At 43.5% G+C, this 114781-nt stretch overlaps 3 protein-coding genes across 11 annotated transcripts; all 3 read left to right on the top strand.

Moving 5' to 3' along the window:
* Nucleotides 1-15294: 15294 nt before the first annotated feature.
* On the top strand, nucleotides 15295-17373 carry LOC106563443 (leucine-rich repeat neuronal protein 4). Of its 2 annotated transcripts, XM_014129024.3 has the most exons (3): nucleotides 15295-15449; nucleotides 15893-15971; nucleotides 16198-17373. In XM_014129024.3, exon 3 carries the CDS (start codon nucleotides 16203-16205, stop codon nucleotides 16944-16946), a length of 744 nt encoding a protein of 247 aa, XP_013984499.1. In that variant the 5' UTR covers nucleotides 15295-15449; nucleotides 15893-15971; nucleotides 16198-16202; the 3' UTR covers nucleotides 16947-17373. The 2 variants fall into 2 exon arrangements, with proteins under 2 accessions (XP_013984499.1, XP_013984500.1); XM_014129025.3 differs by lacking the exon at nucleotides 15893-15971 and having other exon boundaries at nucleotides 15300-15449.
* A 7414-nt stretch (nucleotides 17374-24787) lies between these two features.
* Nucleotides 24788-59769, top strand: LOC106563445 (uncharacterized). 5 transcript variants are annotated; one of them, XR_014379455.1, is made up of 4 exons: nucleotides 24788-24935; nucleotides 25667-25825; nucleotides 33653-33742; nucleotides 36338-38777. XR_014379455.1 is itself a non-coding variant. In XM_045690059.2 (4 exons), exons 3-4 carry the CDS (start codon nucleotides 33703-33705, stop codon nucleotides 56464-56466), a joined length of 1014 nt encoding a protein of 337 aa, XP_045546015.2. In that variant the 5' UTR covers nucleotides 24788-24935; nucleotides 25667-25825; nucleotides 33653-33702; the 3' UTR covers nucleotides 56467-59769. The 5 variants fall into 5 exon arrangements, 3 of the variants coding, with proteins under 3 accessions (XP_045546015.2, XP_045546014.2, XP_013984503.3); XM_045690059.2 differs by lacking the exon at nucleotides 36338-38777 and adding an exon at nucleotides 55493-59769; XR_014379454.1 differs by lacking the exon at nucleotides 25667-25825.
* A 4547-nt stretch (nucleotides 59770-64316) lies between these two features.
* LOC106563447 (latent-transforming growth factor beta-binding protein 3) lies at nucleotides 64317-111203 on the top strand. Of its 4 annotated transcripts, none has more exons than XM_014129031.3 (29): nucleotides 64317-65005; nucleotides 92839-93120; nucleotides 94902-95065; nucleotides 95179-95284; nucleotides 97058-97147; nucleotides 97347-97463; nucleotides 98846-99007; nucleotides 99135-99251; nucleotides 99521-99534; nucleotides 99942-100002; nucleotides 100158-100244; nucleotides 100386-100514; nucleotides 100700-100831; nucleotides 100939-101067; nucleotides 101509-101628; nucleotides 103451-103573; nucleotides 103756-103878; nucleotides 104035-104154; nucleotides 104848-104976; nucleotides 105080-105250; nucleotides 105758-105841; nucleotides 105976-106104; nucleotides 106496-106633; nucleotides 106756-106896; nucleotides 108050-108178; nucleotides 109158-109319; nucleotides 109460-109549; nucleotides 109723-109851; nucleotides 110106-111203. In XM_014129031.3, the coding sequence occupies exons 1-29, from the start codon at nucleotides 64765-64767 to the stop codon at nucleotides 110279-110281; spliced, it is 3795 nt and encodes a 1264-aa protein (XP_013984506.2). In that variant the 5' UTR covers nucleotides 64317-64764; the 3' UTR covers nucleotides 110282-111203. The 4 variants fall into 4 exon arrangements, with proteins under 4 accessions (XP_013984506.2, XP_013984504.2, XP_013984507.2 ...); XM_014129029.3 differs by having other exon boundaries at nucleotides 109720-109851; XM_014129032.3 differs by lacking the exon at nucleotides 101509-101628 and having other exon boundaries at nucleotides 109720-109851.
* Nucleotides 111204-114781: the final 3578 nt, after the last annotated feature.

Here is a 114781-nt window from a genome sequence, read left to right as displayed (position 1 = left end):
TAGCTCCCTGTCTGTCTGTTCGTATAGAGCCCAGTGAAAATTCCCCTCCTGTCTGCCAGGGTCTCTACTGTGATCCATTACAGCTATCATCATTCTCACTTCATTACCCCTGTCTGCCAGGGTCTCTACTGTGATCCATTACAGCTATCATCATTCTCACTTCATTACCCCTGTCTGCCAGGGTCTCTACTGTGATCCATTACAGCTATCATCATTCTCACTTCATTACCCCTGTCTGCCAGGGTCTCTACTGTGATCCATTACAGCTATCATCATTCTCACGTCATTACCCCTGTCTGCCAGGGTCTCTACTGTGATCCATTACAGCTATCATCATTCTCACTTCATTACCCCTGTCTGCCAGGGTCTCTACTGTGATCCCTTACAGCTATCATCATTCTCACTTCATTACCCCTGTCTGCCAGGGTCTCTACTGTGATCCCTTACAGCTATCATCATTCTCACTTCATTACCCCTGTCTGCCAGGGTCTCTACTGTGATCCATTACAGCTATCATCATTCTCACTTCATTACCCCTGTCTGCCAGGGTCTCTACTGTGATCCATTACAGCTATCATCATTCTCACTTCATTACCCCTGTCTGCCAGGGTCTCTACTGTGATCCATTACAGCTATCATCATTCTCACTTCATTACCCCTGTCTGCCAGGGTCTCTACTGTGATCCATTACAGCTATCATCATTCTCACTTCATTACCCCTGTCTGCCAGGGTCTCTACTGTGATCCATTACAGCTATCATCATTCTCACTTCATTACCCCTGTCTGCCAGGGTCTCTACTGTGATCCATTACAGCTATCATCATTCTCACGTCATTACCCCTGTCTGCCAGGGTCTCTACTGTGATCCATTACAGCTATCATCATTCTCACTTCATTACCCCTGTCTGCCAGGGTCTCTACTGTGATCCCTTACAGCTATCATCATTCTCACTTCATTACCCCTGTCTGCCAGGGTCTCTACTGTGATCCATTACAGCTATCATCATTCTCACGTCATTACCCCTGTCTGCCAGGGTCTCTACTGTGATCCATTACAGCTATCATCATTCTCACGTCATTACCCCTGTCTGCCAGGGTCTCTACTGTGATCCATTACAGCTATCATCATTCTCACTTCATTACCCCTGTCTGCCAGGGTCTCTACTGTGATCCCTTACAGCTATCATCATTCTCACTTCATTACCCCTGTCTGCCAGGGTCTCTACTGTGATCCCTTACAGCTATCATCATTCTCACTTCATTACCCCTGTCTGCCAGGGTCTCTACTGTGATCCATTACAGCTATCATCATTCTCACTTCATTACCCCTGTCTGCCAGGGTCTCTACTGTGATCCATTACAGCTATCATCATTCTCACTTCATTACCCCTGTCTGCCAGGGTCTCTACTGTGATCCATTACAGCTATCATCATTCTCACGTCATTATCCCTGTCTGCCAGGGTCTCTACTGTGATCCATTACAGCTATCATCATTCTCACTTCATTATCCCTGTCTGCCAGGGTCTCTACTGTGATCCATTACAGCTATCATCATTCTCACTTCATTACCCCTGTCTGCCAGGGTCTCTACTGTGATCCATTACAGCTATCATCATTCTCACTTCATTACCCCTGTCTGCCAGGGTCTCTACTGTGATCCATTACAGCTATCATCATTCTCACTTCATTATCCCTGTCTGCCAGGGTCTCTACTGTGATCCATTACAGCTATCATCATTCTCACTTCATTATTCATTATCCTGTATGCTTAGTGTTCTCACACAACTGATTGTGAAAAGGTCAGCAGTTTGACCGTGATGTGCTGTTGCCACAGTCTCATGTAGAAAGGGGAGCAGGGAGGGGCTGTTGGAAGATGTGTGTTCCAAAACCCTGGCTGCTGCTTTTGTGTCTGCAGGAAGAGTAGACTGGATCAGATAGGCTGAAACATACTTCTATATAATACATAAATCCGTAAAGGGGGTGTATGTGTTTTCATCATCATATCAATAATGTAAGATATTAGATTTACCACATTCTAATTAGATTCCCATTGTTATCTTGTGTTTCCTATTGGTCAGTCTCAATGCAGCAGCATCTAGAGCCTGGCTAAACACATCCTTTAGTCTGTAGCTTTGGTTTGTTAATGAGGGCTGCTGTGCCCCAAATGCTAATCCGACGTTAAAGGAACAACAGAATGCAAGGAGAAGTGGAGCGCTTTGGAGTTGGAAATTACACTGCCCCCCCGCTTTACTCACCTCTCTCCCAGGTGTTCAGCACCACTGTCAGCATGTTCACTTCCTTTTTTTCCTTCTTTTTTTTGGAGGAGATGGAAGGAAAAGTGCATTCAGTGTGAGTTTTTACACGTGCATGGTTTTATTTGTCCCCAGTGGGGCTGTGGTAACAAGCAGCAAATGACCCAGATTCTCCAGGATGTAGGTTGTGTGCACAACACATTGTCAGTCAAAATATTGCTTGTGTTGGATTAAGTAAAATGAGTATGGAGGAGATGGGTATCAAACAATCTGGGGGGTCTGTGTTGATAGCTAAGGTAATGTAATGGTGAACAGTGTAGGGCTCTTGACTCTGCTGTCTCACTAATACTTCTAACACATCAATACACTCTGGATGGTGGTTGACTCCAAAGCCATTTCAGTGTTGAGCTGAATGCCATGCACCTATACACAGATTCCCTGACACGCACAGGCCATTTAATACACAGACATGCTTAGAACACACCCCATTATTGATCATTTTTTATTATCTGACCAATTCACTTTATTCTGAATAAAGAATATCTTATTTCTTTGAATTCTGTTTCTTGTTGGAGGACATTGTCTTTGCCTGACGCAGCTGTCATTTGTGATAAAGTGCACAGGAATGCAAGCAGCAAAATGATTAACCCCAACCATGGGCGGCAGCAGGTAGCCTAGGTTAAGATAGTTGGGCCAATAACCGAACGGTTGCTGGTTCGAATGCCTGAGCCAACTAGGTGAAACATATGTCAATGTGCCCTTGAGCAAGGAACTTAACCCTAGTTGCTCTGGATAAGAGCGTCTTCTAAATGACGACAATGTAACTCAACTCAATTGACACAAAACAAGTAATGAGTTTCCTACCAGATCTAATTGGATATTGTATTCCTGCCACATCCTCCAATTGTTTTATATTATTAAAAAATTGTCTCTTTTTTTACGATTTTCTTCAGTTTATCATTCTGTTCCATACATGTGGGGACATTTTTATTTAAATGTCTTAGCCGAAATATTATTGAAATGGGTTTATCTCATGTACAAATCTACTGCGGCACTCCCATCCCTGCTACTCTGCTCTGTGCTGTTGAATATCTGCTATATCTCATATTAGGGTGGTTTTGTTCCTGTTTTCCCCCCATGGCCAGGGGGTGGGGGGGCCGCAGGTCGCCGTGCTAAAGTAACAGAGAACCCCCAGAGGGTGTATGGCGTGACACTGGGCCAGACGGGGATGCTGCTGGGAGTGGAGCGAACCCCTGTGGCATTTGGCTAAGCAGACCAACAGACACACACACTGGGCTGTTCTGTGTGTCTCAGTGATCTGGCTCTTTTTCTTTTAACCTATGAGACTCCTCTCTGTCGCTGCAAAGGAAACATCTGATTGATTGAACTTCTCCTGACTCCTGGTCTGCAGAGAAGGCCACCCTGCCTGGGCAACAGAGGGGACAAACCACTGGGAGAACTCTGTGAACACTTATTATTTTTCAAGGTTAAATACTGTTCAGGCTTTATTTTACACCAGAGACCAGGATATAGACTCACAGATTCATCTCACGTACCCTTTATGTGAAATAAGTGGATTGAGGCAAAATGTTATATTGTAGTCTTGGCTGGATGCTCTGTTTCACTAAGGTCTTAATGAGAAAGAGAATAGCTGGACAAGGCAGCTGAAATGACACAATTCACATGTCATAGAAGTTGTCATCTACAATTGTTAATATACAGAATAGTAAAAGTGAAAGCGTCTGTGTACACTGTTCTACTTGCAGACCTTTTTCTGTGGGCTAGTTTGGATGTTATTCTGGGCCCATGAGATAAAGTACAGGACCTTTTCATCATTCGATTTTAACCTTGAGAAGTAGTCATGGACTATGAGTGCTTTCACACACTGCTCTTAGATAAACACACAAAAGGACATTTGAGCTACTATAAGTCAATATTCTATCAAGTCTTGGAAATACCTGATTAACATATCTGATTAATTCCCAATATAATATACTTAATCAATAAAAATTCAACTTGCACTGAAACTTCAAAGCAAAATATGCACCGCATTGCTGCTATCCTATTGGAATGTTGCTCTTGGCAAGAAATTAATTCATGTAATTATTTGATGTTAATTAATTCCAAAACTAAACTTTTTCATATTTTTCACTGATTCATTGCAAGCCTGCAGTCTATGCAATGACCTTGAATTTTTTCCAAAAAATCATAATTCTTGTACCCTTTTGTACTCTTTTAATATTGTAACAAAAAAGAAAAAACACAATGCCTCAATTCTGTTTTCACAATATAGTTCCCTCATGTATAAATCATTCAATTGCAATGACTTGCTGAGTGAGGGAAGTTCTCTTATCTCTAGAAGATACCCAAACATGGTTAGGGAAAAGGCCAGTATGGTGAAATGTTAATATCTGTTTGGTTTATGTGTGTTCTAGTGGACTATAGGAGCAGAGCATCCGGAGAAGGGAGGGGGAGCATGCGGTTGAGTTGTGATTAAGTCTGGAACAGGGCTGCCTGGGACACGGTGCCATGTCTGTCCCAGAGTACTATACCCACCCTCGCGTCGGCATCCCTCCGCACACACTCACGCTACCTCCCCTCTCGGCACTGTCTGTAGTCTGTACCCACCACTGTCTGTAGTCTGTACCCACCACTGACTGTAGTCTGTACCCACCACTGTCTGTAGTCTGTACCCACCACTGACTGTAGTCTGTACCCACCACTGTCTGTAGTCTGTACCCACCACTGACTGTAGTCTGAGTCCCAGCACTGTCTGTAGTCTGTACCCACCACTGTCTGTAGTCTGTACCCACCACTGACTGTAGTCTGAGTCCCAGCACTGTCTGTAGTCTGTACCCACCACTGTCTGTAGTCTGTACCCACCACTGTCTGTAGTCTGTACCCACCACTGTCTGTAGTCTGTACCCACCACTGACTGTAGTCTGTACCCACCGCTGTCTGTAGTCTGTACCCACCACTGTCTGTAGTCTGTACCCACCACTGTCTGTAGTCTGAGTCCCAGCACTGTCTGTAGTCTGAGTCCCAGCACTCACATCACAAGGCTCAGAGACCAAATGCCCCCTCTCCTCCACACACGCATGCACACACACACATTAAATACTTTATTTGAATCCATCAATCAAATGTACAAGAAATGGATCCAACATTTCAAAGGTCCCTGTATGCATGGCAGTCCAGGGTACAGAAAGCATCTCCTCCAAACAACTAGACTGCCCACGACAGCTGAAACAGATCAGTGCCTAGTCAATTGCTTTGCCCTAGTTTTTATCAGACCCGCAATCTGGAGGCCATGCACTACAAACCTGTGTACATGGCTGAGACTACCAAATATCAGCCCCACCAGCTTGCGCCTACACCCGAGGCTGTCCCAGCGTGCTACGAGGGGCTGGTATTTAAACAGCTACTCTGCAAAGGCCTGCACCATGTAGCCATCCAATGAGCAGTCCACTTCCAAAATGTGCCCCTCCACCTGGCTTCCCCCACAACAACAATATAATGTTTGTACCATGTTTTGTGCTGTTACCATGTTGTTGTTATGTTGTGTTGCTACCATGCTGTGTTGTCATGTGTTGCTACCTTGCTATGTTGTTGTCTTAGGTCTCTCTTTATGTAGTGTTGTGGTGTCTCTCTTGTCGTGATGTGTGTTTTGTCCTATATTTATATTTTATTTATATTTTATTTTTAATTCCAGCCCCTGTCCCCGCAGGAGGCCTTTTGCCTTTTGGTGACTTTCCTAGTTAAATAAAGGTTAAATAAAAATTTAAAAAATGAAAAAATATCTGGTGTATTTGGCGCACAGGAAAACACATCATCATCAACATCAAACCACCTTCCTCTTAGACAAAAATGTTTATGCATGTGTACTGTTGGTGAGAGTACTTGTCTCACCTCGCTGGCTATCAGGTCAACATGGCGGTCATGTCTAGCAATGTACAAATCCTTGTATGAACAGCAGCCATTCACAACATGGGGAATGGACTCCATTACATTTTACTCATGTAGAATACAAAATGGGTCATGGTTTGCAGGGTACCAGAGTGCTAAATTATATTTTGTCGGTAGAACTTGCAGCCTCGCCTTAACAGTAAAGGTGAGAATGTCCTTGCCAACGGCAGCATTCTGGTACATGGAATGGGAGACAGAGTGGTCAGCACAGTCCAGAGCAGTGAGTTTCCCCTGCAGCCCCTGCTGTCATAGCACCCTCTATCCTTCCTCTTCATCTTCCACCCAATGAACTATTACCTCCTCCCTACACACCTGAAATCAGATTCATTAGTATGGCAATTTTGTGAACCCAATTTTTGCAGTTCTGTACTTTAAAATGGAATAAAATGACAACAGAAATGTTTTCCCCACACACACTGCCTGTGGGCGTTTGTACACTCCACAATCCTTTCAGTGTGGCTATATCATTTCAGTAGTGTGTGCAAACGTGGCAATGATCGCTAGCTGACGATTGCAAAACAGTGTCTGAATTACTAGATAAACATCCAGGAGTTTGTATATACTTACAGAAGCTGTTGTTAACAATGATGTCACGCGCAGTGGTGGCCAATGCTCTGATCCACAGGGGCAGCAGGTAGCCGAGCGGTTAAGTGCGTTGGGCGAGTAACTGAAAGAGTTCCTGGTTGGAATCCCCAAGATGACTAGGTGAAAAGTCTGCCCTTCAGCAAGGCACTTAACCTAAATTGCTCAGATAAGTCACTCTGTATAAGAGTGTCTGTTAAATGTTAAAGCGACAGTTCACGGCTATGTCTGTATTGCTTAATCATTATTGGACCTGGAAAAAATAGCATATAGGAGGTGTGTTTGCAATCCATGATTTCTGGATGATTACTCTGCTTGACTTTCAATACATCATCATTGACCATTGGAACCCTATGCCTTGCTGCACTAATGTTATGACAAAATCTAATTGGGTTCTCATGGTTTTCAATCATCCTGACAAGTGACACCCACATTTCTCCCTATGTCATGATTTTCTGCCTTTCCAACTGACATCTTTGTTCAGTCAGGCAGCTTTTATCTCATTCCATCATATTTCAAAGACCAATGTGTCACCCAGTTCTACCTCTCCCTTCCATTTTGTTCCAATCAGAGAATACCTCCTGCATATGACTTCTGAGAAGTTACGTTTCTGACAATAACAACTGTAGCAACCTGGGTGCAGTGCAGCACAGCCTCCTGGGCCTGTCTCACTGTGTACAGCTGTGGATCTAGGGCAGTGCAGTTCGCCACCACTCCTCAGAATGAGCTGTTGCCATGACACCTTCCTCTGGGCCACCCGGCTCTTGGCTGCAACCCTTCTTGCGTGACAAAATGGCGGTTCATTATTCAATGGCTAACGGGGCATGAGGATGAAGAGCTTTGGAATCGGTAAAGCCACGAGCACTTCCACAGATACACATTACACTAAAGACTACAGTAAAAACTTTACTTTGTTATTGATCAGCTAGAGCAGGTAAGGGAACAGGAATGTAATGAAGCTTCAGAATCACCCAATGCCTCTACATGTATATAAGGAAAAAGGATGCATGGGTGCTATTTTCTCTCAATGCTTTGTTGTTGTCTATTCTCTTCCTGTCAGTCTGAGTAACAACCTAACTGCTGCAGCCAAGTCAACCTTCAGTCACATCAGTCTGATGTGGCGGAGAGGGCATCACATAAGCCCTGGCTTCGCTCAGAGGGGCTTTGGAGCCCAGAACACGCAGAAGAAGCTGCCAGGTCTGTGATCCAGTCCAACCACATCCCAATTTCACCCCTTACCCCTCTCCAGGTCACTGTATTGATCAGCTGGGGGAGGCTGACTAGGTTATTCCTCTCTGGAGAAGAGGGGTTCAGGTTGCTATTGACAATGTCATTATCAACTGTAGCTCTATGTTGACATGCAGCCTGCTCCCAGGCCTGTGATGGATCCATAAGTAAAGGCATATTGGCATCTAACTGGTAGACTCATTTACTTTAATGAAAGGGGTTTAGTATTTTATTATTGCGTAACTGCGTGTGTGTGTGTGTGTGTGTCTGTGTGTGTCTGTGAGAGAGAGAGAGAGAGAGAGAGAGAGAGAGAGATAGATAGATAGAGAGACAGAGAGAGAGCGAGAGAGAGAGAGGGAGAGCGAGAGAGATAGAGAGATAAAGAGAGAGAGAGACAGAGAGAGAGAGGGAGAGACAGAGAGAGCGAGACAGAGAGAGAGCGAGAGAGAGAGAGCGAGAGAGAGAGAGAGAGAGAGAGAGAGAGAGAGAGAAAGAGAATATGCAGTTTGACACAGTATGTGAGTGTTGGCAACAGTGATTTAAACTGCTCTCTTCCTGGCTGAACTCAATATCAGCTTCCTCAGCTCTCTCCTGCATAATCATGCAGTGCTGCTAGTTGCCACGGTTACCACGCTCTTCATATTATAAATAAAAAGGAAAAGATTTTAGGCCTTTCGGTTTGCTTTTCTCCCATTTAAGTCCTCTTTTGTTAAACACACCAATCAATAGGAACTAAGGAGAGTCTGTTGGGTAGCAAATAGCAGATCAGAGGCAAGCCAAGGGAAGGGGCTTGAATTCACTAAAGAAAAAATGTATATTTTTATGGATCAGTAATAATCAGTTATCTACATAGTAAGAGAGCAACATATGCTTATTCTAAATATTATATTTTGAATCCCCAAACATTGTATTTTTTAACCATGTATCTCCTGGACATTAATGTAAATCCAAGAATGTACAAATCTGTTCTTTATGCAGAAAATGTCTTAATTTCTGCATTATTCTCTGTAATGATGACATCTAGTGGTAATCATGAAAACGGGACTCCCTAAAAACACGGCAGTTCGATGCAGCTACTGTATAACTGGAAGTGACCTTTCGTAGCAGGTTAGGAGAGCATTTTTGATCATCTTAACCCTTTTCCTAACCTTAACCTAATTCCCCTAACCTGCTACGTTAATTCTCCTAACCTGCTGCGTAAGTTCTCCTAACTTGCAATGAAAAAGTACAACAACAAAAAAAATGCATGAATTGAAATGTATGCATTCACTACTGTAAGTCGCTCTGGATAAGAGCGTCTGCTAAATGACTAAAATGTAAAAATGTAAAAAGTCCCTGGTCATAGCTGTATCGGACTGATGTGTTTTTAGGGAATCTCCATGAGAACGCTGGTATATCTATGTCCTCCAAATTAATCAATAACGTTCATAAAGGAAACTATAATCTTTCCTTTACTAGTAGATCACATACTATTTATAGATCTCTGATGAATTTGCATGAACAAAATACAAACTCTTTATGATTGTGACCTTGGGTCTACAATGTCGTATATTATGTTCTTTATCAAAAATGTGTTCATTATAATTTTTCATTCATTTTTAGTACCCTAGCCCTAGCCCTAATCCTAACCCTAACTCTTACCTTAACCCTTATTCTAAACCTAACTGTAACCTTAGCGAGCAGCTTCTTATCAACTGATAGTTTGTTGATAGTATGACCATCTGTAGAGCATCTATCCGGACTATCCAAATAAAGTGTGATATTTGGAAATGTGACAATGTTATTTTCAACATTTTAAATGTCGCTGTTGATGTGACTGTTTCCTCTTGCAATTAATGAGATCATTTGTGTAGGCTACTCACCATGAGCCAGCATTATGGAAGTGGTTTGTGTTTACGTCAGAGAAAAAAGAGACAAACAGCTCTAAACCACACAGGAAGTCAGAGCAGGATAGAATGACCAAGGATCGGTTTTCCACAACACCCCCTCCATCCATCCCAGGGATTCCTCTGTGGGGGGCCTCAGTCTGCTGAGTGGCGTATCTCTCTGAGAGGGCCAGTTGTGTGCCCCTGAGTCTAAACCTGCTCTGCTGGACAGATAGCCACAGAACTGTGAGCTTAGAGTACCCTGAGAAGCACTCCCAAAGACTATATGACCATATGAGGGGGCGCCGGCTGTCCACACCCAGATGGCAGGGGCCAGGCACAGGGGTTCTGGGAGGGTTAAAGATAATATTATGAATGAAGTTTCCTATTTGCTCATAGATGAGTTGATTTGAGCGTCTGCCAAAAGCACTGGAGCCGTCTCAGCCTACTAGCTGGTGTTTCCATGGTGACTATGAGTAGGAAGCTGTGGAGCCAACACCTTCAAATAGGGGATACAGCCTCTGCTGAACAGGTGGATAGAAAAACAGGTATCATATATAACACTAACTCTCCCTCACTGACGTGTGCAGAGTGGGATGTTTTCCAGGGATGATTAATCCAATGTACTCTATTTCTATCAGACCTGTTCCGTTTTTTTGCAGCACACTTTGTATATGCTCCATGACTTCGCATTTGTCTTGTTGCATTCTCAGTAGTTGTCATGACATTGTGTTGTTGCTGCATTCTCAGTAGTTATCATGACATTGTCTTGTTGTTGCATTCTCAGTAGTTGTCATGACATTGTCTTGTTGCTGCATTCTCAGTAGTTATCATGACATTGTCTTGTTGTTACATTCTCAGTAGTTATCATGACATTGTCTTGTTGTTGCATTCTCAGTAGTTATCATGACACTGTGTTGTTGTTACATTCTCAGTAGTTATCATGACATTGTGTTGTTGTTACATTCTCAGTAGTTATCATGACATTGTGTTGTTGCTGCATTCTCAGTAGTTATCATGACATTGTGTTGTTGTTACATTCTCAGTAGTTATCATGACATTGTGTTGTTGTTGCATTCTCAGTAGTTATCATGATATTGTCTTGTTGTTGCATTCTCAGTAGTTGTAATGACATTGTGTTGTTGTTGCATTCTCAGTAGTTGTCATGACATTGTGTTGTTGTTGCATTCTCAGTAGTTGTAATGACATTGTGTTGTTGTTGCATTCTCAGTAGTTGTCATGACATTGTCTTGTTGTTGCATTCTCAGTAGTTGTAATGACATTGTGTTGTTGTTGCATTCTCAGTAGTTGTCATGACATTGTGTTGCATGGTGATAGTTGAAGGTGACATCACCAAGCCTTGTAGGTCTTTATGTAAGCCGAGCCAAAGTCCTTCACTTCATGGCTGTGACGTCATGTATGTGATTATTAAAAACGTTAAGGTGATTCATTTTGTCCAGTGGGATATTTGCATTATGGAATGCCTCTGAAAACAATACATCACAGAGCCCTGGTGTTCAAAAGCTCTCTTTTTATTTTTGCTCCCTCTGTGTGGCTTTGATGTGTAATTGAGTTAATATCTAATTAGCCATAGGTTTTCTTTGGTTCTTCTCTCATCACCCCTAACTGGTGACTAGAGTGACTAGAGACACCTGTAGGTCATATACCGAACTGCATAAAGGAATGGTACATTCAACTTACACATAGAGACAAGCGCAGATACTCAAACATGCACATCAACACTCAGTAAGAAGCGGCCGACCAAATGCCCCGTCTCTCTTTCCGTGACTGATCGCTCAGTCTGATGTGAATCCATTCCAAATAGTAGCTGTGGTTTTTGTGGCCGGCACAGGCAGACACCAGGAACGAGCTCTGGAGTGATTCCACTTGACTGGACTAGGAGAGACTGGAGGCCGGAGCCTGTCAACATTCAATAAATTGGTCATTAGCTACAATAACAGTCCATCTCTCCTGTCTCACTGTGAACTAACACTGACTAGACCCGCAAACATTGTGCAAATTACTCTGACAGACTGCTTCATGAGAAATACCTGATCAAAGCTCTATCCAAGCCTTGACTAGCAATCGTTCAGACCTAATGCTGACTTTTCATATTACACACTTCTGTGAGTGTATAATGTCTTGGCTTTTCTTACTGTTAGCATTTAGATTGAGTCTTTCAATCTGAGTAAATCAAACCCTATGTACAGTGCATTGGGAAAAATGTGCGACCCCTTCCCTTTTTCCACATTTTGTTACATTACAGACATATTTAAATGGATCAAATAAAAAAAAATATCATCAATCTACACACAATACCGCATAATGACAAAGTGAAAACAGGTTTTAATCAGAAATCAGAAATACCTTATTTACATAAGCATTCAGACCCTTTGCTATGAGACTCGAAATTGAGCTTAGGTGCATCCTGTTTCCATTGATCATCCTTGAGATGTTTATACAACTTGGAGTCCACCTGTGGTAAATTCAATTGATTGGACATGATTTGGAAAGGCACACATCTGTCTATATAAGGTCCCACAGTTGACAGTGCATGTCAGAGCAAAAACCAAGCCATGAGGTCGAGGGAATTGTCCGTAGAGCTCCGAGACAGGATTGTGTTGAGGCACAGATCTGAGGAAAGGTACCAACAAATGTATGCAGCATTGAAGGTCCCCAATAACACAGTGGCCTCCATTCTTAAATGGAAGAAATTTGGAACCACCAAGACTCTTCCTAGAGCTGGCCGCCAGGCCAAACTGAGAAATCAGCGGAGAAGGAACTTGGTCAGGGAGGTGACCAAAAGCCTGGTGGTCACTCTGACAGAGCTCTAGAGTTTTGCTGTGGAGATGGGAGAACCTTCCAGAAGAACCATCTCTGCAGCACTCCGCCAATCAAACCTTTATGGTACAGTGGCCAGAGGGAAGCCACTCCTCAGTAAAAGGCACATGACAGCCGGGTTGGAGTTTTCCAAAAGGCCAGTTTGGTGCCAGCGTGCATGGAGCATGGTGGTGGCAGCATCATGCGTGGGGATGTTTTTCAGCGGCAGGTACTAGTAGACTAGTCAGGATCGAGGCAAAGATGAACGGAGCAAAGTACAGAGAAATCCTTGATGAAAACCTTCTACCGAACGCTCAGGGCCTTTGACTGGGGCGAAGGTTCACCTTCCAACAGGACAACGACCCTAAGAACACAGGCAAGACAACACAGGAGTGGCTTTGGGACAAGTCTCTGAATGTCCTTGAGTGGCCCAGCCAGAGCCCCAATTTAACATCTTTGGAGAGACCTGGAAAGAGCTGCGCAGCTACGCTCCCCATCCAACCTGACAGAGCTTGGGAGGATCTGCAGAGAATGGGAGAAACTCCCCAAATACAGGTGTGCCAAGCTTGTTGCGTCATACCCAAGAAGACTCAAAGCTGTAATCGCTGCCAAAGGTGCTTCAACAAAGTACTGAGTAAACTGTCTGAATACTTATGTAACTGTGATTTTCATATTTCTTTTTCTAAAAACCTGTTTTGCTTTGTCATTATGGAAAATTGCGTGTAGAATGATGAGGTAAAAAAACTATTGAATCCATTTTAGAATAAGGCTGTAACGCAACAAAATCTGGAAAAAGTCAAGGGGTCTGAATACTTTCCGAATGCACTGTATTGTAATACTGTGTACGTGATGAAGCAGTGTCTGGCCTACGTTCATAAGAAAGGAGGAAGTTTCTATGACAGCTTGTGTATTCCCCCCTATTGAGCAATTCCTCATTCAGCAAGATGTCAGGCTACTCACATCAATCTTCAGTATTACCTAGTAACCTTTCTTTCAAAAGAAAATACCCTTGCTGAACACACACGGAGACTTGTGATCATATTTATTTCAAGGATTTTGACACAGAAAGTGTCTAGGTTAGTGCACTGCTATGATCCTAGCAACCGCTCAGAAATGCAGGACATGAAATACGGGCTGGTTTTCACGACAGCTGGTCCCTGCCCATATTACCACACCATGTAACTGTAAACAGATGTGGAGAAAGAAGAGGGAGGGATGAATAGCTTGTGTATTGATGGAGAAAGGGGAGGGAGGGACCAACAGAGATGGAAAAAGGAGAGGGAGGGACCAATAAAGATGGAGAAAGGAAGGAAGGAGTGCAGATAGGAAGGGGTTGTGGAGCAGATGGACAGAGAGTAAGGAAGGATGAGAGCGGACAGAGAAAAGGGATCAGGGCAAAGAGCATGGGGTTATGAAACTAAGGCAGGGAGGGGTGGAAGCTGGGCTGGCACAGTCTTGACATCACTGCTAACATGCCAAAATAAGCCTCTACAAAAAGCCCCACCTCACAACCCTGCAGTAAGTGCACTCGTGTAGAATACTGGTGTGTTGAGCTCAGAGTGTAATGGCACAATATTAAGGCTTATTGGGGTTGACTTTTGGAATCCACATTTCTGTAATTTAACAGATTCTATTGCACAGTGCTAAGCAATTACTGACTACAACAGACATTGCAGGCACCAAAGAACGGAGGAAGTGGGCAAGAGAGAACTGGGATCAATGTAACCATTGTAAAGCCCCTAATGCTTCATAGTCTCACAGCAAGAGAATTCCATTTACACCAGCTACATATTTTCACATCCCACCTGCCCTGACTAATTCTTACAAACCATTAAAGCGCCTGCGCAATCTCAGCCCTATATGGGCATTAGTTCACTTTTGTTTTTGTTTGTTTTGTATAGAGTAATTCCAAAAATATGAAGAAGAAATCAATACGCTCAACCTGATTTGCTATTCTATCTTATCCTTCTCTTGTCCAGCTCGTGCAACTGTTTCAATGTGTTGCTTTCTCTTGACTGTAAAGCTCAGCCTCTCTTCAGTGGAAATAAGTAACTACTATTTTCTGTTGAGCTTTGATTCAGAGCAGCAGGTGGGCACGTCCAGTCCAGTCAAATTCTTCTCTGACTTCATTCAACCACTGAACACTCGCCTCCTCCATGTTTGATGACAGTATGTCCATGTAGAACATTCTTAACCAGACAGTGTTTGGGACAGTCATACAGCCAGTAAAGGGGAGAAGGAGAGGTGAGCCATTGAGCGGAAGGGTTGGGAGGTACTGGTGCGTGTCTGACGGTGACAGATGTGTGTGAATCAGCCTGGGCAGCAGACAGAATCAACCCCATCCATTCACTGCCCTCCAGCCCTAACAGGCAGAAAGAGTTTCATTAATGAACAGGGTTTCTCTGGAAAAAAACACACGTCAATGGAATGCAATAGGAGTTCATGTGATTTGCAGCTGACTGCACTGGGAGTTACCTCACATACAGGGGCAGCAAGCAAGAGGCACACACACACACATTGCCAAACCCCCATGGAACAGAGAGAGAGAGAGAGAGAGGTGGAGCAGGAAGAGAGGGATAGCAATAGAGTGAAGGGGTAGAGAAGGGGTAAGGGGGAGGGAGAAAAGAAGGAGGGGATTGTTGGGGAGTTAGGAAAAATGTATAAAAAGAGGGGGAGAGAGTAAAAGAACAGAAAGTAAGAGATTTCAAAAGCGATAAATGACTATCGACTATCAGGTGAACAAATATTTTTTTAACATTTTCATCAATCTAAAATGTTCTATTCCTTATTCTATATGATTTACTAAAGAGAACATTTGTTTACAACTTTCTGAAGTCTATTGACACACATCTAACTCGTTAATTACTGACATAGAGTTTTGTTGATTTGGGTCGTCTCTCTCTCTCTCTATGTTAGTGGAATTCTACTAAACCTTACCTCCGTTTTTTTACTGTGTTCTGTTAGTATTAGTATGTTTATTCATCCATACTTGTTTATCTAGGGTATCTGTCAGGTAGATATACTGGTTTTGTATAGAATCATGTGGAGATTGCACTGGCAGCTCTGCTGTAAGTTAGACCAGCTGACAGGCTGTGTGTGTAAAGCCTGGCTCTGACCAATTGTGCAATAAAGTCTGTTAGTTAGATTATTATATAAAATAATAATCTTTGGGTTTCAGATTACTATGTTGCTGTTCTTTTAAATCCCACATGAGGGTGGTGCCTGTAACCACTTCCACTGATGTGATTTCTAAAAAGGTTTGAATGAAATAAACTTGACGATTAAGCTGTACAATATCCCATGAAGGTGAAATCAAGCCTTCTTCACAAATTTAAGAATAACAACACATTTGGAATCTTTTGTAAAAGTCTAACAGACTTAGTGCTCGGTATGTCTCCGACCGAATAAATTTAGGGTGGGTTGTTTCATAAGCAGATCATGTCAAACCCTCTGTAATGGAATGCTATTTTCTATCATCTTCAGATGCCATGTCCACCCACAGGGGTCCTCCCCCTTCCCTCATAATCCTCACACTGGCCCTTCTCAATGACTACTCCTCCTTCGCTGCACCCTCTGACGTCTCAGGGACCAACCACACAGCCACCCTTCCTCTAAGGCCACACAGACGCATGTACGAAATGTTGGAGCTCTACTCAAATGATGACTACGACCTGAATTGGGACATCACTCCACCCCCGCTTACTCCCTCACGGGGCACCGATCCTCAGTCCTGTGACTACAACCCCTGCCAGGAGCTACAGACCCCCTGTGCCCAGCTGGCAGCCTCCAGCGGCTGCCTGTGTCCAGGGGTGAGTGGGCCCCACGTGGCCCCAGAGCCTCCAGACCTTAAGAGACTGTCTATGGAAGGGCCAGCGGTGGTTGTTCAGTGGTGTGCACCATCGTCTGTTGTGACCCGTTATGAGGTGGTGGTGGGTACCCTGGAGCCCCTGGTGTTTGGGAAGGACCAGAGGAGTGGTGTTGTGGGGAAGGTGGGGCAGGGGGTGGAGGTGTGTGTGGTGGCGGTGAATGACGCAGGAGTCAGCGAGCGTCAGAGGCGGTCCTGTACGATGTACGAGCCCCCTGGGGACAGCAGTCTGGCCCTCAAAGCTGGGCTGATCGGAGGGGGCCTGGGGCTCCTGCTGCTCCTCTCACTGGCTGTCCTGCTTTGGAGGCACAGGGCTCGGAGAAAAGCAGATGCCAGGATCACCCAGGCCACGGAGGAAACACTATGAAAGGACTGAGGGAAGGCTATGGAAGAGGCTAACTCAAGAGTGGCTGTCCAGAACTGAGGCATATTTTACCATAAGAGACTGATTACGTTGTCTGTCTGTCTGTCTGTCTGTCTGTCTGTCTGTCTGTCCTGTCTGTCTGTCTGTCTGTGTGTGTGTGTGTGTGTGTGTGTGTGGATATACACACGTACTGAACAGGATGCTGAATAGGCCTGTGCTCACCGAAAGGCAGGAGGCACTCAGTCAGTCAGGTGACATGAAACAGCTTCCTGTCTTCTATACACATCTCAGTTCAAACAATGACTCATCTCCTTTTGCTGACTTCAACTGCATGCACAGTCCAGATCAGATGCTAAAGCAAATACATTCAAAATTAAACAAGATGCAGGTAACATAACATCAAATAATAAAAAAATATATTAAACAATGATTTAACATTTGTTATTCCTTATATAAACAAAACAGTTTGTCTTTTCTTGCTCATCATTGAAATAATATACATAGTCGAGAGGAGAAACAATTTAAACTGTTTCAGAAAGGGAGGTGAATTTCTCGTCTTATGTTCTGTAAAGGCAACCATACAGCAGTTTTCATTTACAAACAGCTGTTTAACTAGCGGTCTATAAAATCATTCTTGAACGGGTTTGTGAGACAATGTCATAGACTCATGGATCTTTACCTGTCTGAAAATGTTGGTCGCCCAATCCTGTAGTATTGGCATCAGAACAAAAGTAGCACCAATGTTCTATTTCCCCACAGATGAGATTCATGTGAAAGCTTTTGCTGGATGGGAAATGGGGAGGGGTATGTAACCTCTTCCCCAGGCTATAATGAAATGCATTTGGCCGGCCGAGTCTAAGGGGGATGTGGCACAGGATGTTATACTCCTTTAGGAATAGTCTAAGTGGAAATATATAGGAAAGGTCTAAGTGGGATCCTTGGGAGGTCCAACTCTGACATCACCCCAATGAAGTAGAAAGGTAAAAGTTAGGGTAAGGGTTAGGTAAGTAAGGGTTATTGTTAAAGTTAGGGTTACGGTTAGGGTTTAGGGTAGGGATGTCCCAAGGTTCCCGCTAAGCATCTACTGTACAATATACTCTGAGTGTACAACATATTAGGAACACTTGCACTTTCCATGACATAGACTGACTGACCAGGTGAAAGCTATGATCCCCTGGTAGTAGGTGCAAGGCGCACCAGTTTGAGTGTGTCAAGAACTGCAACACTGCTGGGTTTTTCACTCTCAACCGTTTCCCATGTGTATCGAGAATGGTCCACCACCAAAGGATATTCAGACAACTTGACAACTGTGGGAAGCATTGGAGTCAACATAGGCCAGCATCAACATGGGTCAGCATCCCTGTGGATTGCTTTCGGCACCTTGTAGAAGACGTTCCCCAACTAATTGTTCTGAGGGCAAAAGGGGGTGCAACTCAATATTAGGAAGGTGTTCCTAATGTTTTTTACACTCAGTGTATATCAGGGCCATATAGGCTAGCCTGGGTACCAGTCTGTTTAGCTAACATTCCACTCCTTTTACTCAGTGTCATTTCGCACATGAAAGACTTGGGGCCAAGGGCTGAGGGTTAATATGTCTACCAGATCTACCACTAAGGGACAGCAGACTCCATAGATCCAGATTTCTGATACTGGTAGGCCTAGACTACCTCAAATATTGGTACAAAAGTATAGTCTACAAACAGAGTTGGCACTGAATATACAAGATGACATTTATGGAACTAAATATAAATACTACACTCCTTGTGTTGGTTTGGTCATTAGGCCTACTTTAATTCCTTTGTGTTGGTTTGGTCGTTAGGCCTACTTTAATTCCTTTGTGTTGGTTTGGTCGTTAGGGCTACTTTAATTCCTTTGTGTTGGTTTGGTCGTTAGGCCTACTTTAATTCCTTTGTGTTGGTTTGGTCATTAGGCCTACTTTAATTCCTTTGTGTTGGTTTGGTCATTAGGCCTACTTTAATTCCTTTGTGTTGGTTTGGTCATTAGGCCTACTTTAATTCCTTTGTGTTGGTTTGGTCATTAGGCCTACTTTAATTCCTTTGTGTTGGTTTGGTCATTAGGCCTACTTTAATTCCTTTGTGTTGGTTTGGTCATTAGCCCTACTTTAATTCCTTTGTGTTGGTTTGGTCGTTAGGCCTACTTTAATTCCTTTGTGTTGGTTTGGTCGTTAGGCCTACTTTAATTCCTTTGTGTTGGTTTGGTCGTTAGGCCTACTTTAATTCCTTTGTGTTGGTTTGGTCGTTAGGCCTACTTTAATTCCTTTGTGTTGGTTTGGTCGTTAGGCCTACTTTAATTCCTTTGTGTTGGTTTGGTCATTAGGCCTACTTTAATTCCTTTGTGTTGGTTTGGTCGTTAGGCCTACTTTAATTCCTTTGTGTTGGTTTGGTCATTAGCCCTACTTTAATTCCTTTGTGTTGGTTTGGTCGTTAGGCCTACTTTAATTCCTTTGTGTTGGTTTGGTCGTTAGGCCTACTTTAATTCCTTTGTGTTGGTTTGGTCGTTAGGTCTACTTTAATTCCTTTGTGTTGGTTTGGTCGTTAGGCCTACTTTAATTCCTTTGTAATTTACTTTACTGAACCCAAGAGCAGGCAGCCTATTAAAAATACAGTTAGTAAGTGCCTATTGCCTATCTAGGTTTATTTAAAGCCTACAAGGGTGGGGTTTTTGGTCATACCAAAGAGTATTGACTATTATTGGTTTAACAACTCTGTAGTCATCATACCATAGCCATTATTGTCAGATGGGTAGCCAGCATTTATTGATTCCCCTCGTTTGATCTCCGAGTGGCCATTGATTTGGCGTCAGAGGGCTTGTTCGAAATTGCAGGACTATGCAGGAGACTACCGAATGACTGATCTACAAAGAACCTTGCATCATAAATAACTAGACTCATTATTATTTGTAGATCAGTCACAATTTACCCATGATACATTATAGATTTGATCCTCCCGAACAAGGCCAGTGTCACTCCATCGAATGGAAGCCAGAGCCTTCGTGCACAAACCCATTCTGTGTGATAAATGTAAATGATTTGGTTATCTGTCTGTAGACGAGAGCAGTATTATATGCCAGCTGAGCCTAAATGCTGCAATTGTGGTGAAGAACATGCACCTGAATGTCTGAATCAAATCAAACCCAGCCTAAAACCCCAAACAGCAAGCAATGCAGGTGAAGAAGCACGGTGGCTAGGAAAAACTCCCTTGAAAGGCCAGAACCTAGGAAGAAACCTAGAGAGGAACCAGGCTATGAAGGGTGGCCAGTCCTCTTCTGGCTGTGCCGGGTGGAGATTATAACAGAACATGGCCAAGATGTTCAAATGTTCGTAGATAACCAGCAGGGTCAAATAATAATAATCACAGTGGTTGTCGAGGGTGCAACAGGTCAGCACCTCAGGAGTAAATGTCAGTTGGCTTTTCATAGCCGATCATTCAGAGTATCTCTACCACTACTGCTGTCTCTAGAGAGTTGAAAACAGCAGGTCTGGGACAGGTAGCACGTCCGGTGAACAGGTCAGGGTTCCATAGCCGCAGGCAGAACAGTTGAAACTGGAGCAGCAACACGGCCAGGTGGACTGGGGACAGCAAGGAGTCATCAGGCCAGGTAGTCCTGAGGCATGGTCCTAGGGCTCAGGTCCTCCTCCAAGAGAAAGAAAGAATTAGAGAGAGCATACTTCAATTCACACAGGACACCGGATAAGACAGGAGAAATACTCCAGATATAACAGACTGACCCTAGCCCCCCGACACATAAACTACTGCAGCATAAATATTAGAGGCTGAGACAGGAGAGGTCGGGAGACACTGTGGCCCCGTCCGACGAAGTGTCCTGTTAGGGTGAATGAGACGGAGGTGGCAAGAATAAGGGCTGTCCAGCATGTCTCCTATCCGGAGGTGGCAAGAATAAGGGCTGTCCAGAATGCCTCCTATCCGGAGGCGGTGAGAATAAGGGCTGTCCAGAATGCCTCCTATCTGGAGGCGGTGAGAATAAGGGCTGTCCAGAATGCCTCCTATCTGGAGGCGGTGAGAATAAGGGCTGTCCAGAATGCCTCCTATCCGGAGGCGGTGAGAATAAGGGCTGTCCAGAATGCCTCCTATCTGGAGGCGGTGAGAATAAGGGCTGTCCAGCATGTCTCCTATCCGGAGGCGGTGAGAATAAGGGCTGTCCAGAATGCCTCCTATCCGGAGGCGGTGAGAATAAGGGCTGTCCAGAATGCCTCCTATCTGGAGGCGGTGAGAATAAGGGCTGTCCAGAATGCCTCCTATCTGGAGGCGGTGAGAATAAGGGCTGTCCAGAATGCCTCCTATCTGGAGGCGGTGAGAATAAGGGCTGTCCAGAATGCCTCCTATCCGGAGGCGGTGAGAATAAGGGCTGTCCAGAATGCCTCCTATCTGGAGGCGGTGAGAATAAGGGCTGTCCAGCATGTCTCCTATCTGGAGGCGGTGAGAATAAGGGCTGTCCAGAATGCCTCCTATCCGGAGGCGGTGAGAATAAGGGCTGTCCAGAATGCCTCCTATCCGGAGGCGGTGAGAATAAGGGCTGTCCAGAATGCCTCCTATCTGGAGGCGGTGAGAATAAGGGCTGTCCAGAATGCCTCCTATCTGGAGGCGGTGAGAATAAGGGCTGTCCAGAATGCCTCCTATCTGGAGGCGGTGAGAATAAGGGCTGTCCAGAATGCCTCCTATCTGGAGGCGGTGAGAATAAGGGCTGTCCAGAATGCCTCCTATCTGGAGGCGGTGAGAATAAGGGCTGTCCAGCATGTCTCCTATCTGGAGGCGGTGAGAATAAGGGCTGTCCAGAATGTCTCCTATCTGGAGGCGGTGAGAATAAGGGCTGTCCAGAATGTCTCCTATCTGGAGGCGGTGAGAATAAGGGCTGTCCAGCATGTCTCCTATCTGGAGGCGGTGAGAATAAGGGCTGTCCAGAATGCCTCCTATCTGGAGGCGGTGAGAATAAGGGCTGTCCAGAATGCCTCCTATCTGGAGGCGGTGAGAATAAGGGCTGTCCAGCATGTCTCCTATCTGGAGGCGGTGAGAATAAGGGCTGTCCAGAATGTCTCCTATCCGGAGGCGGTGAGAATAAGGGCTGTCCAGCATGTCTCCTATCCGGAGGCGGTGAGAATAAGGGCTGTCCAGCATGTCTCCTATCTGGAGGCGGTGAGAATAAGGGCTGTCCAGAATGCCTCCTATCTGGAGGCGGTGAGAATAAGGGCTGTCCAGAATGCCTCCTATCTGGAGGCGGTGAGAATAAGGGCTGTCCAGAATGCCTCCTATCTGGAGGCGGTGAGAATAAGGGCTGTCCAGAATGCCTCCTATCTGGAGGCGGTGAGAATAAGGGCTGTCCAGAATGCCTCCTATCTGGAGGCGGTGAGAATAAGGGCTGTCCAGCATGTCTCCTATCTGGAGGCGGTGAGAATAAGGGCTGTCCAGCATGCCTCCTATCCGGAGGCGGTGAGAATAAGGGCTGTCCAGAATGTCTCCTATCTGGAGGCGGTGAGAATAAGGGCTGTCCAGAATGTCTCCTATCTGGAGGCGGTGAGAATAAGGGCTGTCCAGAATGCCTCCTATCTGGAGGCGGTGAGAATAAGGGCTGTCCAGCATGTCTCCTATCCGGAGGCGGTGAGAATAAGGGCTGTCCAGAATGCCTCCTATCTGGAGGCGGTGAGAATAAGGGCTGTCCAGAATGCCTCCTATCCGGATGCGGTGAGAATAAGGGCTGTCCAGAATGTCTCCTATCTGGAGGCGGTGAGAATAAGGGCTGTCCAGAATGCCTCCTATCTGGAGGCGGTGAGAATAAGGGCTGTCCAGCATGTCTCCTATCTGGAGGCGGTGAGAATAAGGGCTGTCCAGAATGTCTCCTATCCGGAGGCGGTGAGAATAAGGGCTGTCCAGCATGTCTCCTATCTGGAGGCGGTGAGAATAAGGGCTGTCCAGCATGTCTCCTATCTGGAGGCGGTGAGAATAAGGGCTGTCCAGAATGCCTCCTATCTGGAGGCGGTGAGAATAAGGGCTGTCCAGAATGTCTCCTATCTGGAGGCGGTGAGAAGAGTGGATGAAAGGAGTGACGTTGAGGAAGTAATGGTAGTAGGAGTAGAGACACCAGATTCCTTGTTAACAGAGGGATCCTGACATGTTGCATGTTAAGAAGGTGGACTTTGTAGTGTTTATTACTTTATAGCGTTTATTACTTTGTAGCGTGTATTACTTTGTAGCGTTTATTACTTTGTAGTGTTTATTACTTTGTAGCGTGTATTACTTTGTAGTGTTTATTACTTTGTAGTGTTTATTACTTTGTAGCGCGTATTACTTTGTAGCGTTTATTACTTTGTAGCGTGTATTACTTTGTAGCGTTTATTACTTTATAGCGTTTATTACTTTATAGCATTTATTACTTTGTAGTGTTTATTACTTTGTAGCGTGTATTACTTTGTAGTGTTTATTAACTGCACAGCACAAACGGAGAGGAAATCTGAGACAATAGGCATCATTGTGAGTGCGGCTGAGCATTTTTGGGGGTTCATTTTTCTTTTTCTGCGGAGGCATTACAAGTAATCATGTCAATGACTGCCTCGTCCTCACAGGCTCCTGAGAGATGTGATTTGAATTTGACTGAAGGAGTGGGATGGCCGTTTGATTTATTTGTGTATTTACTCAGCCCCCTCTTCCCATAATGGGATGTATTTTTGTTTTGTTTCAATACCCCATACAGTAGGTGGCAGCAATACACCACTATGTGAGGTCTGACATGAAGCTTTAAAGAAGAAAAATAATGGAGGAAGAGGAAGGGGTCATAACTATCTGCTTTGAAAAGTGATTCTCAGAACATGGGAGTTTCTATAACTGGGATAGCAGTAGATATAAATGTTGACCAGCTGAGGGCAAAGCTTCCCGTTGTATGTGATGCTCGTCGTTTGATGCGATGCAGACAGGGTGGTGAGTGGGGAAACAGAAGAGTCATTGTCTGTTCTTTTGAGTTTTGAAGTTGAGTCTTTGCCCGACAAAGTGAAGTTAGGATATATAAGTTATCCTGTACGAGCGTATGTGCTGAATACATTACGATGTTACAGGTGTCAAGCTTATGAGCATGTGGCAGCAGTGTGTAGGAGGGAGGGTCCAAGGTGTGAGAAATGTGCAGAAGGGCATGACACAAAGGAATGTGTACTATTGGAGAAAGTAGTGGTATGTGTTAATTGTAGTGGTTCCCATGGAGCTGGGGATCAGAAATGCGAGAGGCAAGTTGAGGTTTCCAGGGTTAGAGTAGTGCAGAAGTTGTCATATGCTGAGGCAGTGAAGAAAGTAGAGGAAGGAGGGTTAAGGGAGAGGAGTGGTGAGAGTAGTAGAGATATACCAGTACAGAGGGATGGGCCAAAAAGTGATATAAGTTTCAGTAAAATGGGATTTGTAGCATTTATAGCAATGGTTATTTATTGTACTGCAGGGATGGATCGGAAGTCTCCGAAAATGGACGTTGTTGTGGCAGCTGCAGAGAGGTATTTGGGTGTGCAAGACTTGACAGCAGAAGAGTTATAGAGTGTGTTAAGTGGTGTTGTCCCATCTTATCCTTTCAGGATGATGGCATGAGGTAGGAATAAATACATGTAATTAGGGAAGTAGGGTGGTGTTGATTTTATTTTAGATAATTTTTAAATTAGTGAGTGTAGTGTTAGATGGTAGGGTATTTATTTAGTACATGTTTATTTAATTGTTTTATATATATTATTGTTTTCAAGCAAAGTATAAGGGAGTTGTACTCCAGTCTGGTAGGTGGCGGTAATGCAACAAATTGGCTGCCAACCGCCGTTAAACCTCATAGAAGAAGAAGAAGAAGAAGAATGGGAGTGTCTAGAGGGGCTGCTGCTGTTGGTCTAGGATATTGGGAGCGCAGTTCCATCGAAACTTTGAAGACAATATGTTGAATTTTAGGTTAGGTGCTATTTTATCGAAGAGAAGTGGTAAATCGCGTGCCAACAATTGATCCGTAAGTAGAATTTGTCATTAGTGTCGCTATATTTTTGTTGTTGTGCGCATTCTGAGCCTCAGGGCAAATTACCTGTATGGATGCATGCGTTTAATTTCTGTGGCGCGTGCCCATGGCTCCTGGTTGCCTAAAATCAGGGGCCGGTTTAAGGCTACATTTATTTCAGCACCACTGAAATTAGCCTTAACGGAAAGGTTTAATGTTTTTGTGCATCCATTCCCTGTGTCATTTCACGTTTATCTGAGTTATTTGCGCGCAAACAAGCAAACATCCGGCCGATATTACGTAGCACTGGGATAAAGTCGCTCTCACCACAGTGGAAGTTAATAGGAATACGACTTCAATACTGGCCTGTGTCATAACTCGGGTTGATGTCTTCCCTCGAAGGAGCCATTGATCATATTTGTGCGATATTCCTACCTCGAGAAATGTGTCTAGCAGATGTGTTCCTATTTGTCTGCCTCTAGTCCAGGATGCATTGCATGGTGCCGTTGCCAGAGATATTCTAGAAAGCACAGAAACCAATCGCGTCCACGTTGTCATGCTTCGTCAAGCAACTGCTAAAATAATCCAATCTCAAAATCAGTATATGTCGAGAAACGTGCTTATTTTCCTCGAAAGTACTCAATGGCCCGAAAAAAAGCTATACGATACAACAAAGAGCAAGTTAATTATCTCGGAAAAGATTTGTAATGTTGACAATCTGTGCTAGTGTTGTTGTTTTTTTTTAGCTGGCGTCCAATAAACTCCCATTCAGTCCTTGAAGGAGAGCGCGCCATGTCCCAGAACTCCACAGCGTGCGGCCCATAGACATAGCGACGTTTCCCATGTCTAACAAATGAATATCTGCCGTTGCAAATGACTCCACTCTGTACGGCTGGTTGAACATGGTGAGAGAGCTGTAAAATCGCCTGTACAAACTGCACTAACTAGCTACGTTACATGCTTATATTGTCTTGGGAATAATTTCGTGTAGCTACGCTAGCTAGCCAGCTCATAAAGAGCATTGCATTGTGGATTTTGTAGTCGACTTGAGATGCAGATTTCCAACGATTTCCCATTTTACCACCATAGTAACGCCAAAATGACAGTTATTTAACACTGTACAGTTGGAAGTCGGAAGTTTACATACACTTAGATTGGAGTCATTAAAACTTGTTTTTCAACCACTCCACAAATTTCTTGTTAACAAACTATAGATTTGGCAAGTCGGTTAGGACATCTACTTTGTGCATGACAAGTAATTTTCCAACAATTGTTTAGACAGATTATTTAACTTATAATTCACTGTATCACAATTCCAGTGGGCCAGAAGTTTACATACACTAAGTTGACTGTGCCTTTAAACCGCTTGGAAAATTCCAGAAAATGATGTCATGGCTTTAGAAGCTTCTGATAGGCTAAATGACATCATTTGAGTCAATTGGAGGTGTACCTGTGGATGTATTTCAAGGCCTACCTTCAAACTCAGTGACTCTTTGCTTGACATCATGGGGAAATTAAAAGAAATAAGCCGAAACCTCAAAAACAATTGTAGACCTCCACAAGTCTGTTTCATCCTTGGGAGCCATTTCCAAACGCCTGAAGGTACCACATTCATCTGTACAAACAATAGTACGCAAGTATAAACACCATGGAACCACGCAGCCATCATACCGCTCAGGAAGGAGACGCGGAAGGTGCAAATCAATCCCAGAACAACAGCAAAGTACCATGTGAAGATGCTGGAGGAAACGGGTACAAAAGTATCTATATCCACAGTAAAACGAGTCCTATATCGACATAACCTGAAAAGGCCGCTCAGCAAGGAAGAAGCCACTGCTCCAAAACCGCCATAAAAAAGCCAAACTACGGTTTGCAACTGCACATGGGGACAAAGATCATACTTTTTGGAGAAATGTCCTCTGGTCTGACGGAACAAAAATAGAACTGTTTGGCTATAATGACCATCGTTATGTGTAGAGGAAAAAAGCGGACGCTTGCAAGCTGAAGAACACCATCCCAACCGTGAAGCATCAAATCAAATTTATTTTTATATAGCCCTTCGTACATCAGCTGATATCTCAAAGTGCTGTACAGAAACCCAGCCTAAAACCCCAAACAGCAAGCAAAGCATGTGAAAGAAGCACGGTGGCTAGGAAAAACTCCCTAGAAAGGCCAAAAACCTAGGAAGAAACCTAGAGAGGAACCAGGCTATGAGAGTGGCCAGTCCTCTTCTGGCTGTGCAGGGTGGATATTATAACAGAACATGGTCAAGATGTTAAAATGTTCATAAATGACCAGCATGGTCAAATAATAATAATAATCATAGTAGTTGTCGAGGGTGCAACAAGCACGTCCGGTGAACAGGTCAGGGTTCCATAGCCGCAGGCAGAACAGTTGAAACTGGAGCAGCAGCACGGCCAGGTGGACTGGGGACAGCAAGGAGTCATCATACCAGGTAGTCCTGAGGCATGGTCCTAGGGCTCAGGTCCTCCGAGAGAAAGAGAGAATTAGAGAGAGCATATTTAAATTCACACAGGACACCGGATAAGACAAGAGAAATACTCCAGATGTAACAGACTGACCCTAGCCCCCGACACATAGCCGGAAAGTAGAGCATTGCAGTAGTCCAGCCTAGAAGCAACAAAAGCATGGATTAATTTTTCTGCGTCATTTTTGGACAGAAAGTTTCTGATTTTTGCAATGTTACGTAGATGGGAAAAAGCTGTCCTTGAAACAGTCTTGATATGTTCTTCAAAAGAGAGATCAGGGTCCAGAGTAACGCCGAGGTCCTTCACAGTTTTATTTGAGACGACTGTACAACCATCAAGATTAACTGTCAGATTCAACAGAAGATCTCTTTGTTTCTTGGGACCTAGAACAAACATCTCTGTTTTGTCCAAGTTTAAAAGTGGAAAGTTTGCAGCCATCCACTTCTTTGTCTGAAACAGGCTTCTAGCGAGGGCAATTTTGGGGCTTCACCATGTTTCATTGAAATGTACAGCTGTGTGTCGTCCGCATAGCAGTGAAATTTAACATTATGTTTTTGAATGACATCCCCAAGAGGTAAAATATATAGTGAAAACAATAGTGGTCCTAAAACGGAACCTTGAGGAACACCGAAATTTACAATTGATTTGTCAGAGGACAAACCATTCACAGAGACAAACTGATATCTTTCCGACAGATAAGACCTAAACCAGGCCAGAACTTGTCCATGTAGACCAATTTGGGTTTCCAATCTCTCCAAAAGAATGTGTTGATCGATGGTATCAAAAGCGGCACTAAGATCTAGGAGCACGAGGACAGATGCAGAGCCTCGGTCTGACGTCATTAAAAGGTCATTTACCACCTTCACAAGTGCAGTCTCAGTGCTATGATGGGGTCTAAAACCAGACTGAAGCGTTTCGTATACATTGTTTGTCTTCAGGAAGGCAGTGAGTTGCTGTGCAACACCTTTTTCTAAAAATTGAGAGGAATGGAAGATTCGATATAGGCCGATAGTTTTTATAATTTCTGGATCAAGATTCGGCTTTTTCAAGAGAGGCTTTATTACTGCCACTTTTAGTGAGTTTGGTACACATCCGGTGGATAGACAGCCGTTTATTATGTTCAACATAGGAGGGCCAAGCACAGGAAGCAGCTCTTTCAGTAGTTTAGTTGGAATAGGGTCCAGTATGCAGCTTGAGGGTTTGGAGGCCATGATTATTTTCATCATTGTGTCAAGAGATATAGTACTAAAACACTTTAGTATCTCCCTTGATCCTAGGTCCTGGCAGAGTTGTGTAGACTCAGGACAATGGAGCTTTGGAGGAATACCCAGATTTAAAGAGGAGTCTGTAATTTGCTTTCTAATATTAATGATCTTTTCCTCAAAGAAGTTCATAAATGTATTGCTGCTGAAGTGAAAGCCATCCTTCATTTGCGAAGGCTGCTTTTTAGTTAGCTTTGCGACAGTATCAAAAAGAAATTTCGGATTGTTCTTATTTTCCTCAATTAAGTTGGAAAAATAGGATGATCGAGCAGCAGTGAGGGCTCTTCGATACTGCACGGTACTGTCTTTCCAAGCTAGTCGGAAGACTTCCAGTTTGGTGTGGCGCCATTTCCGTTCCAATTTTCTGGAAGCTTGCTTCAGAGCTCGTGTATTTTCTGTATACCAGGGAGCTAGTTTCTTATGACAAATGTTTTTAGTTTTTAGGGGTGCAACTGCATCTAGGGTATTGCGCAAGGTTAAATTGAGTTCCTCGGTTAGGTGGTTAACCTCTCTGGGCTAGGCGGGACGAATTCGTCCCACCTACGTAACAGCCAGTTGAAGCCTGTGGCGCTATTTTCAAAACCTTAACCTGTTAGGGCTAGGGGGCAGTATTTACACCGCCGGATAAAAAACGTACCCGATTTAATCTGGTTACCACTCCTACCCAGTAACTAGAATATGCATATACTTATTACATATGGATAGAAAACACCCTAAAGTTTCTAAAACTGTTTGAATGGTGTCTGTGAGTATAACAGAACTCATTTGGCAGGCAAAAATGTGAGGTTTCATTCAGGAAGTGGCCTGTCTGACAAGGTGTCGTTCTTCTTGTCTCTGTTTATTGAAGAGTGAGGATCTTAGCTGTCCCGTGACACTTCCTACGGCTGCCATAGGGTCTCAGAAGGCGGTAAAAAGCTGAATCGTGGCTTTGCAGGCTCTGGCTGAAAAAAAGTAGCGCGTTTGGGTAGTGGCTGGTTACAGTACTGTGAGACTCACGCTCGTGCCCGCGTCGACCGAAAGCTTTGTTTACTTTCCTCTGTTTAGCTAAATGGACATTCCCGGTCGGAATATTATCGCTTTTTTACGAGAAAAATGGCATAAAAATGGATTTTAAACAGCGGTTGACATGCTTCGAAGTACGGTAATGGAATATTTAGATTTTTTTTGTCATGCATTGCGCCATGCGCGACCCTGATTTACCATTTCAGATAGTGTCTGGGACGCACGAACAAAACGCCGCTATTCGGATATAACGATGGATTATTTTGGACCAAACCAACATTTGTTATTGAAGTAGCAGTCCTGGGAGTGCATTCTGACGAAGACAACAAAAGGTAATCAAACTTTTATAATAGTAAATATGATTATGGTGAGTGCTAAACTTGCCGGGTGTCTAAATAGCTAGCCCGTGATGCCTGGGCTATGTACTTAGAATATTGCAAAATGTGCTTTCACCAAAAAGCTATTTTAAAATCGGACATATCGAGTGCATAGAGGAGGTCTGTATCTATAATTCTTAAAATAATTGTTATGCTTTTTGTGAACGTTTATCGTGAGTAATTTAGTAAAATGTTATAGAATTCCCCGGAAGTTTGCGGGGGGTATGCTAGTTCTGAACGTCACATGCTAATGTAAAAAGCTGGTTTTTGATATAAATATGAACTTGATTGAACAAAACATGCATGTATTGTATAACATAATGTCCTAGGGTTGTCATCTGATGAAGATCAAAGGTTAGTGCTGCATTTAGCTGTCTTCTGGGTTTTTGTGACATTATATGCTAGCTTTAAAAATGGGTGTCTGATTATTTCTGGCTTGGTACTCTGCTGACATAATCTAATGTTTTGCTTTCGTTGTAAAGCCTTTTTGAAATCGGACAGTGTGGTTAGATTAACGAGAGTCTTGTCTTTAAATAGCTGTAAAATAGTCATATGTTTGAGAAATTGAAGTAATAGGATTTTTAAGCCATGTTTCAGTCAGGCCAATCACATCAAGATTATTATCAGTGATTAGTTCATTGACTATAACTGCCTTGGAAGTGAGGGATCTAACATTAAGTAACCCAATTTTGAGATGTGAGGTATCACAATCTCTTTCAATAATGGCAGGAATGGAGGAGGTCTTTATACTAGTGAGATTGCTAAAGCGAACACCGCCATTTTTAATTTTGCCCAACCTAGATCGAGGCACAGACACGGTCTAAATGGGGAAAGCTGAGCTGACTACGCTGACTGTACTTGTGGCAGACTCCACTAAGCTGGCAGGCTGGCTAACAGCCTGCTGCCTGGCCTGCACCCTATTTCATTGTGGAGCATGGGGGTGGCAGCATCATGTTGTGGGAGTGCTTTGCTGCAGGAGAGACTGGTGCACTCCACAAAATAGATGGCATCATGAGGGAGGAAGATTATGTGGATATATTGAAGCAACATCTCAAGACATCAGTCAGGAAGTTAACCTCTCTTGTGTATGTGGGACGAAATCGTCCCACCTAGTCAACAGCCAGTGGAATCGAGTGGCGCAATATTCAAAAACCTTAAATGCTATTACTTCAATTTCTCAAACATATGACTATTTTACACCATTTTAAAGACAAGACTCTCGTTAATCTAACCACACTGTCCGATTTCAAAAAGGCTTTACAGCGAAAGCAAAACATTAGACTATGTCAGGAGAGTACCCAGCCAGAAATAATCACACACCCATTTTTTCAAGCTAGCATATGTCACAAAAACCCTAACCACAACTAAATGCAGCACTAACCTTTTGATCTTCATCAGATGACACTCCTAGGACATTATGTTATACAATACATGCATGTTTTGTTCAATGAAGTTCATATTTATATCAAAAACCAGCTTTTTACATTAGCATGTGACGTTCAGAACTAGCAAACATACCGAAAACTTCCAGTGAATTTACTAAATTACTCACGATAAACGTTCACAAAAAAACACAATTATTTTAAGAATTATAGATACAGAACTCCTTTATGCAATCGCGGTGTCAGATTTTAAAATAGCTTTTCGGCAAAAGCACATTTTGCAATATTCTGAGTAGATAGCTCGCCATCACGGGCTAGCTAATTTGACACCCACCAAGTTTGGTGTTCACCAAACTCAGAATTACTATAAGAAAAATTTGATTACCTTTGCTGTTCTTCGTCAGAATGCACTCCCAGGACTTCTACTTCATCCACAAATGTTGTTTTGGTTCAAAATAATCCATAGTTATGTTCAAATATCCTCTGTTTTGTTCTTGCGTTCAAGACACTATCTGAACGGTGACGTGCGGACGCATGTCGTGACAATTTTTTTTCAAAATATTCCATTACCGTACTTCGAAGCATGTCAAACGCTGTTTACATTCAATTTTTATGCGAATATCGTAAAATAGCGATAATATTCCGACCGGGAGACGTCGTTTTCATTCAAAGACTCAAAGAAGAAAATTGACTCTTCACGTGCACACGTGCCCCCGTTTCATTGTTCTCAGATCGACCACTATCCAAATGCGCTACTGTTTTTCAGCCAGGGACTGCAGAGTCATCATTCAACGTTCTGGCGCCTTCTAAGAGCCTATGGGAGCCTTAGAAAATGTCATGTTACAGCAGAGATCCTGTGTTTTTGATAAAGAGGGTATAGAAGGCCAAGAAATGGTCAGAGAGGGCACTTCCTGTACAGAATCTTCTCAGGTTTTGGCCTGCCATATGAGTTCTGTTATACTCACAGACACCATTCAAACAGTTTTAGAAACTTTAGGGTGTTTTCTATCCAAATCAAACAATTATATGCATATTCTAGTTTCTGGGCAGGAGTAATAACCAGATTAAATCGGGTACTTTTTTTTTATCCGGATGTGAAAATACTGCCCCCTACCCTAGAGAGGTTAAAGCTTGGTCGCAAATGGGTCTTCCAAATGTACAATGACCCCAAGCATACATCCAAAGTTGTGGCAAAATGGCTTAAGGACAACAAAGTCAAGGTATTGGAGTGGCCATCACAAAGCCCTGACCACAATCCCATAGAACATTTGTGGGCAGAACTGTAAAAAGTGTGTGCGAGCAAGGATGCCTACAAACCTGACTCAGTTACACCAGCTCCGTCAGGAGGAATGGGCCAAAATTCACCCAACTTATTGTGGGAAGCTTGTGGAAGGCTACCCGAAATGTTTGACCCAAGTTAAACAGTTTAAAGGCAATGCTACCAAATACTAATTGAGTGTATGTAAACTTCTGACCAACTGGGAATGTGATGAAAGAAATGAAAGCTGAAATAAATCATTCTCTCTATTATTTTGATATTTCACATTCTTAATAAAGTGGTGATCCTAACTGACCTAAGACAGGGAATTGTTACTAGGATTAAATGTCAGGAATTGTGAAACCTGAGCTTAAATGTATTTGGCTAAGGTGTATGTAAACTTCTGACTTCAACTGTAAATGAAAGGAATTAGTGGTTTTGGGTTTCTCCCCCCCCCCCCATTTGGTTTTGGGTTTCTCCCCCCCCCCCATTTAAGATACTTTTGGGGAACTGGGTTGTTTTCACAAGCAGCCCAATTCAGATATTTTGCTAGCTAAGAGATTGTAACGGGCTAATCTAATGTCATGCTCCAGACCAATATTGGACTAAAGGAGCCTAACCTTACTCCTTATAGTCCAAGGACCTTACATGTTCTGTTTAGAGGGGAATTGGCTCTAGAAACATAAAGCCCTCTTCTTTCATATCACATTAAAATAATTTCATAAATGCAAAATATACATCTGAGGACAGTTCATAATAATGTCTAGAATGGCAAACACACAGAAACCATGTGTTTTATAGCATTCTGCTCCAGCCATTACCGCAAGCACGTCCTCCCCAATTAAGTTGCCACCAACCTCCTACTCTGTACACTGACACTGTTTTAACTGGTTAACACTTGCAGCCTAGAGTATTTTTCAGTAACAACGTGTTTGTGGCGTTCATCTTCCGGTTACCCACAGGTGTTTGGAGATGCAGATAGCTCATTAGCACAGATGGGCAACGCTGTAACATGGAAGGATGGCCGTGTGGGAAGCCTAACCCTATAAAAGGTGTAGTAATTTAACCTTTTGTTTTTAGAAAATGATTTCTCGCTGATGTATGTTTACAAAACCATACAAAAAGCGATGTGTGTTAACGTATAGAGCACGCGTTGGTGGCTCTTAAAAAAAACTCCCCCTGCCAGAAGATACTATGTCAATAGGCGCTAAAGGAAGTTTGCATCTATGAATGGGCCACTGTTTAGTAGCACAGAGAATTTGACCAACCTTAACTTGTCGACACTTGCCAAATTCCAGACTTGAAAGACAACCAATGTCTTCTAAACATGTCTAGTTGCAGAGGGTTTGTTTGAATTGTTATTAAATGTTTTGATCCATAAAGTAATCCAACAACGCTCCATGTGTCCTCAGTCTGGATGCTCAAATCAGTTTTTTTTTCTTCTTAAATGACCTGCCATGACAACAACAACAAACTTTAAAGGAACAGTGACATGAAATGTGCGTTGCATCCGTGTGCTACATTCAATTTTTAATTTACCTTTATTTAACTAGCCAAGTCGGTTAAGAACAAATTCTTATTTTCACTGACTGCATAGGAACAGTGGGTTAACTGCCTTGTTCAGGGGCAGAATGACAGATTTTTACCATGTCAGCTCGGGGATTCGATCTTGCAACCTTTCGGTTACAAGTCCAACACTCTAACCACTAGACTACCTGCCGCCCCATTCATACATCAGTATTAATGGGCAAATCTGATATGGTCACATGTAAGACTGATTTGAAAAATAAGAAAAAAATCTGAATTGGGTTCTTTGGGTGGTACCACTGTGATACCAACTTTCTGGGTAAAAGGTCTGAATACATAAAATTGGGGTGTGGATCAGAAAACCAGTTAGTATCTGGTGTAACCAACATTTGCGTCATGCAGCGCGAAACATCTTGGGATAGAGTTGATCAGGCTGTTGATTGTGGCCTGTGGAATGTTGTCCCACTCCTCTTCAATGGCTGTGCGAAGTTGCTGGATATTAGCAAGAACTGGAACACGCAGTCATACACGTCAATCAAGAGCATCCCAAACATGCTCAATGGATGACATGTCTGGTGAGTATGGAGGAACTGGGACATTTTCAGCTTCCAAGAATTGTGTACAGATCCTTTCCACATGGGACAGTGAATTTTCATGCTGAAACACGAGGTGATGGCGGAGGATGAATGGCACGACAATGGGCCTCAGGATTTCGTCACGGCATCTCTGCATGGTCCTGTGTGGCTCAGTTGGTAGAGCATGGCGTTTGCAACGCCAGGGTTGTGGGTTCGATTCCCACGGGGGACCAGTACAGGAAAAAATGTATGCATTCACTACTGTAAGTCGCTCTGGATAAGAGCGTCTGCTAAATGACTAAAATGTAAAATAAAATGAAATTGTGTTCGATGTCCGTAGCTTATGCCTGCCCCATACCATAACTCCACCGCCATTTTGTTCACAACATTGACATCAGCAAACCGATTGCCCACACGCTGCCATACACGCTATATGCCATCTTCCCGGTACAGTTTAAACCGGGATTCATCCTTGAAGAGCACACTTCTCCAGCGGCCATCCAAGGTGAGCATTTGCCCACTGACGTCGGTTACAACGCCAAACTGCAGTCAGGTCAAGACCCTGGTGAGGACGACAAGCACGCAGATGAGCTTCCCTGAGACGGTTTCTGACAGTTTGTGCAGAAATTCTCCGGTTGCGCAAACCCACAGTTTCATCAGGTGTCCGGTAGGCTGGTCTCAGACAATCCCGCAGGTGAAAAAGCCAGATGTGGAGGTCCTGGGCTGGCGTGGTTACACATGGTCTGCGGTTGTGAGGCCGTACTGCCAAATTATCTGAAATGACGTTGGCGGTGGCTTATGGTAGAGAAATGAACATTCAATTATCTGGAAACAGCTCTGGTGAACATTAGAGGCCTTTTATTGTCCCCAGCACAAGGTGCACCTGTGTAATGATCATGCTGTTTAATCGGCTTCTTGATATACCACACCTATCAGGTGGATGGATTATCTTGGCAAAGGAGAAATGCTCACTAACAGGGATGTAAACACATTTGTGCACAAAAACCAACATTTTAGAGAATCTTTTTGTGCATATGCCATATTTCTGGGATCTTTAATTTCAGATCATGGAACCAACACTTTGCATGTTGCATTTTTATATTTTTGTTCAGTGTACTTCCTTGTCTTGTGCTCGTGCCTTTAGGTGGTGAGCATTCAAATCGTCATAGCTATACACAGAGCCAAGTCTAAATCAGGTTATTAATACTTTAATACGGACTATTTGGTAGCGACGTGTGAGGAAGGAAATTCCACACTCAGATTCTAAAGGAGCAAGGATCCTGGAAGCCTACTGTTGGTTGTTTTAGTTTTTATTATGCGTTTCATTAAGAGGCAGCACTCTTGCTCAGAATGAAAAGCTTTTTCTTTTACTTTTCATGTTAACATGAAATGTAGGCTATGTTCTCATAGATTTGCATACAATTGAATATGCAGCATTATTATAAAATGCCCACCATAACCTTAGTCAGTAAAATATAGGGCTAATATAATGAATGTTCCTAGTGTATATTTTAACTCAATAACCCCCTGCATCTCATTTTGCAGGTGAGGACACAGCTGTAAATGTTGAGGACCATCTCTGGAGGAGGTGATTCCCATCAGGAACTACAGATGGACCACTTTGGACATCCTCTTTTTCTTCCGAGCCCGTCAGTGAGAGCTGAGCCTGTGCCACAGACGCTGGGCCATTCAGACGGTTTCAGACTAGACGAGCATCTGGGTGTGTCTCGGAATGTTGAGGAGATCTTGGACTATTGGAGACTGGACCCTGTTTGTAGCCCTGGAGGTTCAAAGACGGGAGCTGGAGATCCACAGACATTACCAGTCGGTAACAAGACACCAACAGCTATGATGGGGGATGTTCCTGTGTTTACTCTAGCCTCACAAATGGACCTGTCCAATGGAGGAGTAACACGTGAGCCATGTGATGTTAAGAAAGTACCTACAGAGACCAAATGCAGTGCCTTGACCTCCCTTCACATTAGATCCAAAGAGAAGCAGCAGTCAGAGTCTAGTAAAAAGAGTGAATTGGATTTATCTCCTTGTAAAAATGAGATTATGTCTGAATGTCCTGAGATGAAAGTTGAGGATCCTATTTGGTCATATTATTATCAGAGTGAATCCGGCATGACTCCAGGTAAAACAAAAGCCATCCCAGTTAAAAAAGAGTCCTTAGAAAATGCTACTGTGGCTGTCAAAACCAAAAATGAAGTTGATTCTGAAATGAAAGTTGAGGATCCTATTTGGGCATGTTATTTTGCAGAACAGGAAAAGGGGGTGCCTAATGTTGAAAGGAGAACATATGCTGCACATGTGAAAGAAGAACCTGTAGATATTGAGATTCCATTTCGCTTTGCTCTTGGTTCATCTTCACCGGAAAACGGTGTTCAGCTGACTTTGACTGACAGATGTCATCAAGATGGAAATAGAGGTCTATATGCAGTGAAACCTGCCGAAGAACAAAGTGTGAAAAACTCTACAGAAACTTACTATGTGAAACGGGAAATGGTAGACATGAAAAATGAAGATCCCATATGGGCTAATTTTCACCTGAATGAAGTAAGAAAGGATTTGAAGCCAAAATATGATGATTTAGCATCTCTACTTCCGTCAATGATAGAAAACAACCATCAGCCACCAATCTTCAAGGAATCGCTATCATTGAGGACTGAGAGTACGCAACCCATCCATATGGTCAACGTATCCGTGCCTGCAATCACAGCAGGGCAGGAATGCACGATGACCTCTGACCCAAAAGGCTGTTCTCAGCCCATTTCACACCAGCCCAGCAAAAAGCAAAGGTTGGAGTGCGAACCTGGTGACAAATCACTGGCCTTTAACTCAACACAGGCAAATACAAACCAGAGATCACATAATAAGCCACAGCAGCAAGATGGAACATCAGGCTTTTATACATCTACTCAGTCTCATCATACAGACATTTCCCAGTCAAATACGACATACTGCTCATTACCAATGCCAGGTACAGGTATAAAACATCTGCCTCAAACATCAAACATCTACAACAAGCATAAACCATCTACTACTGAAAAAGAAATGATAAATACCTGCCAACTATGTGGTAAATCCATTGCTTCACATAAACTGTCAGCAGAGGCTGTAAAAGGACCGGGAAAGACAGACACATCTAGACCCTGGACATGTTGTGTATGTAAAGCAACATATAAAGGCCAAGGAACGTGGGTGTTTCACAGACAAATACACATTAGTGGCTTAAAATGCCCTGAGTGTGGAAAGTGTTTTAAAACACAACATAGCTTGGATGTTCATAAGAAGACACATTCTAAGGAAAGGCCTTTCTCTTGTGAGGAGTGCGGCAAGACCTATCGCACTCTCAGCCTTCGCAACGCACACTTTTACAGTTGTCACAAAACCCCCAACCATGCCTGTCAGGAGTGTGGCAAGAGTTTTAGGCAAAGAGCTCACCTATACATTCACATGAACATACATACAGGAAATAGACCCTATCAGTGTGCAGACTGCGAGGCTGCCTTCAAGTCACCCTCAGCACTGTATACGCACAAGACCATTCACACAGGTGAGAAGCCCTTTGTCTGCCCTCTGTGTGGCATGCGTTTCCGCCTCAATGCCTTCCTCACTGTCCACCTGAACACGCACTCTACCACCAAAGGAAAACTGCCCAATAAGTCAGGGAAAAGCCAATCTAAGAGGGAGCAGTCAGACTCTGAAGAGACCTCTGACTCAGACACCCTCTCTGACTCCACCCCTCAAACCCCCACCTCTAGAGAGACCAGGAGTCAGAGGAAATCGAAGCAGGTGGAAAACTGAAGGTGAATGGAACACTATAGTTCCTCTTTAGATGCTCCAAGGATGAAGCATATTTTATTTTAATCTGTATATTTTACAATCTTTGTGCTTAGTAAAACCTAGTTTTAGGTTCAACCTAGTTAGTGTTTTGTTGATTGCTGCTTCACAATAAAATGTTTTGTTCAAATGAAACTAACTTTACAATGTCTTTGTTCATTTGTTTCTATTAGCTGTTGTCATAGCTAACTGGGGTCCTCAACATTGATCAAATCAGTGAACTGGAGAGCAGGATATGTAACCTCACAGCAGCCCATGTGTCCATGCATGTGGACATTTGTGTTAATATTTGACTGTTATTTTGCAATTTTAAAGGAAACCGGTCAGAACAAGCATAGTATTGTAAGGGTAATATTTCCCTGCGAATCCTTTTTCTGAAGCACTTGATTGTGTGCTGGATGTTAACAGAATGGGCTGTGTGGCACAGGATGTAAGTGTGATATATTGCATCATTGAGCAGCCCAAACTGCTGAGGACTACCACATCAGATCCACAACTGAAGAGCAGTAGACCCCATAGATTTGGATATATCAGTATTTGTTTTTACAAAAACACTGAAGACATGTATCAAGTATATGAATTAGATGCTGATTACACAATGTATTTCATTCATGGATAAAGTTACAATTGTGTAGGTAATATATGTTTTGATTTGGTGATAGTGACAGAAAAACTGAAAAAAACCTTTGGTATCTAGGACTATAATGTATAGGGCCATATCGGCTATACCTAGGGCCCAATGAAGTTTCAGGTCCATTGTCAGTAAAAGACAAATGGTCAGGTCACTTTCCCATGAAGAAGGTACACCAGAAGTACCACTAAGGGGCAGCAGACTCCATAGATCCAGACTTCTGATACTGTATGTCAGGTATGGGCAACTTTGATGGGGGTGGGGGCCACAGTGGGTCTATGTACCCCCCCCCCCCCCCCCTAAGTTTTGATAGCTGGCCACTTGTCAAGATAATCCATCCACCTGACAGGTGTGGCATATCAAGAAGCTGATTAAACAGCATGGTCATTACACAGGTGCCCCTTGTGCTTGGGACAATAAAAGGCCACTAAATGTGCAGTATTGTCACACAACACAATGCCACAAGATGTTTTAAGGGAACTTACAATTGGCATGTTGACTGCATGCAGAGTGCAGACTGCACTCTGTTCACCAGAGTTTTTTTTCCAGAGAACTGTCAGAAACCGTCTCAGGGAAGCTTATCTGCGTGCTACCGACTTCAGTGGGCAAATGCTCACCTTCGATGACCACTGGCACACTGGAGAAGTGTGCTCTTCACGGATTAATCCCAGTTTCAACTGTACCGGCCAGATGGCGGACAGTGTGTATGGTGTGGTGCAGGCGACCGGTTTTCTGATGTCAACGTTGTGAATGGAGTGCCCCATGGTGGGGTTATGGTATGGGCATAAGCTACGGACAACGAACACAATTACATTTTATCAATGGCAATTTGAATGCACAGATACCGTGACAAGACCCTGAGGCCGATGGTTGTGCCATTCATCCTCCACCATCACTTCATGTTTCAGCATGATAATGCAATGCCCCATGTCGCAAGGATCTGTATATAATTCCTGGAAGCTGAAAATGTCCCAGTTCTTCCATGGCCTGCATACTCACCAGACATGTCACCCGTTGAACATGTTTGGGATGCTCTGGATTGGCGTGTACGACAGCGTGTTCAGCCATTGAAAAGGAATGGGACAACATTCCACAGGCCACAATCAACAGCCTGATCAACTCTATGCGAAGGACTTCCTGAGGCAAATGGTGGTCACACCAGATACTGACTGGTTTTCTGATCCACTCTCCTTTTTTAAAGGTACCTGTGACCAACAGAAGCACATCTGTATTCCCAGGCATTTGAAAACTATAGATTAGGGCCTAATAATTTTTTTACAATTGACTGATTCCCTTATATTAATTGTAACTCGGTAAAATATTTGAAATTGTTGCTTTTATATTTTTTTGTTAAGTATAAATTGGTCTGCATGCCACCAGTTGTCCATCCCTGGTGTATGTCAAATATTTGAACAAAGCCACATCGGGAAATTGTTTACAGAAATTGGCTCTATTAAATGTATAACCTATAAACAGTTAGCGCTGAACAGACAAAATTACATTAATAGAAATAAATTGCAATTTTATACTTTTTGTGTTGGTTTGGTCATAATGACTCATTGTTATTTAGAGGTACTTTATCGTACCCAAGTGGAATTGATCCCTTCGCTTGACCTCTGAGTGGCCCTCGATTTGTCAAGTCACTCACTCCATTCATTGGAAGCCATGGGCTACAGGATTGACTGTATATGAATGGACAAAGCCATCAATGATGTCACACCAACTGTTATAAGGCTTTGCCTTTTGAGTATGTTTTTGAGTTGTCATGTGTTTTTTTTACATCACTACGTTTGGTGTAGAAATCAGACTTACAATACAGGCAGTATGCCCGTGTATCATCGCCAATAAACGGCTTCAACCAGCCTTTGAAATCAGGGTTTGATTCCCACTCCTTTCTGTATTTTTGAGTGTACAATTTAGACTGAGATGATGAGCTAGCCAGCTAGATGTTTAGCTTATGTCACAGAGAGGCAAACACACAGTGGACAAGGTGAGTAAGTGACTGAGGCTGTGTGAGTCAAATGCAGTGATTTATTTTCGTCAAAGAACATTTTACATTTACAGGGATCGGCCAGCGGCAGCTTCCCGCATGCGCGATTCATTTGCAGTCTTGACGCGGAGGGGTGAACATCTCTGACTGCAGTGCGAGGACTGGGCCGCCTGTGAGTGCTTTGGGACGGGGTGGGGCCCACGGCAGCACCCGCTGCTCGTTGAGAAGATTAAGAACAATACGTGCTGTCAAGTCAGAGTCTCCAATAACACCAGAAAAAGTCGCTAGATTTGTTGCTAGTCGTTTTTTTTAAAATGTGTCGCTAGAGGGGCCTGAATACTCGCTAAATATAGCGGCTAAGTTGGCAACACCGGGACCCTGCCCTCAGGCTGCTGCCGCTTCTACTTCTATGATATCATGGCGGTCCGCAAACAATCGTTTAAGTGCATGCTGCCACCTACTGAGCTGGAATGTATGATCAATCACGATCTGCCCAATTCTGTACTACCATAAAAATACAATTCAAAACTTCTACTACATCCTCCCCCAAAACTCCTCCCCAACCCCATTGAACTTTATCTATATCATGCTGAAACACTCCACCCTTAGGATTGTTCAGCATTTCAACAACCATTTCAAGAGTAACATCTGTTACCCCTAATATCTCTTTTGCCATCTCCACAATAACCTTCAACCTGGCATTTCTGCTTTCCACAACCCGAGTCGTATTGATAACCTTATCAATAAAAGCTATGAAGTCAACTTTATTCATTATCAAAGTGGCATTTGACACTGCACATTCATGAGCACAACATTTCTGAAAAGGCCTTGAAACCATGCCAGAAGCACCAACCCTGACAGTAGGTCCTTACTACAGGTACATCCATGTCAGCTCCATCAGTCCACAATGTATTTCTACCAATCTGTTTTACAGCCTCTACATATGATACATCATGACTGATCCTATATCTCTGAGCCTCTCTAGCCTCTCTCTGTACCTGGCATCCACCAAATGCCACAATTACGGCCGTTAACCTTGACATCGTTTCCACATTCACCATAATCATGTGCCCCTCCACACTTGGCACATCTTTTCTTTCCTTTACACTGAGCAGCTACATGTCCCATTCTTTGGCATTTAAAACACTGCAGTGCATATGGGACACATTCTCTAACATTAAAACTAAGGAATCCTATCTGTACTTTTCTCAGCATCACCAATAAACTTGCACTTCTTTGACACTCTTTCCTACTGATCAACCTTTTGGCCTCAATCGCTCTGCCTCCCTTCACATTTTCTTTAATATTATCTGTGGACATAGATATTGGGACCCCAGTGATGACTCCTCTCATAAGCAGCACGGACATGGCTTTTAATCTTCTTCCCATTAAGCTTTTCCATTTTCAAAATCTTCTCTTGCTGAGCCTGAGATGCAAACAGATCCACCTGCACTCTCCAAAACCTTTCCCACAGCTGTAGCACCACCTGGGGGTGTAGACTCCAGTCCACTTGCGGCGGGCCATTTCTCTAAAGCATTTCCGCTGCCCGGTTCAGGACCCCGGGGATGTGTGCTGCCCGCAGTGGAGCTAAGCAGGTCTGTGCCCACAGCAAGAGCTCCCGAGCCAGTTCGTGGAGGTGCCGTGAGCTCAGTCCCCCCGGTGATTGGTTGTCTGATCTGACCAGGACATGCTTCCCCTCCAAGTAGGGCAGGAACTGTTGGAGTGCCAGGTGAACCGCCCTGAGCTCCAGCACATTGATGTGCTCGCCACTCCATGCGGGGCTCCAGCGTCCGCTCTCTGCCATTCCTCTGAACAATGTCCCCTAACCCGCTAGCGAGGCATCGTTGCACACTAGCTCCCTGCGGTGGACTCTGTTCAGTGTCACTCCCACCAACAGGAAGGAGTGAGAGCACCATTTTGACAGTCCTAAAACATGTATTCGTCACCAATAGCTGACGATGTCTGTGTCATCTATGGTGCCACATGGTGAGAGATGAACCATCGCTGGAGTGGCCTGAGGTGAAGAAGGCCCAGCAAATCAACAGAGAAGCCAACGTGAGTAGGCTGAGGAACTTCTGACACTGTAATACGGACACGGCTCGTCCAAGCCGAAAACGGTCTACGTAGGCTTATATCTTCCCAAACCTTACCTAAGGGAGACATGCTCTCATAAGAGTTGAGTCAATCAACATCCCCAGGACCACCGTCTGTGAGGGAGTCAGGTTGCTCTTCTCCCTGTTTAGGGTGAGGCCCAGATCTTGAATGTGCTTCAAGATTATCCTTGTGTCTGCTGTGGCTTGCTCTCTTGATTGAGCACACACACCAGACAGTCGTCCAGGTAGTTCAGCACATGAATGCCCTGGGACATGATGGGCGCTAGGACTGTGTCCATGCACTTTGTGAATGTACGCGGCGCCAGTGAGAGGCCGAACGAGAGGACTTTGAATTCATAAGCCACTCCTTCGAAGGCGAACCGGAGGTACTTCCAGTGATCTCGATGAACTGGAACGTGGATATACGCATCCTTCAGGTCGAGCGTGGTGAACCATTGGCCGCTTGAGATTGCCCGCAACACTCGCGCTGGCAAGAGCATCTTGAACTTGAGCTCCTTTAAACATTTCTTGAGGCTGCACAGGTCCAGGATCGACCAAAACTATGAAATATGTGGAGTAGAACCCACTTAGCCATTCTAGCGGCTCTAAATTTCTGATTGCATCCTTGCTCAGGATCTCCAGCCGGAGCGCCTCCTTCCTCACCCCATCTGCCACCGAGGTGACTCAGATGCCCCTGTAGGGCGGCGGCCTGAATTGGAACTGGAGCTTGTGGTAGGGCGCGCAGTTGCCAAAAACTCCTGCAGTGTCTCTGTCTTTGCTCAGTTTTGTAGTCTGCTGTATGATGTTGTCGAACCCTGGCCCAAAGGTGGAACCTAGCATGAAGGCGAGCTCCAGGAACATTTTCTGAACTGGCAATGGACGTTTAGACTGCCAGCCAAAGATGGCCTTGCCTTTGACATGTGTAATGTCCATCTGGAGCATATTGAGCAGCCTTGACACCTCTGTGGCCTCCTTAAGAAGCTCGACACCACCCCCTGGGAGGCGAGGGATCAGCAAGGCATGGTAGGATTGCAGTATTGTTGCCCGCATTTACGAGGTGTGCCATGATGGTAAGGGTCCCGAAAGTGCTTTGCATCCATTCGTCGCTTACTCTTTCAGGTCCTGGCTTGAATCGAGGCACCTTGCCAATGATCTCCTTGTCAAGGAGGATCATGGCAGCCACCATGTCATCAATCACCGGATAGTGGTCTAGTCCCAAGGACTCTGCATTCCTTAGGAGAGTCCACAGCCTAGTATGGTTGTCGCAACAGAAGTGCCCTCTAGGACAGGTCATGCAGGCAGGCAAATCAAAATCAAATCAAATGTATTTATATAGCCCTTCTTACATCAGCTGATATCTCAAAGTGCCCCCACACCACTAGAGGGATATCTTCAACCACCAACTTACCATCCTGAGACAAGGCCGAGTATAGCCCACAAAGATCTCCACCACGGCACAACCCAAGGGGGGCGCCAACCTAGATAGGAAGACCACATCAGTGACTCAACCCACTCAAGTGACGCACCCCTCCTAGGGACGGCATGGAAGAGCACCAGTAAGCCAGTGACTCAGCCCCTGTAATAGGGTTAGAGGCAGAGAATCCCAGTGGATAGAGGGGAACCGACCAGGCAGAGACAGCAAGGGCGGTTCGTTGCTCCATGGCCTTTCCATTCACCTTCACACTCCTGGGCCAGACTACACTCAATCATAAGACCTACTGAAGAGATGAGTCTTCAGTAAAGACTTAAAGGTTGAGACCGAGTCTGCGTCTCTCACATGGGTAGGCAGACCATTCTATAAAAATTGAGCTCTATAGGAGAAAGCCATGCCTCCAGCTGTTTGCTTAGAAATTCTAGGGACAATTAGGAGGCCTGCGTCTTGTGACCGTAGCATACGTGTAGGTATGTATGGCAGGACCAAATCGGAAAGATAGGTAGGAGCAAGCCCATGTAATGCTTTGTAGGTTAGCAGTAAAACCTTGAAATCAGCCCTTGCCTTAATAGGAAGCCAGTGTAGGAAGGCTAGCACTGGAGTAATATGATCAAATTTTTTGGTTCTAGTCAGGATTCTAGCAGCCGTATTTAGCACTAACTGAAGTTTATTTAGTGCTTTATCCGGGTAGCCGGAAAGTAGAGCATTGCAGTAGTCCAACCTAGAAGCAAAAAAGCATGGATACATTTTTCAGAATCATTTTTGGGCAGAAAGTTTCTAATTTTTGCAATGTTACGTAGATGGAAAAAAGCTGTCCTTGAAACAGTCTTGATATGTTCTTCAAAAGAGAGATCAGGGCCCAGAGTAACGCCGAGGTCCTTCACAGTTTTATTTGAGACGACTGTACAACCATCAAGATTAACTGTCAGATTCAACAGAAGATCTCTTTGTTTCTTGGGACCTAGAACAAGCATCTCTGTTTTGTCCGAGTTTAAAAGTAGAATGTTTGCAGCCATCCACTTCCTTATGTCTGAAACACAGGCTTCTAGTGAGGGCAATTTTGGGGCTTCACCATGTTTCATTGAATTGTACAGCTGTGTGTCCGCATAGCAGTGAAATTTAACATTATGTTTTTGAATGACATCCCCAAGAGGTAAAATATATCGTGAAAACAATAGTGGTCCTAAAACGGAACCTTGAGGAACACCGAAATTTACAGTTGATTTGTCAGAGGACAAACCATTCACAGAGACAAACTGATATCTTTCCGACAGATAAGATCTAAACCAGGCCAGAACTTGTCCATGTAGACCAATTTGGGTTTCCAATTGCATCCCCCGTGGGCAGGGGTACCCTGAATTTCTCACAATGAAACACCATAATAGCTATGTAATTCCTCTGTGAAAGTAAAGACAACAGTGTGATATTACTATGTGTCTATAGTATACAGTGTGCAATACTGGAATAGGGAAAATACTACAGATCTACAGTACCAGCCTTAGTCTTATACTTATTTATTTATTTTTTATTTCACCTTTATTTAACCAGGTAGGCCAGTTGAGAACAAGTTCTCATTTACAACTGCGACCTGGCCAAGATAAAGCAAAGCAGTGCACCAAAAACAACAACACAGAGTTATACATAAACAAACATACAGTCAATAACACAATAGAAAAATCAATGCACAGTGTGCAAATGTAGAAGAATAGGGAGGTTATACAATAAATAGGCCATAGAGGTGAAATAATTACAAATGTAGCATTAACACTGGAGTGATAGATGTGCAGATGATGATGTGCAAGTAGAGATACTGGGGTGCAAAAGAGCAAGAGGATAAATAACAATATGGGGATGAGGTAGTTGGGTGTGCTATTTACAGATTGGCTGTGTACAGGTACAGTGATCGGAATGTTGCTCTAAGAGCTGATGCTTAAAGTTAGAGAGGGAGATATAGGGATCCAGCTTCAGTGATTTTTGCAATTCGTTCCAGTCATTGGCAGCAGAGAACTGGAAGGAAAGGTGGCCAAAGGAAGTGTTGGCTTTGGGGATGACCAGTGAAATATACCAGCTGGAGCGCATGCTATGGGTGGGTGTTGCTATGGTGACCAGTGAACTGAGATAAGGCGGGGCTTTACCTAGCAAAGACTTATAGATGACCTGGAGCCATACACTATCTGAAGGAGAGGAGATGTGAACGGGGTGTGAACTGCTTGATCCAGGGGGGAGGGGAAGAGCACACGAACTCACACATGTTAGCTCGATCCTAGCGTGTGGGTCGGCTGTAACTTACGCCACGTTATAGTTTATTCTACCATACATGGGGGTGTTGGCAGGTTGTAAGGTGTGTGCTTAGTTCTGCAGTGGTCTGCTCTCGTTAAGCTAGCTACTCCATAGCTCGTTCACCGTGGAACAAACAAGAGTTTTGACAAGATGTAAACTGCCCTGTGAAATACCAGCGTGACACGACTAGCGACATGTGACTGACTCTCCATGGAGAACTGCAAGACTGCCGGAACGAAACATACACAGACTCCCGATCTTGCGGGGTTAGGCTAACCGGGAGGGTTCCGGTGGACAGACAAGACACAGACAACTAGGACAAACCCTCAGTGCTGTAATAGTAGTAATGAAAATGAGATGGCACAAGCCAAACTGAGTGAGGGGACAGCAGAGCACCCTGATGAAGAGGCTAGATGCTCCAAGCTATTGAATAGCTGGGGGTATACTTCTGAGCTTATACACCCAAACATAGAGTGCTTACCAAGTAAATCCTCTCTGGAATGAGCCAAGAGAAGGGAGAGGTGGGAGTAGTAAGGCGGGGGCTATTTTAGGGGGTCAGCCGCTGCACTACCCAGTACACAGGATTAATCTAAAATTCTTACTCATAATGCATCCTGCCGAGGGGAATAATACCATATTGGAGCGATCCAATATAATGCTACATAACAAAGACAGTATTTGTATTTATTATGGATCCCAAGGCAGCAGCTACTCTTCCTGGGGTCCAGCAAAATTAAGGCAGTTTATACAATTTTAAAAACATTACACTACATTCACAGATTTCACAACACACTGTGTGCCCTCAAGCCCCTACTCCACCAGTACCACATATCTACTACACAAAATCCATGTGTACGTGTTTGTATAGTGGGTATGTTATCGTGTGTGTGTATGCATGTGTCTGTGTTTGTGTTGCTTCACAGTCCCCGCTGTTCCATAAGGTGTATTTTTAACTGTTTTTTAAATCAAAATTTACTGCTTGCATTAGTTGCTTCATGTGGAATAGTTCCATGTAGTCATGGCTCTCTGTAGTACTGTGCACCTCCCATAGTATGTTCTGGACATGGGGACTGTGAAGAGACCTCTTGTGGCATGTCTTGTGGGGTATGGGTGTCCGAGCTGTGCGCCAGTAGTTCAAACAGACAGCTCGGAGAGATTGACATGCATATCATTAATATTAGCTCTCTGTGTACATCCAAGGGCCAGCTGTGCTGCCCTGTTCTGAGCCAATTGCAATTTTCCTAAGTTCCTTTTTGTGGTACCTGACCACATGATTGAACAGTAGTCCAGGTGCGACAAAACTAGGGCCTGTAGGACCTGCCTTGTTGATAGTGCTGTTAAGAAGGTAGAGCAGCGCTTTATTATGGACAGATTTCTTCCCATTTTAGCTACTGTTGTATCAATATGTTTTGACCATGACAGTTTACAGGGTTACTCCAAGCAGTTTAGTTACCTCAACTTGCTCAATTTCCAACTTGCTCAATTTAGTTGAGGTTTAGGGTTTAGTGAATGATTTGTCCCAAATACAATGCTTTTAGTTTTTGAAATATTTAGGAGTAACTTACTCCTTGCCACCCACTCTGAAACTTATTGCAGCTCTTTGTTAAGTGTTGCAGTCATTGCAGTCGCCATAGTAGCTGACATGTATAGTGTTGAATCATCCGCATACATAGACACATTGGCTTTACTCAAAGCCAGTGGCAAGTCGTTAGTAAAGATTGAAAATAGTAAGAGGCCTAGACAGCTGCCCTGGGGAATTCCTGATTCTACCTGGATTACGTTGGAGAGGCATCCATTAAAGAACACTGTTCTGTTTGACAGGTAACTCTTTATCCACAATATAGCAGGGGGGTGTAAAGCCATAACACATACGTTTTTCCAGCAACAGACTATGATCGATAACGTCAAAAGCCGCACTGAAGTCTAACAAAACAACCCCCGCAATCTTTTTTCATCAATTTCTCTCAGCCATTCATCAGTGCTGTTTTTGTTGAATGTCCTTCTCTATAAGCGTGCTGAAAGTCTGTTGTCATTTTGTTTACTTTAAAATAGCATTGTATCTGGTCAAATACAATTTTTTCCAAAAGTTTACTATGGGTTGGTAACAGGCTGATTGGTCAGCTATTTGAGCCAGTAAAGTGGGCTTTACTATTCTTAGGTAGCGGAATGACTTTTACTTCCCTCCGAGCCTGGGGGCACACACTTTCTAGTAGGCTTAAATTGAAAATATGGCAAATAGGACTGGCAATATCGTCCACTATTATCCTCAGTAATTCTCCATCCAAGTTGTCTAACCCTGGTGGCTTGTCATTTTTGATAGACAACAATAATTGTTTCACCCCTTCCACACTCACTTTACGGAATTCAAAATTACAATGCTTGTCTTTCATAATTTGGTCAGCTATACTTGGATGTGTATTGTCAGCGTTTGCTAATGCCTAAATTTGCTAATCTTGCCAATAAAAAAAATCCTTAAAGTAGTTGGCAATATCAGTTGGTTTTGTGAAGAATGAGCCATCTGATTCAATGATTGATGGAGCTGAGTTTTCCTTTATTCCCAACATTTAATTTATGGTGCTCCAAAGCTTTTTACTGTTATTCTTTATCTTTGTTTTATAGTGTAGTTTCTTCTTCTTTTTATTCAGTTTAGTCACATTATTTGTCAATTTGCAACACGTTTGGCAATTGGTTGTGCACAGGGGCGGAAATCCCGGGGGGGACGGGGGGGACACGACCTCCCCATCCTGGGAAAAATATGATTTGTCCCCCCCAATATATCACTGAAACATAACTATGTAATTTAAATAATATTAATAATACGCAATGAAAGCAATTGTGCTGATTATAGACACTTAATAGCGCGTTTTTAAGTTTCAAAAGATTGCAACCCCCCCACCCTTTGCCTCACAATGGTTTGATCCACTGCCAGTTCCTTAGCTTGCTAGGTAACAGAGAGGTCGTATCTACTGTCTGAAAGGCACTCAATGCACGTAACTGACGTGAGGTTAATCCAGTCAATCGCGCACACACACTAGCTGAATATGCAGAGCTAGCGCGCAAATATTAACTATTAAGCTAGCTAGTACCTATTCCATTTATGTGGCGTCGTCAAAGATGGAATCAGCATGCAGATGATGTAAGTTAGTGCTTGAAAGTCCCTGTGATAAGGTTAGCGATAAACTGAAATCCAAACCGAACAGACCTACACTCTTTTCTTCCATTGTCTTAAATATATTTAATGGTCTCGTTGCAAAAGCTAAATTGTCGCAAGTGAACATTTATTTATTTTATTTCACCTTTATTTAACCTGGGTAGCAAAGATTATAGCAAACACCACTGAAACTGAATTGGTGCTCGCTAGCTTTGCAAATTCAGCTATTGTTGGAAGCCAGCCAATATGAAACAAACTATTAAAATTACAAAAGGTTGCAGCATATGTTGTGTAAATGGGGAACTCATACAGCTGTCAACTCTTGTCATTTTAATCCGTTTCACATTTGCTAGCTACCTTTTAGATCGAAGCCCAAATAGAATGATTGAAGATGATAGAAGCCCATCTCTTACTGTAAATAACCTACACACTGTGTGTGTAGCCAGCCAGCCAGGTAGAAAAATGGCAGAAAAATAAAAGACGGACATCAGAGTATTTTTCAATACACCAAAACGCATAGTAAGAACCCTAGTAGCCTAATATCTCAAAGACTAGTTGATAAAATGTTCATAAGAAAGAAATGAAATTCTAATGGAAATGTTTCACAATGATGTCATTAGGCAGAGCAGGCAACAGATGGCACACAGACAGCAGAGTTGGGGACAGATATGCAGGGAGTCTTTGTTGAGTCTTTGTTTGGCAACATTATGAAAGGTTCTCAATTTTTTTGACTTGTAAAATAGGAACATAATTGGAAGATGCCATGGATACCCCCACTCTCAACTTAAACTGGTGACTGAACTAAGATTTGTTAAAGGCAATGGTATTGCTGTTGTGATTAGTTGTGTAGTTTTGGGTACCGGTAGTTAGGAGTACGGCAAACACCTTATTTCTTTGGTTCCTCAATATACATTTACCATATTACAATGTAGGCTATGTGTTACAGCACTACTTCTGGTGTCCCCCTCAGGAATTGCTCTTGAGAAAATTTCATGTAATTGTCCCCTCCAAAGTTGATATCAGATTTTCGCCCCTGGTTGTGCAGCAAGACTTATTTGCCATTCCTTTTGCCTCATCCCTCTCAATCATACAATTGTTCAATTCCTCATCAATCCATGGGGATTTACGTTTTTACAGTCATTTTCTTAATGGGTGCATGCTTATTCTTAACTGGAATAAGCAATTTCATAAATGTGTCAAGTGCAGCTGTAACCGATGTGAAATGGCTAATTAGTTAGCGGTGGTGCGCGCTAATAGCATTTCAATCAGTGACGTCACTCGCTCTGAGACTTGAAGTAGGGTTTCCCCTTGCGTTGCAAGGGCCGCGGCTTTTGTGGCGCGATGGGTAACGATGCTTCGGTGGGTGTCAGTTGTTGATGTGTGCAAGGGTTCCTGGTTCGAGCCCGGGTTGAGGCGAAGAGAGGGACGGAACCTACACCTACAGCCTCTGTTTGCTCCTCATTACACATCACGAACCAACAAATATTCTTTACATCAACAACATAGAAATCACTACAAAACGTATTGTATGACCTCTTATACACTATATTAGGCCCAGCCTTTGGAACTTTGGTTTTCCTAGATATGGCTACTATATTGTGATCACTACATCCGATGGATCTGGATACTGCTTTTAAGCTAATTTCTGCAGCATTAGTAAAGATGTGATCAATACATGTTTTTGATTTTATTCATGTGCTGTTTGTAACTACCCTGGTAGGTTGGCTGATAACCTAACCACGTCGCGGAATCCACGCAAAAACAAGTTCGGTATACATATTTATTGAATATTCCTTATGTTTTAGTCAAACATAAAAAACTGAGTGTTTCCAGCATACAGTGTTCAACCGCGAACTCTGAAGATTGGAGAAGCAACTTTAGCCAATCGAAATCCCGATCACACTTCTAGACGATGGCGAGTTGCCTAGCTAGGCTCAATCTAACAGTCGTCTCGCACCAAACTGCGCATGTGCAGGCCGTCAAATCAAAGGTACTGTTTCGATATAAAGTTGTTTTTGACTAAATTGAAAACGTGTCAGTTTGTCACTTTCATGAGGTTGGAGTAATAACATATTCAACTACTTTAGACATTGGCTCAAATCTAGGTTGTGCCTTTAGATTTCAAGAAAATTAACAACAAAAGAAGAATGTTTTACTTCTCTCGTTGACTTCTCAAACCCCAGGCCTGGTCTGTTTGATCTGTTTCGCAAGGGTTCCCGGAAGCCTCGCAATGTTGCGCCTCTGGGTTTAGAACTTTGTGAAAATAACTTGTAGCCAACCATTGATCGCGTTCCCATGCTCAGACATTGCATGCATCAAGCAATTTTTGCGTGCTACCTATCATCAAGTTAGATATTCACTTTTGTTTATTATCTATTTCACTTGCTTTGGCAATGTAAGCATATATTTCCCATCCAATAAAGACCCTTAAATTGAAATGGATTGCTTTAACTATTTGCTCATCGTTACAACACTGTATAGACATAATATGACATTTGAAATGTCGTTATTCTTTTGGAACTTGTGTTAGTAATAGTTTCTGTTCACTTTTTATTGGAGGAGCAGGAGAACGTAAACATATGTTTCCCGTGCCAATAAAGCCCCTTGCATTGAATTGATTGCTATAGCATATGATGTGGTTAGCTGATACTGAAAATGCCTTTCCAGGTGTTGTAAGATCTGGCATCCGTCAGCAACACCAGAGGAACGCTTTCGTTTCATGTACCAGAGTATACGTCATTTATGTGCGACGGTGAAACGCCCCTACCTAGAAGTAGAAGATGGACGTCGAACGGCTGTTGGCATTGCGACTAGCATAGCTCTCAATTAGATTACAGTGCAAGTTTACTCCAGACACGCTGTTAATATAAAGCAAAAAACAAACTTCTGTTGCTGAATTTTGACAGACCATTTTCATTCATCACCATCTGTGTCTTTGGTCAACTAGCTAGCTGATGTTAGCTTGCTTGGCAGCTAACAGTAACGTTATCTCTTTTTTCGGGTTTAGCTAGTGAGCTAGCTAACTTGTCAAGAAATTACATTATTTATTGGCATAGTGAACGGTACCTTGTTGGATTTGCTTACAGTGAAATAGTTATATTTCACGTTTGAACTATTAACTAGTCTCAGGCGGCCTTCGCAGTTCGGCGCAAGCTGGCCAGCGCAGTAACGTTAGCTACTGTTGTTAGCTAGCTATGGCTTCCAGGCGAGGTAATTGTAACAGCGGCATGGATTCTCCGTTGAATAGCAATAGCACAGTCGGTGGTGCTAATCGTAAACAAAGTATAATCAACGCCCCAAACCGAGCTGGGACTGAGTCTTGTTGTGATCGTAAAGTAGAGAAAGCTGAGTATGCGCACCAAGCATGCCAGGGCAACATGACTGTATCCTCACTCAAGACACGGTTAGCCCCGACCATTCGAACCACGTTATCCGCTGCTGTGGATACCCTCTTGGGCGAGGTAGTACTTGTGCTCAACGAGACCCAACAAGAGCTGGTTAACAAGGAGCAGGAGAACGAAAGACTCAAAGTGGAATTGAGGACGTTGCAGGAATGCCTTAGCAGCGCCCAAAAGTTAATTGACCAGTTGCAAATTCCTTTCCCCGGTGCACAGACCATGGGTCAGTCAGTTTTCGCCCCCTCTCTCACATCTATTGGCTCTATGAACACAAGTATGGACAGGGACCGCCAGAGCCACCGTAATGTCAATGGCGCGGACGGACGGTGTGTTTCCGGGGTCGACCTAGAGATGAGTGGCTCTCTCAGTGAGTCAATGCATGGGTACGACTCCAGGGATGACTATAAAATGTGTCAGCTCTCTATCCAACCAGACGGCTCTGTGACCAACCATTCTATGGATTCTTATGCTGCCAACACACCTAACATCTGCTCAGACCACAGCCGGCCAGGTAAATTATTCCTATTTGTCTTAAGGCAATCCTATGTATATATGTAGATATAACAATTTAGAATACCACTACCTACACTATATATACAAAAAAAGCATGTGGACACCCATTCAAATCAGTCGATTCGGGCTATTTCAGCCACACCCGTTGCTGACAGGTGTATAAAATCGAGCACACAGCCATGCAGTCTCCATATACAAACAGGCAGTAGAATGGCCTTACTGAAGAGCTCAGTGACTTGCAACATGGCACCGTCATAGGATGCCATCTTTCCATCAAGACAGTTAGTCAAATGTCTGCCCTGCTAGAGCTGCCCCGGTCAACTGTAAGTGCTGTTATTGTGAAGTGGAAACGTCTAGGAGCAACAACGGCTCAACCGCGAAGTGGTAGGCCACACAAGCTCACAGAATGGGACCGGTGAAGCGTATATCTCGTAAAAATCATCAGGCCTCGGTTGCAACACTCTACCGCATTCCAAACTGCCTCTGGAAGCAACGTCAGCACAAGAACTGTTCGTCGGGAGCTTCATGAAATGGGTTTCCATGGCTGAGCAGTTGCACACAAGCCTAAGATCACCATGCGCAATGCCAAGCGTTGGCTAGAGAGGTATAAAGCTTGCCGCCATTGGACTCTGGAGCAGTGGAAACACGTTCTCTGGAGTGATGAATCACGCTTCGTATTCTGGCAGTCCGACGGACCAATCTGGGTTTGGGGTATACCAGGAGAATGATACCTGCCCCAATGCCTAGTGCCAACTGTAATGTTTGGTGGAGGAGGAATAATGGTCTGGGGCTGGTTTCAATGGTTTGGGTTAGGCCCCTTAGATCCGGTGAAGGGAAATCTTAACCCTATGACATTTTAGATGATTCTGTGCTTCCAACTTTATGGCAACAGTTTGGGAAGGCCTTTTTCTGTTTCATCACAACTATGCCCTTGTGCACAAAGGGAGGTCCATACAGAAATGGTTTGTCGAGATCGGTGTGGAAGAACTTGACTGGCCTGCACAGAGCCCTGACCTCAACCCAATCGAACACCTTTAGGATGAATTGCAACGCCGACTGCGAGCCAGGCCTAATCGTCTAACATCAGTGCCCAACCTCACTAGTGCTCTTATGGCTGAATGGAAGCAAGTCCCCACAGCAATGTTCCAACATCTATTGGAGAGCCTTCCCAGTAGAGGGTAGGCTGTTATCACAGCAAAAGGGGGACAAACTCCATATTAATGCCCATGATTTTTGACGAGCTGCTGTCCACATAAATTTGGTCATGTATTGTATGTGTTCTAGTTAATGCCATTCATTTGGAATGAATTTAAACATTTGAATATCTGTGTGCTTACAGCCCTTTATGTTATTTTGTACTAAACAGATGAGAGGAGGCAGCAGCAGGGGACACGAGCAGGAGGAACCAGATTTGAGATCAAAGAAGAGCAGGGGCCTGGTTCAAGTTCAGGTCCAGGGCAGGCTTGCAGGATAGGGCCGGGGCCGAGGAGCGCCGGGGATGCTGGCGGCAGTGAGCAGACGGCCCAGAATGTGGGTGATCTGGGATATATCCATGTGGTGGAGCAGGAGGGGTCATCACGCTCCGGCAGCTACTCTCTTCGTCACCCAAAACCCATGAGGCCACGTACTGCCACTGGTGGTCCGGCTCAGGGTGGACTGGCAGGACAGAAAGCGGTGTTAAGGTCTCCTGGAACAGTGGGAAGGGACAGCATGTCCCCAGGGAGGGCGGGAGAGACAGCAGGACCGTCCACCTCTCCAGGAGACCCAGATGCAGATCGCCCCCACCACTGTCTAGAGTGTGGGAAGACCTTCCGCCTCATCTCCAGCCTGAAGAAGCACATCCGCATCCACACAGGAGAGAAGCCCTACCCGTGTGGGGTGTGTGGCCGCCGCTTCCGTGAGTCAGGGGCCCTGAAAACCCATCTTCGCATTCACACAGGCGAGAAGCCCTACTCCTGCTCTGAATGTCCTAAAATCTTCCGCCATTTAGACGGCCTGCGAAAGCACCAGCGCACCCACACTGGTGACAAGCCCTACGTGTGTGCCATCTGTGGCAAGCGTCTGAGCCGACTGCAGCACCTGAAGCACCACCAGCGCATCCACACCGGAGAGAAACCCTGCATCTGCCCCTTCTGTAACCGCACCTTCAAGGAGCCTGCGGCGCTGCGCAAGCATGTCCGCACTCACCGTGAGGAGTCTGGCAACATGGAGGCAGGCCTGGGAGAGGAGCCAGACCCAGACACCCTGGACAACATCAACAGCCTCCATCCTGCTGCCCCCTCCCCTCAGATGAGGTTTGATGAGTGGTCAGCTGAAGGGGACGATGTTGACTGTGTGTAGGATGGCCACATCCTTCTGCCTAGAGCATTAGGAACATGACCGTAAAGAGTCTTCCTATTCCATTACTGTACTGTGTGAGGAAGTCTAAAATTCCATCCCTGAGAAACAGGCTATCTATCTACATCCTTAGTATTGTCACTTGACCAGGGTAGCCTATTCATTTCAGAGACACTTCATGTGCCTGTCTGACCCCCTGACATATACTTTAGTGCATTATAATCTTAGAAATGTGAAAGTAGTTTATAGAATATGAAATGTACCCATGTCTCATGTCCCCCTTCTCCCATACAACCCCACAACCTACCTGGTGTGTATCATCGTTGTCTGCTGGAGATACTCATCCTTTAAGGTGCTCGTCATGTATTTTGATATGGAATGGAGTTATATGCAACCATGTCCAAAGACCATTTTATAGAATTGTAACAATAGTTAGTTTGCTACTATTAATGCCACCGCCATGGTGACAATAAACGGAGACTCAGCGATGTGACGTTACCATGAACAGCAGTGCAATAACTTCAGTGAGAGCGCAAGGCCTTGTTAGCAGTGGTGGGGGAAAAGTAAACATACCTTAACAGACAATGACTCAAGTGAAAGTCACCCAGTAAAATACTTGAGTAAAAGTATTTGGTTTTAAATATACTTAAGTATCAACAGTAAATGTAATTAAGTATCAATTGTAAAAGTATAAATTGTCAAATTCCTTATATTAAGCAAACCAGATGGCACCATTTTCATGTTCTATTAATTTATGGATTGCCAGGGGCACACTCCAACACTCAGACATAATTTGTGTTTAGTGAGTCCGCCAGGTCAGAGGCAGAGATGACCAGGGATGTTCTCCCTGGTCCATTTTCCTGTCCATTTTCCTGTCCTGCTGAGCATTCAAAATGTAACGAGTACTTTTGGGTGTCAGGGAAAATGTATGGAGTAAAAAAGTACATTCTTTTTCATTAGGAATGTAGTGAAGTAAAAGTTGTCCAGAATATAAATACTGAAGTACAGCTACCCAAAAAAAACTACTTAAGTTTTACTTTCAAGTATTTTTACCTAAGTACTTTACACCACTGCTTGTTAGAACCCACCCACACAGATATACTGATAAACAGCTGCATATATTTGTACCAGCCAGGAGTTCCTTACTGTCTCATGCAGTGTGATAGCTGTGTGGTAATGCTGCCCAGATTAGCTTCTTCCTACTCTCTATGTCAGAAGTTGATATTTATAGTCCCGTCATATTGCTGAATGTACTTTTAACGATTAATGCCACCATGAAATGTAAATATGTAATCACTTGCAATTGTTCTAAATCTTCCTGTTATTGATCGGCCCATTCAGAGAGAAAATGGAAACCATTTCTATCTGAAGGAACAGAGCCCATTTAGTTTCAGCCTTTTAGCTGTCAATCTCTGTCCCAGTGTATTATCCTTGTAAACTGGTCCATCTGCAATTATGGAAAATGTCCATTACTAATTTAAATCCCCTCTAAATAGGTTGACAATACTGAGAATATACAAAAGCAGTCAAAAGTTTGGACTCACCTACTCATTCAGGAGTTTTTATTTTTACTATTTTCTACATGGAAGAATAATAGTGAAAACATCAAAACTATGAAATAACACATGGAATCATGTAGTAACCAAAAAAGTATTAAAATATATTTAGATTTATTTGAGATTTTTTGAAGTAGCCAACCTTTGTCTTGATGACAGCATTGCACACTCTTGGCATTCTCAACCATGAGGTAGTGACCTGGAATGCATTTCAATTAACAGGTGTGCCTTGTTAAAAGTTAATTTGTGGAAATGCTATCCTTCTGAATGCATTTGAGCCACTCAGTTGTGTTGTGACAAGGTAGGGGTGGTATACAAAAGATAGCCCTATTTTGTGAAAGACCAAGTCCATATTATGGCAAGAACAGCTCAAATAAGCAAAGAGAAATGACAGTCCATCATTACTTTGACTGACCTTCATGTCTTAATCTGTAAAATTCCAAGAACTTTGAAAGTTTCTTAAAGTGCAGTCGCAAAAACCATCAAGCACTATAATAAAACTGGCTCTCATGGGGACCATCACAGGAAAGGAAGACCCAGAGTTACCTCTGCTGCAGAGGATAAGTTCATTAGTTACCAGCCTCAGAAATTGCAGCCCAAATGCTTCAGAGTTCAAGTAACAGACACATCTCAACATCAACTGTTCAGAGGAGACTGTGTGAATCAGGCCTTCATGGTTGAATTGCTGCACAGAAACAACTACTAAAGGACACCAATAATAGGAAGAGACTTGTTTGGGCCAAGAAGCACAAGCAATGGACATTAGACCGGTGGAAATCTGTCCTTTGGTCTGATGAGTCCAAATTAGAGTTTTTTGGTTCCAACCGCCATGTCTTTTGTGACACGCTGTGTAGGTGAACGGATGATCTCCGCATGTGTGGTTCCCACCGTGAAGCATGGAGGAGGTGTGGGGGTGCTTTGCTGGTGACACTGTCTGTGATTTATTTGGAATTCAAGGCACACTTAACCAGCATGTCTACCACAGCATTCTGCACAGTCCCACTAAGCGCAAACCAAATGGGATAATCATTTGTTTTTCAACAGGACAATGACCCATCACACCTCCAAGCTGTGTAAGTGCTATTTGACCAAAAAGGGGAGTGATGGAGTGCTGCATCAGATGACCTGGCCTCCACAATCATCCGACCTCAACTCAATTGAGATGGTTTGGCATGAGTTGGACTGCAGCGTGAAGGAAAGCAGCCAACAAGTGCTCAGCGTATGTGGGAAGTCTTTCAAGACTGTTGGAAAAGCATTCCAGGGTAAGCTGGCTGAGAGAATGCGAAGAATGCAAAGTTGTCATCAAGGCAAAGGGTGGCTACTTTGAAGAATATAAATTAGATTTTGTTTTGTTTAACACTTTTTTGGGTACTTTGTGATTCCATATGTGTTATTTCATAGTTTTGATATCTTCACTATTACTCTACAATGTAGAAAATTAGTAAAAGTAAAGAAAAACCCTTGAATGAGTAGCTGTGTCCAAACTTTTGACTGCTACTATACTTTAAAATGCACAGCTGGAGTTACATCCATCATCCTTAGTGGTTCTCTGGACCCAAGGCAACAGGGTCATGTACTGCATTCAGTGGTTATTTTTGCACATCAATTTTTAACAAAATGTCAAATTTTAAAGAACAGGATTTTGCTATGACCTGTCCTCCTCCTGTGTTTAAAATGTATTTTTGACCCATGATGCATTGTTACTTTGTCTTAATGTTATACTATACTTATTAAAGGGCCTTTGTTCATATTGTGTTCTCTTAGTTATGCTTATTATTTATTGTACAGTGTATTCAGTCCCCTTGACTTCGTCTATATTTTGTTATGTTAGTCTTATTCTAAAATGGTTTAAAATGTTAGTTTTTTTCTCATCAATCTACACACAATACCCCATAATGAGGTATTTTCAAGGTCTTTCCAGAGATGTTCGATCGGGTTAAAGTCCAGGCTCTGGCTGGGCCACTCAAGGATATTCAGAGCCTTGTCCCGAAGCAGCACCTGTGTTGTCTTGGCTGTGTGCTTAGGGACGTTGTCCTGTTGGAAGGTGAACCTTCACCGCAGTCTGAAGTCTTGAGTGCTCTGGAGCAGGTTTTCATCAAGGATCTCGCTGGATTTTGCTCCGTTCATCTTTCCCTCTCCTGACTAATCTCCCTGCCCCTGAAAAACATCCCCACAGCATGATGCTGCCACCACCATGCATCACCGTAGTGATGGTGCCAGGTTTCTTCCAGACGTGATGCTTGGCATTCAGGCCAAAGAGTGCAATCTTAGTTTCCTTAGACCAGAGAATCTTGTTTCTCATGGTCTGAGAGTCCTTCAGGTGCCTTTTGGCAAACTCCAAGCGGGCTATCATGCGCCTTTTACTGAGGAGTAGCTTCTGTCTGGCCACTCTACCGTAAAGGACTGATTGGTGGAGTGCTACAGAGATGGTTGTCCTTCTGGAAGGTTCTCTCCTCTCCACAGAGGAACTCTGGAGCTCTGTCAGCATGACCATCGGGTTTTTGGTGACCTCCCTGACCGAAGCCCTTCTTCCCTGATTGCTCACTTTTGCCCGGGCAAACAGCTCTAGGAAGAGTCTTGGTGCTTCCAAACTTCTTATATTTGAGAATGATGGAGGCCACTGTGTTCTTCGGGACCTTCAATGCTGCAGAAATGTTTAGGTACCGTTCCCCAGATCTGTGCCTCGACACAGTTCTGTCTCGGAGCTCTACGGACAATTCCTTCGACATCAGGGCTAGGTTTTTGCTCTGACATGCACTGTCAACTGCACTTTATGTAATCAATAGCGCTATATTTCTTGATCTTGCTATGAGGGCTTGAGCTTGCACTATTTTTCACAAGGTTTATGAGGCTTAGTGGCAGTACAATTTCAAGTCAACAGTGGAGTGCAGGCATATTAAATGTAAGATGTTCTTGGTTAACAGAGGCGGAGTTGAAAACAGTGTCCTCTGTGGTCTCTCTGATGTGGTCCGACTGGTGTTGTGGTGCTTTTGATTCACACTAATTTTCCAGCCATGCAACCAGAGTAGTGACCCTGCTTCCTTCCGTGACGGATATGGCCCTGCGGACACCCTCACCCAAAGACCACTCACAAACAATGACACACACAGCCACCCTGGATTGATTATAATGACAGCCTTGTGTAAATGCACACAGAAAAACAGACACCCATTCCCAATTCTTTCCACAGGGCCCTCGTCATAAATGTTGATGACATGCTAGTAGACTAAGTCACAGGATATGACTGGAGAAGCACCATATTTAACAATCAGGCTCATGGAAAACCAGTAGCATACGAAGGTTAGATAAATAGAACAACCCTGCCAACCACAGCCAAACACTTCCATCCCTTGTCAAACTTGCGCACAGCAGTCTCTCCTTGTTTGCCCAGTCCCACTGAAATGTGAGGGCTGATCTCTGTGATGTCTAGGCCCACAGCCTCCACCCTTCCCTGGCCCTGTGGTCTCACCGTCTGTCCCACTGGTACCACTGACCCAGTCTGGTGGGGTTCTGGCTTTCACAGTTATCCCACGTGACGATTGTCTTGATATGGAAGATGAATATGTGTTGTAATGAGTCACAGTAGCCTTACTACTTGGTTTGTAAGTAATAACTATAGAGTTTACAAAGGGGGCAATTTCACACAATTGCCCCAGTGTGTATCGTGTCTGTTTCGCAACAGAAGTAACTGGAATTCTTTTGTCCCCTCTGTGACTATAGAAATTAGACAGTGATGTAGCCCCCCCCCTTTCTATAGCTGTGACTCCCTGACATTCCTGTCATGTGTATGAGTGGCAGTCAGTGATCAGACCTTTGATAGCTCTGTGTGCAGGTGGTGGTGCCCCGAGTGTGTATTTCCAACTCCATTTCTCATCTGTTTAGTCTGAGTACCTCTCTCCCGTTCTAATGTTAAAAGCTGGACTGGGCTCTTGACTCAGTTATTTGTTTTGTTGGGGTGTGAGTGAAGGTGCTTGAGTAAGTGTTTTTATGTGTTACAGCTCCACTGGGTTCTATTTTTGTGAGCTCCAGTGAGTTTTTTTATTTTATTCGATTGTGAGTTTGCATGTGAATGTTTTCTGCAAGTGTGTCTTGGCAAGGCATGTCGCTGTGAGGGGGAGAAGCGGAGGCAGAGAAATGTGAGAGCAGCCTGTGAACTCTCTCCAGGCCCATGCAGTCATTTCCTTAGCGACTGAAAGCAAACATTCTTACTTTTCGGAGAGGAAGTGACTCAACCCCTCTCCCCAACTCTCACTTTCTCCTGGCCAATCACATGACCCAACCGGATGATATTCCTGACCCCAACCGTACATCATTAACTGATTGTGCAGGTCAACTAATCATCATGGTGTGTGGTCTGTAAAAGGCACTGAATGGTCAATCTGAGGTCTGCATTGGCTGTGCAGCATTTACTGTGATATGGCTTCTGGAGAAGTAAGGGCATTCATACTTCTTGTGCTTTGTGAGCAGTGCAGAGCTGTTGTCAAGGAAGTTGTCAAGGAAGTGAGTTTGTGTTTATATAGGACCTCTCGCCCTCACCTACCGTCAACCAATTATGTAAATGTGGAGCTATACGGAGCCCTCTCCATTGTTACCAAATTTGAGAGGCGCACTTCGATGCAGTACAGAGCTCAATTTGGCCTCTGCATGCCTCTGGAGTCTCCGCAATTGTGTCACACCATCCATACAGCGCCTCCGACCACATTTTCAGATCAAGCATGAATTGTCTCTTAGCCTACTCCCCTTTCCGTATGTGGTAATGCTCTGTTGTTACTTCATACTTTCTTTATATTTCATTTCACTACTATATAAAAATCCAGTATACTTTGATCGGATAGCAAGATTTGGCAATGTTACTGTCTCATCCAGTCGTTGTGCTGTCTCACATACACTACCATTCAAAGTTTGGGGTCACTTAGAACTGTCCTTGTTTTTTAAAGAAAAGCTAATTTTTTATCCATTAAAATAACATAAAATTGATCAGAAATACATAGACATTGTTAATGTTCTAAATGACTATTGTAGCTGGAAATGGCTGATTTTTTAAATGGAATATCTACATAGGCGTACAGAGGCCCATTATCAGCAACCATCACTCCTGTGTTCCAATGGCACGTTGTGTTAGCTAATCCAAGGTTATCATTTTAAAAGGCTAATTGATCATTAGAAAACCCTTTTGCAATTATGTTAGCACAGCTGAAAACTGTTGTCCTGATTAAAGAAGCAATAAAACTGGCCTTTAGACTAGTTGAGTATCTGGAGCATCAGCATTTGTGTGTTCTGTTACAGGCTCAAAATGGCCAGAAACAATTAACTTTCTTCTGAAACTAGTCAGTATATTATTGTTCTGAGAAATTAAGGCTATTCCATGTGAGAAATTGCCAAGAAACTGAAGATCTCATACAACGATGTGTACTACTCCCTTCACAGAACAGCGCAAACTGGCTCTAGCCAGAATAGAAAGAGGAGTGGGAGGCCCCAGGCCACAACTGAGCAAGAGGACAAGTACATTAGAGTGTCTAGTTTTAGGAACAGACGCCTCACAAGTCCTCAACTGGCAGCTTCATTAAATAGTCCCCCCAAAACATCAGTCTCAACGTCAACAGTGAAGAGGCGACTCTGGGATCCTGGCCTTCTAGGCAGAGTTCCTCTGTCCAGTGTCTGTGTTCTTTTGCCCACCTTAATATTTAATTTTTATTGGCCAGTCTGAGATATGTATTTTTCTTTGCAACTCTGCCTAGAAGGCCAGCATCCCGGAGTCGCCTCTTCACTGTTGACGTTGAGACTGGTGTTTTGCGGTTTTCAGCTACAATAGTCATTTACAACATTAACAATGTCTACACTGTATTTCTGATCAATTTTATGTTATTTTAATGGACAAAAAATGTGCTTTTCTTTCAAAAACAAGGACATTTCTTAGTGACCCCAAACTTTTGAACGATAGTGTATGTACCAATATTGGTCATTCATTTTTCATTTGTCCAGAAATGAGATAGGCCTAAATTATGAGGGCTAATTATTCATGTTTTTGGGGGGGAAACCGTTTTCTCAACAGGCACCTCTTTTCCTCCCACAACTGTAACTGTAAGCTAGGTTCTTCTGAATGAGGAGCTGCTACGCACTGTTGGCAGTTCACACTTTTTGATTAGGAGGTGTTTTCCAGAGCGACACGCACAGCCGCGGTTATCTTTCGCTGGATGGGAGGATAGGGGGCGTTAGAGAAATGACCAACATGCCTGGCCTGCTGCCAGCCCTCTCTGGAGAGGATTGGCTCCCTCTCCCTCTCTCCTCCCCTTCTTTCCCAAACCCAGATACGCACAAGCCAACCATCCAAGCAACATCAGGGAGAAAAGAGAGCGAGAAAGCGGGTAGGAAAAGGGGAAAGTTATCTCGGTAACTTTTGGGTTGTTAACGGCGTCCTGTATTTTAACAACAAAAAAAGGCATACCTTTTACAGTTCTGAATGAATAATTGTTTTATGCAGGGTGACTGAAATTAGCTGTTTTGAAAGGAAAGGAAGGAAGTACACCACTGGAGTTTTCTCCATACTTTTGTCGTTGTATGAGGCACCTTTATAATCAACATTTTGGAATATCTACGGAAGTTAGTCGGCTGTTTTCAGGGTTCGATTGAAAGGAATATCGACTCCATTGGTGGTTTGGTCCGGGCTAAACAGTCTTTAGGAGCATTCCATTTTGCCACCGTGAATGCCCCCATCTCTTCGTGCACGGCAGTGAAGGATGCCAGGATGCCTTCTCTGATCATTTCCCATCTGCTCGTCATCTGGCTGGGTGTCCAGAGGCTAGCCTGGTGCGCAGAGCGCGCATCCACCCGGGAGCGCTTCAAAGTGGTCATCGCCCCTCTCATCTGCAAGAGGATGTGTTTGAAAGGCCAGTGCCAGGACACCTGTGAGCAGGGCAACAATACCACACTGATAGGCGAGAACGGACAGTCAGCGGATACTCTCACAGGGCCTGGATTCAGAGTGGGTGAGTGGTTGGTTTGATGCCCTTTTTGGAGACATATTTCTGAACAATATCAGGCCTACTAGGGAAGAAATTGCACATAGGCCCCTAGGCCTAAATCATCAACATCAAAAGAAACAATTACATCTCAGTGGAAACTTTACTATTACCTTGCATTTCTCAGACATGGCTCATTGGCATATTTCAGCTTTTCCCCTCTAACCACATCTCCACATTGTCTGGCTGGCATGTGTTGAGTCTATCTGCACAGTATCAGATAAACTGTGGTAAGGCATGGAGCCTTATACTAGTTTACACTCTTGAGCCTACACTGGAGTTGACTTTCCTCTCCCACTGCCCTGTAAAGGAGGTGGCCAGTAACAGGTCAGTCACTCACAACACACTCACAATCAGGGGCGTAGGAGCTACTCTGACATTGGTGGGGACACATTTTGCTACTGGGTTCCAGGGGCATGCCCCCTGATTTAAAAAATAAATAAAAACAGGTTTTAAATGCTAATTTATAGTGACTTTTGTGAAAATTATACAGACAAATCTTAACTTACAAATAGGCACATTTACAAGTCTAAGAGGGACCTTGCATAGAGGCACGTACTCTGGTACAGTCCAATTAGTCTTGGTGCCATGGCCATTCATACTGCACTGAATACCAGTGTGACTGTTAATGGGGACATATTCAATGAAACAAACATTTTGTACTCTTTTTCTGCTACTGTATGATTTTCCTAGTATGTCAGGTTGTTACTACTGCTGCTGTACATACTGTATGGTTTGAAACTTAACATAATATTTTAAATGCATAATACAGTTATTAAACTGTAATAATAACCAGCAACATACACAGTTGACTGTTTTAATAAAAAAAAGGTACACATGAAATGTCAAACTGAAATTAATCAATATCTCCACTCAATTATGAAAAATAAAATCACATGGTTGCACCTCTCCTGCATAAAGTTAAAGGCATATTTTGGGATTTTGGCAATGAGGCCATTTATCTACATCCCCAGAGTCAGATGAACTCGTGGATAGCATTTGTATGTCTCTGCGTGCCAGTGGAGGCTCATCAGGGGAGGAAGTGGAGGACCATCCGCCTCAGTGAATTTCATAAAAAATGTAAATAGTGAAACATTAAAAATGTTATCCTTTTAGATAAAACTATACTAAATATATTCACATGTCACCAAATAATTTATTAAAACACACTGTTTTACAACGAAGGTCTCAACAGCACTCTCTGGGGTAGCAACATGATTTAGCCATAAGACAGCTAGTTTCTGTCCTTCTCTGGGTACATTGACTTCAATACAAATCCTAGGAGGCTCATGGTTCTCAATAGTGGAACAGTTTTGAACAAATTAATTTCTTGAAAAATAAAGGAAAAGCAAGAAAGAGTGAGCCAGCTATATTTCGTTGTATATTTTTCACTTTCACATACTTAGGTAGCAAATGCAGCTAGCTAGTTTAGCCTACTCAAACGCACAGCTCAAACAGAGAGGGATGCTATGTTTGCTAGCTGGCTATGGCTATCCAACACTGGAAGTCTTCCAAGTCAAGGTAAGCTTTGGTTTTTATTAATTTATTGCTACTGGGGCCCACCGTTGTAACTGCTAAAGTACTTGCTGTACTCTGTACTGCATGATTGTAGCTGATTTACTAATGCATTAGTTCTAGTAGCTATGTTGACTATGATGCTAGCTAATATGGTGACACAACAATGTAGGCTGTGTGTAGCAGTTAGCGATTATGGTATGAAGGTTTGGCTTGGAATGGTTTTTTCGCCTGGTCTCAGACAGCTGTTGTGTTGTGCAATGAAGTCCACAAGTGAAGGGAAAAGGTGAGAGGAGGAGAGCGCGTAGATGTGAGAAGGAATTATACAATGACCAAAGTGATCATGCTGTTCGTATGTGGCTGCTATGAAATTGAACTGTGTTTGTGGCCAGGTGATCAGGTGATTCATTACGTCGATTCTGTTGAAAAACATTTCTTAAATGAATGCAAACGAAACAGGAATAAACATACCTGAATTTGTCCAATAGAAACTCTCCTTTGCAACTGTTTGGAGTGGACTAATGATTGCACCCTAGATCAGCTAGATGCAGGCAAGAGTGTGCAAGGCGGTATTGAATGTGTCACTTTCTGTCACCGTGTTTACCCCCATTTCTCTCTCGATCTGTGCACCTACGCTGTAAGCTTTCATTCATAGGCTAGGTTGTAGCAACTTCATGATGGGTATAGGGAAAATTTGAGTATCATGTAGTAGCCTAAACCTAGTGATGTTACATTGAGCTGGGTGAATGGAATATGAATGACAGTCATCCAATATGCTGTAATAGAAATAAGGCCATGCTCATTTAAAAAAAAAATCGCCCTCCCTCATTTTAAATGGCAGTTTGAAGGAAGTTTCTAACTAGTGTCCTTTGGGTGGTGGACCATTCTTGATACACACGGGAAACTGTTGACCGTGTGAAACCCAGCAACGTTGCAGTTCTTGACACAAACTGGTGCGCCTGGCACCTACTACCATACCCTGTTCAAAGGGACTTACAATTCTTGTCTTGTCCATTCACCCTCTGAATGGTACACATACACAATTAATGTCTCAATTGTCCCAAGGCTTAACAATTCTTCTTTAACCTGTCTCCTCCCTTTATCTACGCTGTTTGAAGTTGATTTATCAAGTGACATCAAATAGGGACCATAGCTTTTACCTGGATTCACCTGGTCAGTCTATGTCATGGAAAGAGCATTATGTTTTGTACACTCAGTGTATATGATCATTCAGATTGATTCACAGTTCACACTATGACAGATCATCAGTCTATGAACTTTATGGCCTTGGAGTGGCACTTCTAACTATCTTACCTGTTGGTTTGAGAGAGCACTGTTATTATTTGCTCAGCTTTTAATTAGTCGTGATTAGGGGGTATCCCTTTCTGTGATGAGGTGGTGTCCCTTTCTGTGTTGATCTGTGTGGGGCCCAAGGTTATTTTAGGTTGACTTACCCCCCAACCCCACAATTAAGGCAGACTACGATTTGCTTTAGAATGCGAACAGGATCCCAAAATAAACTGCAGTGGTAAAAATAAACAAGGACACTGATTCAGTCACTGTGAAAGCTACATTTATGCAAATACAGCAGAGGTCGTCCTTGAAGTGTTGGCTGTGGGGCATCGTGGTCAAGAGGGTTAGAGCAATATTCACATTCACTTAGGCCCACACATTTCCTATACATTTACACAAATCTTTCCCATGTTTTTATAAAAAAAATACAACTAATGACTGTAATTTCAGTTGACCCTGTCATGGTGTTTTCAAACAGATTTTGTTTTGGAAAATATTGTAGTGAAATGTGAAGTTGCTAAGCTTTTTCTCCCAACATGTCACGTCCTGACCAGTAAAGGGGTTATTTGTTCTTTTAGTTTGGGTCAGGATGTGGCAGGGGGTATTTGTTTTATGTGGTTCAGGGTGTGTTTGTGTATGTGTTCACGTAGAGGGGGTATTTGGTTTATATGGTTCGGGGTGGTTGTTTATGTAGAGGGGTATTTGATTTATGTATTCCGGGGTTTTTGGGTTATCGTTCTATGTTAGTTTATTTCTATGTTCTGTCTAGGTGTTTGTATTTCTATGTTTTGGTAATTGGGATTGGGGCCTTTAATTGGAGGCAGCTGTCTATCGTTGCCTCTGATTGAAGGTCCTATATTTAGGAGTGTGTTTGTCATGGGATTTTGTGGGAGATTGTTTCCGTGTATAGCGTTATGCCTTACAGGACTGTTAATCATCGTTGTGTTTTTGTATACATGTTTGTTTTGGTTTTCCTTCTTTGTCCTAAATAAAAAAGAAGATGAGTATACATTTTCCGGCTGCGTTTTGGTCTACACCCTACGACACCCGTGACACACCAGCCCTTCATTACAGAACTACAGCATATTTGTAAATTACAAAAAGGGTTTTTGTCATAATAAACTATATTTTTCTGCACTGTAAAGGAATTGTTCACAAAACATCAGAATGGCCCTGCATTTATTCTCCAGTTATAATTACAGTACAATACTGGATTATTCATTTTGTGTAATCTGAATATTTGGTCTAGAGATTCAAACTAGTGTACAATCGGGCCTGTGTCTAATATTGTACTGTAAGCTGCATTTACCCAGGCTTTTGTCCAGCTGTGTGGGTTTGTCTGACTGGCGCTACAGAGTGCAACCTAAGGCAGCGTAACTTTTGGCAGACCAAAGGTGTGTGTGGACTGTGCACTCAATGGACATGCAGAATTTTCTCTTTAGCATGTTGCAATGGCCGCTGGTCAATGACGACAACAACAACGCTTTTCCATATCTGAGTGGCTGTGACTTCAGCACCACAGCGAAACTGAGGCCTAGACTGAGCAAACCTGCCAGAACCTTGCCGTGATGCAGTTTGCTTCCAAATGCAGTCATTTTCTGCCTAATGATTCAAGATTGCCTTTCTTAAAAGAACAATGTTAAAGTTGTTGTAGAACATTATGAGAAAAAGGATAAATAAGGCTTTGTGAGTTACAGGTAAGTCTGTTACGCCTCAGTCTACCAGGCTGGTTTTGTGTAGCTATTACTATATTTGACAGTAATTACATTTCCATCCTAGGTTCTGAGAGTTCATTTAAAGTAACTGTCCATTGAAAATCTCACTTTTAAAAGTTCATATTCTGTTAACTTACCCATACCCAAATAATGTTGTTGACTTGTCCTATACTCATATTTGTGTCCAAAGCATAAATTGGAGAAAAAAATAAACACTTCAAAAATCCCACCTCAAACTTGCATCTCCAACAGACCGTTTAAAAAAATGCTTGCTATTTCCTCATAAATCATGGCTGAACTGGCAAATCAGTGGTCTACTTGCATAAATATTTTCAATGACCGGTATATGCCCAAATGGACATTGCAGTCAAAAACGTGATTTTCCTGTTTTTGTTATATTTCGACACTATGAGGATGAAATAATACTCTGAAATTGTAACAATTAAGATAATGCCCTTTTTGTGTGAGAAGTGTTTGAAAAGAATTCCTGGCATTTCAGCCTGTTTAAGTGGGATGAGTTTTTGGCCCAGATAATAACATCACAATCTGATCTACTATGAAGTGGTAAGCGGGGTAGGCTCTAGACTCGAGTCTAGATGATTCTATCCGCCAATCAGGGCTGTGTCACGTCCTGGCCAGTAAAAGGGGTTAATTGTTATTGTAGTTTGGTCAGGACGTGGCAGAGGGTATTTGTTTTATGTGGTTCAGGGTGGTGTGTTAGTTAGGAGGGTGTTTGATTTATTATTTCCGGGTTTTGAGTTATGGTCTATGTTTATGTATTTCTATGTGTAGTCTAGTGAGTGTGTTTCTATGTTGAGTTAATTGGGGTGGACTTCCAATTGAAGGCAGCTGTTTGGTGTTGCCTTTGATTGGAAGTCCTATATTAGTTGGGTGTGTTTGTCTTGTATTTGTGGGAGATTGTTCTTGGATTGCTGTGTTGCTTGCAAGACTGTTATTTTGTCGTTCGTCGTTTTGTTATTTTTGTATACGTGTTTGTTTGGTTTTTTCCTTCTTTTCCGTAAATAAAGAAGATGAGTATACACATACCTGCTGCGTTTTGGTCCGCCATTTCTAACGACGAGCGTGACAGGCTGTGTATGTAAATATATACAAGTTTTATCAACACGCCCACTCGATCAGACTGAGCATTTCAATGGCAAAAGGAGGCTCGGGAAATAAATGCTAAAATATATATTTGAAGTTATTTTCATGAAATAAACACACACAGTGATTTATTAGACATAGAATGATGATTTAGAAAGACAATTAAAAAGACGGCATGGGGCTTGGAAAATGGAAGGAAAACTATTTCATTTATATTGTAATGAATTATCGGTAACACTTCATAGAAATATGGAAACACTGTATAGTTACTTTAAAGATTTGTAATAGATTCTAACATGGTGTCACGTCCTGACCATGATAAGCTGTTATTTTCTATGGTAGAGTAGGTCAGGGCGTGACAGGGGGGTTTTCTAGTTTAGTTTTTTTCTATGTTGTTATATTCTAGTTTTGTATTTGTATGTTGGGTTGTTCTAGTTTTTGTATTTCTATGTTGGGCTTTGTTTGAGATGATCTCCAATTAGAGGCAGCTGGTCATCGTTGTCTCTAATTGGAGGTCATATTTAAGTTGGTGTTTGTCCCACCTGGGTTTGTGGGAGATTCATTTTGAGTAGTGTATGTTTCACCTCTGCGTCACAGTTTGTTGTTTTTGTCATGAAGTTTATTTATGTATTGCATAGTTTCACAGTATAAATAAAATGTAGAACGACACACACGCTGCACTTTGGTCTGCTCCTCTCTACGACAACCGTGACACATGGTTAATGCAAAAGAAACTGGTAAATGAGAGTTGACACAAATCTGTCAACCTCAACTCCAACAGTGAAATTATATAAGTGACCCTTTTCGATGCTCATTCTGTGCTCATTCTCTTCATATTTCTCTTATGCTACTGTCAGAGGTGTATGGCACAGGTCTCCTAATATATCATGTTAAGGAATTCCAGTGGTGTGGGGAATCCAGCAGGGTCAGAGAAGGATTAGTTATTGCTTACTCAAAATGAATAACGTAATCTGATTACTTTTGGATTACTTTAACTTGCAACCTAAACCAGTCATTGTCATGAATTTGAAGTTTGACAGCTATGCAATTGTTATTATTTTAATATAAAAATAGGGTTCCATAATTTTTAGATTTTTTTGCTCAATAGAGATGCATTTGTCTACATCTTTTTTTGCCCTAATATCACATAGGCTAATTCATTTGGGGCTAATTCACCACCTGTGTAAGTGGTTAACTAGATCGCTAACTCTTAAGTATAGCCTAATATTACTGATAGTTGATATCTAACAGTACATTTAACGTATAGGCCTATGCACCCACCTTGAATGGCCAACGTGAGTGTCCTTTGTTCAATAATAAAGACAATTCAGACCAGAAAACTGGGACTCATTTATCTTCAACAGTAACAACACCGGTTGCTTTCAATACAGCGTTTTACCGCAATTACATTTTGAATTATTGTGCAATCAAAAAGCATTTTACAAAGGAGAGCGAGAGCATGAAACTGCATTGCTTCAAAGCAGAAAGCAGGAACTCTGTAGTCCAGAACAGGGTTTCACAAACTCAGAATGTCAGTATTGCCAGAGAATAGGTAATGAAGTAGTTAAATAAGCATAGTTATATTTTTCTGCATTTTCTCTTGTCATACTCAAATAACATATCAGAGATGAATCCCATAATAATATCAGATATGGCATGTGCTGTGTATGTTGACATACTTTTACATGTTTCATTTCCAGCAGGTTCTATAGATTAAAGAGTCAGTCGGCGGTTGGTCTTTGAATCAGGCTCGTATTGTTCTGTGTTATGTCTCATCCACACAGTCATGGAGGTTGAGCTGGGTTGTGCAGGTCAGAGTGAAGCAGCACTGTATGACCAAAGAGGCTGAGAATGGGAATCCAGTGAGGTTACTGATAGACACTCCTCCCACTGCCCCCTCCCACCCTCCCTGCAGTATTTACCTACAGTAGCTCTGAATCTGGGTTTTCCTGCTCACAGCTCTGTTTGGGCGAGGGACGCTGGACGCTGCCTTTCTTCTCCTCAAAGGTTGCTACCACACAGGCATTCCATCCATCAATCTCAGTTGCCTGGTAGCTGTTGCTCCCCATCTCTACTAGACCTGTTTCTGCTCTCCCTACCCAGTCGTTCTCCCTCTGTATCCTTAACCAGACCTTCCCAGCTCAGCCCAGTCACTCTCCCTCTGTATCCTTAACCAGACCTGCCCAGCTCAGCCCAGTCACTCTCCCTCTGTATCCTTAACCAGACCTGCCCAGCTCAGCCCAGTCACTCTCCATCTGTATCCTAAACCAGACCAGCCCAGCTCAGCCCAGTCACTCTCCCTCTGTATCCTTAACCAGACCTGCCCAGCTCAGCCCAGTCACTCTCCCTCTGTATCCTAAACCAGACCAGCCCAGCTCAGCCCAGTCACTCTCCCTCTGTATCCTAAACCAGACCTGCCCAGCTCAGCCCAGTCACTCTGCCTCTGTATCCTAAACCAGACCTGCCCAGCTCAGCCCAGTCACTCTCCCTCTGTATCCTTAACCAGACCTGCCCAGCTCAGCCCAGTCACTCTCCCTCTGTATCCTAAACCAGACCTGCCCAGCTCAGCCCAGTCACTCTCCCTCTGTATCCTAAACCAGACCTGCCCAGCTCAGCCCAGTCACTCTCCCTCTGTATCCTTAACCAGACCTGCCCAGCTCAGCCCAGTCACTCTCCCTCTGTATCCTTAACCAGACCTGCCCAGCTCAGCCCAGTCACTCTCCCTCTGTATCCTTAACCAGACCTGCCCAGCTCAGCCCAGTCACTCTGTAACCATCTGTATCCTAAACCAGACTTCCTGCTTCATCCAGCCCAGTCCATGGGTCATTCAATACCAACCATGCATTTAATTCTGAAGGCTCAGCTTCTGTCCCACATTTTATTGCAGTGATTTATTTAGGTTTTCCCTGGGCATGGGTCAGAGGTAAAGGGCAGAGGTCAGAGGTCCATGGGAGAAAGAAAGGTCAAAGAGAAATCAGCAAAACAAGCAGAACTGGACCAGCCCAAGTCTAGCTGTCCGTGTTTAGAGACACACTTTATTTTCCCTCTGAGAGCCCTCTACTCTTCCCAACACTCACTCACTTCCTCCTCTGATGCCAAGTTATGGGGGCTGTGGTTAACATGGGAAACCCAGAAACCTGCACTACTCCACAGTGTGCCACAGGCCTGGCTGTGCACAGAGATGAGGCTAAGCATGGCTTCACTCACACACTCTGTCAGTCTCTCCCTGGGGGATTCATTCAGCCATTTTAGAACTGTGTGTGTGATGACTGCCTGATGACTGCCTGATGACTGCTTGATGACTGCCTGATGACTGCCTGATGACTGCTTGATGACTGCCTGATGACTGCCTGATGACTGCTTGATGACTGCCTGATGACTGCCTGATGACTGCCTGATGACTGCTTGATGACTGCCTGATGACTGCCTGATGACTGCTTGATGACTGCTGGATGACTGCCTGATGACTGCCTGATGACTGCTTGATGACTGCTTGATGACTGCCTGATGACTGCTTGGTGACTGCCTGATGACTGCCTGATGACTGCCTGATGACTGCCTGATGACTGCCTGATGACTGCTGGATGACTGCCTGATGACTGCCTGATGACTGCCTGATGACTGCCTGATGACTGCCTGAGGACTGCTTGAGGACTGCCCGATGACTGCCTGATGACTGCTTGATGACTGCTTGAGGACTGCCTGTCATCTGAATCATTGCTCCTCATGAGCCTCACCCCACTGTGAACTCTACATTAAGGGTGTGTGTGTGTGTGTTTGTGTGTGTGTTTTTGGTGCCATGTCACAGCCTTCCCTCAAGGTTGTGTTTTAATGCTTATGGGTTGTCTCTTTCTCTTATTTAGGCTACTCTCATATGGAGGGAAAATATCTCAGGTTATTTGAGGTCAGGAGCGATGTCCATCTACAGTCCAATCCCAGTGTTTGTTGATATCTGTTCAGCCTTTACTGCGCCCGGGTAACCCTTCAGGTCACATGGTTATTTGGTGATCTTAACAGGGATTTCTCATGGAATTAGATTCCTCCTCTCAGGGCTATTCCCGTCCTGTCACTGGCTCTATTCAAGTCAACACTTTGGCGCAGGTTGAGAAAAAATAGGCAAATTGTTTTTGGCAGCTGAAGCTCCAAAAACACAACACTAATTAGAGGTCATTTGTTGAAGTGATGAGGGAACACAGTGTGAGTGTCATGGAGGAGGCCATCTCGCATTTGAGGGAAATATAGGAGCTAGCTCAAAACAACATCTTTAACCCGCTTTCCTCCCATTTGCTTAGTGTGGGGAGAAAAGGAGCAGTTATTTAACGCTGGCCAGTGGAATGTGAGACGGTGTGACTGCACCCCGCCAGACCTCTAAAGCTGCACAGCCATTAGCCAGGGTAAATACAGAATAACAGTGCTGCTGCCAGGCCAGGCCAGGCCGGGGGGAGAGGGCCCTAAGACACCCCAGCCACTACAGCTCCCCTGAGGGGTGTGCCACCGCACTGCAGCCGGGCCTGGGCAGATTTCTGAAGTCAGCTCCGCTGGGTACACTGTCAGCGCTCCTCTCTCTACCTGCCTGGTCTGCTGTTATACTGTAGGCCCAATGACAGTGGGATTAGACCAGCGATTATATGACATCACTCACACTGGTGCCAACATTCTCTCTCTCTCTCTCTCTCTCTCTCTCTCTCTCTCTCTCTCTCTCTCTCTCTCTCTCTCTCTCTCTTTCTCTCTCTCGATGTTAAATAGCTCTGATGCAGGGGTTACACTGGTTCATGTCCACCTCTGGGCCATGTAAACAACCTCACCTACCTCCATGACATGTCATGCCCATTGAGAAATCAGGGATTGGAGTGATGGGTTGGGCAATTACACATAGTGTAAGCCTAGATATTTATTTAGAATCAAAATAAGTGTTCTAGATAATTCTGCTTTAAAATAGGGGGTGGGTGGGTTTAATGAAAGTGGACTGAGTAGTCAAATGGTTAACAGTGGCGGTCTGTGCCGTTTAAGATGAGGGAAGACACATTTTTTTTAATGAGCATGGCCTTATTTCTATTACAGCATATTGGATGACTGTCATTAATATTCCATTCACCCAGTTCAATGTAACATCGATAGGTTTAGGCTGCTACATAATACTCAAATTTGACATATACCCACCATGAGGTTGCTACAACCTAGCCTATGAATGAAAGTTTATAACGTAGGTGCACGTAGGTGTTTTTCAACAGAATCATCGGAATGAACACACCCCTGATCAAACGCAAACAAATCACTTTCATAGCCACATACAAACAGTTTGTTGCATTACTTCTCGCATCTACGCACTCTCCTCCTCTCATTTTCTCCCTTCGCTTGTGGACTTGCACAACATATCAACTGTCTGCGAAAAAACCTTTCCAAGCCAAACCTTCATATCATAACCACTACACACAGCCTACATCGTTGTCATAACATTAGCTAAAATAATGTCATAGTCAACATAGCTAATAGAACTAAGACGTTAATAAACCCGCTATAATCATGCAGTACAGTGTACAGTCAATAAGCTGTTTAGCAGTTACACCGGCAGGCCCCTGTGGCAATAAATTAGTAAAAACCAAAGCTTACCTTGACTTGGAAGAGTTCCAGTGTTGGATAGTCATAGCCAACTTGCTAACATAGCATCCCTCTGTTTGAGCCAGGTGTTTTACACTTTCAAAAGTGGTGCTCACGAGCCAAAAGTGGTTCCCGTTTTTTGTGTACTATGTCATCAAATTGTGTACCACGTCATCCATTCCGTATGATTTGTTACGTCCTGCAAATATACCATACCAGTCAAAAGTTTGGACACACCTACTCATTCCAGGATTTGTCTTTATTTTTACGATTTTCTACATTGTAGAATAATACTGACGACCTCAAAACTATGAAATAGCACATATGGAATCATGTAGTAACCAAAAAAGTGTTAAACAAATGAAAATATATTTTACATTTGAGATTCTTCAAAGTAACTACCCTTTGCCTTGATGACAGCTTTGCACACTCTTGGCATTCTCTTAACCAGCTTCATGAGGTAGTCACCTGGAATGCATTTCAGTTAACAGGTGTGCCTTGTTAAAAGTTAATTTGTGGAATTTCTTTCCTTTTTAATGCGTTTGAGCCAATCAGTTGTGTTGTGACAAGGTAGGGGTGGTATACAGAAGATAGCTCTATTTGGTAAAAGACCAAGTCCATACTATGTCAAGAACAGCTCAAATAAGCAAAGAGAAATGACAGTATATCAAGGCACACCTGTTAATTCTTATTGGTGTCCTTTAGAAAAACCCTGGAATGAGTGTGTCCAAACTTTTGACTGGTATTGTATATGTATATGACTGGTACTGTGTATATATATATATATATATATATATATATATATAGTGCTTTCAGAAAGTATTCATACCCTTTTTCCTTTTTTTGTTGTGTTACAGTCTGAATTAAACATTTATTCATTTTTGATTTTTTTGTCACAGGCCTACACACAATACCCCATAATGTCAAAGTGTAATTATGTCTTTAGAACATTTTACAAATTAATTAAAAATGAAAAGCTGAAAAGTCTTGAGTCAATAAGTATTCAACCCCTTTGTTATGGCAAGCCTAAATAAGTTCAGGAATAAACATTTGCTTAATAAGTTCCATAATAAGTTGCATGGACTCACTCTGTGTGCAATAATAGTGTTTAACATGATTTTTAAATGACTACCTCATCTTTGTACCCCACACATACAATTATCTGTAAGGTCCCTCAGCCGAGCAGTGAATTTCAAACACAGATTCAACCAAAAAGACAAGGGAGGTTTTCCAATGCCTAGCAAAAAAGCATAAAAGCATACATTGAATATCCCTTTGAGCGTGGTGAAGTTATTAATTACACTTTGGATGGTGTATCAATAGACCCAGTTTCCACAAAGACACAGGCGTCCTTCCTAACTCGGTTGCCGGAGAGGAAGGAAACCTCTCAGGGATTTCGCCATGAGAACAAGGGTGACTTTAAAACAGTTAAAGAGTTTATTAGCTGTGATAGGAAAAAACTGAGGATGGATCAACAACATTGTAGTTAGAATTTTGAAAAGAATAATGGGAAAATATTGTACAATCGAAGCGTGCAAAGCTCTTACCCAGAAAGACTTACAGATGTAATCACTGCCAAAGGTGATTCTACAATGTATTGATTCAGGGGTGTGAATACTTATGTAAATGAGATACTGTTTTTCTGTATTTCATTTTCAATACATTTGCAAACATTTCTAAAAACATGTTTTCACTTTGTCATTATGGGCTAGTGTTTGGAGATGGGTGAGAGAAAAAAAGATGTAATCAATTTTGAAGTCAATACTTTCTGAAGGCAATGTGTGTGTGTTTAGCGTTGAAGCAGGCACTGTTTGGAAAGCTTAGGGCTGCAGCTCTCCTTGCCAAGCAATCTGGGGCAGATGCGCGGGGTTGAGAGGATGCAGGAGTGCAGTAAAGGTAGGCCTATCTAGTTCCCAGTTAGGCCCTTACTCCCAGGCAGCCTGCTAGCCGGCAGGAGGAAGTAGAGGAGACTTTCTCAGGCCTGTGTTTTAAAAACCCAGTGATTATGACATTTACTCTGAGCTATGGGCACAGCTACAGAAGTCCAGAGTCCACTCTGTGTATGTGGTATGTGGTCTCACAGCTCCAGTTTAAAGCAGGCATATTTGGGGATGTGGTTTCTTGCTATTCTACTGACAGTAAAGACAAGAGCGTCATAAGACCTTGTGCCTCCCATTATTGTAAGCATGCCCTTTTAATAGTGGTAGTAGTGGTAGTGGTGGAGATCATTATTGTGGTGTAATGTTGTTTTTGTCATTGTCCTTTTGATGGTATTTCTGCAGGGGGTGTGACGAAATTAAAATGGAGTGATTTGACATGGGTTGTGGAGCTTATTGGCATTATTTGAATCATACATTGATTGCTAGTGACCCATAATGTGTTATTCTCTTATCGTTACATTATTATTTATTATTATATTATTATCATGTATTTTATCTGTTACCACTAGTACAATATGTGTAATGCTGAGTTGTACTAACAATGAGAACTTTCCTGTGGTTACAGATAGAGGGTTTCACTTAATAGTATTTTCTGATGGTTTGGCAAATACTCTCTCCTCTTTAACACCATACTTTTTAAGGCATATAATCATACTCTCATAATCACTTTGACTCAGGGATGGAGTCCTTTGATGGGGGTGGGCGCCACAAAGAAATTTGAACTCATCGTGATGGGCAGCAGTGGCTCGTGGGTCTGCGTATCCACATCCATACCCACACGTGCAGTCAAAACCTGCCCTAGCCTAAGTAAAATGTACCCCAATTTTTTTTGTTGAGTTAATTTCCTGAAATGTACACATTTTGCCATGGGGCATAGAGAAAATGTTGCAGTTTGGAATGAAGTTTGCTGCAATGCAACACTTTTTGCCATGGGACGGAGAAAATATGTAGCAATTGTATAACTATTTCATGCAATTCTACTCATGTTTTCATTGAACAGACGGGAAAATGTTTTACAGGACATTTCCTGTAATTTTACTCATTTTGCCATACGGTGGAGCAAAATGTTTGCAGTTTTGAATATGTCTGAGTGAGAGTGACTAACCATGACTACTACAAATTTAGATAACTGGCTAGACAAACTTGCCAAACTTAAACATGTTAGTTGACATGGGCTAATTAAGTGACTGTCAGTGAATGACATACTGTAACAAGAGAAAAATTATTCATTTGGAAATTGAACCTTGTGTATTCTACTATTCTAACTCTCAACATTAAGTTGAGACCCCGACTGAGTTTAGTTTTTGGAAATTGATCCGCGGGCCTACAAAAGGGGTGCTGCCAGTTGCCCATCCCCGCTTTAAAGGATGATGAATATTTGTTAAGCCATGAGAAGCTGGCCAGCCTTACTGACCCACTGACATATTTCAGATTGTCTTCTAAGAAACATAAGCTTTCAGATGTACACCAGGATTCATTCCTTTTGCAGCTCACTGTACATAGACTAGCTGTTGAACTGGAGCGTTAAACTATAATTTGTTCATTTTGAGCTGGGAATATTTGAGTTGGGAGAGAGAGGCTGTGGTTGGGTGTGAGGCTGAAGGGGGAGGCGGTCACGCTGCTGCTGCGTCATCTCCAGACAGACAGAAGTGCGTGGGTGGTAGGCCACACTCCGAGAAAAACCTCAAACACACAAACAGCGTACAGACAGGCAGGAGATCCCCTCTACTAAAGCTCATGCTGAGGTCTGGGGGAAGTATGAGGGTTTTCTGGTTTTACATGCACTGTATGAACTGTGATGCAGTGATGTGAGAGAGCTCTGAGCTTTCATCTCTTCTGCTAGGTTTCATTTGAATGGGGACTTAGTTGAACCTATTGTTGCTCCTGTGGCTTTTTTCACTGAAAAGGAAATAGAATGGTCCTTGCTCAATCTGGAGTGTAGAAACGTCCAAGTCTTGAGTTACTAAAGTAAGATCTATTGTTGAAATATTTTCCTTGGCTAAAACTCTTCCCCCCTATTGTCCTCAACCCTGGTTGATTGGAATGAAAACCTAGCAACCAAAAATTGGTTTGAAATAACATAATTAAACATTCCAAAATGTGTCAGTATTTCTGTGTATGTACAGTATGGTACATATCGGGTTACGTTAGTGCAACCTGGACTCAGGGGTAGACGTAACATAGAAATGTAAATCCAGGACACGCCAATTGGTATATGTTACGTTTCGTATGGTATGTATTAATTTGTGGATGACCATCATCCATTTCGTATGAAATGTTATGAATTACAATTTGTATGATATGTTACATATTGCAATTTGTACAATATGTTACGAATTGCAATTTATACAATATGTTACGAATTCCAATTTGTTGTGGCTAACGTTAGCTAGGTGACTAGGTGGCGGATTAAGGATAAATTAGGTTTAAGGTTAGGATTAAGGTTAAGGTTAAGAGTTAGGTTAAAGGGTTAAGGTTAGGGTTAGGAGAAGGGTTAGCTAGCATGCTAAGTAGTTGCAAAGTAGCTAGTAAGTACACTGAACAAAAATATAAACGCACATGCAACAATTTCAAAGATTTTACTAAGTTACAGTTCAAAGAAGTAAATCAGCCTCCCAAGTGGCACAGCAGTCTAAGGCACTGCATCGCAGTGCTTGAGGTGTCAACCCGGGTTCGATCCCAGGCTGTGTCACAACCGGCCGTGACCAGGAGTCCCATATGGCGGCGCACAATTGGCCCAGCTTCATCCGGGTTAGGGGAGTTTTTGGCCGGGGGTGGCTTTACTTGGCTCATCGCTCTCTAGCAACTTCTTGTGGCGGGCTGGGTGCCTGCAGGCTGACTTAACGGTGTTTCCTCCGGCACATTGGTGCAGCTGGCTTCCGGGTTAAGCGAGTGTGTGTTAAGAAGTGCAGTTTGGCAGGTCATTTTTCGGAGGACATGTGACTCGACCTTCGCCTCTCCCGAGCCCATTGGGGAGTTGCAGCGACGAGACAAGATCGCAATTGGATATCACGAAATTTGGGAGATATCAGTAAATCAGTCAATTGGCCCTAATCTATGGACTTCACATCTGGGAAAACAGAAATACATATTTTGGTCACAGATACCCTAAAAGAAGGTAGGGGCATGGATCAGAAAGCCAGTCAGTATCTGGTGTGACCACCATTTGCCCCATTCAGCGCGACACATCTCCTTCGCATAGAGTTGATCAGGCTATTGATTGTGGCCTGTGGGATGTTGTCCCACTCTTCTTCAATGGCTATGCGAAGTTGCTAGATATTGGCGGGAACTGGAACACGCTGCCGTACACGTCGATCCAGAGCATCCCAAACAGCTCAGTGTGTGACATGTCTGATGTACGCAGGCCGTGGAAGAACTGGAACATTTTCTGTTTACAGGAACTGTGTACAGATCCTTGTGACATGGGGCCGTGATTTATCATGCTGAAACGGTGATGGCGGCAGATGAATGGCACGACAATGGGCCTCAGGATCTCGTCACGGTATCTCTGTGCATTCAAATTGCTATCGATAAAATGCAATTGTGTTCGTTGTCCGTAGCTTATTCTTGCCCATACCATAACCCCACCGCCACCATGGGGCACTGTTCACAACGTTCACATCAGCAAACCACTCGCCCACACGACGCCATACCAGCTCTCTACCATCTGCCTGGTACAGTTGAAACAGGGATTCATTCGTGAAAAGCACATTTCTCCAGCGTGCCAGTGGCCATCCAAGGTGAGCATTTGGCCACTGAAGTCGGTTATGACGCCGAACTGCAGTCAGGTCAAGACCCTGGTGAGGATGATGAGCACGGAGATGAGCTTCCCTGAGACGGTTTCTGACAGTTTGTGCAGAAATTCTTCGGTTGTGCAAACCCCCAGTTTCATCAGCTGTCTGGGTGGCTGGTCTCAGACCATCCTGCAGGTAAAGAAGCCGGATGTGGAGGTCCTGGGCTGGCATGGTTACACGTGGTCAGTGGTTGTAGAACATTTCTGGGATCTTTTATTTCAGCTCATGAAACATGGCACCAAGACTTGACATGTTGCGTTTATATTTTTGTTCAGTATAGTTGCAAAGTTGCTAAAATGCTAAGGTTGTCCGTGATGACATTCAAACACCAACATTTGGATTGCTAGACGTGTCGTTTTATTTGCCCACCCATCCACTCCGACCAACCACTGTACTTTAGTTTTTGCCTGAAGTAAACTTCTGTTTTATGTAACCATACCAACCATAACATATCATACTCATTTGAGTGTCCCGGATTTACGTTTACTATGTTATGTCTAGTATATGAAACAGGCTGGTTAGTGTGCCAAATCTGTGGTAATGCATCAGTGGGCACAGTCTGTGTATGTATGTGTGTGTGTGTGTGTGTGTACATTCGTATCTATGTGTGTATCGTTGTCTCAGCTTGCTCACACTACAGTTTAAGAATGACAGGTATGTATTTATGAAAAAGTCTCTCTGCATCTGGAGAAGCGATAACAGCAGATTAATTTGGATCCCTCTGATGGTTCTTCCGTTGCACTTTATCTATTTTACTTCTCTTTCTTCTCTCTCTCTCTCTCTCTCTCTCTCTCTCTCTCTCTTTCTCACACACTCTCCCCCCTTCTTCCCCTCTCTCCACTCTCCCTTTTCTTCCTTCTCTCTCTCTCCTTCTCTCTCTCTCTCTCTCTCTCTCTTCCTAACCTTCTTTCTTTCTCTCATTTACATTACATTTACATTTACATTTAAGTCATTTAGCAGACGCTCTTATCCAGAGCGACTTACACATTTTCACCCAGTTGTCTCCCCTCACACACATACACGTACATAGGGTCACGTGTTTTGCAGATGCTTGTATGGGGTAACTTGACTATATAAATGCTCCTGTACTCTTTGTACAGGGAGGCTCACTCCATTTCACCTGCGTGGGTGGTGCGACCAGCCACCTTATTATAATATGTTTTTAATAAAAGTAATACCTTGATTGATTATTGATTTCGCCTCTCCTCATTATTAGTTAAAAGGTAGAATTGACATCACACTGTTCAGCTGTCTGATCCATTGGGTAAATAAACTTGGTTTGAGCTTTTCCTAGTTGTCCGTTAGGTTCTAAATAAACCGAGTAAAAACTAACAGTTGTCATCAACATTGTTTCTCTCCCTCTATTTCCTGCAGTTCCTCCCCTACCTCCCCTGTCTCAGTCTAAATCATGGCGTTATGGGAACGGAGCTCTCACTCCTCTGTCACATAAAACACTATGTCGAGAAGAGCTTTGAAACACAAAAAAAGTCAGTTCTCCCTCCTCCTCTCCCCCTGTCTTTTCTCTCTTTCAGCACATGCTGGATAGGAAAAAGATTTTCCCTTTAAATGCGGTTTGGAACATACCTGTGAGCCAATTTTGAGTATGAAATCTATTTCCAAAGACATGGCATTAAAATTGTATAATGTGAAAGTGACATGTGAGGATAATTTAAAACACATCCCCTGGGGATTTGGGCCTCGTTATTACAGTTTTTCTCAATTGCTAAAACACAATTTCTGAAACCTTGCTCCATTTCCTGAAAACATTAAACACAAAACCTCATCTTCAAGCACTATTTACATAACCTCTAACTCCTCTCGCAAAATGAAACATTCGCCTCAAAACAGTTTTACCTGTGTTCAAAATCAAACACTGCTCTCAAATCATAAACAAAGTGATCAAAATGATAAACACTCTCAAGCAGTCAGTAAACAATACACCGAAAAATAGAAAGCACATTGTTCAAAACATACAATTCTCAGGGAGAAGTACATTTCTAATAAATAAAAAAATTCATATTTTTCCGTCATTGTCTTTTGATGAACGAAAACATGTTCTATCATAGTAGCTCAAAATTGATCAGAAATTACTACTCTGCTTTGCTCTTTGCAATTTTGTTTTTTGTTCTTCCTCCTCCTTGTACCCCTATTTTTACACTACTGTACCCTGCATCTCACAAACTTGTCCTTTGTCTCTGTGATACTGTAATTCTTGTTCTTTGTTGATATGAACCTGCAACCAGTCAAAATCTATTGAGCAGTCAGTACTGTTAATAAATGGAAAGCACAATGTTCAGGGCCATACAATTTGTCCATTGTACAGTATACAGCCTAAAATGCACTATACTACAGTATACAATACTAAAAGGGACAAAAATCAAAGGAGTAAACATGTGATCAATGTGCTTCTTCTTGTCTTTGGGCTGGGTCAGGCCAGAGCACAAGCAATATTGTCCCTCCTGAGGCAACGGGGGAAGAAGTCTCTTGTATGCCGTATCCAGCCCTGACATGATTCCTCACCTATATCACCACAGGCTAAATCCATGGCTTGCAGCAGATTTACTCTGGTGTAGGGTTGTCTATCATACACTTTCCATCTCCAAGAGGAGAAAAACTCCTCAATCGGATTCAGGAAAGGCGAGTATGGAGGGAGGTACTGTCACGCCCTGACCTGAGAGAGATGGTTTATTTCTGTATTTTGTTAGGTCAGGGTGTGGGGTGGGCATTATATGTTTTGTATTTCTTTGTGTTGGGCCGAGTATGGTTCCTAATCAGAGGCAGCTGTCTATCGTTGTCTCTGATTAGGAATCATACTTAGGCAGCCTTTTCCCACCTATGTTTTGTGGGTAGTTATTTTCTGTTTTGTATTCGTTACCTGACGGAACTGTTTGGCTTTTCGGTTTGTTTCTTTGTGATAGTGTTTCATTGTTTAATAAATAATATGAACACTTACCACGCTGCGCTAGGGTCCCCTCTCTACGACAGTCGTAACAGAACTACCCACCACCAAAGGACCAAGCAGTGTGCCCAGGAGGAGCAGGGATCCTGGGCTCGAGAGAATGGAGGACGTCCTGGACCTGGGAGGAGGTAATGGCAGGGGACAAGACCCTGCCATGGAAGCAGGTGGAGACGGCGCAAGCGGAACGGTGATGCTATGAGGAGCTAGCCCAACAACGGAAGCCCGAGAGACAGCGCCAAAACATTTTTTTGGGGGGCACACGGGGAGATTGGCGAAGTCAGGGTTGAGACCTGAGCCAACTCCCCATGCTTACCGTGGGGAGCGAGTGACCGAGCAAGCACCGTGTTATGCGGTGATGCGCACTGTGTCACCAGTGCGCACTCACAGCCCGGTGCGCTCGGTGCAAGCTCCTCACAGTTGTCGTGCTAGAGTTGGCCGTCAGTCAGGAAGAAGTGTGCCGGCCCAGCGTTCCTGGTCTCCAGTGCGTCTCTTCAGCCCAGGTTATCCTGCGCCAGCTCTATGCACGGTACCCCCTGTTCACCAGTACAAACCAGTTCGTCCTGTGCCAGCGCTCCGCCCTTGCTGGGCTAAAATAACCATCCAGCCCGGACGGGGTGTGCCAGCCCTAAGCTCCAGACATCCAGTGCGCCTCCACGGCCCAGTGTACCCTGTGCCTGCTCTGCACACCCAATCTCCTGTGCATCTCCCCAGTCCAGTGAGACTGGTTCCAGCTCCACGTAGGAAGCCTCCAGTGATGATCTATGGTACGAAGTCTCCAGTGATGATCCATGGCACGAAGCCTCCAGTAATGATCTATGGTCCGAAGTCTCCAGTGATGATCCATGGCACGAAGCCTCCAGTAATGATCTATGGTCCGAAGTCTCCAGTGATGATCCATGGTCCGAAGCCTCCAGTGATGATCCATGGTACGGAGCCTGTAGGGATGATCCATGGCACGAAGCCAACAGTGATAATCCATGGCAAGAAGCCTGTAGGGATGATCCATGGCCCGGAGCCTGTAGAGATGATCCATGGCACGAAGCCTCCAGTGATAATCCATGGCACAAAGCCTCCAGTGATGATCCATGGCGCGGAACCTGTAGTGATGATCCATGGCACGGAGCCTGCAGCAACGGTCCCCGGTCCGGAGCCTCCAGCGACGCTCCGCAGTCCGGAGCCTCCAGCGACGCTCCCCAGTCTGGAGCCTCCAGCGACGCTCCCCAGTCCGGAGCCCCCAGCGACGGCCCGCAGCCCGGAACCTCCTGAGACGGCCCGCAGCCCAGAACCTCTTGAGACGGCCCGCAGCCCGGAACCTCCTGAGACAGCCCGCAGCCCGGAGTCTTCAGCGGCGGCCCGCAGCCCGGAGTCTTCAGCGGTGGTCTGCAGCCCGGAGTCTTCAGCGGCGGACTGCAGTCCGGAGTCTTCAGCGGCGGCCTGCAGCCCGGAGTCTTCAGCGGTGGTCGGCAGTTCAGAGCCTCCGGCGATGATCCACGGTCTGGTTCCTCCGGCGACACAGAAGCGGGGGGGGATCAGCGGGCAGTGTGGGGGCTACGCCCCGAATCAGAGCCGCCACCAAGTATAGATGCCCACCCGGACCCTCCCCTATAGGTTCAGGTTTGCGGCCGGGAGTCCGCGCCTTTGGGGGGGGGGGGTACTGTCACGCCCTGACCTGAGAGAGATGGTTTATTTCTGTATTTTGTTAGGTCAGGGTGTGGGGTGGGCATTCTATGTTTTGTATTTCTTTGTGTTGGGCCGAGTATGGTTCCTAATCAGAGGCAGCTGTCTATCGTTGTCTCTGATTAGGAATCATACTTAGGCAGCCTTTTCCCACCTATGTTTTGTGGGTAGTTATTTTCTGTTTTGTATTCGTTACCTGACGGAACTGTTTGGCTTTTCGGTTTGTTTCTTTTGTGATAGTGTTTCATTGTTTAATAAATAATATGAACACTTACCACGCTGCGCTTTGGTCCCCTCTCTACGACAGTCGTAACAGGTACAAGTTCATAAACTGCCCATTGATGTTAAACCATTCCCTTACCTGAGCAGCTCGTGGAAACTGACATTGTCCCACTATCACATAGGTGGGAATGGGATTCTCATTTAGCTCTTGACCCTGCTGCTCTTGAACCTACTGCTCAAATAAAATATCTCTTAGATTGGCAATACATCTTAGAAGGTGCTGGGTGTTATATGGCCCGAGTGTAACATGGTGATGTAGAACACCATGGTTGCTGATAGCAGCACAGATTGTGACATTGCCACCTCGTTGACCAGGGACTTCAACAATGGCCCGCTGTCCAATCATGTTTCAGCCTCTCCTTCTCCTCTTTGTTAGATTTAAGCTTGCTTCATCGACAAAGATGAACTCATGGGGTCTGTCCAAGGATTCCAAGTCAAATATTGTCTGTGTAGAAATACAATATACTGTATGTAGGATTTTGTAAGTCATACAGAGACAGTGCTATGCTGTAGAGTACAATTAGGCCTACTGTATGCACTTCTGATTCACATACATTGTATGTACTGAAGAGTAATGTCATTCACATAGTATGTGTTAGTACTGTAGACAATCTGGATTACAGTAAATGTTTCTGAATTTACACTTACTTGCACATACTGAGCTCGCAGTTCTTTCCCCCTTGGTGAGTTGCGCTCAAAAGGTACTCTGTATACTTGTTTCATTCGCATCCTGTTACGATGGAGGACACGGTCAATTGTGGAAATGCTCACACTGTCGATTCCCTGGAAGTGTGTGTTGTCTTGTATCACTCGTTCCAGGATTTCTCTGAGTCGTATTGCATTATCTTGAAGGACCATGCCAACTATAACGGCCTCTTGCTCCCGAGTGAATATAGCTGTCCTTCCACCTGCATGTGGCAGCCTTGCAATTCTACAAAAAGTAGTTGTGCAGTTACAAAACATATTCATGCAGTACAACACATACAGTGATTAACTTTACAAATGTCTATTGAAACAGCTGCATATAGTTTGCAATTACAAAAATACAGTGGTATACTATATCTGTTCTCTTCTCTGAATGTCCTTACTATGGTGGACACAGAAAATCGGCTCAAATTGGGTTGCCCTCTAAGTCCTGCTTCCCTCATTGTCAGTCCATGGACAAGAACATGGTCTATAACTGTTGCTCGAATTTCATCAGATATTTCCACTCTTTGTCTTCCTCTTCCTCTTCGTCCTCCTTTTCCTCTTTCTTGCCCTCCTCCTACGCTTCCTCCTCATCGCCCAGCTCGCATACGCACTCGTCCTCGTCCTATCACATTGTTTCTTCTATCCATTCTCAGACTTTCTCCTTCCCACCTTCAACAACCTGTTTGCTCTCTGAACTGGCTTATATTGGTTGTGTCACATCATTTGAAATAGGTTAAATACATTTTGAGTGGTTGTGTTCAATCAATGACGTGTTCTCTATTTATATTTGATTGTTGCCACTTGTGTTTACCAGTATGGATGACATGTGCATTTGAGTGCAGAATGTGTTTTGAGAATGAGAATGTGTTTAGAGTTTTGCTGAAAAGTCTAAGTGAGATCTGCAAATTGTGTTTTACCATGTGAAATGGTTTAAGGTATGGACAACAGACTGCATAATTAGCTAAATGAGTCCAGGCAACTGAGAACTTTGTTCAGCCAGTGGGTTTTAGTGTTTTAGCAATTGAGGAAAACTGTAATGGTGGGGGCAGAGAATTGATATCCATATTGGGATCATGGGTTTCATAGAAGTGCTTTATAAAATATAGTGATGTATAATATAGCCTAGGTAGCACCACCCACTGGGCACAGACGTGAGATCAACATATAGTTTTATATTACATTCGGTTGAGTTGTAAACTAACGCGAATTCAATGTGAAATCAACAACAAATGCCACCATGTCATTGGATTTAGGTTCGTTTTTTTTTAAATGCCCTTACGTTGATGACTTTTTGCAAATACAATCAGTTTTCCATGGAGATTCAGCGTCATCGAATAGACATTTTGTGTTAAAATGATGTGGAAACAGCTTTGATTCCACCAGTCTTTGCCCATTTGTTGGCATGGTAATAGAGCTTAAAGCTGGGTGGCTCCAGTGTTTCAGATGATCTACGCTAGGTAATTCTGACACTGTCTGCACCAACTAAACAGAGTGGGACATTTTCACCTCTGCAGACATTCTGTGCCCAGTTGGGTTTCATAATTCAGGGATGCAGTGGAACACGTTCTCATGACTGGATCTTAACAGTCCCACATCGTCTCACTCACTCAGCCAGTCTGCAGAAAGTATTAGTTCATGTGTATTACACCAGGTCTCTCAAGCTGCCCTGGTTGGTTTAGATAGACGAAGTAGATGTGGGGGAGAGTCTAGTTTAAACCCCTCCTGTACACTGTAAGAGGACCAGTTTGAGTCCTGGCCTCCTGATCCAGTTAGTGTGGTGTAGACTGATCAGTGGACTTGGAGGTCCACCCTCTCTACCTGATTAGTTACTGTATGTGGTGAGTCACCAGTCCTCCATCCAACTACTGTAGCTAATCTGTGGGGAAGGGAATACCATTCCCAATACAAGCACACATCAAGAGATGTGCTTGAAATGGCAGACAGCCCTGTGCTGCAGTCTGTTACTTCTAAACATCAAAAAGAATGACTCATTCACCTGATTTTTTTTAACCACCACGAAGTACAGTCTGCTTCATGGCATGTGCACAACATTTTCTTGGAGACAGAAATATAATTTCAAGTAGCGTTACCTAAGGGCTGTGTTATTTCTCTCAAAGGAGCCCTTCCTGTTGTTTGTCATGGAGGGGACCTAAGTATAGCTTGAGTGTGTGTGTGTGTGTGTGTGTGTGTGTGTGTGTGTGTGTGTGTGTGTGTGTGTGTGTGTGTGTGTGTGTGTGTGTGTGTGTGTGTGTGTGTGTGTGTGTGTGTGTGTGTGTGTGTGTGGTGTGTGGTGTGTGTGTGTGTGTGTGTGTCAGAGGGTCTACTCTGCTCTCTCTGAGAGACCGGCCCTCTCCCCAAGCCTTACCAGACTTTTCCTATGTTGTCTCTCCAGTCTCTGTGGGTTTTAGTTGAATAGTCGGGTTTGGATGGAGGTTACACCCCTGTCTTTCTTTCTCTCTCTCTTGTCTTCCCAATTTTATTTATTTTGTATTTGTATTTATTATGGATCATTAGCTGGTGCCTTGGCAGCAGCTACTCTTCCTGGGGTCCAGCAAAATGAAGGCAGTTATACATTTTAAAAACATTACAACACATTCATAACAGATTTCACAACACATTAAGTGTGTGCCCTCAGGTCTCTACTCTACTAGCACATATCTACAACACAAAACCCATGTGTACATGTGTGTATAGTGCGTATGTTATTGTGTGTTTGTAGGCATGTGTCTATGTTTGTGTTGCTTTACAGGCCCCGCTGTTCCATAAGGTGTATTTTTATCTGTTTTTTAAATCTAATTTTACTGCTTTGATGAGTTACTTCATATGGAATAGAGTTCCCTGTAGTCAAGGCTCTATGTAGTACTGTGCGCCTCCCATAGTCTCCCATAGTCTGTTCTGGACTTGGGGACTGTGAAGAGACCTCTGGTGGCATGTCTTGCGGGGTATACATGGGTGTCCGAGCTGTGTGCTAGTAGTTCAAACAGAGAGCTCTGTGCATTCAACCTATCACAAATACAAGTAGTGATGAAGTCAATCTCTCCTCCACTTTGAGCCAGGAAAGATTGACATGCATATTATTAATGTTAGCTCTCTGTGTACATCCCAAGGTCCAGCCGTGCTGCCCTTTTTTTAAGCCAAATGCAATTTTCCTAAGTCCCTCTTTGTTGGACCTGACCACATGACTAAACAGTAGTCCAGGTGCAACAAAACTAGGGCCTGTAGGACCTGCCTTGTTGATAGTGCTGTTAAAAGCTCTGCACTATCCATTCATCATAGCTCTCTCCACTTTCTCTTTCTCTCTCTCTCTCTCTCTCTCTCTCTCTCTCTTCTCTCTCTCTCTCTCTCTCTCTCTCTCTCTCTCTCTCTCTCTCTCTCTCTACCTCTCTCTCTCTCTCTCTCTCTACCTCTCTCTCTCTCTCTCTACCTCTCTCTCTCTCTCTCTACCTCTCTCTCTCTACCTCTCTCTCTACCTCTCTCTCTCTCTCTCTCTACCTCTCTACCTCTCTCTCTCTCTCTCTCGCTCTCTCTTTCCAGCTTTCTATACTGAGGCAAAAAGTCAGCCAGACACACAATAGATGTCTGGAGAGCTCTGCTCTCCACTCTCCCTTTTAGGGAAGTCCTTCTCCAGCTGGATTACTCTCCATGTTTTCCCCTGCTATCTGTGAGCCTCCCCAGTAACCTACTGCTGCATGTAGCTGCCTGCTCTGGGTTAAATACCACTGTCACGGGTAATTATGGTGCAGGCTGCGTCAGAACGGCCCAGCCCACCCCGCTACACATTTAAACATTAGAGGGATTTCTCCAGTTGCTATTTTCCTTGACTTTCATTGGTTTAAACATTTCCCCGTTGTGTTTGAGGGCATCTAGTCCCGTTATTACACAGCGGCCTAGACTCCGAGGCAGTCCAGGCCTAATTGCTCCAGTGTGTGGAGCTTTGCTCTGCCGGGCGGGTAACACGAACAGGCCTCCTCTCAACCACTGGGTGGGTCTCCGTCAGACATGATGGAGTATCATAGTATCTCTCTCTCTGCCTGCCTGCCCAGGGACTCACGCTGCCTGCATCCCTGTGATTCTGTTATGTTAGACTACAGGGCAAGACATCCAAACAACTGAGCTTCAGCTTCTGATTTCTTTCATGAACACAATATGAGACAGAGAGAGACTACAACATTTTGGGAATGATAAATTGTAAAACTGTCCATTTGTTACTGTTTATATTATTTAGTGGAATTTGTGGTATGTCTATTCTAATATGTGCGTTATTAATGTACCGGTCTTCCTGGGTATTATTTCTGCTGATGGTCTCAGTCTGGTGTGTACTCTGCCCCCACTGTTTCATCTGATTGTCCTTTAGGGAGAAAAGGAGCTCCTAGAAAAGTAAACACAAAGGGAAACCTACGGAGCAGTATATATGGCATAGCAGAGCTCCTGTGGTTTCAAGTCTTTTCCATAAACCAGGAAAAAGCGGTCATTTGTATCAGTGTTCTGCTCTGCCCTAACCTAGCGTAGCAGACGTATAAGATAAGCCTGAAACTACATCCCCTAAATCAGGGTCATTCAACTCTTACCCTACGAGGTCCGGAGCCTGCTGGTTTTCTGTTCTTCCTAATAATAAATTGCACACACCTGGTCTAATTCAGTCCCTGATTAGAGGGGAACAATGAAAAAATGCAGTGCAACTGGCTTCGAGGTCCAGAGTTGAGTTTGAAGGCCCTAAATACTGGGCTTGATGAGGAGAAGAGAAAAACATGTCTGGGGAGGTGGTCTTCTGCACTTTTCAACCAATCGTGTAAATGTGGAGGAGGAGTTAAGATGGAGTGTCGCCTTGTTAACGGCTTAGTGGAACTTAGTGGAAAACCGGAACATCTAGCTCTGGCCTGCTCTAATTCCATAGACAACATCTGCTCCCTGCTGCTGATTGGCTGAGGCAGTTTATTTGCGCATGGAGCTGATGTGCTTTGACTGTGGCATTTAGCCCCGAAATCCAAAGTGACTCATACTGGAAGCTGCGGACATCAGGGTTTTGTTTTGGATCTATGTTCCTGCTATTGCAGAAGTCCCAACTGTTCCCTGTTTAAAATACTGCTCTAAATGAAAAAGGGCTGACATTACATGATGTTGATGGATGATGTTTGACATGTGCTCTGTTTCTACTTTCCTATACTACTCATGGCTTGTGATGTGTTTTAGTTTTTATTCAGTAATACCTTTTTCTCTCTCCCTGTCTTTCTAGTTGTGTGTCCACTGACCTGTATGAATGGAGGGGTGTGCAGCTCGCGGACCCACTGCCTGTGCCCGCCAGGTTTCACTGGTCGGCTGTGCCAGTTCCCGCTACGGCAGATGCCCGAGGCCCAGGCGGCGCGGGGCAACAAGCAGCCCGTATACACCCTGTCGGTGCTGCCAGACGGCCAGAGCCAGGGAGAGCAGGTGGCCATGGGTCGACCACAGCTGACACAGACCCACTCTGTGTTCACCTTGCCCCTGGCACAGGGGGCTGGCCACCACTCATCAGAAGGTACCCATCGTGTCAAACTGTTGTCACTGAAACCACAGTCACATTTCTGTATATTTTAAAACCTGTGCCCATATACAGTGGCAAGAAAAATAATGTGAACCCTTTGGAATTACCTGGACTTCTGCATAAATTGGTCATACAATTTTATCTGATCTTCATCTAAGTCACAACAATAGACAAGCACCAGTCTGTTTAAACTAATAACACACAAACATTTATACGTGTTCATGTCTTTTTTTAACACACTGTATAAACATTCACAGTGCAGGGTGGAAAAAGTATGTGAACCCTTGCTTTTAATAACAGAAATAACCCCAACCAAACATTTTCTGTAGTTGTGGATCAGACCTGCACAACGGTCAGGAGGAGTTTTGGACCATTCCTCTTTACAAAACTGTTTCAGTTCAGCAATATTCTTGAGATGTCTGGTGTGAACCGCTCTCTTGAGGTCATGCCACAGCATCTCAATCTGGTTGAGGTCAGGACTCTGACTGGCCACTCCAGAAAGCGTATTTTCTTCTGTTGAAGCCATTCTGTTGTTGATTTACTTCTGTGTTTTGGGTCGTTGTCCTGTTGCATCCCCCAACTTCTGTTGAGCTTCAATTAGCAGACAGATAGCCTTACATTCTCCTGCAAAATGTCTTGATAAACTTGGGAATTAATTTTTCCGTCGATGATAGCAAGCTGTCCAGGCCCTGAGGCAGAAAAGCAGCTCCAAACCATGATGCTCCCTCCACCATACTTTACAGTTGGGATGAGGTTTTGATGTTGGTGTGCAGTGCCTTTTTTCTCCACGCATAGTGTTGTGTGTTCCTTCCAAACAACTCAACTTTAGTTTCATCTGTCCACAGAATATTTTGCCAGTAGCGCTGTGGAACATCCAGGTGCTCTTTTGCGAACTTCAGACGTGCAGCAATGTTTTTTTTGGACAGCAGTGGCTTCTTCCGTGGTGTCCTCCCACGAACACCATTCTTGTTTACTGTTTGACATACCATACACTCATCAACAGAGATGTTAGCATGTTCCAGAGATTTCTTTAAGTCTTTAGCTAACACTCTAGGATTATTCTTAACCTCAATGAGCATTCTGCGCTGTACTCTTGCAGTCATCTTTGCAGGACAGCCACTCCTAGGGAGAGTAGCAACAGTGCTTAACTTTCTCCATTTATAGACAATTTGTCTTACTGTGGACACCATGTGCTTCAGTGTAGCAGTACCCCTCTCCCTGAGATACTTTTGTAACCTTTTCCAGCTTTATGCAAGTCATCAGTTCGTCATCTTGGGTCTTCTGAGATCTCTTTTGTTCGAGGCATGGTTCACATCAGGCAATGCTTCTTGTGAATAGCAAACTCAAATTTTGTGAGTGTTTTTTATAGGGTAAGGCAGCTCTAAGCAAGATCTCCAATCTCGTCTCAATGATTGGACTCCAGGTTAGCTGACTCCTGACTCCAATTAGCTTTTGGAGAAGTCATTAGCCTAGGGGTTCACATACTTTTTCCAACCTACACTGTGAATGTTTAAATGATGTATTCAATATAGACAAGAAAAATACAATAACTTGTGTGTTATAAGTTTAAGCAGACTGTGCTTGTCTGTTGTTGTGACTTAGATGAAGATCAGATCAAATTTTATGATCAATTTATGCAGAAATCCAGATAATTCCAAAGGGTTCATATACTTTTTCTTGCCACTGTAGAAGTTTATTTTGGGTGACATTATACAGAACTGTAGTCATATTCATGTGTTTCTCCCCCCCCCCTCACTATCGCTCTCTCTTTTCAGTGCAGTTTAATGTGCGTGTCCACCATACACACGACACATCCGTTATCATCCGTCCTCTCGACCAATCTAATTCCAAGCCCCCTCATAAAACTGTGACACGTTTGACACCTCAAACGCACAAACCCAGGGGGCGGTGCTTCCAGGAGACCACGCCCAAACAGGCTGTGAGTTACACCGCCCATCAACACAGTGATTATCACTTCACATTCAATAAATGTATAGTGTTTTTTTCAAACGCCATTTTGTGCATTTCCCTCTTTCACACCATGTGCTTCAGTGTAGCAGTACCCCTCTCCCTGTACTGACCAATCAGGAGGACTGCTGTGGAAGTGTGGGTAACTCCTGGGGACAAAACAAATGTTATAAATGTCCCAAGCTACCATGTGAGTACCAAATGCCTCAGAATGTGTGTGTGTGTGTGTGTGTGTGTGTGTGTGTGTGTGTGTGTGTGTGTGTGTGTGTGTGTGTGTGTGTGTGTGTGTGTGTGTGTGTGTGTGTGTGTGTGTGTGTGTGTGTGTGGCACGCGTACGTGTGTGCATCCTTTCTGAAATACTGGTGATCTGCCATTCTTTCATTTGTGATCTTCTGTCCTCCATCTCTAACTGTATATCTGTCATGTATCTTGATTATTATCTGTCAATGTGTGATAACTGACTTTCCATTGTTTATAATCTGACTCCTTGGCAGATCTGGATCTCTGTGCTGTTATAGGCATTAAGTCATTTGTTTACGGAGCAAAAAACGTCAAGCGTCCCCGCAAATCATTAATTCCCAGCTCATGTAATTTTTTTCCTGCGTTAACACAATAAATGTATGTGTATGTCTGTGTTTTTACGTGTGTGTGTGTGTGTGTGTGTGTGTGTGTGTGTGTGTGTGTGTGTGTGTGTGTGTGTGTGTGTGTGTGTGTGTGTGTGTGTGTGTATTTGTGTGTATTTGTGTGTATGAGCTCAAGTGAGTGAGAGAGAGAGAGAGAGAGGAGAGAGAGAGAGAGAGAGAAGTACCCTGCAGTTACGTGTCTTCCCATGTGCCAGGCCAGTGGAATACTGTCATCAAATTTCCGAAGATTGAATTTCAAGCTGCGCCCCACGAAAATCTTGTCCACTTCATTTTTCTATTACTCCATTCCTCAGTTGTGAGTCAGACAAAGAAACCTTTGTAAGAAAAGGATAGTTCTGATTATTCTTTAAATTTGGGACAGCGGGATCCCTGTCTGGCATGCTTCTCGTCTATTTTCTAGTAACGTTGTAGGAACGTTGTATGACAGCTTCTGTGAATGAACAGACAAAAGGGACAAGCGGAAAATATGATTCTGGGCCTTTCTTGTGAAGCATTGAACTTTTTTAAAGTTGTACTTTTCTTTCAATCTATTTTTGAAAGGTATTCTGGGGGAAATGTTCCCACAGTTTTCTTGACATATTTCTGCCTGGTGGAAAATGCACTCACCAATCACTGTTTTCTATATTTTTCTATCTTCATTTGATTCTTTGTGTTTAATCTCTATTTCCCAGATGAGTTTGGTGTGGTTGTTTTCCTCCTCTTTTGTTTTCCTCCTCGTAGTACTCATTGGTTCTCTTGCTCAGACTTGGATTCCCAGAATCCAGAGGAGGCTGGTGGGAGGAGCTATAGGAGGACGGGCTCATTGTAGTGGCTCAAATTGAATAAATGGAACGAGAGCAAACACATCAAACATATGGAAACCACATTTATTCCATTCCAGCCATTACAATTAGCCTGTCCTCCTATAGCTCCTCCCACCAGCCTCCTCTGCCGTAATCTCTCAAACCCAGGCTCTGATCAATCATTTGTCCCATGGAATTACACACACTTACTGTCATTCTGCCTATGTTGACAGTATGTCCAGACAAAACAAGGAACAGCTGAATGAGCTAGCTGCTTAGTGTATGACTAACTGGAAAAAATGATCTCAGACCCTACTCCTATTATAAACAGAGTAGGAGAGTTCTGACGTAGGAGGATGCCATTACTGGATTAGTCTTTGTTCTCAGATTCTCAAACATTTCTAGAATGTTCTACCCAGTGTTTGATGAATAGTATTTATTTTTGTTGATGAGCTGTGTGTAGTGTGTCCCCTTCCCCTCGCATTCCTACATTTTGTCCCCCCTTTTTTCACCCCCCATTCCCTGCTTTACCCTCAGATGCTGGAGTGAAGCTGCAGACCATCATAGAGGACTATGGTTCCACCTGCCCTCTGGGCTACAAGAGACTCAACAGCACCCACTGTCAAGGTAACATGAACCAAGTTTTGTTTGGTACACATTTGGTATGGGTGTAAATCTTTGCCCATGTCCTACAGCTACTGCTTCTCTGACAAGCCAATCCTCACTTTCTCTTTCACTCTCTCTTCCCTCACTCTGTTCCCCACTCTCTCTCTCCCCCCACACTCTCTCTCCCCCACTCTCTTTTTCTTTGCCACTCACCTTTAAGACATCAACGAGTGCACCATGCAGGGGGTGTGTCAGAACGGGGACTGCCTGAATACCCAGGGTAGTTTCCTGTGTGCCTGTAAGCCTGGCTTCACCCTGGACAGGACCAGATGTGTGGGTGAGACTCAGAACCTTTTCCAGACAGACCTGGGCCCAGATTCACAAAACACTTCTTATGCAAAACCTTAAGAAGCTTCTTAAGAAAAAAAAAGAAGTTCATAAGTGCAATTCCTCCAACATTTCTTAATAATTCATGATTTTCTGATGAACTCTCAAATATCCGCTTTAGCTTGTATCAGGAATCAAGGTAAGACTCAGATACAGACTGTTGAATTAACAATGTTTATTATATCAACAGGGGCAGGCAACGACAGGTCAAGGCAGGCAGGGGTTGATAATCCAGAGTATAGGGGCAAAGGTACAGGACGGCAGGCGGGCTCAGGGTCAGGACAGGCAGAGTAGTCGGGCAGGGGGCTCAGAGATAGGACAGGCAAGGGTCAAAACCAGGGTGGCGAGAAAAGAGAGACTGGGACAAAGCAGGAGCTGAGAAAAATGCGTGTTGACTTGACAAAAAAAAAACGAACTGGCAACAGACAAACAGAGAACACAGGTATAAATACACAGGGGATAATGGGGAAGATGGGCGACACCTGGAGGAGGGTGGAGACAATCACAAGGACAGGTGAAACAGATCAGGGTGTGACAGCTAGCTATCTAGCTAGCAATGGCAATCACGTTAGCATATTTCGTACAGAGATTATTGTTCTAAAACATGTTCTTGGGTTTAAAATGTTCAGATTAAGTTAAATAAACATGTTCGGTTGCCTTGATTAGCATATTCTTTCACTGCCCTGAGTTTAAGACAATGGTTTAGTTATCTTGGAATTAATAACTTTTTCAAGAACAAATTCAATAACTTTATTTTGAAGAATCTAACTTTTTAACTTTTTGCGTAAGGAGAAACATAAGAAATAATGCAAGAACATTTCCAAGAACCTTTAAGAGGAACAGCAACTTTGTTTAACTTTCTTCATAAGTCTATAGTTAAGGAAAAAAACATTTTCTTAAGGTTTTGTGAATCTGTGCCCTGCTCTACACACTCTGCATTCACTCAGCACAGACATATTGTTTTCAGTAGCAGCAGCACTATTCACTTTATTCTCCTGTCTCCTCTCCTCCCATCTGGGGCTGGTTTAGAGACTGAAGTGTTAAATTGGGTTTTTTATTTGTTGGCAATCGAGGGGCTGAAATGTGTTTCACATCCACAAAGCTGTCACCAAAGCAGACAGCTTAGCTTTGATGTCCCAATATTTTGCGTGCTGTTTTTACACATCCATTATTTCCATGATTTAAAATGCCACTCATCTGAAATGATAGAAATTTCATATGATTTTCCTCTCTATAAATAGCACTACACCGATTTACCTCTTTTGTCAGCCTAAAGTCTTAGCTCAGACCTCTGTTGGGTTTTGCTCTGTTCTGATTGGTCCTGGCTGTCAGAGTCGCCGTCTCCGGTGGAGCAGGCTCAGTGTTTCCTCATGGCAACGGATGTGGGTCGCTGTGAGCACGCCCTACCCACGCGCCTGTCCCAGGAGATGTGCTGCTGCACCGTGGGCAAGGCATGGGGCTCCAGCTGTGAGAGGTGTCCCCAAGATGGCACAGGTCAGTAGAATGCAAGAGGAGGAGAGCGGGGTACATTTTCCAATATTTGACAGGTGATATGCTGTATGATTAGTGCTCATCTGATCCCCTGTTTTTCCTTCTCTGTCCTCTCTCCCTGGTCCCCCAGCCTCCTTCAGCAAGATCTGTCCAGCAGGGAAGGGCTACTTCCTCCATAGTGTCCGGGAGACGGTGGCGTTCCCTCCTCAGATCCACACCAGCCTGAAGCAGGAGCACAAGCAGGAGGGTGAGTATGTCACCGTGGCTTTCCCAAGATGTAGATGAAGGCTTGGCATGATTACCTTTGTCTGCCTGCCAACAGATGTACTACGATCTGGAGTCTCTTAGTCACTTAGAAAGATGATATTGCTAAGCTTGTGAGAGCATTCTGTCAGGTTATTGGGGATGCCTTCATATTATTGTTATTTAATAGTTCCTAAAATATATAATCTGTGAATTACAATACGTAATTATTCTGCATTTTGACCTGTTTTTCTCTGTGTGTTCTCTTTTCAGAAGTCAAGCCCCCGGTAAGAATCTATTTTCCTTTAGACACCAGTCATTGTGTGAGAGACTGTGTGTGTGCAGCTCCTCTTACATTTAACATTTTAGAATTTTTTTGTTGTTTGGCAGACGTTATTTTCCAGAGCACTTACAGTAGTGAGTGCATATATTTTCGCAGGGGTGCAAGTTTGGTTTTAGAAGTGGTGGGGGGGTAGCATATTTTTATTTTTATCCAGTTGGATAAACACTCCAAACAGCCTACTCGACCGCTCTGAGGCTTCCGCATGGTCCTAAAGCACATCGTTGCCTCGTTTTGTATCACATTCCAGTGATAAAACTGGAGGGAACAAAAATGCAATTTTAGAATGTCCCTAGTGAAAGTTGTGCCCCTGCATTTTCATACTGGCCTGTGTCTCTATGTCCTGTCCTGTAGGAGGAGCCTCCAGAGACGACCACACCCATGCAGCTCTCCACCCACGCCCCCCGCGGCCCTGGTACACCCACTCATTCCTTTATTCTTTATTTCACTTGAATTCATCCAGAAAGTCCTTTTGAGGTCAAGAGAAACCTTTACTAGGAAAGCCTGATGATATTCAGGGAGACATGGGGCATTGAGTGGGTCTGTGTGTTTCTCTGGTTGATCCTACAGAGATCATCACCAAGCCCACCCCTCCACCCATCATCAGGTTGAACCCAGACAGTGACCCCCTGGAGGTGGCACAGACGCAGGTCTCACGTGAGTTCCACTACACAGTCCAATCAAAACGACCATCTCATGTTCACATTAAGAGCTGCAACGTTGTCGTCTCCATGATGGGATGTACAGTCCAGAGATTAACCGTCTTATGTAGATTGCTGTGTGCCCCCCTCCCCACAGCAGAGACAGACGAGTGCAGGCTGAACAGGAACCTTTGTGGCCATGGGGAGTGTGTCAACGTGCACACTGGCTACAAGTGTGAGTGCTACGCTGGTTACCGGCTCCACCCTCAGAGGAACGCCTGTGTGGGTAAGTCAAGGGACTGACAGAGACATGTCCAAAAGAATGGGAGGTATTTACTGGGCAAAATATTTTGACCAGAGCCATATAACGAACCATATATCAGAACAGTTTCATTGAACTTCCGAGTCAATTCTCAAATGGAGTTATAACCTCCCAATTCCCTAAACCTCCAAGTTACCCCTCTCTACCAGATGATGATGAGTGTGATGCTGAGCCATGTGGCCATGGAAGAGGCATCTGCATTAACACAGAAGGCTCCTACCGCTGCCGTTGTCTCCATGGCTACAAGCTCTTGGTGTATCATGGGAAAGTCAGATGTGTAGGTGAGTGGTGTGTGGGTTTATATGTTTTCTTTTCTCTGTTTCTCCCTGTTTTGTCTTTACGTTGTCACTTGTGATTTCTCATGAGTGTGTTTTGGACGTATCTTTAGATGTGAATGAGTGCTCCAAGCCGGACATCTGTGGGCAGGGGGGTCAGTGTGTTAACCTGCCAGGGTCTTACAAGTGTGATTGTCACAAAGGCTTCAGGAGCAAGTCCCAACGCCAGCCAGCCTGTGAAGGTATGACCTGCTGCTGTCCTGGTTTCTCTATTCATAGGGTGCATGTTTGTCTCTACATTTCTGTGTGTTCTATGTGTAAGTACACTGAGTATATAAACATTAAGAATGCTCATTCCATGACATAGACTGACCAGGTGAATCCAGGTGAAAGCTATGATCCTTTATTGATGTCAGTTAAATCCACTTCAATCAGTGTAGATGAAGGGGAGGAGACAGGTAAAATAAGGATTTTTAAGCCTTTGTTCAGTGTCCCTGTGGAACGCTTTTTACACCTTGTAGTTCATGCCCCGACGAATTGAGGCTGTTCTGTGGCCATAAAGGCCGGTGGGGGGGGGGGGTCCTAATGTTTTCTACACTCAATGTATGTGTGTCTGCATTGGTTTAATAATGCTCTTGTGTTTATGAATGGCTGTGTTTGTCTGGTGTATTCTCTTGTCTCAGATATAAATGAGTGTCTGGACCCCAGCAGCTGTCCCAATGAGCAGTGTGAGAACACTCCAGGCTCATATGAGTGTGTTCCCTGTTTCTCTGGTCACCAGGCCCAGGGTGGGGTCTGCTACGGTGAGACCTACGTCTTCATACACATGGATAAACACATACTAAAGAGAACACACACACCAATCAACTCCCTTCGTTACCTTTAACTGTCTATCTCGCTGTTGTTCTAAGGTTTCTAACTGACATTACGTTTGGTGATGTATTGCCACCTAGTGGCCATGTCACCGTAGTCAGCGTTACTGAATGGTGAATAGGATAGTCTTATGGAAAAACTATGAAGGCCAGTCAAATCAGAAAGTAGAATATTGATTCTGAACATTTAATATGTTAATCTTCCCCAGTGTTTTTTGTCTGAACCATGACATGGAAGGTATTCACTATTCAGAGCTGTGTGATGTAGAGAATGGACTTGATCAGTCAAACACTAGATGACTGGTAGGGATCGCTGTGCTGAAGCCACCGTGCCCCCATCTTGATACCCCCACCTTTGTAAAAAATATTTTGGAAGCTATATAAATGCATGCATTAATGTCTACATTCGTTTTTTTTCACGTTTCTTATATTACAGACACCTTAATGCATACGTTTAAATTATATTATGTGAGCTAAACATAAAAATACAAAATGAAAAAAATAAATAAAGCATTTCCTACATTTTCATATCTTTTTTAGATGACTAATGTTACTGTCCCCACTACAACAACCAAAATACTAAAGTACATGTCATTTTGTCCTTGAAACATTTACCGTAAGTTCCGGACTATAAGCCGCAACTTTTTTTCCCACGCTTTGAACCTCACGGCTTAAACAATGACGTGGCTAATATATGGATTTTTCTCGCTTTAAATTTTTTTTGAAAGGAGATGACTTCAGTGGTTTAAGTGCACAGGAGGAGGAAGATAGTGACCAATGACTTTCTTGGTAGGCTACTGTTTACTGCTAATTGAATTTTTTTTGTTACAAGCCGTGTTTCGTTAAAGCCTATTTATTTTTGTTACAAGCTGTGTTTCGTTAAAGCCTATTTATTTTTGTTACAAGCCGTGTTTCGTTAAAGCCTATTTATTTTTGTTACAAGCCGTGTTTCGTTAAAGCCTGTGTAAAGTTAATTTGTTTCAATGTACCGGTAGGCACCTGCGGCTTATAGACATGTGCGGCTTATTTATGTTCAAAATAAAAAAAAAAATTTAATTCAGTGGGTGCGGCTTATATTCAGGTGCGCTCAATAGTCCGGAAATTACGGTAATTGAAATACTGTAGAATTCCATGAATTCCTGTGGAGGACTGCTCCCCTGCGGAGTGTCAATATGGATGACCGATGGCTTCAAAGTCTCTCAATGATGAGTACATAGCATCAATAATCTAGGGTTTATATACAATAAGTATACCAAGCATTAGAAACACCTTCCTAATATTGAGTTTCATCCCCCCCTTTTGCCCTCAGAACAGCCTCAATTCGTCAGTGCATGGACTCAACAAGATGTCAAAAGCATTTCACAGGGATGTTGGCCCATGTTGACTCCAAGGATTCTCACAGTTGTGTTAAGTTGTCTGATGTCCTTTTGGTGGTGGATCATTCTTGATACACACAGGAAACTGTTGAGCGTGAAAAAGCCAGCAGCGTTGCAGTTCTTGACACAAACCGGTGCGCCTGGCACCTACTACCATACCCTGTTCAAAGGCACTTAAATCTTTTGTCTTGCCCATTCACCCTCTGAATGGCACACATACACAGTCCATGTCTCAATTGTATCAAGACTTAAAAATATTTTTTTTACCTGTCTCCTCCCCTTCAGCTATATTGATTTAAGTGGATTTAACGAGACACATCAATGTGTTGTATTCTCAGTGTAAATCATTGCCTGCAACCCCTCTACCTTTCCACTAGATGTCAATGAGTGCCAGAAGCGTGGGGTGTGTCCCAACGGGCGCTGTGAGAACCTGCCAGGAACCTACCGCTGTCTCTGTAATGAAGGCTTCCTCTCTGCTGCAGACAGCAAAGGCTGCAGAGGTCAGTGTACTCATTAACATTGAATAGAATATCTCTTAGTTCTACACACACACCATTACATGCTTGCAGACTTGCAGTGGTATAGTGTTTACCAGTATTTCTTCATAATATTGAACAAAGAAAACCAATGGCTGTACAGGTTTTATTGACAGACTGCATGTGTCTCCTTCTCTCCCCTCCAGACATTGACGAGTGTGAGGATGAAAGACTGTGTGCCAACGGGCGCTGTGTCAACACAGAAGGCTCATTCCAGTGCCAGTGCTACCCAGGATACCAGCGCACTCAGGAGGGCAGCCATTGTGAAGGCAGGAACTACTTCCTAGTAATCACATCACTATAGCTTCATGGACATGTTAACAATGTTTTTACACTACTAGTGAAGTATGAGTAACATGTCCACTGTATAGAGCTGGTGATCAAACACACAGTTGCCGTTTGGTTGTGGTCTTTTCCTCCCTCAGATATAAATGAATGTGAGCGTCCCTCTAACTGCCAGAGGGGGCGCTGTATCAACAGCATGGGCTCCTACCGCTGTGAATGTCAGAAGGGCTACATGCTTGTCGGAGGGAGGCGGTGCCAAGGTCAGTCTGTCTCCACCCTCTCTATGAGTTTGGCATTTCAGGGAAATAAAATGTATATTGTCAACCAACTTGGCAGTGGAGCTCTGTAATTATTTGAAAGTGTCATAAGTCAAGCTTAAAGGTCCAATGCAGTCGTTTTTATTTCAATATCAAATCATTTCTGGGTAACAATTAAGTACCTTACTGTGATTGTTTTAAATTAAAATGTTAAAAAATAAACCAAATTAGCTTCTTGAGAGCAATTTCTCAAGCAATAATTTTGAGAGTGGTTTAAGTGGGGAGGGGAAAACTGGCATTTAGCTGTTATTAGCAGAGAGGTTTTGGACATCACTTTCATATTGGTCTATTAACTAATTTACTGCATGGTGATGTCACCATGGAATGCCAAAAGTCCCTCCCACCAAAACAGGCTGATATTTCATGCAGTCTTTTCAAACAGCTCTTACACTAAAAGGGCATTATCATAATTTTCACAATTTCACAGTATTATTCGAACCTACTATTGTGAAAATATATATAAAACACAGAAAAATTATGTTTTTGACTGCACTGGGCCTTTAATGGAAGTCATGATGATAGTAACACATTCTCCTTTTCTCTCTCTCTCTCTCTCTCTCTCTCTCTCTCTCTCTCTCTCTCTCTCTCTCTCTCTCTCTCTCTATCTATCTCTCTCCCTTCCACCCACCCACCCAGACATAGATGAGTGTGCGACAGACAGGGGTCTGTGCCAGCCTCATGGTGTGTGTGAGAACAGACAGGGCTCCTATGTGTGTGTGTGCAAAGACGGCTTCATCCTGTCTGAGGACAAGCACAGCTGTGAGGGTAAGATTACTGATCTCCTCTCAGCCATCTCTCTATATAGCTGTATTCTGCATGCACAAACACACACACACCAATCTATTTCCTGTCTTCCCTCTCCATCCAGAGATTGAGGTGGACATGGAGGATAAGAAGGAGTGTTACCTGAACCTGGATGACACAGTGTTCTGTGACAGTGTCCTGGCCACCAACGTCACCAAGCAGGAGTGCTGCTGCTCCATCGGCGTGGGCTGGGGGGACCACTGTGAGATCTACCCATGTCCCGTCTACCACTCATGTACGTACCTCAGGCCCAACAACATCAAATCAAATAAAAAGTACTGGTCACATACACATGTTTAGCAGATGTTATTGCCGGTATAGCGAAATGCTTGTGTTTCTAGCTCCAAGAGTGCAGTAATATCTAACAAGTAATATCTAACAATTTCACAACAATACACACAATACACACAAATCTAAAGTAAAGAAATGGAATTAAGAATATATAAATAAAGAATATATAAATGCATGAATATAAATAAATATATACATACACACACACACAATAGTTTACCAAGCCTATGAGCCATCAAGTGGGCTGGGTATCTGTTCAGTTAATTGCACTGTTCAATGTCTGTCACGACTTCCACCGAAGTCGGCTCCTCTCCTTGTTCGGGCGGCGTTCGGCGATCGTTTTGTGGGTAATTGTTTTATGTTATTGTGGTGTTCATTTACGCGCTTTACTTTTGTTATGTTCCGTGTTTTGAGCGTGTTTTATTTATGTAGTTGTTTTTCCTCCAACCAGCTGAGTTCCATTCCCTGTGTCCAGTGGGTCGAGGTTTCTACCAGGAGGAGGGAGTAACTGGGTACGGCCTGTCTGTCCATATTGGTGAGTAGCTACACAACCTCAGCCCAACCACGGTAGGTTTACTGTTGTCAGATTTACAGCATTCATTTACATGGCAGGATTTGTTTTCAGGAGTTTGTTTGTGTTGATCGTTGCTCCTGTCTCTCTGTGTACAGATATCGATGAGTGTGTGCTCTTCTCCAATGAGATCTGTAAGGAGGGCCGCTGTATGAACACACAGCCTGGCTATGAATGTTACTGCCAACAGGGCTTCTACTACGACAGCAACCTACTGGAGTGCATTGGTAACCACTGAGCCCCACCTCACTCAGGCCTGCACCAAAACATACCGATGTATTATTACACATTATAAACTGGGTGGTTCGAGCCTTGAATGCTGATTGGCTGACAGCCGTGGTATATGAAACTGTATACCACTGGTATGACACAACATTTATTTTTACTGCTCTAATTACATTGGTTACCAGTTTATAATAGCAATAAGGGACTTCAGGAGTTTGTGTTATATAGCCAATATACCACGGCTAAGAGCTATATCCAGGCACTCCACATTGCGTTGTGCCTTAGCTGCTGTATATTCGCCGTATACCACACCCCCTCAGACCTTATTGCTTAATTAATACACATCAGATGATCCCATTTAGTCACAGATCCTGTATGTTAATGTCTCCTCAGATGTGAATGAGTGCCACGATGAGTCTCTGTGTACCAACGGTCAGTGTAAGAACACCAGAGGCTCCTTCTACTGCACCTGTAATTCTCCCTGGACCCCAGATGCTTCCAGTAAGAAGTGTGTCATTCCCACTGTGGCAGGTGAGGTCTGGCTAGAGGCCCTCTACTGTACATGCTGTATCCACACACACAGGGAGGCACAGTACAGGCCAGGCCAGAGAGGAGGATGTGTGTTAAGTCAGCAGTGTTTTTTGTTGCTGCAGGTGTGGATGAGTGCCAGGATCCATTGAACTGTAAGAGTGGCCACTGTGTGGACACCCCTGGGTCCTACTACTGCATCTGCTCTCCCCCCTGGATCCTGGCCACTGACCGCAACAGCTGTGTGACCTTAGAGGAGCAGGCTGGTGAGTGGAGGAGAGGAGACTAAGAGGGGAGGAGGTGGGCTCAGGAATCTCAGGATGGATGATTTGGAGGTGGTGGTGTGAGAGGGGCTGGGTAGTGTAGTTCACAGTGGGTTGGTTCTCAGTGGTGAATCTCTGTGTATCGGCGAGGGAGGATGAATGAGAGAATGTTTTTTTAATGTTAGTTCCAGTCTAACACTACTAATCAGCCAGGCCTGCCCCTCCAGCCTCACACGCTCTTGCATTCACATAACCTCATATCTGTCACATAGATAAGTGGTTCACCAACTGGACACCTGGGGTTCGCAGAGGTACTGCAGGGCGTCCACAGACATTTTTTTTTATTTTTATTTTTAATAAATATAATGTTTTTTAGCTGATTTGCCCAAGGGGTCTGTGGCAGAAGTTTAGAAAGTGCAATAGAAACTAATATTTTGTATCTATAATATACCCTTGGATGCACAACAGGGCCTGGGAGGCTCACAGGGATCCACAGTACTCCATCAATGATCCAGTTTTTTAAATCCAGTTTTTAAATACTTCTTGTATTCCCTAAAAATGTTGTTTTGAACATAAATGCACTGTCATTTAAGCTTTAAAACGGCAAAATTGTCTGTCTGCCCCATGTGGAAATGTGAAGAGTTGGAAATTAGCTTTAAAATATTATCTCCGATGCAAAGAGTGGGGCCTTTAAAATGTTATTTCCCAGGGCCTGAGACTTGGTTAGTCCGGCCATGCACTGCAGCTGTCACAGTAAAACTCTGTGTATGCTATTTTTAACGCACTCCAAAGTCCGAGTTGTGTTCTGCTTTTGTGGGGGGTCCCTGACGAATTTGCTATCACAAAATGGGTCACTGGATCCAAAAAGTTTGTCAACTCCTGACATACTGTAGATAGATGAGAGAGAAATTCAAACACAACCGTGGTCCTATACTATAGCCACTACAGGGCCGTGCTGATTGTGAGGATCCTCAACCCCATCAATAGACACCCAAACACATTGGTGCGTGCTCTCAGGAAGCAGTGTAACATAGTGATCTGCCAGCAGGCCTGTTCAACGTCACATCACATTAAGAGCTGGCCCCAGGCTGGTGTCTGTCCCTCCGTCCGTAGGTTGTGTAACCCATGTCTGTGGTGTCTGTGGTGCCCCTTGCAGATATCAATGAGTGCCAGGACCCCTCGTACTGTAAGAATGGGAGGTGTGTGAACACACCCGGCTCCTTTCACTGTATATGTACCCAGCCCCTCACCTTCAGCGCCGCGCTCAAACAGTGCGTCTATGACGGTGGGTATAACCAATCAGCTCTCAACTCACCTGAGCCTGACCAATCAGTGCTCAGCTCACCTGAGTTTTGGCTTACCTGTACACCTGCCACTCCTGCTACTCTTTTTAACTCCTCCCCCTTTGAGCCCCCGTTCCCCAATACTGACTCCATGCACAGGCTCAGCACCCCCCCTCTTGCTTGTTTCTATAGAAACACACTCAGTTTAGTGAGGGATATCATGAGACTTGAGATGGTCAATGTGATCTCAGTTCTAGAGGTCCAGTGTGATCCTGTTGCACATTTCTCAGTTTCCGTTTATGTGGTTGCCCCGCTAAGCTTGCATAGTCACAGGAAAACACTTCATTACTTCATCCTTCATTGTGTGCATGTGCTTGTGCGTCTGAGACACAGTGAGAGAGTATAAGTCAAATGGGGTAGTATAAGTCACATGGGAGAGTAAAAGGGATATTGCTTGTGGCATTTTCTGCACCTTTTCTCCAAAGCATTGTTTCTCCTTTTAACCAAACCGTTGACTGTTGCGATACATGTGATGCTGTAACACTTGGATACGATGTTGTGACATTACTCTTCCGATTGTGTTACTTTCTTTGCATATTCTTGTTGTAAATTCTCTCAAGTTTGCATTGACAATCCAGCTTTTACTTTATTGTGTCTGTGTGGTTTTTATGGCGCCATCCTTGTGTGTGATGTGTGACTGTAAATGAATGTGCAGAGGAGGGGTCTGGTATTGCACTGAGCCCTACCACCTCAAGCTAGGCCTCATCACTTATTCATATCTACCTGCCAGCTATTAACATGCTGAGTAATGACTTGGTTAATCACAGAGGTCATTATAAGTGGCAAGATCTGGCCTGCTCTATAATGTAGAAGCAAAGATTGGCTTTTTGATTTGATGGAATAATCCTTAATATTCCTCTTTCTCTCTCTCTCTCTTGCTCTCTCGCTCTCTCTCTCTCTTTCTTTCTCTCCCTACCTCAGACCGCACAGCGGCCCATAAGGACGTGTGTTTCCTGCAGGTGGATGAGGATCTGATCTGCAGCCACCCCAGAAATGGCCTGGTGTTCACCTACTCTGAGTGCTGCTGTCACTATGGCCGTGGCTGGGGCCCTGAGTGTAGGACCTGCCCCCAAAGAAACTCAGGTGGGCACCAGCACTCAGTCATTATTTTACAGGTTTTTAGTGTCTAGTCTGCTGGTCATTACAGTTTTAGCCCGTATCAGCATAAATAGTCTAATACTAATAACTTAATTAAGTTGATCTTAATTCTTCCTCTCGTTCAGTGATCTTTAACCGGCTGTGTGACATGCACTTGGAGACAGAGTCTGATGGTGAGGGAGATTTCCTGGCAGCTTTCGCCAACTACAACCCAGGTACTGGTAATGCCTGTAATATATTTTATTATTCTCTGAATTTGCTTATAAAATCACCTCAGAGCACAAACTCAACCATCACACCACTTGAATAATATTTTCTCTCCCTCTCTCCTGTCTCTCTCTTTCTCTCTCTCTCTCTCGCGCTCGCTCTTTCTGTTTTGGCTCAGAAGGCGACAGTTCAGAAGAGGACTCAGATGAGTGTAGTTGTGCCAATGGCCGTTGTGTGCGTTCCTACTTGAGCACTATGTGTGACTGTAACACAGGCTTTAGACTGGACCACTCCCGCACCCGCTGCACAGGTATGTTAACAACCCACATTTTCTACCTGTCTTGTCAATTGGATGCTTATGAATTCTGTGAACAGAAGTGTCTCTGCATAATTTGTAGCTGTTGTCCTTTGTTCAAGTGTTTTGACCGTCAATGCCTGAAATCTAATTTAGAATTTAAAGGAACATCTGGTTGTTGATTTCATATGTAAATAGATGTGCAGGCAGAGATGGCGAGCTCTCTGTTTTGTTTCAAACCTTCTCCCTCTCTCTCTCTCTCTTTTCAGATATTGATGAGTGTGCTGAACCAGGGGTCCGAGTTAATCCATGCAAGAATGCACGCTGTGTCAACAGCATAGGCTCGTTCAAGTGCTACTGCAAAAATGGCTTTGTCCCTGCACGAAGGCCCAACATGTGTGTACCAGGCTCCAAGGCCCAACATATCCATTCCAGGGCTCTATAACAGCTTTATCTCTGTCATACACAAATACGCACATGTAACCCCTCTGTCTTATAAGTTCAGTATTCAGTGTGTGCCTGTCTCTCCTTGAAGTGTCCCTCGAAAACGTTGTGGTGTCTTCAAAGGGCTCATTTGAAATGTACAAACTGTGTTGCTGTTGTTGGCTCCTCCTTCACTGAAATGAGATGCACCATAGGCCTTCAGTTTGGCTCTGAACAACTATTTTTCCCTCATCCCTAGTTTAGCTAATGATTTGGGGGAAAAATACAGACGAAGGTAACATATTCGTTAATTTTGTATGTATTTTTGTAATTATTATTATTTTTTTATATGTTTGCGTCCATTGACTGTTAAACTTGTGTTTTGTTTAGTTGTTGAGTTGTTTCCTTGTTGCATTGATCTTATACATTCATGAATCTTAAGCTCTCCTGCAGTTTGAGGAGGTTTCTCCCTTCCTCCCACTCTCTTCCTGTATGTCTGAATGCCTGTATGAGTAGCAGGCCATTATCCTACATTTTTTATCATCCTCTGTCCTCCTCCATTGTCCAGTTTTGTACAGTATGTAAAGTGGAGATTACTTTGTTGACTGTTAGCTCAGTGCCTATCATGCTCCTGTAATCATCTGTTTTGTGGGATGTTTTGGAAAGAGATTATACTTCATTGTAAAGCCATTAAACACCTTTTAGATTTTTGACATGTGCACATTGAAGCTGACTAAAGGGATAAGAGGTCGTATTCAGACCTAACTGGTGGATTCAGAGGGAATCCTCAGGAGTATGGTAGTAAATCGACCCCAAAGTAAATGGAATGGCATGTTTAGTGACTTCTCTTAACAAAATGTCAGTTTGTTTGTCTATGCATTGTAAGGAATGAAAGAGGCCTTTGAGCGGAAAAATAAATTAACAGCAGAAGTCAACCACCCAAATATGTGTTTGTGAGTGTATTTTTATAAAGCAGGTTTGTTCTTTCTTTGGGATTAGAGGTCTTTCCCGTCCATATCATGTTCTGTCCATGAGAAGGAAATCAACAGAGACTAACACAATACAGAACAGGTTGCTTCATAAATGAATAACATATTAAATGTACACTTAGTGAGACGATTAAGATAAGATCTTCTGGCAAAGAAATTATAATTAAAATATAATCAGTTTTAAATATTCATTGATTGGTGTGAAATTCTCTCTCTATTAAGATCTCTGACTGTGAAACTCTGATACAGAATATATCATCAAACAGGGAATATCTGACAGATGTATTCAACTAGTGAAGAAAGCAGTGGTGTAAAATACTTTAAAGTACTACTGAAGTAGTTTTTTGGGGGTATCTGTACTTTACTATTTACTATTTATTTTTCACAACTTTTACTTCACTACATTCCTAAAGAATATAATGAACTTTTTACTCCATACACTTTCCCTGACACCCAAAAGTTCTGGTTACATTGTTGAATGCTTAGCAGGACAGGAAAATGGTCCAATTCACACACTTATCAAGAGAACATCCCAGGATGACCCCCACTGCCTCTGATCTGACAGACTCACTAAATACACATGCTTCATTTGTAAATTATGTCTGAGTTTTGGCTATCCGTAAAAAAATATATATATTATATAAAAATAGGTGCCGTCTGGTTTGCTTAATATAAGGAATTTGAAGTTATTTATACTTGTACTTTTGATACTTAAGTATATTTTAGATATTAGATTTACTTTTGAAACCAAATACTTTTAGACTTTGACTCAAGTAATATTTTATTGGGTGACTTTTACTTGAGTCATTTTCTATTCAGGTAACTTTACTTTTACTCAAGTAAGACAATTGGGTAATTTTTCCACCACTGGAAGAAAGGAGTTTTTTTTCTGCCTCTGTAATGATCAATGGAGAAGAAAGAAGCCTTCAAAGTTCTTCAAAGTGACTGGCTGAGGGTAAACTCTACTGTGATCCACATACAAACTGTGAGAAGAAATGGACACTTCAGAATGTGCCAGTCAGAGTTCAGGGTCCCTGCTCTCCCTGTCTGTAGTTTGTATGTATTTATGTTTGTACAGTTGAAGTCGGAACTTTACATACACCTTAGCCAAATACATTTAAACTCAGTTATTCACAATTCCTGACATGTAATCCTAGTAAAAATTCCCTGTCTTAGGTCAGTTAGGATCACCACTTTATTTTAAGAATGTGAAATGTCAGAATAATAGTAGAGAGAGTGATTTATTTCAGCTTTTATTTATTTCATCACATTCCCAGTGGGTCAGAAGCTTACATACACTCAATTAGTATTTGATAGCATTGCCTTTAAATTGTTTAACTTGGGTCAAACGTTTCGGGTAGCCTTCCACAAGCTTCCCACAATAAGTTGGGTGAATTTTGGCCCATTCCTCCTGACAGAGCTGGTGTAACTGAGGCAGGTTTGTAGGCCTCCTTGCTCACACACACTTTTTCAGAACTACCCACATATTTTCTATAGGATTGAGGTAAGGGCTTTGTGATGGCCACTCCAATACCTTGACTTTGTTGTCCTTAAGCCATTTTAGCACAACTTTGGAAGTATGCCTGGGGTCATAATTTTCCTTCCTCATGATGCCATCTATTTTGTGAAGTGCACCAGTCCCTCCTGCAGCAAAGCACCCTCACAACATGATGCTGCCACCCCCATGCTTCATGGTTGGGATGGTGTTCTTAGGCTTGCAAGCCTCCCCCTTTTTCCTCCAAACATAACAATGGTCATTATGGCCAAACAGTTCTATTTTCGTTTCATCAGACCAGAGGACATTTCTCCAAAAAGTACGATCTTTGTCCCCATGTGCAGTTGCAAACCGTAGTCTGCCTTTTTTCTGGCGGTTTTGAAGCAGTGGCTTCTTCCTTGCTGAGCGGCCTTTCAGGTTATATCGATATAGGACTTGTTTTACTGTGGATATAGATACTTTGTACCTGTTTCCTCCAGCATCTTCCAAAGGTCATTTGTTGTCGTTCTGGGATTGATTTGCACTTTTCGCACCAAAGTACGTTCGTCTCTAGGAGACAGAACGCGTCTCCTTCCTGAGCGGTATGATGGCTGTGTGGTCCCATGGTGTTTATACTTGCGTGCTATTGTTTGTACAGATGAACGTGGTACGTTCAGGCGTTTGGAAATTGCTCCCAAGGATGAACCAGACTTGTGGAGATCTACAATATTTTTTCTGAGGTCTTGGCTGATTTCTTTTGATTTTCCCATGATGTCAAGCAAAGAGGCACTGAGTTTGAAGGTAGGCCTTGAAATACATCCACAGGTACACCTCCAATTGACTCAAATTATGTCAATTAGCCTATCAGAAGCTTCTAAAGCCATGACATCATTTTCTGGAATTTTCCAAGCTGTTTAAAGGCACAGTCAACTTAGTGTATGTGGGAATTGTGATACAGTGTATTATAAGTGAAATAATCTGTCTGTAAACAATTGTTGGAAAAATTACTTGTGTCATGCACAAAGTAGATGTCCTAACCGACTTGCCAAAACTATAGTTTGTTAACTAGAAATGCGTGGAGTGGTTGAAAAATGACTTTTAATGACCCCAACCTAAGTGTATTTAAACTTCCGACTTCAACTGTATGCCCATGGTCAACATCATCCATGTTTATGAGAATGTTAATGTACTAATGAAGTAACATCTTATTATACTGGAGTAATTTATGCCAAACTTTCATAATTTAGAAAAGAATGATATAGAGTAGAATTCAGCACACTTTCTCTCAAGATTCAAATATATTTTACTCTAAATGAAATTAAACAATGTACAGTATTTCAGTCTACTTACAATCATTACATGATACAATAATAAAAAGAAAGGCTCACTTGGTTATTCGTTGTGACACAGTGCCCAGAAACTACCCATTGACACTAGATGCAATGAAGTTATATTGGAGTATGACCCCTTTCTACCATTAGTAGTTATGTACTGTGTGGCTCAGTTGGTAGAGCATGGTGCTTGCAATGCCGCTGTTGTGGGTATCAAAATGTATGCACTCACTACTGTACGTCGCTCTGGATAAGAGTGTCAGCTAAATGACAAAAATGGAAAATGTTATACATAGCAAGAATAAACACGGGAAAAGGAAAATCTATCTCTTAAGTTCACTCTATTGAGGTTGCAATGGTCAAGTACATGAGATCCTTTTAGTCAAAAATTCATTCTGTGACCAAGATATCATAAATTATAGCTTCCTCTCCAAGGATATTTATTAAAGATAAAAATAACAAAAGTTATAACAACCAACATCAATAATAGGGGGATCAGATATTGAGGATGTGATTGTAGTTGTCAATACATTTCCAAGTGAGGTTGTTGCTGTTCCACTTTCTGTTGTAGCTGATATTCCAGTGGGGATTATCTATGTAGTTACTGGAATGGTTGATATTAATGCCTCTTTTGTAACTCCGGTTCACGTTTCAGACACAACTTTGGATATTTCTAATGAAGATTCAGGTGGGGCTGTAGTTTGATGTAACTGTAGACAGTGTTGCAG

This window comes from Salmo salar, chromosome 11 (genome assembly GCF_965601325.2).
Source record: "Salmo salar chromosome 11, fSalSal1, whole genome shotgun sequence".
Classification (NCBI taxonomy): Eukaryota; Metazoa; Chordata; class Actinopteri; order Salmoniformes; family Salmonidae; genus Salmo; species Salmo salar.
Note: the sequence above shows the minus strand (reverse complement) of the source record. Positions and strands in the feature narration are given on the sequence as shown.

Coding starts and splice junctions, on each gene's coding strand:
- LOC106563443 (XM_014129024.3), top strand. CDS start 16,203: ATGTCCACCCACAGGGGTCCTCCCCCTTCCCTCATAATCCTCACACTG.
- LOC106563445 (XM_014129028.3), top strand. CDS start 53,410: ATGGCTTCCAGGCGAGGTAATTGTAACAGCGGCATGGATTCTCCGTTG. Junction 54,125..55,492: donor CTCAGACCACAGCCGGCCAG/GTAAATTATTCC, acceptor TGTACTAAACAG/ATGAGAGGAGGCAGCAGCAG.
- LOC106563447 (XM_014129029.3), top strand. CDS start 64,765: ATGCCTTCTCTGATCATTTCCCATCTGCTCGTCATCTGGCTGGGTGTC. Junction 100,832..100,938: donor TGGGAAAGTCAGATGTGTAG/GTGAGTGGTGTG, acceptor ACGTATCTTTAG/ATGTGAATGAGTGCTCCAAG. Junction 106,634..106,755: donor TGTCATTCCCACTGTGGCAG/GTGAGGTCTGGC, acceptor TTGTTGCTGCAG/GTGTGGATGAGTGCCAGGAT.